Genomic DNA, 119746 nt, shown 5'->3' on the forward strand with positions numbered 1-119746 from the left:
TGGGGGACATCTTCATTCTTTTTGTCACAACTGCTGTCATTGTTAATGTCCATTAGTTCACATCTGGAGAATTTTTCTTTTTCTTTTTTTTTTAAAGATTAATTTTATTTATTTGAAAGAGTTACAGAGAGAGGTAGAAACAGAGAAAGAGAGAGAGAAAGAGAGGTTTTCCACCCGCTGGTTCACTCCCCAGATGGCCACAATGGCCAGAGCTGTGCAGATCTGAAACCAGGAGCCCAGAGCTTCTTCCAGGTCTCCCATGTGGGTGCAGGGGCCCAAGGACTTGGGCCATCTTCTACTGCTACCCAAGGCCATAGCAGAGAGATGGATCAGAAGAGGAGCAGCTGGGACTTGAACTGGTGCCAATATTGGGTGCTGGCATTTCAGGCCAGGGCTTTAATCTGCTGTGCCACAGCACTGATCCCATCTGGAGTATTTTTAACAGTGACTGTCAGGATTCCCATGGTCAACCATTTCTTTTGTACTCCTTTTAAGCTGAATTTTGATTTCATCTTTGCTCATCAGTTTTGATTATCCAGTTTTATAAAATATCATTAGGACACAAGGAGGCAACAAAACTACACATTTTGCTATCCCTGCCTGAACTGATAACACAGACACAGTGGCCAATCACTCAGTAACGTGGTTTATCACTGTTCCTGTGTGTCTATTATTTATGGCGTGACTTTGGGACTTTGAACATAGCAGTGAAGTTTATTTTATTTTATTTTTATTTTTTGATAGAGTGGACAGTGAGAGAGAGAGAGACAGAGAGAAAGGTCTTCCTTTGCCGTTGGTTCACCCTCCAATGGCCGCCGCAGCCGGCGTGCTGCGGCTGGCACACCACGCTGATCCGATGGCAGGAGCCAGGTACTTCTCCTGGTCTCCCATGGGGTGCAGGGCCCAAGTACTTGGGCCATCCTCCACTGCACTCCTGGGCCATAGCAGAGAGCTGGCCTGGAAGAGGGGCAACCGGGACAGAATCCGGTGCCCTGACTGGGACTAGAACCCGGTGTGCCAGTGCTGCAAGGTGGAGGATTAGCCTATTGAGCCACGGTGCTGGCCTATTCTGCCTTTCAAATTAAAAATAAATTGTAAAAATGAATGGGGTTGGGGGCCGGCTCTGTGGCGCAGTGGATTAAAGCCATGGCCTGAAGTGCCAGCATCCCATATGTGCACTGGTTCTAGTCCCGGCTGCTCCTCTTCCAATCCAGCTCTCTGCTATGGCCTGGAAAAGCAGTAGAAGATGGCTCAAAAGCAGTAGAAGATGGGCCCCTGCACCCACATGGGATACCTGGAAGAAGTTCCTGGCTCTTGGCTTCAGATCGGTTCAGCTCTAGACATGCGGGCAATTGGGGAGTGAACCAGCAGTTGGAAGACCTCTCTCTCTCTCTGCCTCTCTTCTCTCTCTGTGTAACTCTTTCAAATAAAGAAATAAATCTTAAAAAAAAAGAATGGAGTTATATGTAGAATCTAAAAGAGTCAGCTCAGAAAGTTAAGCCTCCAGGGTTGGTACTGTGGCATAGTGGGTTAAGCTGCTACCTGCAGTGCCAGCATTGCTTATGGATGCCAGTTGAAGTCCTGGCTGCTCCACCTCTGATCCGATTCCCTGCTAATGTGCCTGGGAAACCAGTGGAAAATGGCCCAAGTGCTTGGGCCCCTGCACCCATGTGGGAGATCCAGAAGAAGCTCTTCTTCCCTCCCCTCCCCTCCCCTCCCCTCCCCTCTCTGTAACTCTTTCTTTCAAATAAAATAAATAAATCTTAAAAAAAAAACCAAGAAAGTTGAGCTGCTGCTTGGGATACCTGCATTGCATATCAGAGTGCCTGATTTGAGGCTGGCTGCTCCTGCTTCTGATCCAGCTTCCTTTTGATTCATGTCCTTGAAGGTAGCAGATGATGGCTCAAGTACTTGAGTCCTTGCCACCCATATGGGAAAACCAGATAGAGTTCTGGGCTATTGGCTTTAGCTTGGCCCAGCCTTGACTGTTGTGAGCATTTGGAGAGTGAACCAGCTGATAGAAGATTCTCTCTTGCTCTCATTCTCTCACTCTTTCTTGCTCTCTGCCTTTTAAGTTGATGGAAATAAATAAATAAACAATAAAAACATGCCAGATTCATACAAGCAGAGACATTGAACGTTGCCAAGGGGTTGTGGGGCAGGTGGGGTTTAGGGAAGGGAGAAGAGTTGATAAAGCATACAGAGTTTCTGTTAGGATAAGTATCGGAGAGCTATTGTACAGCATGCTGACTGTAGTTCCCATTAGTGTATTGTGTACTTGAAAATTGCTGAGCGATTAGATGCTGAATGTTCTTACTACCAGAAAAAATAGGAAGTCTGAGCTGATGCCTTCCAAAGGTGCACATTAGCAGGAAACTAAAATCAGAAGTATAGCTGGGACTCTAACCCAGGCAGTCCAGTACGGGATGTGGGCATCCCCAAGTGATGGCTTAACTGCTGTGGCAAACACCCACTCTCATAATGCATTTCAACATTGGTCAAACAAACATGTATCTTCTTTCTTATTACACACATTTTAAAATAGCTTCTGCCAATTACAGCTTGTTTATTCTTTCAAATGAACATTGGAATTGGGTTAACTTCTTAAGCATTTCATTGGTATTTTCATTAAGATTGCCTTATGTTTTTGATATTAAACATTCTAATAAACAATTTTCTAGACATCAGCTTGGTCTTACATTATGTAAGCTGCTTCATATTTTTATTAAGATGTTTCTTATGCATGTTTTTATTCTAGTTGTTATTTAAGATTAAGCTTTTTCCCTATTATATTTTTTAGCTGAATACTGGTGACAATTGTATATAAAACTGTTGAATTGTGTGTATTTTGTAACTAGTTAACATTACTGACTTCTGGTGGTTTTCATTTTATTTACTTAGGCTTTACATATATATATATATGCATTATTTAAAAGTAGAGGTTCATTTTTATACATTTAAATAATTATTATTTAAAAAATTATTCTGTCCTTTATTGCATTGGCTAGAAGTTCTAGAAAATTGCTGAGTGGTAATGAGCATACTGCTCTTGTAACTGAGTTTAATGAGAATGAAATCTAATATCTTATCATTAATTATAATGTTGGCTATCTATATGCAGTAATTATTGTCTAATAGGTTAAGAAAGATTTCTTCAATTTTGAGGAGGCTTTGTATTTATTTTGATATTGCATTTATTTTAATTATTTTAATTTTGCATTTATTAAAATAATTGTTTTTAATCTTCTGAGATATTGATGTGGCTGGCATATTTAGCATGCCACTGGATTAGCATGTTATATTAATAGTGAGATTAGTATGTGATTTCCTTGTTTGTGCTTGGTTTGTTGGGCTTTGGTATTAGTGTTGCTGGTTTGGGGAAATGAATTGGGAAGTGTGCCATCTTTCTCTAGGCTCCAGAACAGTTTTAAATGCATATGAATTCTCTGCCCTTAAACCTGTGATAGAACTCACAGATAAAGTTTCAGGGCAGGGTCCAGCTCCTGGAACTACCTTGTAAGAAACATTTCCATTTCTTTTACAGTCTTGGTATCCAGATGAACGCCTTTCTCAAGTTATTTCTGGAAGTTTATGTGTTGTTACTATATTGTGTATTTGACCTTATTTTCAGGGTTTTTAGCTTAGAGTAGTGCATTTATGTTTCTTATTCCATGCTAATCTTTAACTGCACATGTACATGCTAATTGTACATTGATGGGTTTGACAATGTATCCATGTGTGTAACCAACGTAGTGCCCATGATGCAGAGCTTCCTACTCCCTGATTGCTTCCTCATGCCACCTACTACTGAGTCTCTACTTCCCTGCCTCCCCTGTTAGGATTCCTGCTGTTGTCAATGCTGGAAGTTTATATACATGAAATTATACAGGATGTGCTGCTTTGTGTCTTGCCTTTTTCTCTCAAAATAGTGTGTGTGTATTTAAATGTGTTTCCAGGGGCTGGTGCTGTGGTGTAGCGAGTAAGGCTGCTGCCTGCAGTGCTGGCATGCTCCACTTCAAATCCAGCTCTCTGCTATGGCCTGGGAAAGCAGTGGAAGATGGCCCAAGTCCTTGGGCCCCTGCACCCATGTGGGAGACCCAGAAGAAGCTCCTGGCTCCTGGCTTCGGATTGTTCCAGCTCTGGCCATTGCAGTCTTGTGGGGAGTGAACCATCAGATGGAAGACCTCTTTCTCTCTGCCTCTCCTTCTCTCTTTGTGTAACTCTTTCAAGTAGATAAATAAATCTTAAAAAAAAGTTTCCAGAATTAGCAGTGCATTAAAACAACAACAACAACAACATTTATTTGAAAGGCAAAGTGTCAGAGAGAGGGAGAGATAGAGATCTTCCATCCACTGGTTCACTCTCCAAATGACTGTAACAACCAGGGTTGGGTCAGGCTGAAGTCAAGAGTCTAGAACTCTATCTGTGTTTCCCATGTGGGTGGCAGGGGCCCACATACTTAGGTCCTCTTCTGCTGCTTTCCCAGGTGCACTAGCAGGGAGCTGGAATAGAAATGGAGCAGCTGGGACTTGAACCAGAGCTCTTAGATGGGATGCCAGCATCGCAGGGCCAGCTTAACCCTCTATGCCACAACACCAGCACCCATTGTTTAAAATTGCTCTGTAGCATTCCCTTGTATGACTATGCCACAATTTATTTTCCTATCTCCTCTGGATGAACTGTTGGTTTGTTTCTAGTGTTCAGCAATTCTGAATAAAGCTGCTGTGATTCTGAGATACTCAGTCAATCTGGAAGTCATTGCCCCAAGTGCCGACCCTTACCTCAAAGAACAAGCTTCCAGGAACCCTATGAGACCTCAGTGGATTCCAAATTTTTGATTATTTCAATGTGAAGACTGGACCTTTAAGAAAGGGAAACAGACAATTAAGTTGTTAGCTCTTCAAGCATTGAAATCAGTATGAATCTCAGATCATCTCTGGATGATACTCTTTAATTTCAGAAAAGATGTTTGTCATTGTGGTATATTTAAGATATTTTGAATATTATAGAATGACTGGTTCCTTGGTGACTTTTCCCCCTGTTCAAATGTGGTGACTTCAAGATTCAGGGAGGGATCTTTGGGGCCATTGAAATGCTTTATTTATTTCAGGGCTAATGGTTTAGGACTGTTCCAAGAAGGCCAAGAGACTGGTCAAATGAAGTGCACTGTGGCTCAGGACCAATGGGAAGGACCTGGGAGATAACAATGTGTTTGAGAAAGATTTAGGGTCAATAGATATTGTACATAAAAAGTGACAGCCTTCTCTTTTATCTGTTTTTAACAAAGGCTGATTTTGTATTCTAGGGGACTTCTGGCAACATCTAGACATTTTTGCTTTTCCCAGTTGGGAGGGCTGCTACTGGCATCTGGTGGGTAGAGGCCTGGGATGCTGCTAACCACGTTAGAATGCACAGGACAGCTCCCCACAGAAAAGAATTGTGTGGCTCAAATCGTCAACAGTGTTATGATTGGGGATCCCTGTCTTGGACAAATGATGGGAAAAATATTTTTCCACGAGAAACTCATTGGCACCTACTTTTCCAAGACCAAAGATTTCTCAAACCAACTTGTTCCAAATCACATTCATGCCCTTTGCTTCCAAACTGTACTTCTCTCAGTGTCCCATCACAGAAAATGGGACCAGCACTCTGTCCTGAAATCTGGGCTCCTTTTACTTCTATTGGTGTTTTATACTGTGCCTAGGAGTGGATTATCCTTATTTATACTGCTTGGGACTCTTCTTCTTCTTCTTCTTTTTTTGACAGGCAGAGTAGACAGGGAGAGAGAGAGACAGAGAGAAAGGTCTTCCTTCTTCCATTGGTTCACCCCTCAATGGCCGCTGCGGCCGGCGCACCGCGCTGATCCGATGGCAGGAGCCAGGTGCTTCTCCTGGTCTCCCATGGGGTGCAGGGCCCAAGCACTTGGGCCATCCTCCACTGCACTCCCTGGCCACAGTGGAGAGCTGGGCTGGAAGAGGGGCAACCGGGACAGAATCCGGCACCCCGACCGGGACTAGAACCCGGTGTGCCGGCGCCGCAGGTGGAGGATTAGCCTAGTGAGCCGCGGTGCCGGCCGGGACTCTTCTTAATAGTAGGATTCACAGCTTTCATTTCTTTTAGAAAGCTTAACAAATTAAGGTGATGGTGGCTTTGTAGAAAGAGTTTGGGAGGATTCCCTCCCTTTAAATTGTTTTGAACAGCTTGAGAAGAATTGTAGTAAGTTCTTTAAATGTCTGGTAGGATTTAGCAGTGAGGCAATCTGGTCCTGGGCTCTTCTTTGTTGGGAGTGTCTTTATCACTGCTTCAGTTTCTGCCTTGATTATGGGTCTGTTTAGGTTTTCTATGTCTTCATGGCTCAATTTACGTGCATTGCATGTGTCCAGGAACCTATGCCTTTAGATATCCCAGTTTGTTGACATACAGCTCTTTGTACTAATTTCTGATGATTCTTTTTATTTCTGTGGTACCTGTTGTTACATTTTCTTTGTCATTTCTAATTTTAGTGATTTGGATCTTCTCCCTCTTTTTTTAGTTTTTTGGACCATTGGTATGTCATGTTTTTTTATTTCTTGAAAAAGCCAGCTTTTTGTTTTGCTGATCTTTTGTATTTTTTTGTTGCAGTTTTGTTTATTCTCTAATTATAATAATTTCTTTTCTCCTACTTGTTTTGTGTTTCATTTGCTGTTGTTTTTCTAGATCCTTGAAATGCATTGATAGCTCATTTATTTGATGTCTTTCCAATTTCTTGATTTAGGCACCACTTGCTGAAAACTTTCCTCTTTATTCTGCTTTTGCTGTATCCTATAAGGTTTTTTTAAAAAGATTTATTTATTTATATGAAAGAGTTACACGGAGAGAAAGAGAGGCAGAGAGAGAGAGAGAGAGAGAGAGAGAGAGAGGTCTTCCATCCGCTGGTTCATTCCTCAAATGACCACAATGGCTGGAGCTGCACTGATCTGAAGCCAGGAGCCAGGAGCTTCTTCCGGGTCTCCCACGTGGGTGCAGGGGCCTAAGGACTTGGGTCATCTTCTACTGCTCTCCCAGGCCATAGCAGGGAGCTGGATCAGAAGTGGAGCAGCTGGGACTCGAAACAGTGCCCATATGGGATGCCAGCACTGCAGGCTGTGCTTTAACCCACTACACCACAGTGCCGGCTCCATCCCATAAGTTTTGACATGTTGCTCTGTCATCTTTGTTCCCAGAACTTTTTAAAATTTCTCTTGTGATTTCTTCAGTGACCTACTGCTCATTCGGGAGCATGCTATTCAGTCTCCATCTGTTTGCGTATGTTCCAGAGCCTCCTGAGTTGTTGAGTTCCAGCTTTGTTCCACTATTGTCAGAGAAGATGCCTGGTACAATTTTGATTTTTTTTTGAATTTGCTGAGACTTACTTTATTGCCTAGCATGTGATCTATTCTAGTGAAAGTTCCATGCACTGATGAGAAGAATGTGTTCTGCAACTGTAGGATGCAAAGTTCTGTAGATATCTATTAGGTCTATAGTGCAGGATGCAAAGTTCTGTAGATATCTATTTGGTCTATAGTGTCTACTAACTCAGCTATTTCTTTGCTGATTTTCTGTCTAGTTATCTGTTCATTGCTGAAAATGGAGTATTTTTAAAAAAGACTTATTTATTTATTTGAAAGTCAGAGTTACACACACACACACAGAGAGAGAGAGAGAGAGAGAGAGAGAGAGAGGTCTTCGATCTGATGGTTCACTCCCCAATTGGCTGCAACAGCCGGAGCTGCGATGATCCGAAGCCATGAGCCAGGAGCTTCTTCCGGGGCTCCCACATGAGTGCAGGCGCCCAAGGACTTGAGCCATCTTCTACTGCTTTCCCAGGCCATAGAAGAGAGCTGGACTGGAAGAGGAGCAGCCGGGACTAGAACCGGCGCCCATATGTGATGCTGGTGCTTCAGGTCAGGGCTTTAACCCACTGTGCCACAGCACTTGTCCTGGAAATGGGGTATTGAAATCCCCCATTACTATTGTCTTGGAGTCTCTGTCTCCCTTTAGATTCATTAACCTTTCTTTTAAATAGCCAGATGCCCTGCAATTAGGTAGAATTGGTCCCTTAATCATTACATAGTGCCTTTCTTTGTCTCTTTTAACAGTTTTTGTGTTCAAGTCTATTTTGTCTGATATTTTAATAGCAAGGCTATACCAGCTATTTTTTGATTTCTGTTAGCATGGAATATCTTTTTCCATCTATTCAGTCTGTGTGTTTCTTTGTTGGTGAGATGTATTCCTTGTAGGCAGCAAATAGATAGTTTTTTTTTAATCCATTCAGCCATCTCTATCTTTTAACTAGAGAGTTGAGGCCATTTACATTCATGTTGACTATTGATAAATAATGACTTTGCTCTGCCATTTTCCATAAGTATTCCTATTGTTTACTTTGGATATTCTTTGTATTTTTCCTGAGAGATTTTCTGTCTTCACCTTCTTTCATAGTGATGACCATGTTTCTCTGTGTTGCACATCCTTAGAATATTTTATAAGGCTGGATGAGTGGTAATAAGTTATTTCAATTCTGTTTGTTATGGATGATCTTTATTTCACCTTCATTTGTAAATGAGAGCTTTGGAGTGTACAGTATTCTGGGTTGACAGCTTTTTTTTTCTAAGTCTTGGACTATATCTTGCCATTCTCTCATAGCTTATAGGGTTTCTTAGGAGAAGTCAGCTGTGAGTCCAATTGGAGATCCCCTGAAAGTAATCTAGCATTTGTCCATGCACATTTTACAATTCCTTCTTCATGTCTTTGTGGAGAGTTTCACTACAATGTGTCATGGTGAAGATCTTTTCTGGTCCACACCTTCAGGAACTCCTAAGCTCTATATGTTGGGTGTTGGATAGTATCCCATAGATCTCCAACACTGTTTTTTTGAGTTCTAATTTCTTCTTCTTCTCCTTCTTCATTCTTCTTCCTTACTGTAAAATTTCCAGAGATTTGTCTTCTAACTCAGATATTCTTTCTTCTCCTTCACCGAGTCTGTTAAGGCTTACCACCACATTTTTTATTTGTTCTATTAAATTCTTCATATATTTCATTTTGACTTTCTACCAAATTTCTACCAAGAAATTTTCTTTCACATCATGTACAGATTTCATTAGTTCATGGATTTTCTTATTACTTCTAAGTAATCCTACAATCAATTTTTTGAATTACATTTCTGGCATTTCTTCAATCTCTTCATTTTCACACTCTAGTATTGAAGTGTTGTGTTCTTTTGGAGCTGTCATGTTGTCTTCCTTATTCTTGTTTCTTGAATTGCTGCCTTTATTATTAGGCATTTGTGGAGATACTTGTTGGTTTTGTTTTTTCCCCCTCTTGTGATAGCTTTTATCTCTGACTATGCTTCTGTGGCATTGTATTTCAGTGAATAGTCAGAGGCATGTGCTCTGTGTGGCCAGGGAGCTCTGTTCAGTGCTCCGGTGTGAAGGGAATATCCAAGGTTACATCCAGGTTGGACATGGTAAATTCTCATTCATTCTCTCTCTCTCTCTCTCTCTCTCTCTCTCTCACTCTCTATCAGATGGAGGTTTGTTCTGCTCTGTTGGTGTAATATCATGCTCACTCCTCTTCTCAAAGGAGACCAGTGTCCGGGTACTAATGCTGGTGGGTTCAATATTCATCCATGCTGCCACAAGAACCACACAAAGGATCTGTGCAGTCCTTGATCAGCATGGATCCCACAACAATGACCCTCACTAGGGAATCAGGGAGCTGCCAGCGTGTGGAGCAGTCCACAGTGACTGCCCACAGTCCCAGCCACACCCTGCATTCTGCCACACAGCCACAGTGTTTTCACAGCCCCCCCCCCCCCCCCCGCAACAAGCCTCCTACAGCTACAAGCACCCAGCCTTCTGTCAGTTCTCCCAGCCAGACTCAGGTGTCCCTGCTCAGATGGTTGCTGGGCACACAGATATGAGCTGGCACAGTTGTTACATATGTCCAAAAAGCCACCTACCCTCTCTCAGCTAGTTACAGGATGCCAGTGCAGGGTTCTCAGGGAGACACATGCCCCCTCTTTTTTCCTTCTAGGTTGGCAGGTACACTGTCCTCCACAGGGCTTCAAGCCAGACTTGCGCCAGGCTCTTCCCACAGCTTTATCACCAGTGATTTGGGCTGCTGCAGTCTGGTCTCACCTCACTCTCCAAAGCTGGTGCTGAGGCTCTTGGCTGCTGGGGTTTTGAGTTTTGCATGTCCACACCCTCCACATAGGTCCACAGTGTCCCTCTAATTTTGGTGGAATTTCCTCTGATGTGTTTCTTTCTCTTTCCAGAGACTCTACTCTCTCAATTTTTTAAAAACTATCTTACCCTAGACTAGAGCAATAAGCTCCCTCTCTATTCTGCCATCTTGAATCCCCCCCACCCCATCAACACATTCTAATATTGAAGTGTTTTTGTGTTTCTTTGTGAGGGTTGGAGGGTCATGTTGTCTTCCTTATTCTTGTTTCTTGAATTTCTCTGTTTATTTCTAGGCATTTGTGTACATACTTGTTGATTTTTTCCTTTGATGGCTTTTATCTTGGACTTGGCCTCTTTGGCTTAGTGGAATGATCGCACTTTCAGTGAATACCCAGAGGTGTGTGCTAGGTTTGGCCAGGGAACTCAGGTCAGTGCTCAAGGGTGGGGTGAGTATCTAGGGTGATATGCATGTTAGAGCTCTTGTTAACAGAAGAAGGCTATGGTCACCTCTGCTGGTGTGGTCACACTGTTACCTCTTCTCTTCCAGGGTGATCAGTGCCCAGGTGTTAGCCTACATGGGTACAATACTTATCTGTGCTGTCATATGTACCACACAAAGGATCTGTGTTGTTCTCTACGTGAACATGCATCCCACTGCAATGACCCACCCACCCCAGGCCATCAATGAGCTCTCAGCATGAGGAGCTGCATACAGAGACCCATCTACAACCTTCGCCCTCTCCTATCATCACTGAGTCCCCACAGACTCAGCACACAAGTCTCCCACAGTCATGGCGTGCAGAGGACCTCTCTGCACTGTCCAGTCCTGTTCCCAGAGAGGCAGACATTTCCAGAGCCAGCTGCCTTGGGTGCTCTGCCTAGGTAGTTTGAGCCATGGAGCCTATGGTATGTTGGGAGGCCAGGGGTGTCTCACAGCCCTACATGGGTTCCCAGCCCCCGTCAATCCTCCCAGCCAGACTCAAAGTCAGTGAGAAATGGGAATTTATCCCTCTGTTAGAATCTCTGATCACACATGTACACAGGAGTCTCTGGCCAAATGTTGCCTTCTCTCCCCAGTTACACTGGAGCTGCTGCCACCAGTACTACTAAGGAGATGGTGTCTCGTCTGAACCAGTTGCTGTGTCTGCACACAAGGGCTTCCACAGCTGCAGCTTAGGCCCCTAGTGACTCCTGTCCTCTCAGCCGGTTGCCAGTTGCTGTTGATGGGGGGATGAGGTGAGAGAAATGTACCCCCCTTTTTTATTGAGTCAGTGGGTACCCTCTCCCTCTTGGGGCTCCAGGCTGGACTCACGCCACGTTCTCCCTCTGGCTATCTCAGCAGTAGCAGGCATTGCTGATGTCTGATCTCACCTCAGTCTCCGAAACTGGTGCTTTCTCCAGCTCTCAGCTGCTGGAGTCGTGTGTTGTGTCTGTGTTCACACTGTGTGTCCCCATCTGGCAGACAGATCCGTGGCATTCCTCTTCCTTCCATAGAAGTTCCAGTGCAGTTTTCTCTCTAACTCTCCCCTGAGAATGCACTTCCTACGTTTTTTAAAACTACTTATCCCTAGCCTAGTGCAGTATACCATTCTCTATTGTGCCAAATTGGAATTGAATAATAAATTTCTTAAAATAAACAAACAAATGTTATTAGACCATCAAAATAATATGATTAAGAGATGTTTTAAAAATTGGAATAATGTTAATAAAAATAATAAAATGTAAGGGCTGGCATTGTGTCACAGTGAGTTAAGCCACTCCTTGCAATACCAGTATCCAATATCAGAGTATTGGGGGTTGTTTTAAGTTTTAAGATCTTTCTATCTATTTTTTTTTTTTTGACAGGCAGAGTGGACAGTGAGAGAGAGAGACAGAGAGAAAGGTCTTCCTTTGCCATTAGTTCACCCTCCAATGGCCGCCGCAGCCTGGCTGGTGCACCGCGCTGATCCGATGGCAGGAGCCAGGTACTTATCCTGGTCTCCCATGGGGTGCAGGGCCCAAGCACTTGGGCCATCCTCCACTACACTCCCTGGCCACAGCAGAGAGCTGGCCTGGAAGAGGGGCAACCAGGACAGAATCTGGTGCCCTGACCAGGATTAGAATCCGGTGTGCTGGCGCCGCAAGGCCGAGGATTAGCCTAGTGAGCCGTGGCGCTGGCCCTCTATCTATTTTGAAAGCATTACAGAGAGAGGACGAGACACAGACACACACAGAGAGCAACAGATCTTCCATCTGTTGGTTCACTCCTCAGATGGCTGCAATAGCCAGCTCTGTCCAAGGCCAACACTTCATCCAGGTCTCCCACATGGGTTACAGTGGCTCAAGCACTTGGGCCACCTTCTACTGCTTTCCCAGGTACATTAGTAGTGAGCTAGATTGGAAGTGGAGCAGCTGGGACTTGAACTGTCACTCGTATCAGATACAGCATTACAGGCTGTAGCTTTACCCACTCTGCCATAACACAGACCTCTGGAGTGTTGATTTAAGTCCTGGCTACTCTGCTTCTGGTCCAGCTTCTTACTAATAGACTTGGAAAAGCAGCAGAAGATGGCCCAAGTACTTGGGCCCCATGTGTTGGGTTCCTGGTTCCTGGCTTGTGTACTTGTGTGGGTGGGGTATGTAGCCACTGTAGGCTAATCCAGGGCACAGAGGAGGAGAATATGTGAACATACCAGCCAACAGGATGGGGTTCCTGGTTCCTGGCTTCAGCCTGTCCCAGGCTTGGCTTTTGTGAATATTTGGGGAGGGATCAGCAGATGGAATATCTGTGTGTGTATAACCGGGGGGAGGGAGGCAAAGCTTCCAAAATTATAAAAGGACAAAAACAAAATATAAATGAAGAAAGAAAGTGAAAAGATAAACTAAGACGGGGAGAACTTATGACCATAGAAAGATAATAGAAGAAAAGTGGAGTAAATGAATTCCAAGGGGAGAGTTGGAGAGAAATTTGTAGTGAAATTCTGCTGAAGGAAGAGACACCTTTAGTGGTGATTACAGCACAAACACACAGCAGTGAGTGGGGACGCCAGCAGCTACTCCTGTTGTTGTGGACTGGTGGAGACACCATCTTCTCAGAGCGAAGTGAGAGGAGAGTGCAGCAGCCCGAGTCACTGATAATTGCCTGAAGGAGAACCTTATGGACACCAACTCTGAGTCTGGCCTAGAGCTGTAGTGTGGGCAGGGTGCCCACCTAACCCCCTGAAGGGAGGGCACATTTCCGTCTCCCTATTCACAGAAGGCACCCAGCAGTGAGCAGGGAGGAAACACCATCTTCATAAGAAAAGCAGAGGCTTTAGTGGCTCATAATCATACAATGAGTGGATTTTATTGGAGGGATAAATCTGCAGTACTCACTGACTTTGAGTCAGGCCTGGAGGGTTGGCAGGGGATGGGGCACCCATATAAGCTTATGAGGCACTCCCCTCTCTTTACACTATCATTGGTGCCAAGACTCCAACTGCCGGGCTAGGGCACTGATAGGCATCTGGTTCTGTAAATGCCTCTGCTTTCTCTGTGAATGGGGACACCTCACAGAGCTGAATGTGGGTCCTGTGTTCCCTGTGACTGTGGGAGGCCCGTGCTCCATGACTATGGGAATTCTGTGACTGCATGATAGGGTGTGGCATGAACCGGGTCTCTGGACAGTCACTGTGCTGGCTTCAGAGGCTCATAGTTCTCTGAGTGCCTGGAGTGGGTCATTGCAATGGGTTCTGTGCTTTCACTGAGGACTACAAAGATCCTTCCTGTGGTTCATGTACTTGTGTGGGTGGGGTGTGTAGCCACTGTAGGCTAATCCAGGGCACAGAGGAGGAGAATATGTGAACATACCAGCCAACATGATCATACCCTCACCCCTGCTAACAATAGAGACAATCTACCCTGCAAAATTGGATGTCACCCTAGATACTTGCACCACTCCCAAGCACTAACTGGAGCTCACTGACCACACCCAGTACATACCTCTGAATATCCACTGCATGAACAGACACTCTACTCAGCCACTGAGGACAGTTCAACCATAAAAGCCATCAGAGGAGAAAAACAACAGGAGTTTCCACAAATGCCTAAAAATAAATGCAGAAATATAAGAAACACAAAGAAGGAAGACAATATGACTCCACGAAAGGAACACAACAACACTCAATGTTATAATGTTGAGATGAACAGCTTGATGAAATGCCTGAAGGAATTCAAAAGACTGATAATAAGATTATTCAGAAACACACAGAAACAAATACATGAGTTAAATAAATCCATATATGATATGGATGAGAAATTGTTCTGGGAGACAGAGATATTGAAGACTCAAACTGAAATATTAGAGATGAAGAATTCAGTATGTCAAGGCTGGCGCCACAGCTCACTAGGCTAATCCTCCGCCTGTGGCGCCGGCACACTGGGTTCTAGTCCCGGTCAGGGTGCTGGATTCTGTCCCAGTTGCTCCTCTTCCAGGCCAGCTCTCTGCTGTGGCCCGGGAGTGCAGTAGAGGATGGCCCAAGTGCTTGGGCCCTGCACCCCATGGGAGACCAGGAGGAAGCACCTGGCTCCTGGCTTCGGATTGGCGCAGTGCACTGGCCATAGCGGCCATTTGGGGGATGAACCAACAGCAAAGGAAGACCTTTCTCTCTGTCTCTCTCTCTTTCACTGTCCACTCTGTCTGTCCAAAAAAAAAAAAAAATTCAATATGTCAAATAGAAAATACAGTGTAAAGCCTTAACAACAGATTGCTGAGGAAGAAGAAATAATATCTAAGTTAGAAAACAAATTCCTGGAATTTTTTTAGACAAAAAAATTAGAAAAATTAAAAATTTTTGAGATTTTGAAAAGTATTTGAGATTTATGGGATAGTATCAAATGACCAAACATACAAGTCTTAGGAGTTTCTGAAGGTATGGAAAGAGAGAATGGATTAGAAGGGGATTAGAATTGCTATGCAGTGAAATAATAGCAGAAAATTTCCCTAATTTGGAGGACAGTGACATCCGGGTATAGGAAGTACATAGAACTCCTAATATGCATGATCAGAAAATATCCTCACCCCAGCACATTATAGCCAAAGTTTCAAATGTAAGAAATAAAGAAAATGTTCTAAAATTTGCGTGAGAGAAATACCAGTTTATCTTCAGAGGATCCTAAATTAGCGTAACAGCTGATTTCTCATCAGAATCCCTACAGGCTAACACAGACTGGAGAGTAATAGTCCAAGTCATAGAAAAATAAACTGTAAATCCAGAATACTGTATCCAAGAAAGCTCTCATTTAAAAATGAAGGTGAAATAAAGACCTTCCATAAAAAGAGAAATTGAAAGAATTTGTCACCACTGTCCAGCCTTACAAATGACACTAAAGGATGCATTACACACAGAAACAGAGAATGATAGTCATTGTTGTGAAAGGATATGAAGGCAGAAAATCTTTTGGGAGAAGGAAAAAGAAAATCCAAAGCAAACAATAGGAATATTTATAGAAAAATGGCAGGAACAAATCATTATTTATCAACAATAATCTTGAATGTAAATGCCCTAAATTTTGCAATTAAAAGATACAGACTGGTTTAATGGATTGAGAACAAGACCCATCATTCAGGTTCTAGTCCTGGCTGCTCCACTTCCTATCCAGCTTCCTGCTTTGGCCTGGGAAAGCAGTGGAAGATGGCCCAGACACTTGGGCCCCTGCACCCACATGGGAGACCCAGAAGAAGCTCCTGGCTCATGGCTTCGGATTGGCTAAGCTCCAGCCATTGCGGCCATTTGGGGAATGAACCAGCGGATGGAAGACCTTTCTCTCTGTCTCTCCCTCTCACTGTCTGTAACTCTACCTTTCAAATAAATAAATAAATCTCAAAAAAAGAGGCAAAACCCATCTATTTGGTGCTCAAAAGAAACACACCTCACCAACAGATACACCCAGAGTGAGTGAAAGGATGCCTGGTAATATACAATGAGTCCCGCGGCTGAAGATTTGTTTTTATCATGTTATCTAACTATAAGAGATCAAGAAAGGCAAAGCTCATGTGATACAAAAATGGTTAATCTGGGTACGCTATTAATAAAGTGTAGGTAAGCCAATATTCTTCTGGTGAAGATGAAATAGCAATGTGAATGCTCTACAAGACGAGCTTCTCTGGGAAGCACCCAGTGAAAATGTCAGCAGTCACAAGAAGTGAAGGAAGGGGCCTGCTGATGAGATCTCTGAGGGAGGAAGGGGGGGGGTCCAGGCTCGTGCAAGTTCACTGCCTTATGTGCCTTAAGCCTTCACCTGCCAGGTGCTGGTTCTCTGATAGCTTCGTCACTTCTCCCTAAAGTCTCTGATGTTCTTCCATCAGCTTCCTTGTCTCTCTGCCATTGAGTGCAATACTGGGCAGTTTCAGCAAGGTCGGAACAGACCAGCTAGCTTCCATGTCACCCACTTTCGCATTGTTCAATGGGCATTTCGATACACATCTCCATTTAGAATCCACTACATCATCAGGTTGTGCCTCTTTCCACATAGCTTCCTTATCAGAAGTTTGCAATGGAGCAAAAATGTTATGATAAACGTGTGTTAGCTCCCCTCATTGGGATCCCAGTCAAGGGGCTACAGCATTAGCCATAGTCTGTCACACTCACCCTATATGCACCATTCCTGGGTGGCACTTCACACAGGACAGGACAGGCCCTGAGCTCTTCACTTGGACTCACATTTTTCCTGCTAATGGCGGGAAACAAGGATGGCTTGTTTCTGGTTGTCATCAGAGTAGACACAGAAATTGAGTATGCATTTGAAACTACAAAAACAACCTCTGATGGACACAGCATTCACACAAATTTTAATTATATCTTCAAAAGTAATGGTAGGTGATTGGCCGGCACCGCGGCTCAACAGGCTAATCCTCCGCCTAGCGGCGCCGGCACACCGGGTTCTAGTCCCGGTCGGGCGCCAGATTCTGTCCTGGTTGCCCCTCTTCCAGGCCAGCTCTCTGCTGTGGCCAGGGAGTGCAGTGGAGGATGGCCCAAGTGCTTGGGCCCTGCACCCCATGGGAGACCAGGAGAAGCACCTGGCTCCTGCCTTTGGATCATCGCAGTGCGCTGGCCGCAGCAGCATTGGAGGGTGAACCAATGGCAAAGGAACACCTTTCTCTCTGTGTCTCTCTCTTTCACTGTCCACTCTGTCTGTCCAAAAAAAAAAAAAAAAAAAAAAAAAGTAATGGTAGGTGAGTTTGGTAATTACACACATAAGTAAAATACATTAGTTGTGAGTTTGAATGTTACATCTTAGAAACTGTCACAGGGTTTGGGCATCCAGGCCGAGAGAGAGGGAGAGATAGAGAGCAAACGAGCAAGCATTGAAGTATCAGTCACTTAAAACCCAGGGAGTTAGTGGAGGGCAGGAGGCAAGGGAGAAATGCGCTCCCTTTATCTACCCCAGAATACGAATAATCCTTCCCCATTTATTGGTGACATTTGCAGAGCAACAGAAACATCCCAACCACTCACCAGTTCTCCCAAGGGAGCCACTTGTTTGGAATTTTCTCGAGACTCCAGGTTATCAGAGAAGAATCTGCCATCCTGTGGAGCCACCAGGGGATCTTCACACTGTGACCTTTAGGACCCCAGCAGTCTTAGACCTAAGAAAGTCCCACTCCCAAGGGTGCCTGGTAACACAGGGGGTGAGAAAAGGAAATCTCAAAGATTCTGACAGACAGCCAGTCTGCAGAGGCTCTGGGACTATGTCACCATCTAATTGCACTTTTCTTTATTGTATCTTCACATCTGCGCTCCAAGGTAATAATAAACCAAGGGGCAGTGAATACAGATTGATGGAAACAAATGTGCTCACAGTCAAGGATAAAGGGGAATTTTACACATCAAGGGGAGCCACATAAGAACTCAGAGGTATTTTTCCAACTACGCAGACAGAGGCAGTCATCGGAAGAGGTAAGTGAAAGCCAGTGATGAGGGCCCTGCCCTTCTGGGCCTCCTGTCTTGCCTGTGGTCAGTGAAGGGGGTGGGGGAGGTGGGCTGGGAAAAAATATAAATCAGAATGACTTTGTGAGCCAAGGTCTTCTCTCAAGTAAGACAGAGAAGAAAAGAGAGAGAGTTCAGAAGAAAACGGTGGGAGACAAACACAGGAGTGGTAGTGAAAGCCTGACAAGGACAAGTGACGTGGCATGAAGGTAAAATATTTTTCCAATATCCAACCAGCAACAGTCCAGTGTCCCGTGGGGAGCAGGCATGGACATAGTCACTCAGGCTTACAGCCAGCCGGAAAGGGGAGATGGGTGTGAGAAACACAGGTTTACACCTAGTAACATTCCTCTGCCTTGTCTCATGTGTGTCATTTCTGGGGGAAACTGTAAATATACCACAAGAACTCAGAACATGGGAAGAGCAGCGCAATGTAGAGTTATCCTGGGAAGTTGTCTGTAGAAGTGGGGCTTATGTTGGGGAATGGCCGACCACTAACATGGGTGAGGAAAGGCAAGCTGTCCCAGGTGAACAGAGGTATGTGTCCCAAAATCATAATAGCTGGAATATTTTTTTAGTTATTTGTGTCCTTGAATCTGTGTGTGTCTTTGTGTTGTGACTTGCGTGTATATTTTTAATTTACATAAAGAATGCTGTGGCACAGACTTATAATTCTTATTACTTTGTTCTCTTAGCTCTGACTTGAATAGCCTTCCATGTTGTGTGTAGTTGCTCCTAAATGCTAGATAATATCCCACAGTACACATCCATTACATTTTTCTTAACCATTTCTTAGTAACGCATATCAAAGTTCATCAACTTCCCAACAGCTACACAAGATACACAATCAACTGAAATAAAATTTTATGTGATGTTTTTGTGGTCCTGACTGGGAAGTCCTCTGTGACATATCCAAACTGGGCTTTCAGCGTATGTTGACACATTTTAAAACAAACCATCAAAAATGCTTCTATATTGCTTTCCAAGATTATTATATTAATTTGTATTCAACAGTGCAGCATAGGTATGGATAGAAATGTGATCTATATTATGACAGTTGGATTTAAGTCATCAATGATAAGACAAATTAGCTTTAGAAAATACATGAGGGGCTGGTGCAGCGGCATAGCAGGTAAAGCCAGTTTGAGTCCCGGCTGCTCCTCTGCCTATCCAGCTCTCTGCTATGGCCTGGGAAAGCAGTAGAGGATGGTCCAAATGCTTGGGCCCCTGCACCCGCATGGAAGACCAGGAAGAAGCTCCTGGCTCCTGGCTTCAGATGGGCGCAACTCCAGCTGTTGAGGCCAATTGGAGAGTGAACCAGAGGATGGAAGACCTCTCTCTGCCTCTCCTTCTCTCTCTGTGTAACTCTGACTTTCAAATAAATAAATGAATCTTTTAAAAAAAGAAAATACATGAATGACATTTATCACATATAAAGATATTTAAAAATTTATCAATATCTTTTAGTATTTTTTTGTTCTACTTAATACTTTTGGTTGAACTCTTTAATTAACACACAATTATTCTTAGGTGTTTAAATTTAACTGAAAAGTGATCCCTGTTAAATATAAGAGTGGAATAAGAGAGGGAGGAGATGTACAGTTTGGCACATGCTCAAGCTGGCTTGCCCCAAATGGTAGAGTTAGAAACATGCCAGGGGATTCCAATTCAATCCCATCAAGATGGCATGTAACAATGGCATCTCACTAGTCAAAGTGATCAGTTTCAGTTCAGAATTAATCATAATGATAGGATTAAAAGTCAAAGGGATCACATAAACAAGACTAGTGTCTGCAAATACTGATAGATTAAAAAAGGGAGAGAACAATCCAACATGGGAAGCAGGATACACAGCAGACTCATAGAATGGCAGATGTCCTAAACAGCACTCTGGCCTCAGAATCAGCCCTAAAGGCATCGGATCTGGCTGTAGAGCCCATGAGAGTATTATAGGCATGGCAAGCCAAAACTCTGGCAAAAAAAAAAAACAACCAACCAGCCAACCAACCAAACAAAACAAAACAAAAACCCCAAAAAAAACCCAACCAACCCTAAATGAAAGATCTCTGTGAGTGAGATCCCAATGGAAAGAACGGGTCATCAAAGAAGAAGGTACCTTTCTCTGAAGGGAGGAGAGAACTTCCACTTTGACTATGACCTTGTCTAAATATGATCAGAGTCAGTGAACTCAAAAGGCTTCCACAGCCTTGGCAGCTCATGACAAGATCCTAGGTTGATTACTGATGCCATAAACAAGAGTGTCAATTTGCTAAGTCAACAACAGGAGTCACTGTGCACTTACTCCTCAGGTAGGATCACTGTCCTTAATGTGTTGTTGAATGTGAATTAATGCTATAACTAGTGCTCAAACTATTTTTTTATTTTTTATTTATTTTTATTTTTTGACAGGCAGAGTGGACAGTGAGAGAGAGAGACAGAGAGAAAGGTCTTCCTTTGCTGTTGGTTCACCCTCCAATGGCCACCGCGGCTGGCGTGCTGCAGCCGGTGCACTGCACTGATCCGATGGCAGGAGCCAGGTACTTATCCTGGTCTCCCATGGGGTGCAGGGCCCAAGCACTTGGGCCATCCTCCACTGCACTCCCTGGCCACAGCAGAGAGCTGGCCTGGAAGAGGGGCAACCGGGACAGAATCCGGCGCCCCGACCAGGACTAGAACCCGGTGTGCCAGCGCCGCAAGGCGGAGAATTAGCCTAGTGAACTGCGGCGCCGGCCTCAAGCAGTATTTTACACTTCGTGTTTCTGTGTGGGTGCAAACTGTTGAAATCTTTACTTAATATATACTAAATTGATCTTCTGTATATAAAGAGAATTGAAAATGAATTTTGATGTGAATGGAGTGGGAGAGGGAGTGGGAGATGGGAGGGTTGCGGGTGTGAGGGAAGTTATGGGGGGTGGAAAATCACTGTAATCCATAAGCTATACTTTGGAAATTTATATTTATTAAATAAAAGTTAAAATGAAAAAATAAAAATTTATCAATATCTTTGAATCAGAAATCTGATAACAATTCAATTCCTATTATTGATAAAATACTTAGCTAAGTGCTTTTAAAAATAAAACTTCGGAGAAAGCATTAATAATCATTGATAAGGCCAGAACAAGACAAAGGCGCTGAATGTGGCCTCATCTGATCCCCTCTGTTCTGGATGTGCACTATTATAAGAGCACTACAAAATAAAACACTTGCATTTCTATAGATCAGCCACAGCATTCATTTAGAAAATGAAATACAATAAATAGTATTATATAAATAATGAATATATAGAGGCACATATAAGTGTGTGTAGGTAATATTTATATGTTTCTAACAGATTGGCATGTAATCTCTTAAGAACAACCAGAAAACCTGTATAACTTTATTTGGGATCAATTTGAAGCATCAGAGAGTTAGCAAGACAGTGAGACCTTGAGTGATCCAGGTTCCAGAGAGAAAGTATGAGGAAAGCAAAGAGTAATTAGGGAAGTAAAAGAAAATGAAATAATATATTCAAAGTCCTGTACCCTACACAAAACAAAATGTGGCAATGTAGATTTATATACCCAGCAAAAATATTTCTCAAAATGAAAACAAGATAAGGGGGCAAGGTTGTAACAGTAGAGAAATGTAATGAAGAATGAAAAAAAGAAACTAAATGTAAACATTTAAATGAATAAGGATTATACAAAATTGTAGACATTATACATCTTACTGTATTTCTTTTTTTTTAAAGATTTATTTATTTTTATTTGAAAGTCAGAATTACACAGAAAGAGAAGGAGTGGCAGAGAGAGTCTTCCATCTGCTGGTTCACTCCCCAGCTGGCTGCAATGGCCAGAGCTGTGCCGATTCGAAGCCAGGAGCATGGAGCTTCGTCTGGGTCTTCCACACGGATGCAGGGGCCCAAGGACTTGGGAAATCTTTTACTGCTTTCCCAGGCCACAGCGTAGACCTGGATTGGAACTGGAGCAGCTGAACTCAAACCGGCGCCCATATGGGATGCCAGTACTGCTGGTGATTGCTTTACCCACTATGCCACAGCACTGGCCCCCATCTTACTGTATTTCTAGAATTAAAATTTCTGACAGTGATAGCAAAAAAGTGAGGGAGTTAAATGTAGGAGAAATATAGTCTGTAAGATCCTTCATTTACTCTAAATTCATAACAGTGCCAATATATATTAGATCGCATTAAATCAAAGTTGCATATTGAAATTTCTAAAAGAGAGTCAAAACTACTAAAGTAGTTCATGTAACTTATGAGCTGAAGGAAAAGATACAGTAACTAAAATAATTTTACTAATATAAAAGAGTCAAAAGGGATAAAATAAGATAGAGGTGGCAGGACAGATGAAAACCAAATAAGAAAATTACAGATGTACTAATGATAGAATGTAAAAGATGGCAGAATTGCTTACATGGGACTAACATTTTGCAAATAACAGTACTAAACCCTGGTAAAATATATTTTTTAAGAAACTTATTTGAAAGTACTGCAGAAAGACGAATTGGAGTGGATTTCATCCTTGAACAAGAGAACTAAGCTTGGAGGGAGTTGAGCTTCTAGGGCTTTCTCCATGACAACACGCACTAGTGTCTATTGTGCAAGGTCATCCTGAGTTCAAGCAGAAAACTGCTGGCTTTCTGGTCTGGAGGTGTAACATGATAGAGTTCAAGGCAGTGTGAGTGGCTGGAAATTGAGCGGGGATATCCAAGAAGGAGGAAAGCCTTAGAGGGAAGAGCCCTAAAATTTGTGTATAACATTCAAATCATTGAGTGACCCCGAACTGTGTGAGCATAATGGAGACTCTACAGAACCCAGAGAAAGAAATCTTCCGGAAACCTTAATGACTCTGTAGAGAGTTCACCTGTTGTCCAAATAGGGCAGGATTTGTAGTTTGAGTGTCAGTAAAGTAGAAGGGCTTGGTTCAAATAAGAATGTTTTCAAAAGTCCACTGTAAAGTGCATAAAACCAAACCTTCACCCAGCTAAAATGAGAGAGAAAAACTTCCTTGAATTGAAAGACTCAATTTTTTTTTACTAGAGCAATTTCAACCAAATTTACCTACAGGGTAAGAGCAATAAATTCAAGCAGGCTTTCCATGAATCTCCAGAAGTCAAACATTTACTTCCCCTAATATCCAGTCATTCCACCGTAGGTCTTCACCAAAATTAAATGTAAGTCTGTTTGTATACAGAACTCTATGTGAAAATCAGCAGTCCTGTTCACAGTAGCCCCAAACTCAAGTTAGCCCAAATGTTCTAAAAATGAAGAATGGACTAAAATGGTATGGTATGTCTACACAGTAGATTTTGAGTTAGTAATTAATAGGACCCAACTGCTGAAAACTGCAGCAACACTGCTGAGGCCTTGAAATCATTCCACTGACTCACCAGCCATGAAAGGTTACATTCAATGTAATTCCATTTTTAGGAAACACTAAAAAACAAATCTAATCTACAGTGCCAAGAAACAGATCTGAGGTTGCCTGGGGCCAGAGGCACAGTAGGATTGGGGAAGAAGGACATACTTACCTGGAAGCTGGTGCAAGGGAACTTGGGGGATGATAATATTCTCTGTTTAGCGTGATGGGCACACAGGTGTGTCCATTTTATACACTCATAAAACTCTGGCTTAAATGCAAATATTCCAGTTGTATGTACACTATACCTCAACAGAGGTTCTCTTTCAAAGCTGAAGCAATTCACTGGTAAAACTTCAGAACTATCTGTCCCAGGCAGCAATAGTGCTAGAAAATGGACCACAAACTAAAGATATGCTTAATGAGTAGATGTAAAGAGGCTGAACCACTGTGGGGGTAAGAAGGACTCCCAAATGCAATGCCTCAAACAAGGAAAGGAGATGGAGGTTTATTCCATGCTCATGTCACTGCCTAGTGAGCTTCTGCCCCTTGAGGTTCTCCAGGAAGCCAGGCACCATGGAGGCTTTGCCATCTTCTGTTGTGGTGTTGATCTGGGGATGAAGGACCCTCAAATTGTCTCACTGTTAAAATATAGGAACTCCGCAAACTTTAATTGGAAAAAATTACATTGTTCTTTTCACTAACTTCTAAATAAATTTCAACAACCTCTTCGATTACAAATAGTGACATCAAATCAGTAGCATTAGCAGTATCTGTGGCTCAGCCAACCATTTGAAATCACAGATGTATTCATATAGCAATATTCCTATTAAAAAACTGCAAATATCACTCATACTTTTCAGTGCTTTGAGATTATTGAAAATGTTAAGATCTGGTTGCTAAATTATCATAATTAATGTGCGTATAAATAATTGCTATATAATGCATTAGGTTGTTTACAATGTTGATAACTGTATCTCAATGGGTTTTGGTCATCATTATATATATAATGATATATTTATATATATATATATAAATTTCTTACAGACAAAAATTCAAAGATCATCAGACCACCAAAGTGGCCCATGTTAAAAGAAGTTTTAAGAGCCCCTCTTTCCCAGAATACTGTTTTCTTATCCATAGTCAAAACTATATACCATGTCTAATTAGCAACAGATATGAACAGAAAGTGAGCCTGGAGGAGATATGGCACATGTCATCTGTATACCCTGCAGTCCAGAAATGCAGCCCCACTGCCACACGCAAACAAAACAGAGGCCAAGTAACGGAGTATAACTGGATGGCCACGTCCCCTGCTACGTGTTTCTATTACTACTGGTGAAAGGACATTTGGGTAATGTCTTAGTAATTCCTGGGGATGACAGGATGTGAGCAGAAGGGAGACACATGAGTGAGAAATGGCAACCAGGTTTCAGGAGGTTACACCATTCACAAAGATAGGAAGAGGAAGAGGCAAAAAACATTCTGAGGAACATAAATCATTCCAGTTTGATGACTTGGATTTGAGATTCCTGTGAGCAGAGACATACTAATAAATATGCGCTCCCAGAAAGAAAAAAGCAGTTTGCAGCCTTTGCTAAATTCCACAATGCAAATATGCTCATTATGACCTATTTCAAGTTACCATAATGAGGTCGCTGGAACAGGAGTTGGGAAGACATGTGCACAATAGGCTCTCAGCTAGCATAAGTCTGGTACAGCATGTTTCAAGAAAGGATTTCCCAGTTTGGAGATACCCTAGATCTCTGAATATAGCCCTACCATATGACCCAGCCATCCCACTCCTGGGAATTTACACAAGGGAAATGAAATCAGCAAATGAAAGAGTTATCTGCACCCCCATGTTTATTGCAGCTCAATTCACAATAGCTAAGTCATGGAATCAACATAAATACCTGCCAACTGAAGACTGGATAAAGAAATTATGGGATATCTTCTCTATGGAATACTACACAGCAGTAAAAAAAAAATCCAGTCATTTGCAACAAAATGGATGAATCCAGAAAACATCATACTTACTGAAATAAGCCAGTCCCAAAGGGACAAATACCATATGTTCTCCCTGATCTGTGATAACTAATAGAGCACCTAAAAGGAAACTTGTAGAAGTGAAATTGGCACTTTGAGAAGCAATGACTTGAATAGCCATTGTCTTGACTGTTGAGGAATAGTTTTTTTTTTTTCTTAATGGAGAATGGGACTGGGAATGGTAGAGGGAGGAGTGGGAGTGGGAGGGCAGGTATGATGGGAAGAAATCACTATATTCCTAAAGTTATGCTTAATGAAATTTGTGCTCATTAAATAAATGGTTTCTTTGGAGGTAAAATAATAGTAATAAACCTGGAAAAAATAAAAATGAATGAAAAAATAAAGAAAAAATAAAGAAAGGATTTCTAAGTAGAGACATCCTGAGGACAATTGGATATACAGACCTAAGCTAAGGAGTAGAATCTGAGTGAGGCATTGATGGAAATAAATGAGATTATCTGGACATAAGGTTCCAAGGGAATTCTGATTTGCAGTTGTTTTTGGTTTAGAAAATGGTATCTTGATTTAGTGTTCCAAAAAAAAATAGATGGAAAAATAATTATGGTGTGGAGAATGGTTTTGCCATAAGTGAAATTTCTTCTTACAAAGAAGCACTCTGGAAATTCTCAAAGAAGCCAGTTCTTGCAGATTGGTAGTGCCTCACCGGAAATGTCAGATCAGAGATATATGCTACAGAACTGGTTGATTATTAAGACTGAGGCCTGGTGGTAAGCATATCAGCAATCCTCCATACTGGATTCAGCCTGGGGTGATTCTGCTCTTGGATAAGGGGAACCCCTGTAGATGCCCAGCAATCTGAGGAAGGAAGAGAAAATAAGGACACACAACATGCTGCAGCATCTGTTGTACCCAAAGGTATGCACAGCAGACCATATGAGCACAGAGGAATAAATTATTAACCACAATTACTGAGGAAATAATAGCTGGCACTTAAGTTCAAACTCAAACAAGGAATAGGAATTTTCCAAATTACCAGAGCACACAATGAGAACTGAAAACTATCAATGCAGTGCAGAAAGAAGTGAGGAGAATTTCAGGAAGTACAGGACATGCAGCGACTCAAGAGCATGGACAATTAAGGATTACTCAGAGACCAGCAAGAACTTGGTATTTATACTGCTGTATTCTAATCCCACATAGTGCTTATTTAGGTCATTTGATTGATTTGATTAAGTCTCTTCATCTCCAGCACATTCCATGATACCAGACACATACTGGGTAAGTAGCCAATATCTTTTAAAAATAAATGAATATGCAGAATAAACTTTAATGTATATGAAATGGAGGTTGAGAAGCTAAGGTTCATAGAAGTGTACTGGTAATCATGTTTTCAAGTTTTTTAGTATTTTACACATATTGCTTCCTAGGTAAGATGAAATCGCACCAGGAAAAATGTATCATACCAGACTTTATATCTCTCACGTTACCAAATTCTCTGAGATGTCAGAAGATCTAGATCAGTCTTGGGTTGAGAAGCCCAGTCTACTTAAAGAACTCCTTTGATTGTTTTTTGGTCCTGTTGAGCATGCTATTTGTACATTCCAGGAAAACATGAAATCTCAGTGGATATAATTTCAAGTTGGTCTAAAAAGCAGGATTCTGTTTTTAACCTATTTGTTCAACAAGTACTGTGTTTGTCAGGCACTGGGAAGACAATGCTAAGATGGTCTTTATTCTAATTCTTTAGTAACTGGCAGTCTTAGTGACTGGAAAGTAAGCAAACTACTGAAATATACTTGTAATGTGTGACATAGTTTAGAGGTGCCCCTTTGTCTTCTCCTCCATTCTTTCATTTATCAGCATGAATCTGGATCTAGAACTCAACCCCTCTACAAGGTCACCTTTAGTGTACTCCAGTAATTGGGCAGTTACCATTCAACCAAATATCGGAGATGTAACATGAGATGTGTCTGTGTACCGCATTTGTTTGAAACAATTTGTTGTGAACTCTCCAAATGTCTCTCCAAATGTGAACCAGCTCTAAACTGAACCTGTGTTCTCTAGCTTTTATTTTACATGTGAAATCTTTGTTTTTGCTCTGCTACAACTAGATCCAAAATGTTGAACCTTTTAAAAATTCTACCAAATGAATCCACCAACACAAAATCTTTTTGCACAATCTAGACTTCACTGATGAGTTTATAAGCAACAAAGAGGAGGGGGTCTTATATTTTGCATCCCCAAATAAGCTATTTAAACCATAGAGCCTTGTGTCTGTTCTCCATGTCTATATTACCATGGATATTATGAGCAGGGTTTTCTCTCTCCTGCCCCTTCTCCTCTACACTATTTCTTCCTGTTTTTTTTTTTTTCTCTTTCCCTTTCCTCATGCAGTATCTCACCTTGTTGGATCATTTCTGCTTTTTTATGAAGAATACATCAGTCCTGAAGGAGTTTCTACCTCCAAATTTCATAGTTGGTGCTCAGCAAAATGAAAACTTCTCCAGTTAGACCAACATTCTTTATGTACACTACAGATTATGCTTGGTAACATAAACGTATTCCATGGTCCTATCAACTTTCTCAAGTCTTCCCAAAAGATATGCTGGTGAATTTATTTGTCTGCTTTTCACTGTAATTATAAATGTTATGACAGGGAAAATACAGAATGTGGTGGCGGGGCATCTGGATCCCATTTCAGGGTCATGGAAAGAGGAAGGAACAATCCTAACTGAAGCTGAGGTAGGAGTAGCCAACAGGTGGGCAGATGGGAGTTGAGGGATGCATTGTGAGTTAGGAGATAAAAAGAAGAAAGTGGCTCCCCAAAGAAGAACCAAGTCTCAATGGTAGATTGCAGGTTAAAAATGTAAGGACATGTTTGGAAATAGGATTAAAGTATGAGTTTATTGTGATGGCAAAACTTTGAAATCTACACATAATATTTGCATAATACACATTTCCCGCATTTTATGATAGAGGAAATTTTAGCATCAAAATAAACATACTCTTCATTCCACTTTTCCATAAACATTTTAAAGAATCCTTATAAACCAATGAGTACAGAGAGATTCAGTTCTCACTTGACTCCTTCTCTCATGTCATCTTTTCTAGGATACTTATCATACTCTCAAGTACAATGCTTCACAAATATCTGAAGTTGATATGTCTCTTAGCAGCTATTTGTGTACTTTGTATAATTTCTCAGAACTCCACAAAGGTAAGCACAGTTCTCCCCTACTTGATGTGAAGCTTACACCTGTGTGTGCTGTGTCATGTTTGTCCCTGTCAATCAACCCCATCCCTCTTCACATAATTCTGCCATTCCTTCCCCTTCTCTAGCTAATTTCTAACAGGAATTTTAGATCCTGACTGAAGTTGCTCATTTTCCATTCATCTTCAATCACTTTAATCAGGATTCCACCTCCCACATGCCCCTAAAATAGCTCTTGGTGATGACACCAACACTTTCATTGTTAAATAAAATCTAGGTGCATATACAAGGGATCTTCAAAGATGTCCATATAATATAGGTATTATGAAGAAACTATGCATGGATTTCAAAATATTTTCAATCAAAATAAATGTATCTTTGAATTTCATTTCTTAATTACCCCCTTACCCTCCAAACACTTAATCATGTAAATCTAAATTTATCATTTGTCTTATTTTGGGGGTATATTTACTTATTTTTATTATATTTATTTATTTAATTTGAAATGCAGAGTGACATAGGCTATGAGAGAGAGAGAGAAAGAGAGAGAGAAAGGGGGAGAGAGAGAGAGAGAGAAAGATGGTTTCCATCAAGGGTTTCCTCCCCAAATGGCTAACATAGTTGGGGCTAGGATAGGCAGAACCAGGATCTATGAACTCTAACTGGGTCTCCCACCTAGATGGAAAGAATTCAGTTATTTGGGCCATTATCTTCTGTCTCTTGTGTGCACTAGCAGGAAGCTAGATTAGGAGTAGAGGCAGGACCAAATCCCAGGCACTTCAATATGGAATGTTAGCTTCCCAAGTGGTAGCTTGATCTACTGTGAAACAACAGCTACACTGTTTAATTTTTGTTTCCACAAAAGTGGTTTTTTAGAGAGAGACAGAGAAAGAGATTAAGAGATCCCTAATTTGCTAGTTCATTCTCCAAATGCCCACAATAGCTGGGACTGAACCAGGCCAAAACTTGCAGCCAGGAACTCAGTCCAGGTCACTCAATGTGTGAAAGAAGCCAAACTACTTGAACCATCACCATTGCCTCCCAGGGTCTACATTAGCAGGAAGCTGCAATCAAGAGACGACATAGATGGTTACCAAACCCAGGTATGCTGTTATGGGGCATAAATATCTTAATTGGCATAGTAATTACTAGGCAAAACACCCACCCCACTAATAATTAAAGTTATTTTCTAAGTAATTTAATTTATCATGTTGTTTCTAAATGTTAAGTCATAGCTAGAGAAATTTTTCTACTTTAAGTCAATATAGAAATTCACCCATGTTTTATTTTTTTTTACTTTTGTAACTTGTCTTTATTTAAATATCTGATTCAGAGGGAATTTATCCTATTGAATGGTATGAGCTATTTATCAAATTTAACTTTTCAATAAAATCATCCAGTTGTCTTAATCATCCTTTTAAAATTCTATCCTGGATGTATTTCTTACATCAACTCTTAGCTTGTTAGGGAAAGTAACTAGAACCCAGTGTCTGCTCCTGTCACCTTTCACTCCTAACTCATAGCCACCATGAGTGAATGTATCTCCATTCACGTTGGCCAGGCTGATGTACACTTTTACAATGTCTCCTGGGAGCTTTGCAGCCTGGAACATGGCAGCCAGCCTTATGGCCAGCAATCAAGTGAGAAGACTACAGGAGGGGTAGTTGACTCCTTTAACAACATCTTTGCTGAGATGGGTACTGGCAAGTATGGGCAAAGGGCAATGTTTGTAGACCTGGAACCCACAGTTATTGGTGAAGTTCACTCCATACTTACCACCCACACCCTGAAACACTTTGATTGGTTCTTCATGATAAACAATGAGTCACCTATGACATCTGTCTGAACAATGTTGATATTGAGAGTGCAATCGACACTAATCTGAAACTCCCTAATTGCCAAACTGAGTCTTCCATCACTGCTTCCCTCCAATTGGATGGGGACCTGAATGTGGACTTGACAAAACTCCAGACCAACCTGATGCCCTATCTACTCACCCATTTCCTTCTGGATACATATACCCTTACCATCTCTGCTAAGAAAACCTACCATGGTCAGCTTTCTGCAGTAGATCACTAATGCTTGCTTTGAATCAGACAACCAGTTGTGAAAATGACCCTCACTATGGTAAATGCATGACATGCTGCCTACTATACTCCAGTGGTTTGGTTTCCAAAGATGTCAGTGTTGCCATTGACACCATCAAGACCAAGCACAATATCCAGTTTTGTGGCTTGGAACCCCACTGGCTTCAAGGTTGGCATTAATTATTCCACAATTAATTACTATAATTAATTACATTAATTGCACAGCCTCCCACTGTGATACCTGGTGGGCAACTGGTCAAAATATAGGAGCTGTGTTTACCATGAGCAACAGCACAAATACTGCTGAGACCTGGGCTGATGTCTGCCAAGTGTGCCTTTGTTCACTATACATGGGTGAGGAGATAATGAAGGGAGAGTTTTCTGAGATGAGGATATGGCTACTCTAGAAGACTAGGAGGAAGTTGATGTGGATTCTATTGAAGGAGAGAATGAGGAGGAAGGAGAAGAATACCATCCATTCCTTTCAGCACTATAGCGTGCTATATTCACAGAACTTCAGCTTCAACATTAGGTTTCTCATGTTAGATAATCTTCACTCAATGGTGATGATATTTGGCTCTTCCATGTGTACCTGTAAGATTTTTCCATTGTGTCTGAAATGAAAGGTTTTAGTAGAAGGGAAAAAAAAACACATCCTATGCATTCACTGACTCTGGGTGTTGCTACTATAGCAATCCAATTCATATATGAGTTTCATGGGGGAAAATTGAATATAGAGACAAAAACATGGGGCTGGCACTGTGGAGCAGTGGGTTAACACTGGCCTGAAGCACTGGTATCCCATATGGGCACCGTTTCGAGACCCGGATGCTCCGCTTCCGATCTAGCTCTCTGCTATGGCCTGGGAAAGCAGTAGAAGATGGCCCAAGTCCTGGGGCCCCTGCACCCGCATGCGAGACCCAGAAGAAGCTCCTGGCTCCTGGCTTTGAATCAGTGTAGCTCTGGCTGCTGCAGCCAATTGGGGAGTGAACCATCAGATGGAAGATCTCTCTCTCTCTCTCACTCTCTCTCTCTCTTTCCCCTCTGTGTAACTATGACTTTCAAATAAATAAATAAATAAATCTTTTTTTTTTAAAAAAGACAAAAATATAAACTGTATTTCTCAACATAAGTACCATCAAATTCAAGACACTTCTGTGAGTGACAACAGATAATTAACTGAAGAAAAGTAGGTGCCCTTTAAAGATTTTTTAAGATTTGGAAATGAAGAATTCAAGAGAAGCCAATTAGGACAGCAAGGTGAATGTTTTGTGGTTTTTCATCTAAACTCTGACAGAATTGTCCTTGTTTGATGAGAGAATGAGCAGGATCAGTGTCATAGTGGAGAAAGGCTCTCAGGTGAAGAAGTCAGGGTGTTTTTCTGCTAACACTTTGGCTAATTTTTTCAAAGCACTCCCTGATAAACAAATGCCATTTTTCTTGTCTTTCCAGAAAGTCAACAAGCAAAATGTCTTGAGCACCCTAAAAGCTGTTGCCTTGACATTTGCTCTTGATTTATCCACTGTGGCTTTGACTGAACCACTTCCATCTCTTGGTAGTCATTGCTTGATTGATTGTGCTTTGTCTTCAGGGTCCACTGGTAAAGTCATGTTTCATGTCCTGTTACAGTTCTTCAAAGAAGCTCTTCAGGATCTTGACCCCACTTATTCAAAATTTCCATTGACGTTCTGCTCTTATCTACAGTTGATCTGGAACAATAGTTTGTCATCCATTGAGCAGAAGGTTTGCTCCACTTGAAGTTAGAATTGTGTGAGCTGAACCAAATGAGATTTCTATGATTCTGGCTACTGTTTCTGTTGTTAATCTTTAGCCCTCTTCAGTTAAGGTGCAAATAAGATTATTTGCAGAGAGAGAGAGAGAGAGAGAGAGAGAGAGAGAGGAGAGTCCTCCAGCCACTGGTTCACCCCCTAAATGGCACAATGGCCCAAACTGGGCCAATCTGAAGCCAGGAGCCCCAGTCCATAAGTTTTGATATGATGTATTGTCATCTTCATTCATTTCCAGAAATTTTCTGATTTCTCTTTTGATTTCTTCTATGACTCACTGTTCATTCAAGAGCATGTTGTTCAGTCCAATCTGTTTGCATATAATATTGAAATTCTTGAGTTGTTGATTTCCAGCTTCATTCCATTGTGGTCAGAGAAGATGCATTACTTATTATTACTTATTATTTTGAATTTTGCTTTATGGCCTAGCATATGGTCTATCCTAGTGAGAAAGTTCCATGCACTGATGAAAAGAATGTGTATTCTGCAACTGAGGTGAAAAGTTCTGTAGATATCAGGTCCATTTGGTCCATAGTATTGACTACCTCTGTGGTTTCTTTGTTGATTTTTTTGTCTAGTTGATCTGTCCATTGATGAAAGTGAGGTTCTGAAAAATCCTCTTTCACTATTGTATTCGAGTCTATGTCTCTCTTTAGATTCATTAATATTTCTTTTAAATAGCTCAATGCCCTGTAATTAGGTGCATATTCATTTAGTACATCATCTCTTCCTGTTGAATTGATCCTTTAATCATTACACAGTATCCTTTGTCTCTTTTAAATTTTTGTTAATCTTATTTTTTCTGTTATTAGGATTGCTAAAGCTGACCTTTTTTGCTTTCCTTTAGCATAGAATATCTTTTTTCATTCTTGCACTTTGGGTCTGCATCTTTGATGGTGAGATGTGTTTCTTATAGGCAGCAAATAGATGGGTCTTGTTTCTTAATCCATTTGGTCAGTCCGTACCTTTTAACTGGAGAGTTTAAGCCATTTACATTCAAGCTGACTATTGATAAATAATGAGTTGGCTCTACCATTTTTTCGCATAAATATTCCTATTGTTTACTTTGGATTTCTTTGTACTTTTACTGGAGGATTTTATGTCTTCATGGTTTTTTCATAATGATGGCTATCTTTCTGTGTTTCTGTGTGTAGCACATTCTTAAGCATCTTTTGTAAGGCTGGATAAGTGGTGACAAACTTTTTCAATTTCTGTTTGTTATGGAAGGTCTTTATTTCACCTTCATTTATAAATGGGAGCTTTGCAGAATACATTATTCTGGGTTGACAGTTTTTTTCTCCTAATACTTGGACTATGTCTCACAATTCTCTTTTAGCCTGTAGAGTTTCTGATGAGAAGTCAGCTGTGTGTCTAATTGGGGATCCTCTGAAATCAATTCGCATTTATCTTGTGCACATTTTATATTTTATTAAAATTTGACTACAGTGTGTCATGGAGAAGATCTTTTCTGGTCATGTCTATTAGGAGTTCTATGTGATTCCTATACTTGGAAGTTCTTTTCTTTCTCTAAATTGAGGAAGTTTTCTGTAATTATTTCACTAAATAGGCTTTCTAGTTCATTCTCTCTTTCCATACATTCAGGAACTCCTAAGACCCGTATGTTGGGTCATTTGAAAATAGTCCACAAGTCTACAACACTGTTTTTAAGTTTTCTAATTTCTTCTTTTTTTTGGCATGACTGAAAGATTTCCAAAGTACAGCTTATGGATTACAATGGCTTCCCCCACCCCCTATAACTTCCCTCCCACCCGCAACCCTCCCCTTTCCCACTCCCTCTCCCTTTCCATTCACATCAAGATTCATTTTCAATTCTCTTTATATACAGCAGAACAGTTTAGCATATATTAAGTAAAGATTCCAACAGTTTGCACCCACATAGAAACACAAAGTGAAAAATACTGTTTGAGTACTAGTTATAGCATTAATTCACATTGTACAGCACATTAAGGACAGAGATCCTACATGAGGAGTAAGTGCACAGTGACTCCTGTTGTTGACTTAACAAATTGACACTCTTGTTTATGGCATCAGTAATCACCCTAGGCTCTTGTCATAAGTTGCCAAGGCTATGGAAGCCTTTTGAGTTCACCGACTCTGATCATATTTAGGCAAGGTTGTAGTCAGAATGGAAGTTCTCTCCTCCCTTCAGAGAAAGAGAAAGGTACCTCCTTCTTTGATGACCTGTTCTTTCCACTGGGATCTCACTTGCGGAGATCCTTCATTTAGGTGTTTGTTTGTTTTTTTTTTTTTTTTTTTTTTTTTTTTTTTTTTTTTTTTGCCAGAGTGTCTTGGCTTTCCATGCCTGAAATACTCTCATGGGCTTTTCAGCCAGATCCGCATGCCTTAAGGGCTGATTCTGAGGCCAGAGTGCTGTTTAGGACATCTGCCATTCTATGAGTCTGCTGTGCATCTCGCTTCCCATGTTGGATCGTTCTCTCCCTATTTTATTCTATCAGTTAGTATTAGCAGACACTAGTCTTGTTTATGTGATCCCTTTGGTTCTTAGTCCTATCATTATGATCAATTGTGAGCAGAAATTGATCACTTGGACTAGTGAGATGGCATTGGTACATGCCACCTTGATGGGATTGAATTGGAATCCCCTGGTATGTTTCTAACTCTACCATTTGGGGCAAGTCAGCTTGAGCATGTCCCAAATTGTACATCTCTTCCCTCTCTTATTCCCACTCTTATATTTAACAGCGATCACTTTTCAGTTAAGTTTCAGCACTTAAGAATAACTGTGTATTGATTACTAACTCGGATATTATTTCTTCTGCCTCACCAAGTTTGTTAAGACTCTCCACCACATTTTTTATTTGATTTATTGAATTAGTCATTCTAATATTTAATTTTTTCTATTTAAAATCAATTACATGGGAAAAATTTTATTTCTGTCATGTAAGGTTTTCTATAGCTCATGGATTTTCTTCGGATTTTTTTGAATACTCTTATGATTAATCTTTTGAATTCCATTTCTGACATTTCATCAATCTCTTCATCCTTACATTCTAATATTGAAATGTTGTGTTCCGTGTGTGTGTGTGTGTGTGTGCACATGTGTGTGTGTGATGTTGTCTTCCTTATTTTTGTTTCTTGAATTTCTGCATTTATCTTTAGGCATTTGTGGAGTTACCTGTTGGTTTTTTCCTCTGATGGCTTTTATCTTTGAACTATGCCTCTGTGGCTTATTGGAATGTCTGCACTTTTCAGTGAATATCAAGAGGTGTGTGCTGAGTGTGGCCAGGGATCTCTTAGGGCAAGTAGCCAGGGTAACACCCAAATTGATCTCCTCTTGTTAACAGAAGGGGGTGGGTGGGGATGGTTGCCTCTGTTGGTGTGATTACTCCCTCACCTCCTCTCCTTCAAGCTGAGCAATGCCTGGGAGTTAGCCCATAGTGGGTTCAACACTTATCCATATATCTGTATATATGAAGTACATGAAACTTGTATAACAAATAAAATTTTAAAAAATAAAGTGTATTTAGAGAAGAAAAAAGAGATATCACTTGGGATGTCCACATCCCACATCAGAGAGTCTACATTTGAATCCCGGTTCTGCTTCCAAATCCAACTTCCTACTAATGCACACCCTGGAAGGGAGTTGATAATGGTTCAACTACTTCAGTCCCTGCCACCCATATAGAAGACCTTGAAGGAGTTCTTGTCTGGTGGCTCTTCAACCTGACCCATCACCAGCTAGTATAACTGTTTCGGGAGTGAATCAGTGGATTCCAGAAGATCTCTCTCTCACACACACACACACATACACACACACACTTACTCTCTCTTTCTCTCTCTGACTCCCATTTTTGAATAAAGAAAAAAAACATGCTAAACTGATCTTCTGTATATAAAGAGAATTGAAAATGAATCTTGATGTGAATGGAAGGGGAGAGGGAGCGGGAAAGGGGAGGGTTGCGGGTGGGAGAGAAGTTATGGTGGGGGGAGCCATTGTAATCCATAAGCTGTACTTTGGAAATTTATATTCATTAAATAAAAGTTAAAAAAAAACAAGTAAATTTTTCAAAGAAGCCACAGTAAACTCATAGTAGGAGTTTCCTACTCAATTCCTCTAAGAATTGAGAAACCATTGAAAGAATTTTAGCAAGGCGAATTCATTAATAGAACTTTATAAAGACTGGTTTAGTCACAATGTTAGAAATTAAATGCAGAGGAAGCAGGACTGTCTTCACAAAATGTGAATACAATCTTCATCCATGCAGTGACTACTATAATCCAAGAGATAAATGATAGTATATTTACTTATGATACAGTTGGAGAGGAAAAGACTGATAGAAAAAAACTAACTAGTAAAAAAACACTGGTAAAAGATAAATATAGAGGTAGAACTAACAGAAATTACTTACTGGATGTAAGTTTTATGTGTAAAGGAAGAGTAAATAAGTGACAGTCAATGTATTACTCATAAGTATTCTCTGAGCTACATACTTTGGGTTTAATATATTTATCTGTTACTATTCTCTAAAATATCAAGGCAAAAACATAAATGGTTATATTTCATTCAAAATGTTCAGGGAGTTTAAAAATAATGAGGATAATATATAGCTAAATATTCAAATTCATAGTAAGGAAAAATGACTAGCAAAAGCTTCATTTCATAGTAGGCCAAATTTCTTGTCATTTCAGATTTGGGGTGCTCTAAAGTTACCCATCTCCCACTACTATTCTAATACCTCCATGATATCCTCAATCCCAACAATGCCAGTGAGCCCGGTGAAGTCACTAACAGAGACTGAGCTGAGAGTAAAGGAAATCCTAGAGAGACTAGATCGGCTGATCCCACCCAGACCTTTCACCCATGTGAACACCACCACCAGTGCCACACACAGCACAGCCACCATCCTCAACCCACAAGACAAGTATTGCATGGGGGACCAGCTGGACGTCTTGCTGGAGGTGAGGGACTACATGGGACACCGGAAGGAATATGGTGGGGATTTCCTGAGGGCCAGGATGTTCTCTCCAGACCTGAAGGCGGGAGCCTCAGGAAAGGTGACCGACTTCAACAATGGTACCTACCTTGTCAGCTTCACTCTGTTCTGGGAGGGCCAGGTCTCTCTGTCTGTTTTGCTCATCCACCCCAGTGAAGGGGCATCAGCTCTCTGGAGGGCAAGGAACCAAGGCTATGACAGAATTATTTTCAAAGGGCAATTTGTCAATGGGACTTCCCATGTCTTCGCTGAATGTAGCCTGACCTTAAAATCAAACACCAAAGGGTGCAAATACTTGAATGGCAGAGACCAAGATGTCTTCTACTGCATGAAACCTCAACACATGCCCTGTGAAGCCCTAACTCATGTGACATCCAGGAATCGGGATATTTCATATCTTACCAGCAAGGAAAAAAACCTTTTTCACAGGTAAGTATACTTCTCTATACACTGAGGGTTGCTCCTTGAAAGGGCTGCAATACCCTTTATTGATATGACCTTCTTATGTACTCCCTCGACTCCAAGATTCTGGTCAAACATATGGTGTCTCCTTGGATACCCTGTTCACAATTACACAACAAAGTTTGTGTTTCATTGAAATGTTCAGTAAAACAGGAGTGCACAAGGTAGAACTGCATAGTATGTATACTTGTACTTCTACATGATGACTGCTATTATCTGATCCAATCATGTCTTTAACTATGGACCTCAATTTTACAAAATATGTTCTCTGGAACATACTTCCTTCTCAGTGCTCATAAATGTTCTTTCTGAAGAGTATGATAACACCCATATTCTTTTACCTTTCATATCATATTGCACGAATTCTGCATCTGAATGTCTTTCATATTCATCCAGTTTTCTCCATGCCTAGTGCTGCTACTCACGGTCAGACCACCATCATCTCCTCTAGATGCCTCCTAACAGCTTTCTAACTGATCCCCTTCCCTACCCTCCTCTAATCCATTCTCTGTACTACAGTCTGGCTAATTTTTCTAAAAAGCCAAATCCTATGAATCTTTTCCAGTTGATCTTGTGGTCACATATTTTTCTGCACCTACTGTTCAGGGTGGAGTAACCCTTCATACTCTCTAAGTCGTGATCTGATGGCTGACTCCTCCCCAAACTCGGATGTAAGTATGTTTCTCCTATGAGTTAAGGCTGCATGAAAGCCACACCTACCTTTCCCTGCTCACAGATGCTCATTTCCTGGCCTCCCTGCTCTCCACTGAGCTGGAAAACCTTTCACTTAGTAAGAACCACCACATTTCTTCATGGGCCACTTTAAAGATGTGCAAATCTAGAACTGTGAACCAAGTCCCGAGACACCTCTCAGTTCCTTTCTTTTGCTTATTGGCTAACTTCCCATATGTCTCAGGTGTTCAGCTCATTTCCTCTTCCCTTTCCATTCTGCCAATTGTCACCTGCCTCTACACCCTGAAGATTCATTGTTCTTAAGGTTGGTGACAGAGTACAATAACAGGTTTTCAGAAACCCATTTCTCAGCAGTGTCCAAAGGCAAACTTTGAGTTATTTCTGTATTTGAGCTTCAAATTGCAACAACAGCGATGAAACTGGAGCTCATTATGTAAAGAGAAATAAGCCAAGCACAGAAAGACAGGTACTGCACAATCTCACTATTACACGAATTCTAAGAAAAGATGATTTCATAGAAGTTAAAAATATAATGGGGGTTATCAGAGCTTAGGGGCATGGAGGAAGGCAGGATGAAAATGTTAATTAACACGTTATATGATATAGCTATACAGAAGTAAGAATAATCAGAGTTCTATTGCATGGTAAGGTGACTGTAACATTAATGTTCTTAAAAACTTGGAGGACAGGATTTTGGATATGTTCACCATATAGAAACCTTAAGTGTTTGAGGAGATGCATAGTTGTATAGTGTTTGGCCATTATACAGTGTATACATGCATCAAAGATCATATGGCACCCCCACATATATGTGCAATTTTTAATGTGTCAGATATTTTTAATAAAAATTATAAAATAAATAAATCTCAAAAATATGCTAAGAGGAAGTAAGGGTGAATGCCAAACAAGGAAAAGTAACATGCATTCTGGAATTTTACCTAGTCATCCAAGTTTTGGCTCCTGACTTACAGTCCATGACTCCCTGCTGAATAAGTAGCTGGGTTTCTGTTCCTTCCCTTTTAATGGTGTAACTCATTAAATCTCTTTCACACACTGGCCAATCATTCTTATGCCTAAATTCCAGTACGGATGAAAATATGCTGATCATCTGCATCCCTAGATTGGATCTGAAAAAGACATTCATAGCAGAGAACCATGTTCCACTTTTATCTATTGTACCTCATTTTCCCATTAAACCTTTTCGGCCTACATCCACTTACACGACCAGTACACAGACTTGACAGACATTAAGGATACAGCAGTGGACCAAGCAAACGCATTACTTCTCTTCATAAAGCTTACAATCTTCAGAAAGTAAGTTTGTCAGGAAAACTGAAGGTAAACATAACAGAAAACAGGTTAAAGAAGGAGTCAGGAGCCCTGTAATAAAAGGTCAATATACCATGAAAGGAGCCTGGACTCCTTAGGCATGTGATTGGGGGACAGTAAAGGGTCTTCAGTACTGACGGAGTGGCATTTACAATCATAAAATGTGCTCTGGTAGTTGTGCTGAGGAATTTAGGTGGGATTAACTGAGATAAATTGATGATTTAACGGTTGACCATGATCCAAGAAAAAAATTATATGAGCTTGAATAAGGAATGTGGAATCCAAAAGAGAGGAGAACTTGCAGATGAGACAGCTATTTTGAGTAGAAACTCCACAAAACACAGATTGCTTGTAGCACATGAGTAGACCTGTCCTGGGCTTCAGGTGCTCTCAGCAGAGCAGAACCTCCTCCAAGATCCTGACTCATTTGCAATGCCAAACAAGTCTAAAACTTACAAAATTATAGTTTTCAGTTATAGAAAATAAAAATTATCCTATATGTACAAGCAGGTGATTTATGTTACCTGTGTTGTGTGGACACACAACAGAATGATTTACTGTTTTATTTTTGAAGGTCCAAAGTGGGAGTTGAAATAATGAAAAACCAACATATTGATGTCTCCCAATGTAACAGTAAGTCCCTTCTGTGCTGCGCTGGGTGCTGCTTCACATGTGTCTATGCAGAGAAAAGCTTATCAATATAAACTGTAGTCATTGTAGTTTTTCTGACGTGCAATTCCTAGCAGTAATGGCTTCCTCATATTTTCCAGCTTCTAAGGATGCCTACCTTCCTTGTGGTCTTCTTCCTCTAGCTACAAAGCCACGACATTGGATCAAGCCTTTGTGCCACATTTCTGTGACCCACCCTTCTGCCTCCTTCTTCTATTTTTAAGGACAAATGAGATAAGATTGTATCCAGCAGATATCATAGGATAATATCCCCATCTCAAAATCCATACTCTTCATCACATTTGCAAAGTCCCTCGAGCCATGGAAGGTTAACAGTTATGAGGAAAAATAATCTGATTATCTTAGAAGCCATTAGTCTACCTAAAACAATCTCTGAACTAATGAAAAATATAAATGAATACTAATATTATTATCCCAAACTATTCAGAATACTCAAGACTATTATAATAGTATGAAGTCATATTAACAGGTAAGAGAAATCATAAGAGAATCTGTTATATATTTGACATTGTTGAACACCCTGACACATACATATTATACAAGAAATGATTTTTTTAAAAAAGCTCAAAAACTATCTTCTCACTGAAGTATACTAAGACACTATTTGATAGAGAAATAATAACTCTGGATTTTAGGTTTCTAGGATTATGATATTCTGAAATGCTATTGTGCTTCACAGAAGCCAAACCAACATAATTCCAACATAATTATAGGATGATGAAAATGCCCTTTAGCAACCCATATCACCAAGGCTTAGGAGATATTCTGGGTGCATTTTCCAATCTTGCCACCTGAAAATTTCCAAATTTGCCACATTGTCCACAAGTTACACATACAGTACAACTCTGTAATGACATGCTATTCTGTGGATCCAGGCAAGCAGAGACTGTGAGGCCTCCCTGGAACTAAGCAAGGATAGTAGAGCAGAGACTGCTGGGGACCCCCCAGTATGAATTTCCTCCTCCCTTTTTAATAATGAAAACCATGATTGTATTGAAATCCATGGTTGTTCTTCCTAATATTCATGGCCATGACTCAGTTTTTCTAGAAGTTGAATGGAAGGATTTGAAAAACTTCTGGGTCATGCTTTAAAAGCATAACAATTTGCCTTCTCCTTTCATTTCTCTCCTTCTTACTAACTGAACTGTAAATCTTTTTTTAAATAAACACTTTTATTTAGTAAATATAATTTTCCAAAGTACAGCTTATGCATTACAATGGCTTCCCCCCACCCCATAACTTCCCTAACACCCGCACCCCTCCCATCTCCCGCTCCCTCTCCCCTTCCATTCACGTAATGATTCATTTTCAATTCTCTTTATATACAGAAGATCAGTTTAGCATATATTAAGTAAAGCTTTCAACAGTTTGCACCCACACAGAAACACAAAGTGAAAAATATTGAGTACTAGTTATAGCATTAAATCACACTGTAGAGCACATTCAGGACAGAAAATCTGATGTGAGGAAAAATAGATCCATGTTAGATCATGAGGTTGAATCACATGTTAAGTATGGCAGGCCAACAAGATGCTGGGAGGCTCTTTAGTCCCTGACACTGTGCAACTTCATGTTAGCCCTGACTTGCTCACTCTAGGACTGTAACATGAGAGAGAGCCCTTTCTTGTAGAATTCCTGCCTTTTTCTTAATTAATACATAATGTGGCATCAGTAGAGAAGTGTCAGTAGTACAAAACCTAATATTCAAGGCATGGCCAACATTCAGTGGTGGGTTACCAGCACAGTGAGTGACAAGGACATGTGGCATGTGAAAGCTGATGGTCTTTGTCATACCATAGCCAAATATTTGGTGCATTGATACCTGTCATACCTTGGGAAGCAGATCATGTGCCAGAAATCTGTAATTTTAGTGGAACTTGCTGGAATACTTCAGAATATGTTTTTGTTGGCCATTGTTTATCATTTTTAACAAAGCCCTGTTAAAAAGATATTAAAGTCAAGCTTAGCTGGCGCCGCGGCTCACTAGGCTAATCCTCCGCCTAGCGGCGCCGGCACACCGGGTTCTAGTCTCGGTTGGGGCGCCGGATTCTGTCCCAGTTGCCCCTCTTCCAGGCCAGCTCTCTGCTGTGGCCCGGGAGTGCAGTGGAGGATGGCCCAGGTGCTTGGGCCCTGCACCCCATGGGAGACCAGGAAAAGCACCTGGCTCCTGGCTCCTGCCATCGGACCAGCGCGGTGCGCCGGCCGCAGCACGCCGGCCGCGGCGGCCATTGGAGGGTGAACCAACGGCAAAAGGAAGACCTTTCTCTCTGTCTCTCTCTCACTGTCCACTCCGCCTGTCAAAAAAAAAAAAAGATATTAAAGTCAAGCTTAATACTTTGCATGTTTGAAGTTTTTATGTTTGATGCTTTTTAAGCATTTTTTAATGGAAAAGTTAAGATTATTCTTTCATTATTGAAACAAATATAAGTGATTGGATACCAGGACACAATTGGTAAACCACTAGAATCATTCAAGTTGCAAACTAAGATCTAAGTCTCTGGAGAAGCAGTAGAGATGGTAAAGAAAAGATAAAACATTGAGACTTTAACTAATGACCAGATTGGGAGAAAAATCTCTCAAATGAATGAGTAGAAGTGCAATGGAAAATGCATGTAATGCACCCAACTGACAGAAGATTCCAGCTTAGCAGCATAGGACCCTACAGATTTTGGTTGTTCACCCTCCTAATCATGGGGCTGGCTGGATGCTTTGGCTTGCTACTGCTGCTCAGCATCGCGAGAGAGTATCTAACTTCATATCGCTATCCTAGGAAAAGATCAAAGCTAAAATTCAAATTACAGTTTCTACTAGATTTTTGCATACAATTGGAAAGATGAAAATGACACGTTGAACCATCAAATGTTGGGGACCATATCTGTAGTAGCAAGGGGCAGAAGGAAGAAATAGGAGTTAGAGGAATGGAGAAAGAGATCAAGAAAGAGAAAAACCAAGAAACAAGGCTGGCTGTTGAACTTATGCAAATAAAATCACTTATGAGTATCTGTGTTAGCAGAGAGTAAAGAGATAAAAGAGAAATGCCAAATTGGAATGAAGATCCCTGTACCTGGCGGTTACACTTTACAAGGAAGATGGTTAACAACATTTTGCAACCAGATTCAGTTAGATACAGCTAAAATAAGTGGCTGCTTGAAAGGAAAACTCATCTATCTCATGGGAGACTCTACGCTGCGTCAGTGGATCTACTACTTACCCAAAGTAATGAAAAGTATGTGGCTATGATATATTCTTTTAGAAATTCAGGCTGATTTTATAGTATGTTTGATGAGGTCTAATTCTCTTATTTTGTCTCTTTTGTTTTCCATTTCTTTTATCTTTGTGAATTTGGTCTCTGAATTTAATATTTTATTCCATGTTTCATAAGAAATGTGGTCTTCTCTATAAATTACATGAAAATTTTACATTTTGTTTGACATTTACACTTAATCTTAGCCAAAAGGCCGAGAAGAGATCTAATTGACATTTCACACGTGTGAATTGTAATCTACCTTAGAGGGCAGCAAAGCCTTTGTCAGAAAGAATCTAGGGGTGGGTGAGGATTTTTGAAGATATTTGACAAACCAATTGAGTTGTTAAGACACCACTTAAGATGCCTGCCTGCCCCCCATATTGGAGTGCCTGGATTTCAGTCCAGGCACTGCTCCAAATTTAAGATTCCTGCTAATGAGCACCCTGGGAAGCAGTAGGTGATGGGCACAAGTGGTTGGGTTTTGCCACTTATATCAGAGATCTGGAGCAAGTTCCCAGCTCCTGGCTTCAAAGCCTGACCCAGGCCTGGCTATTGCAGGTATTTGAGATATTTGGAGAATGAACCAGTGGATGAGATCTCTCTATCTCTCTCTCCTTCTCTGTTTAAGTTAAAAAATTTACAAAAAGAAAGGACAGATCTACAATGAGTTTTCTTTTTTAAATATTAATCACTACCTTCTAGTTAAAAGGTCTCTTTATTTTTTTATCAGCACTAAAATTCTTTGATCTTCACGAAACTGGAAATTTTAAGAAACATTTGCTTCTGGATGCAGAAAAACACACTCAGATTCAATGGAAAAAACATAGCCATCCTTTCGTCACGTATCAACTCTTCTCGGTGATAGATCATGGTTACATCCCTCAGGAAATTGACCGGCTAATAGGTGACAAGGACACAGTCATCGTCATCACCTTTGGCCAACACTTCAGACCCTTCCCCATTGACATCTTCATTCGTAGAGCCATCAGTGTCCGACAGGCTATTGAACGACTGTTCCTGAGAAGCCCAGCCACCAAAGTGATCGTGAAGACAGAAAACATCAGAGAGATGCACATTGAGGCAGAGAGATTTGGAGATTTCCATGGTTACATTCAGTATCTTACTCTGAAGGACATTTTCAAAGATCTCAATGTGGGGGTTGTTGATGCCTGGGACATGACCATTGCATATGGCACCAATAATGTCCACCCACCTGATCAGGTGATTGGAAATCAGATTAATATGTTCTTAAATTACATTTGCTAACACACACACACACACACACACACACTCTCACAGTCACTAAGAAACAATCTCTGTAGATAATTCCTCATCTATTGCCAAATGGTTCTGAGCATCTGAGGAACTAGGATGTCAAGACGTTCTGAAATAGGGATCACTTAACTTTGTAGAGGACTAGCTAATAAATATTTTAGGTTTTGCAGACCACATGATCTCTGTCACAACTGTCCATGTCTGTCACTGAAATTCAAAAGCAACCAATGACAGCATGTAAACAGATGGGTTTCATAATGTTTCAATAAAACTTTATTTATGGACACTGAAAGTCAAATTAAATATAATTTTTACATAACATGATATATTCTTTTTATTTTTATCCAACTTTTTAAAATTGTGAAAACCATTCTTTGATCATGGATTCTAAAGGTGGTATATATTTTGGCTTCTAGGTCACCATTTGCTGACACCTATTTAAAGCAAAAAGTCTGGTAAAATTGAACAAAACTCCCTTGGAGGATGAGAGGAAAATTATTAACACACTGGAGATATAAGAAAAATCCCTATGGGGCCAGCATTGTGGTACAGTAGGTTAATCTGCTGCTGGTGACACCAGCATCCATATTGGAGGCCTGGTAGAGTTCAGCTGCTTTGTTTTCAACCTTGCTTCCTGCTACTGCCTCTAGGAGCCAGCACTTAATGGCTAAAGTGCTTGGTCCCTGCTATCCACATGGGAGACCCGGTTGGAGTTCCTGATTGCTGGCTTCAGTCTGGCTCAGCCCTGGCTGTTGCAGCTGTTCAAGGAGTGAACCAACATATGGAAAATATCTCTCTCTCTCTCTCTCTCTCTCTCTCTCTCTGTTTCCGTCACTCTGTTTTTTGAATAAACAAATAGATTTTAAGAAAAGAAAATGCCCATAACTTGAGGAAATTTATCCAGAAAACTAAAACATCACTTAATGAAATACAACAATTCTTTCCAAAGTCAGACTCAAACCAAAGAGGAAGGTCTTTCGCTGTTTCTATTCAATAATGAACTGGAAGTATATGTCAAAAAGGAGCAGAGGTAACTGTTCCTGCTTGTATTTAGCCATTTTTTCTAAAATATTAAACTGCTATACCTAAGAATTTAGAAGGTAGTCTCACAGAAGCTTGACATACAAAACTTCTCTCACAATAGAATAGATAATTAGGTAACATAATTAAAAAGAGCATGGAATCCTTGCATAGAGGTTATGCACATCTTTCATTCTATTTATTACTAGAGATTGAGTACTTTGTGGCCAACTAAAAGTGTGTATTTTTAAATCTCTACTGTATAGAGCATACAGTATGTTTAGAAATGTGCACAAAAGTTAAATGTACAGCTCAGTGAGCTATCAAAAGTAGCCTAATAATTAAGAGTATAATAACAAATCTAATAAAAGATGCTTAAATGTATACACACACATTCCATAGTCTTATGCAAAGGACCAAAGGGGAAAATACTGCTGAAAGTGAATAACATTAAAGAACTTTCTTTTGTAGATACCAAGACTAAAGCTACGGAACGTTGGCGCTGTGGCACTTGCACAAAGAGAAATCAAGGACTACTGAAACAAAATAGAAGGAACACACAGAGGCCCTGCATGTGTGAAACTTGCTCCAGTTGGAGCACTGAACAGCAGCGAGGAAAATACAGTCCCTTCAATAAACAGGAAAAAATAGGACATCCCTGTGGGAAAGAATAAAATTGGAGTCCTATGTTATTCTCTTCTCAATAAAGGCCACGAAGATTGTATACCTAAATGTGAAAAACGAAGCAAATCAGCTTCTTAAAGCCTGTATCTCACACTTTCTGTGATAAAGAGTAGTTTTTTTTAAAATCTAAACTCTCAAGGATCTATGCCTAGTCTTACTGCATGAAACTTCCCTGCAGCTTCTGCCACCTGTGACTGACCACGTGAGTTTGACGTTACCCAAAATGCTGATGAAATGAGTCCATTCACCTTGCATCTCATGCTGCTGTAACAAACTCATAAAAGTCTCTAAATGCTTGTTCTCAAATTATTTCAGAATTGAGCACTAAAACCAGTTTACAAACTCACAAGGAAAGAAATGCTGAATTTCAACTATTTCCAATCAGGATTTCCAAAAACTTCCCTTTAATACCGAAAGTCTAAACTAGGACTGCTTAATTATGCTAATATCACCTCTGAAATGACTTTCAAAATTGCATCTATGATCTCTCCTTCTATTACTATCCCACAGTCAAGTTGATTTTACAGAAGTGCTTTATTTAGGACTCTTCCAGATGTTGTATCCAATCATATCAGCTAAAGGACAAAGGAAGCTCAATGACTCCTGTGGTTGAGCAGTCTTAAGGAGTTGATCCAGCTGCAGATAAGGCTGAATGTAGTGGTTCAAACAATGCAATGAAGATCCTCTCTTAGTCTCTACTCTCTTCTTTTCTTGTTCTTACTCTCAGTAAAGAGAACCAAAGAGCTTCAGCCACACACAATCTTTCATTAAATCATACACATACAAAACCCCAGCAACTCCAATGGACTCTGTTTAATCACTTATGTACAGGAGAGAGTGCTTTGATGGACAGTAGGAGCCACAATAACATGGTTGGAAGCTCCACTGTGTGATACAAAATAGAGAATGTATAGTTCTCCAGGACAAGAGAGCCTCTGAAGCTAGAAGCAGCGTTGGTCAGCAGAAAACAGCTGATGCTCAGTCAAGAGGCTACAAAGGGCACATACGAGAGTTAGTCTTATTTTTAGTCACTAATCCTTTACCTTTAGGAAGGTTTTTTAAAAATTTACTTTTCCCCCACAAGTCACATAAGATACTTATTTACTCATTCAGTAGTTTATTTAGCCCCAATAATTTATTACATGTGTGAAGTTTCAAGCTTGAGAATAATTGGAATTGCATGTATGGGTGCTTAGTCCTGAGGATAAAGGATTACTTATATGTGAGTGTAATGAGCCATCATGACAGGTATGATTTAGTTATACTTAATGAGGTAGTTCCCTTGGAGTGTATTACATGTAGAAATATATATAAAGACACACACTTAACATTTTTAACATGATGTAGTTACCAATAAAAATAGTACTATGAGTGCATGGAAGATGGAGTGGCTGAGAGGCCAGCCTGGATCCAGGACTCAGAGGTAACTGGGACAGTGAGAGACTTGACTGAGGAGAGCTGTGAAGGATGCTGTGATATTCTGGCTGAAAATGTAGTAGTGCTGGGACCGGCACTGCAGCGTAGTGGGTAAAGCCACTGTCTGCAGTGCTGGCATCCCATATGGGCAGCAGTTCGAGTCCTGGCTGCTCCACTTCCAACCCAGCTCTCTGCTATGGCCTGGGAAAGCAGTAGAAGATGGCCCGAGTTCCCGGCACCCTGTACCCACATGGGAGACCCAGAAGAAGCTCCTGGCTCCTGACTTTGGATCAGTACACCTCTGGCCATTGCAGCCAGAGCTGTGCTGAGTGAAACAATGGATGGAAGAGTGAACCAGTGGATGGAAGAGCTCTCTCCCTCTCTCTCTTCCTGTCCTTCTCTCTCTGTGTAACTGTGACTTGCAAATAAATAAATAAATCTTTAAAAAATGGCAGTAGTGGCACCTGCCCACCAGCACCTCTGCTGTCACTTGTCCCTCAAGATAATGCCCCTAGAACACCTGTGGCAGCCAGGGATGCACAAAGGAAGGTTGGAGATCATAAATCTCGGACTAATCCATTCATTTAGGAAGCTGAGGTGCAGAGAGCTGAAGTGAGTTATCCAAATTTTTAACTGCAGGCAATAATAGAACTAAAGACAAGCTCCGTGAATTCCAGGGTGCCAAGATTTCACCTGTGTTATCCTGTGTTCAAGTATAATAATTGATATAGAATGAGATGGTACTGTCAGTGATAGTTATTGTCAAGAAAAAACATCAGAGGTTTTCAGGATCCAGGAGGCCTTAGAATTTTGTTACTCAGGGCCGGCACTGTGGCTTAGTGGGTTAAAGCCCTGACCTGAAGTGCCGGCATCCCATATGAGCACTGGTTCAAATCTTGGCTGCTCCTCTTCTGATCCAGCTCTCTGCTATGGCCTGGGAAAGCAGAAAATGGCCCAAGTTCTTGGACCCCTGTACCCATGTGGGAGACCTGGAGGAGGCTCCTGGCTCCTGGCTTTGGATTGATGCAACCAATGGATTGCAGCCATCTGGGGAGTGAATCAGCAGATGGAAGACCTCTCTCTCTCTGGTTCTACCTCTCTCTGTAACTCTGTCTTTCAAATAAATAAAATAAATCTTTAAAAAAAAAGAATTTTGTTACTCTTCTATGACAGCAATAATTTCCTACATTTACTCTATTTTTCTAATTTTGCATTCATAAATGAGAAGAACTTTAGCCCATAGTGTCTTTACTCCCCAATGGCAACAGATAGTGTGGCTCAGATCAAGAAGTGAGGTCATTTTCATGAATATTTTTAGTTCGATTTAAAAATATTTATTTATGGGGCCGGTGCTGTGGCGCAGTGGGTTAAAGCCCTGGCCTGAAGTGCCCAAAGCCAGGAACTAGGAACTCAATAAGGGTATTCCATTTAGGTGGCAGGGGCCAATTACTTAAGTCATCACCTGCTGCCTCTCAGCGACTGCATTAGTAGGTGTCGCTCCCCCTCTTCATGGAGGAACGACACTAAACCCTGCCTAGGCTTCATATCCGAGTCACGGCACCATTATGTCACTCCCCCTCTTCGTGGAGGAATGACACAGTTCCCCCTTTCTTTTTATTTTTTGGTGTTGATACTCGCCTGTCTTCGGTGCCCCGCGGCACACACTCTGCTCTGCTTGCTAGAGTTGCCCACAGGTGCTTACAAGCCCTACCAACCAGGCAAACCGAATCCGGGTCCTCTCTTCGCCATGTTGTGAGGAGGTTTTTAGGCACTGATGCGTGCCTGTGTTCAGTGCCCTGCAGCGCATGCTCTGCTCTGCTAGAACTGCCTGCAGGTGCTTACAAGCCCTACCAATCAGGCAAACCGAATCCGAGCCTTCTCCTTGCCGTATTGTGGGGAGACTTATTGATGTTAATTCGTGCCTGTCTTCGGTGACCTGCAGTGGATAAGCTGCTAGCCGCCCGCAGGTGCTCACCACCTCCCTAATCAGGCAGACCGAATCCAAGCTCTCTCATTGACATGTTGTGGGGAGGCCTTATTTTTCTCTATTTCTCTATCTCCGGGCATTCCTATCTCTCCTATTTGACTTCTATCTGCCAGCATTCCTATTTCTCTCATTTTACTTCTAAACTTCTGTTTCTCTTATCCCCGAGGTTTCCCGGCGCCCGCCCCGAGGCTGCTTCTTGGCACCTCGCCCCGCGGCGGCTTCCCGGCTCTGCACGGCTTCCCGGCTTTACGCGCGCTCTGCAGTCTCTGCGCCCTTCGCGCCCGCACCACGGCCGTGCTAGCCCCGCGTTCCCTATCTACTTGCGCCTCATGCACTCTCCCCGTTCGTGCCCCGCGCGCTCTCTCTGCGAGCGGTGGCTTCCGCAAGTCACACAGCCTAGCTCACGTTTCCGCCACCAGTAATCAGTCTAAGTTCCCCGGGCTAACCTGGCGAATTCAACCTAGCTCACGTCTCCGCTTCGGTTTGGCTTCCCGTCTTTTGCTCCCCGGGCTAATCTGACGGATTCCAACCTGGCTTACGTCTCCGCCTCTGGTTTTAGATTTTCGCCTTTTGTTCCCTGGGCTGACTTGACGAATCCCAACATAGCTTACGTCTCTGCCTCAGCCTGCCCCCACGGCTTCATTTTCCCTAACATTTTTCTCTACCCGGTATGTTTCCCTAAGTTTTCTTCCAACAATATTCCCTTCTCATTTCTCCTGGCTTCTCCCCACAGTCCGTATCCAAGTCTGTTTGTTCTAGCTTTCACTTTCGCTTTTGATCTCCTAGCTTCCCCGCCATAGTCCGCATCCGAGTCTATGTTTCCTCCAGCTTTCACTTTCGCTTTCAATCCTAACTTCTTCCAGCACTTTTTCCGTCCGGCTTTTCCCTAGGCTCTCTCTAATCTCTCTCCGGTATTTTCCCACTTTTTCCCGCTTCTTCCCTCCTAGGTTTCCTATCCGAGTCACGGCACCATTATGTCGCTCCCCCTCTTCATGGAGGAGCGACACTAAACCCTGCCTAGGCTTCATATCCGAGTCATGGCACCATTATGTCGCTCCCCCTCTTCATGGAGGAACGACACAGGGCCCTGCGCTGTTCTTTTGTCTGCTCGGCCCTCCCCGGGTTTGCTGCTGGTTCTTCCCGGGTTGGCTACCGACCCTTCCACCTTTGTGGAAGGGCGGTTCCCCTGCCACTTTCCCCACTTCCGCGGGGGAGCGGCACACCGCCGGCCGGCTCTCTCGGGGGCTGCTCAGGTGTTCCTTCAGATAGATGTTCCTGGTGCATGTTGTCTCTCTCCTCCTTTATAGTCCTCTTCCACCAATCCCAACTCTGCTACCCACACGCCGAGTATGCTGCTCTCCTCCAATCAGGAGCAGGATCAGCTCCTGTAGGTCATCACTCAAGTTGGCGAGAGGCAGCTGCGTAGAAGTTGTTACTCCCTTCTCAGTGCCATATTGTGGGAGAGCAGATGCATAGAATAAGTCTTAATTCCAGTAACAGTCTAGTCCGAGTTGCTCCCCACAGTAGGGAATCTGGAGTAAGGAGCAGGAGGTGGGCATCAAACCCACATACTCCTGTACTGGGATGTAGATGCCCTAATCAGTAGATCAACCAGCTGTCTCTAATTCCAAATCGAAACAGGTAAAGGTTGTAGAGTTCCATAGAGGTCCAAGATGAGCCAGGTGTTAAACCTTCATTCATTGGTTTATGAATAGCCTAGGAAACAAGGGAGCAAGGTGGCTTGGATGAACAGAAGCCTATGATGGCTTGGGGCCAATGATTATTCATCAACCAAAGGAAGTAGTTGGATGTTTTTACAACTAGTATGGGTGTATCCATATGTGTAAGGTGAAAACTACCATTTCTGCACATAGCTACATATTTATACTGCTGTAAAGACAAGTTTATTGGCAATTAGCAAGCTTTTAATCCTAAAATTACAGAGACATAAAAGTGTTCCTTCAAATCATTTTAGATAGTGATTTCCCAGGCTGTTTTGCATTAGAGAAATTGAAGTTAAATAAATATAAATGTGGAACATTTTGTATTTTAAAATTCTGTGAAAGGTGACAAAATCCAAGAGGATGGAATTGTAATGAGCTGACTCCTAGATGGCAGGTTGGAAACTGCAAGGTGGTGATTCTAGGGCTAGCAGTGACATGAGAAGTGCTGATGGTTGTGATGTGGAGACAAGTAGTGTGGAGAGGTAAAGAACTGGGTGTAGGACTGGAAGAGAGTTTTTACGTGTGAAGGCTCACTAGCAGGGAACTGGATCAGAAATGGATTAGCCAGTACTCGAACTGGTGCTCATATGGGATGCTGCAGATGGAGGCTTATCCCAATATGGCACAGTGCCAGCCCACCAAATACTCTTATGAGTCCCAGTAGTCTCTTAGTGGAGTCTTTTGGTTTCCCTATGTATAGAATCACATCATTTGAAAATAGGGATAATTTGACTCCCTTCTTTCCAATTTATATCCTTTTGATTTTTTGTCCTTGCCCAATGGCTGTGGCTAAAACTTCCAGAACTATATTGAATACGAATGGTGAAAGTGGGCATCCTTGTCTCTTTTTGGATCTTATTCGAAATGCTTCCAAGCTTCCCGTTCCAACTTTCCCCACACTATAATGCGGGCTGTGTGTTTGTCATATATTGCCTTGATTGTGTTGAGGAATATTTCTTCTATACCAAATTTGCTTAAGGTTTTCATCATGAAAGGATGTTGTATTTTATCAGATACTTTGCATCTATTGAAACAATCATATGATTTTTATTCATCAGTTTGTTAATGTGGTATGTCACGTTTATTGATTTGTGTATGTTGAACCCCTTCATCCCTGTGATAAATCCACTTAGTCCGTGTGAATGATGTTTCTGATGTGTTGTTTGACTGGGTTGCCTAGTATCTTGATGAGGATCTTTTCATCAATTGTTCTCTTTTCTTTCTTGTATCTTTTCTGGTTTTGGAATTTAGATGATGCTAGCCTCAAATAAAGGGTTTGGGAGCACACCACACTTTCAATTGTTTTGAATAGCTTGAGAAGAATTGGAATTAGTTCTTCCCTTAAAAGTTGTCAGAATTCAGCAGTGAAGCCATCTGGTCCTTGGCTTTTTTTGTCAGGAGGGTCTTTATTACTGATTCAATCTCCATCTAGGTTACTAGTCCATGTATGTTTTCTATGTCTTCAGAACTCAATTTTGGTAGATTGGATGTGTCCAGAAATGCATCCATTTCTTCTAGATTTTCCAAGTTTTTGGCATATAGCTGTAGTAATTCCTGATATTCTTTTTTTCATTTCTATGGTATTCATTGTAATATCTGATTTTTCATCTCTGATTTTACTAATTTGGGTCATCTCCTTTTTTGTTAGTTGGGCAAATGGTGTATCAATTTTGTTGATTTTTTCAAAAAAACAGCTCTTCATTTCATTGACTTTTTGTATTTTTTAAATTTTGTTTATTCTCTAATTTTAATTAGTTTTTCCTCCTACTAATTTTGGGTTTGGCCTTGTTTTCTAGGTCCTAGAGATGCAGTTTTAGATAATTTATTTGATGCCTTTCCAGTTTCTTGATGTAGTCACTGATTGTTATAAACTTTTCTCCTAACACTGCTTCTGCTATATCCCATAAGTTTTGATATCTTGTGTTGTCATCTTCATTCACTTCCAGAAATTTTTGATTTCCCTTTTGGTGTCTTCTGTGACTCACTGTTCATTTAGAAGCATGTTGCTCAGTCTCCATGTGTTTGCATATTTTCCAGCGTTCCTTAAATTGCCTATTTCCAGCTTCAACTATTGTGGTCAGAAAAGGTGTATGTTTTCAAAGTTTTAGAATTTGTTGACAATTGCTTTATGGGCTAGCATATGGTCTATCCTAGAGAAAGTTCCATGTAGTGATGAAAAGAATGTGCATTCTGCAACTGTGGGATGAAATATTCTGTAGACATCAATTAGGTCTGTTTGGTTGATAGTCTAGGTTAGCTCTGTTATTTCTTTGTTGATTTTCTGTCTAGTTGATATGCCCATTGTTGAAAGTGGGTGTTGAAAATCTTCCATTATTATTATGTTTGAATCTATCTTCCTTTAGATCCATGAACATTTGTTTTAAGTAGCCAGATGCCCTGCACTGGGTCCACATACATTTATTATAGAGATATCTTCCTGTTGAACTGATCTCTTAATCATTACATAATGCCCTTCTTTGTCTCTTTCAATAATTTTTGTGTCAAAATCTATTTTGTCTGATATTAGCATGGCTATCCCTGCTCTTTTTTGGTTTACATTAGCATGAAATATCTTTTCCATCTTTTAGCTTTCAGTCTGTGTGCATCTTTGCTGAAGAGGTGTTTCTTGCAGGCAGCAAAAAGATAGATAATTTAGGCTATTTACATTAAAGATTATTATTGATAAGTAATATCTTGGTCCTGCCATTTTCATCAATATTCATGTTATTTGCTTTGGATATCCATTTTACTCTTAACAGGAGATTTTCTGCCTTCACATTCTTTCATAATGATGACTACCTTTCTCTGTTTCTGTGTGTAGCACATCTGCAAGTAACATATGTAATCCTGAATGAGTGGTGATAAATTCTTTCCATTTATGTTTGCTTGGTAAGGTGTTTATTTCACCTTCATTTACAAATGAAAACTTTGCTTGGTACAGTATTCTGGGTTGGCTGTATTTTTCTTTTTCTTTTTTTAAGATTTATTTATTTATTTGAAAGAGCTACACAAAGAGAGGAGATGCAGAGAGAGAGAGAGAGAGAGAGAGAGAGAGAGATCTTCCATCCACTGGTTCATTCCCAAGAATAGATTGTCCTTGCTCCAGGAATTGGTTTTAGATCCTTAATCAAATATGAGTTGGCTGTAGATGTTTGGATTGATTTCTGGTGTTTCTATTATGTTCCATTGGTCTATCCATCTCTTTCTGTACCAGTACCATGCTGTTTTGATTACAACTGCTCTGCAGTATGTCCTGAAATCTGGTATTGTGATACCACCGTTTTTTGTTGTTGTTGTTGTACAAGATTGCTTTAGCTATACGATGTCTCCTGTGTCTCCATATGAATTTCAGCATCATTTGTTTCATCACTTTCTACTAAGGCATATCTAGTTTGTTTTCCAAGAGTTTTTCTCACATTTTTAAACTTTTATTTGATGAATATAAATTTCCAAAGTACAGCTTATGGATTACAATGGCTTCCCCCACCCCCTATAACTTCCCTCCCACCCGCAACCCTCCCTTTCCCTCTTCCTCCCCCCTTCCATTCACATCAAGATTCATTTTCAATTCTCTTTATATACAGAAGATCAGTTTAGCATATATTAAGTAAAGATTCCAACAGTTTGCACCCACATAGAAACACAAAGTGAACAATACTGTTTGAGTACTAGTTATAGCATTAAATCACACTGTACAGCACATTAAGGACAGAGATCCTACATGAGGAGTAAGTGCACAGTGACTCCTGTTGTTGACTTAACAAATTGACACTCTTGTTTATGGCGTCAGTAATCACCCTAGGCTCTTGTCATAAGTTGCCAAGGCTATGGAAGCCTTTTGAGTTCGCTGACTCTGATCATATTTAGACAAGGCCATGGTCAAAGTGGAAGTTCTCTCCTCCCTTCAGAGAAAGGTACCTCCTTCTTTGCTGACCTGTTCTTTCCACTGGGATCTCACTCGCAGAGATCTTTCATTTAGGATTTTTTTTTTTTGCCAGAGTGTCTTGGCTTTCCATGCCTGAATTACTCTCATGGGCTTTTCAGCCAGATCCACATGCCTTTAGGGCTGATTCTGAGGCCAGAGTTCTGTTTAGGACATCTGCCATTCTATGAGTCTGCTGTGTATCTAGCTTCCCATGTTGGATTGTTCTCTCCCTTTTTAATTCTATCAGTTAGTATTTGCAGACAGTAGTCTTGTTTATGTGATCCCTTTGGCTCTTAGTCCTATCATTATGATCAATTGTGAACAGAAATTGATCACCGGGACTAGTGAGATGGCATTGGTACATGCCACCTTGATGGGATTGAATTGGAATCCTCTGGTATGTTTTTAACTCTACTGTTTGGGGCAAGTCAGCTTGAGCATGTCCCAAATTGTACATCTCTTTCCTCTCTTATTCCCACTCTTATATTTAAAAGCTATCACTTTTTAGTTAAGTTTCAACACTTAAGAATAACTGTGTATTGATTACAGTATTAAACCAAAAGTATTAGTAGAACAAACAAAAAAAATACTAAGAGGGATAAAGTATTAAGTTGTTCATCAACAGTCATGGCAAGGGCTGATCAAGTCACCGTTTCTCATAGTGTTCATTTAACTTTAACAGGTTTCCTTTTTGGTGCTCGGTTAGTTGTCACCGATCAGGGAGAACATATGATATTTGTCCCTTTGGGACTGGCTTATTTCACTCAGCATAATGTTTTCCAAATTCCTAACAGGGATCATTTTCAGTTAAAATTTAAACACCTAAGAATAATTGTGTGTTAATTACAGAGTTCAACCAATAGTACTAGAACAAAAAATATACTAAAATGGATATAGTATTACATTGTACAACAACAGTCAGCACAAGAGATGATCAAGTCACTGTTTCTCATAGTGTCCATTTCACTTCAACAGGTTTCCCCTTTGGTGCTCAGTTAGTTGTTGCCGATCAGCGACAACATATGATATTTGTCTCTTTGGGATGGGCTTACTTCACTCAGCATGATGTGTTCCAGATTCCTCCATCTTGTTGCAAATGACTGGGTTTCATTGTTTTTGACTGCTGTATAGTATTCTACAAAGTACATGTCCCATAATTTCTTTATCCAGTCTACTGTTGATGGGCATTTGGATTGGTTCCAGGTCTTAGCTAATGTGAATTGAGCTGCAATAAACATGAAGGTGCAGACCACTTTTTTGTTTGCCAATTTATTTTCCTTTGGGTAAATTCCAAGGAGTGGGATGGCTGGGTTGAATGGTAGGGTTAACTTCAGGTTTCTGAGGAATCTCCAGACTGACTTCCATAGTGGCTTTACCAGTCTGCATCCCCACCAGCAGTGGGTTAGTGTCCCTTTTTCCCCACATCCTCGCCAGCATCTGTTGATGGTAGATTTCTGAATGTGAGCCATTCTAACCAGGGTGAGGTGAAACCTCATTGTGGTTTTGATTTGCATTTCCCTGATCGCTAGTGATCCTGGACAGTTTTTCCTGTGCCTGTTGGCCATTTGGATTTCCTCTTTTGAAAAATGTTTACTGAGGTCCTTGTCCCATCTCTTAAGTGGGTTGTTTGTTTTGATGTTGTGGAGTTTATTGATTTCTTTGTAGATTCTGGTTATCAACCCTTTATCAGTTGCATAGTTTGAAAATATTTTTTCCCATTCTGTCTGTTTTCTCTTCACTTTCCTGACTCTCATGCAATGCAGAAACTTCTCCATTTGATGCAATCCCAAATGTTAATTTTGGCTTTGACTGCCTGTGCTTCTGGGGTATTTTCCAAGAAGTCTTTACTGGTACCTATATCTTGCATGGTTTTTCCAATGCTCTCTAATAATTTGATGGTGTCAGGTCGTAGATTTAATCTTTAATCCAAGTTGAGTGAAATTTTGTGTAAGGTGAAAGGTAGGGGTCTTGCTTCATGCTTCTGCACGTGGAAATCCAGTTTTACCAGCACCATTTATTGAATAGACTGTCCTTACTCCAGGGATTGGTTTTGTATCCTTGATCAAATATAAGTTGGCTGTAGATGTTTGGATTGATTTCTGGTGTTTGAATTCTGTTCCATTGGTCTATCCATCTGTTTCTGTACCAGTACTATGCTGTTTTGATTACAACTGCCCTGTAGTATGTCCTACAACGTGGTATGGTGATGCCTTTGGCTTTGTTTTTGTTGTACAAAAGTGCTTTAGCTATTCGAGGTCTCCTGTGTCTCCATATGAATTTCAGCATCATTTTTTCCAGATCTCAGAAGAAGATCTTCGGTATCTTGATTGGTATTGCATTGAAATTATAAATTGCTTTTGGGAGAATGGACATTTTGATGAATTTGATTCTTCCAATCCATGAGCATGGAAGATTTTTCCATTTTTTGGTATCCTCTTCTATGTCTTTCTTTAAGGTTTTGTAATTTTCATCATAGGGATCTTTAATATCCTTGGTTAAGTTTATTCCAAGGTATTTGTTTTTGTGGCTATTCTGAATGGGATTGATCTTAGAAGTTCTTCCTCAGCCGTGGTATTGCCTATGTATACAAAGGCTGTTGATTTTTGTGCATTCATTTTATACCCTGCTACTTTGCCTAACTCTTCTATGAGTTCCAGTAGTCTCTTAGTAGAGTTCTTTGGGTCCCCTAAATAAAGGATCATATCATCTGCAAAGAGGGATAGTTTGAGTTCTTCCTTCGCAATTTGTATCCCTTTAATTTCTTTTCTTTTTTTTAACTTTTATTTAATGAATATAAATTTCCAAAGTACAGCTTATGGATTACAATGGCTTCCCCCCCATAACGTCCCTCCCACCCGCAACCCTCCCCTTTCCCACTCCCTCTCCCCTTCCATTCACATCAAGATTCATTTTCATTTCTCTTTATATACAGAAGATCAATTTAGCATACATTAAGTAAAGATTTCAACAGTTTGCTCCCACACAGAAACATAAAGTGAAAAATACTGTTTGAGTACTAGTTAAACATTAAATCTCAATGTACAGCACACTAAGGACAAAGATCCTACATGAGGAGTAAGTGCACAGTGACTCCTGTTGTTGACTTAACAAATTGACACTCTTGTTTATGGCATCAGTAATCACCCTAGGCTCTTTTCATGAGCTGCCAAGGCTATGGAAGCCCCCTGAGTTCACTGACTCTGATCATATTATAGACAAGGCCATGGTCAAAGTGGAAGTACTCTCCTCCCTTCAGAGAAAGGTACCCCCTTCTTTGATGACCCGTTCTTTCCACTGGGATCTCACTCGTGGAGATCTTTCATTTAGCTTAATTTTTCTTGCTTAATAGCTCTTTCTAGAACTTCGAGAACTATGTTGAATAGTAGTGGTGAGAGTGGGCATCCCTGTCTGGTACCAGATCTCAGTGGAAATGCTTCCAGCTTTTCCCCATTCAATAGGATGTTGGCCGTGGGTTTTTCATAAATTGCTTTGATTGTATTGAGGAATGTTCCTTCCATACCCAGTTTGCTTAGAGTTTTCATCATGAAGGGGTGTTGTATTTTATCAAATGCTTTCTCAGCGTCTATTGAGATAATCATATGGTTTTTCTTCTTCAGTCTGTTAATGTGGTGTATCACATTGATTGATTTGCACACATTGAACCATCCCTGCATACCAGGATAAATCCCACTTGGTCTGGGTGGATGATCTTTTTGATGTGTTGTTGCATTCTATTGGCCAGAATTTTATTGAGGATTTTTGCATCTATGTTCATCAGGGATATTGGTCTGTAATTCTCCTTCAGTGCTGCATCTTTTTCTGGCTTAGGAATTAAGGTGATGCTGGCTTCATAGAAAGAATTTGGGAGGATTCCCTCTCTCAGTTATGGGTCTGTTTAGGTTTTCTATGTCTTCCTGGTTCAATTTAGGTAGGTTGCATGTGTCCAGGAATCTATCCATTTCTGATAGATTTCCCTTGTTGCTGGCATACAAGTCCTTGTAGTAATTTCTGATGATTCTTTTTATTTCTGTGGTGTCTGTTGTTACATTTCCTTTTTCATCTCTGATTTTATTGATTTTGGTCTTTTCTTTTCTTTTTTTAGTTAGTTGGGCCAATGCGGTGTCAATCTTGTTTATTTCTCAAAAAGACCAGCTCCTCATTTGGCTGATTTTTTGTAATTTTTTTTTGGATTCCATCCTGTTGATTTCTTCTCTGATTTTAATTATTTCTCTTCTACTAGATTTGGGTCTGGTTTGTTGCAGATGTTCTAGATCCTTGAGATACATGGAAAGCTCATCTATTTGGTGCCTTTCCAATTTCTTGATGTAGGCACCTATTGCTATAAACTTTCCTCTTAACACTGCTTTTGCTGTATCCCATAAGTTTTGGTATGTTGTGTTGCTATCCTCATTTACTTCCAGAAAATTTTTGATTTCTCTTAATTTCTTCTATGACCCATTGTTCGTTCAGGAGCATGTTGTTCAATCTCCATGCATTTGCATATGCTCTAAGGATTCCTGAGTTGCTAATTTCCAACTTCATTCCTTTATGGTCTGAGAAGTTGCATGGTATGATTCTAATTCTTTTGAATTTGCTGAGACTTGCTTTATGTCCTAGTATGTGGTCAATCCTAGAGAAGGATCCATGTACTGCTGAGAAGAATGTAAATGCTTTCTGTGTAGGATGAAAAGTTCTGTAGACATCTGTTAGATCCATTTGGGCTATAGTGGCATTTAAATCTACTGTCTCCTTGTTGATCTTCTGTCCTGTTGATCTATCTATTTCTGAGAGTGGGGTATTGAAGTCCCCCAGTAGTATTGTATTGGGGTCTAAGTCTCCCTTTAAGTCCCTTACCAAATCTTTTAAATAAACCTGTGCCCTGTAATTAGGTGCATATTGATAATTGTTATATCTTCCTGTTGAATTGATCCCTTAATCATTATATAGTGCCCCTCTTTGTCTCTCCTAACTGCATCATTTTGATTTTCCATCAACAAAAGAAAATGCATGTTTTTCCTCATCCCCATCAATATAGAATGTTTGAAACTTTAAGGATTTTTGCCAATGTGATAGATGAGAAATGTTTCTCAGTGTAGTTATAATGTATATATGTATTTCTTTTTCTATGTTTGAGGGCCAGTTTAATATATTTTACTGAATTGCCCACTTATATATTGTGCTAATTATTTTTTATCTAGATCTTTTCATTATTTTAAGGAGTTTTTTCTGTACTATGCATAGTAGTTTATTGTCTAGGATTTAATTGTAACTCCTTCTCTTTATCATTTATCGTTTGATTTTGTTTATAATGTTTTGGGAGATATATTATTTTTATTTTTAAATATATAATGCAGTTTACCAATCTGGATTTCAATTAATAGGCTGGAAAAAGGGAACAGAGATTTCTTTATTCTATGTATTACAAATGTCTTTTCATAATTTTGATTTTTTTCACTTTTTTAAAGCATTATTTGTTTACTTGAAAGTCAGATTTACAGAGAGAGAGAGAGAGAGAAAGAGAGAGAGAGAGAGGTCTTCCATCCGCTGGTTCACTCCTCAGATGGCCACAATGGCTGGAGCCATGCCAATCCAAAGCCAGGAGCTAGGAGCTTCTTCTGGGTCTTCCACATGGGTGCAGGGGCCCAAGGACTTGGGCCATCTTCCATTGCTTTTCCAGGCCACATTAGAGAGCTGGATTGGAAGTGGAGCAGCCGGGACTTGAACCGGTGTCCATATGGGATGCTGGCACTGCAGGCTGGGGCTTTAACCCACTGTGTCACAAGTGCCGACCCCTATTTTCCAGTGGTGTCTTTCTTTTGTAAGGTTTATTTAGTTATTTGAAAGGGGGAGTGACAGAGAGAGAAAGTGAAATATAATGATATATGTGAATGTGTATATGATCTTTCATCTGCTGGTTCACTTCCCAAGTGCTCAACAACAGTTAGATTTGGGTGGGGCAAAACTGGCTAACCTACAATTCCATCCTGGTTCCATGTGCATACCATGTGCAGGAACTCAAGTATTTGGGCCATCATCTCCTACCTCCAGGTGCATTAGCAGAAAGCTGGATCAGATACAAGGGAGATGAGCCTTGAACTTGCATTCTGATATGGATTGTGGGTATTTCAAGAAGCATCTTAACCACTGCACCACCGCACCTTCCTCCTTAATTGTCTGTTTTGATAAGCAGTTTCTAATTTTAATGTGCTTAAACTGACCAGTATTTTCCCTTATGATTATTTCCTTTAGAACTCAATCTAATAAATCATACTCCTCTTTGAAATCATTTGGATATTGTCTTATATGATCTTCAACAGTGCAGGGATTGTTTATTACTTGTTACTCTAACTGTGGTCTGCAGAACCTGTGTGTTTGTATACTGGTTTCAGTGTTCATTTATGAGATAATTTGAGAATAAACATTTACAGACTTTTATGGGCTCGTTACAACAGCATGTGATGCAAGGTGAATGGACTCATTTCATCAGCATTTTGGGTAACATCACACTCACATGGTGAGTCACAGTTGGCATAGCTGTTTTATGCAATAGGACTATGTGTAGATCCCTAAAAGTTTAGATTTTTTTTAGTTTTATTTAAGTTACACAACTTTCATACACTTCATATATACAGATTTAGAAACAGTGATACTTTTCTCCCTACCTTCCCTTTTGCCCACACTGCAAACCTTGTTCCTCCTCCTTCTCCCCTTCCTACTCTTAATTTTCACAAAGATCTATTTTCAGCTTACTTAATTATGGTAAAGTTAACCCTACACTGAACAGAAGAGTTCAACATATAGTACAAAGAAAAAAACTTTGTTACTCAACAGAAGAGACTGGGGCTGTAAACAATCATCAAATCTCAAAATGTCCATTTCACTTCAATATATTACATTTCAGTTACTCTATTAGTTACCTCGCATCAGGAAAAACATATAATATCTGTTTTTTGGGGGACTGGCTTATTTCACTAAATACAATGTTTTCTAATTGCATCCTTCTTAGTGTCAGATACAGTCTTTAAGAAGCTGAATTGCTTTGCTTTTTCACCATTAGGTCTATTATCTCCCTGACCTTTATTGCAAATAGAATAACACAGGGCTGTGGTTTTATTTTTTCCCACATGGGTATCCCATTTTTTTCTTATTTATCGAAGAGACTGTCTTTTCTTCACTACTGTTCAGTGCTCCATTTGTCATGGAGCAGGTTGCACACATGCAGGACCTCTGTGTGTTCCTTCTATTCTGTTGCACTGGTCCTTGGTTTCTCTATGTGCAAGTGCCACAGTTCCAATATTCTATAGCTGTAAAACAAGTCTTGATATTTACAAAAGTAAGTTCTTCAACTCTCTTAATTTTCAGAAGTATCTTGATTATTTTTAGCCCTTTGCATATACGATGATTTGATCTTTCAATTTACAGAACGTGTATGAGTGTTTTATGCATCTTTTATTTATTTACTCCTAATCATTAGGCTACTCAGGTATTTACTTTTGATAGTTCACTGAGCTGTACATTTAACTTTCATGCACATTTCTTTTTTTTTTTTTTTTTGACAGGCAGAGTGGACAGTGAGAGAGAGAGAAAGGTCTTCCTTTTACTGTTGGTTCACCCTCCAAAGGCTGCTGCGGCTGGTGCGCTGTGGCCGGTGCACTGAGCTGATTGGAAGCCAGGAGCCAGGTGCTTCTCCTGGTCTCCCATGCGGATGCAGGGCCCAAGGATTTGGGCCATCCTCCACTGCACTCCCGGGCCACATCAGAGAGCTGTACTGGAAGAGGGGCATCTGGGACAGAATCTGGTGCCCCGACCAGGACTAGAATCCGGTGTGCTGGCACCGCAGGTGGAGGATTAGCCTATTGAGCTGCAGCGCCGGCCTTTCATGCACATTTCTAAACATACTGAATGTTTTGTAGGAGTAGAGATTTTAAAAGGTACATGTAGAGTATGTCAAAAGTACCAATTTTATAGGAATAAATATAATGAAAATGTGCATATATTATCTAAGCATTCCATTATGAGGAAAGTTTTGTATTTTAAGCTTCTACAAGCCTATCTTCTAGATTCTTACATTTAGCCTTTTAATTTTAACTAAGAGTGGTCAAACAACCAGGAGCAGTTATTTCTGGTCCTGCTTGAGTGTATTGCCACCAGTTCATTACTGAATAGAAAAGAGACCTTCCTGTTTGTTTTCTGTCTGACATTAGTAAGAAATGTTTCAATTCATTAAGTTTTTTTTAACTTTTATTTAATGAATATAAATTTCCAAAATACGGCTTATGGATTACAATGGCTTCCCCCCCATAACGTCCCTCCCACCTGCAACCCTCCCCTTTCCCACTCCCTCTCCCCTTCCATTCACATGAGGATTCATTTTCGATTCTCTTTATATACAGAAGATCAGCTTAGCATACATTAAGTAAAGATTTCAACAGTTTGCTCCCACACAGAAACATAAAGTGAAAAATAATAGATGATTTTTTTAAATGATGATGAAATCAGATCAGACCTATTGTCATGTTTAAACCCAGTGAGCATCAAGTTGGGAATTGATAATTTCTTCTTCTTCTTCTTCTTTTTTTTTTTTATAGAAGATCAGTTTAGTATACATTAAGTAAAGCTTTCAACAGTTTGCACCCCCATAGAAACACAAAGTGAAATATACTGTTTGAGTACTCGTTATAGCATTAAGTCTCAATGTACAGCACATTAAGGACAGAGATCCTACAAGAGGAGTGAGTGCACAGTGACTCCTGTTGTTGACTTTACAAATTGACACTCCTGTTTATGGCATCAGTAATTTCCCTATGCACCAGTCATGAATTTCCAAGGCTATGGAAGCCCCTTGAGTTCTCTGACTCTTATCTTGTTTAGACAAGGTCATAGTCAAAATGGAGGTTCTCTCCTCCCTTCAGAGAAAGGTACCTCCCTCTTTGAAGACCTGTTCTTTCCACTGGGATCTCACTCACAGAGATCTTTCATTTAGGTTTTTTTTTTTTTTTTTTTTTTTTTTTTTGCCAGAGTGTCTTGGCTTTCCATGCCTGAAATGCTCTCATGGGCTTTTCAGCCAGATCGGAATGCCTTTAGGGCTGATTCTGAGGCCAGAGTGCTGTTTAGGACATCTGCCATTCTATGAGTCTGCTGAGTATCTCGCTTCCCATGTTGGATCACTCTCCCCTTTATTTATTCTATCGGTTAGTATTAGCAGGTACTAGACTTGTTTATGTGCTCCCTTTGACTCTTAGTCCTTTCATTATGATCAATGGTGAACTGAAATTGATCACTTGGAATAGTGAGATGGCATTGGTACATGCCACCTTGATGGGATTGAATTGGAGTCCCCTGGTATATTTCTAACTCTACCATTTGGGGCAAGTCAGCTTGAGCATGTCCCAAATTGTACATCTCTTCTCTCTCTTATTCCCACTCTTATGTTTAACAGAGATCACATTTCAGTTAAATTTCAACACTTAAGAATAACTGTGTATTAATTACCGAATTAAACCAGTCATATTAAGTAGAACAGACAAAAAAAAAACTACTAAGAGGGATAATGTATTAAGTTGTTCATTAACAGTCAGGGCTATGCTGATCAAGTCACCGTTTCTCATAGTGTCCATTTCACTTCAACAGGTTTCCTTTTTGGTGTTCAGTCAGTTGTCAAGTTTTTTGTTAATTTTTTCAAGTTTTGGGGATTTTCCTCTTTTAAGATTTATTTATTTATTTATTCTAAAAGCAGAGTTATGGGAGAGGGGGAGACAGACAGACACAGAGAGAAAGAGAGACACTTCCATCTCTTGGTTCGCTCTGAAATAGCTGCAAGATGCTGCACTGAGCAGGAGCCAGTTACTCCACCCAGATCACCCATGTGGTGACAGGCACCCAGCACTTGAGGCATCACTGGCTGCCCCTAGGTGCATTTTGCAGGAAGTTACAGTAGAGTTAAGGAAGCTGGTACTTGAACCTGCACTATAATATGGATGCCACTGTGGTAAGCAGGAGATTAACCAGCTGTGCCACAAGGCTGGTCCCATAGGAATTATTTAATACCTTCAGTGTTTTACTAGTTTTTCTCTCATCATCCAAAGAATTTTTGTTCAACTCTACCAGCCTTTTTGCTTTAAACAGATGTCAACAAATGGTGGCCAAAAATGTCTACTACTTTTTTTTAGATATCATGATCAAGGAATATTTTTTGCAATTTAAAAAAGTAGGTAATATCCCAACCCCCCTTAAGTTGGGTGAGAAAAAATAGCATTTTGAGTGTTTGAGCGAGCATGGGGATAGGATTAAAAGACAAAGTGATCACATGGATAGGATTAAGTGTTAAAGTGACCCTAAAAATAGGACTAAATGTTTGAAAGTAATAATAGAAAGAATCAAAAAAAGAGTGAAGGCTCCAACATGGGAAGCAGTTCATAAAGCAGACTCATAGAATGACAATCACTTCAAATAACACTCTGACCACAGAATCAGCCCTTATGCCATTCTGGTCTGGCTGAAAAACCCATGAAGGCACATCAGGCATGGAAAGCCAAAACACTGTGGCAAAAAGTGTCCCACATGAAATACTTCTGTGGGTGAGACCCCAAAAGAAAGAAGGGATCATCAAAGAAGTATGTACTTTACTCTGAAGGGAAGAGAGAACTTCCACTTTGCCCATGGTCCTGTCTAAATACATAGAGAGTCAGTGTATTCAAAAGGTTTCCATAGCCTAGGCAGCTCATGTCAAGAGCCTCAGGTGATCACTGATGTCATCATACATAAGAGTGCTAATTGTTAAAATAACCACAGGTGTCACTGTGCACTAACTCCCCACACAGGATCTCTCTCCTCAAAGAGTTGGATTATTAGAGTTAATAGTAAAACTTGATCACAATGATCTACCTTGCTTTAATGTATTAAGTGGAGGACATTATTTATGTATCATAAGCTATAGTAATGCCTAAATGCTCACAAAAGATGCACCATTCTTGGGTTCTTCTCCAAACTTAACTCCCTAATATAGATAAGTCAAATCTCAGATCTACTTTTATTGACTTAAAAATGTACTTTCTTCCCTTATTATGAAAACAAGCCTGTGGGTGCTCATTTGCACAGTAGGGTAATGATAGTTGACAATAATATATTGTACTTTTCTAAATAGCTAGAAGAAAGACCTCTGAATGTACGGAATACAAAGAAACCTTGAATATATGAAGCAATGGATGCTAATTATCCTAATATGATCATTAAAATACATGTATGTATTGAAATATTACATTGTACCCAAAATATATACAATTACTGTTTGTCAATAAATAAAAAAATAAAAAGTAGGTAATTATCAGAAGAATATATCATGACATGTAAAATTATTTGAAATTTGAGCTTTAATATTCATAAATGAAGTTTGACTGAAACACAACCAAACCCATTTGTTACACGTGTTGTCGTTGGCTGTTTTGCACTGCAGTGATAGCCATAGCCATGGACAGTTCTGATAAAGACTATGTGGCCTGAAAAGCCTAAAATATTTGTTAGCTAATCCTTTATAAACAAAGTTAGGTGATCTCTGTTTCAGAATATCATCACAGCCTAGTTCCTCAAATGAACAAAACCTTTTGGCAATATATGTGGGATTATTTGCAGAGATTGTTTCTTGGTGGTTTGTTTGTGTGTATGTCAGCAAATGTAATTTAAGAACATATTAATCTGATTTCCAATCACCTGATCAGGTGGGTGGAGATCTTTGGCATCATATGCAATGGTCATGTCCCAGGCATCAATGACTCCCACGTTGAGATCTTTGAAAATGTCCTTCAGAGTAAGATACTGAATGTAACCATGGAAATCTCCAAATCTCTCTGCCTCAATGTGCATCTCTCTGATGTTTTCTGTCTTAATGATCACTTTGGTGGCTGGGCTTCTCAGGAACAGTCGTTCAATAGCCTGTCGGACACTGATGGCTCTACGAATGAAGATGTCAATGGGGAAGGGTCTGAAGTGTTGTCCAAAGGTGATGACGATGACTGTGTCCTTGTCACCTATTAGCCGGTCAATTTCCCGAGGGATGTAGCCATCATCTATCACTGAGTAGAGCTGAACGGTGAGAAAAGGATGACTGTGTTTTTTCCATTGAATCAGAGTGTGTTTTTCTGCATCCAGAAGCAAATGTTTCTTAAAATTTCCAGTTTCATGAAGATCAAAAAATTTTAGTGCTGATAAAAATAAAGAGACCTTTTAACTAGAAGGTAGTGATTAATATTTAAAAAAGAAAACTCCATCATTTAAAGTACCCACACACCAAGAGTCTTCCTTTCTAATTGCAAAAAAAAATTATTTTTAATGTGTTAGAGAGAGAGGAAGGGAGAGAGAGAGAGAGAGAAAGAGAGATCGAGAAATCACATCCATTGATTCATTCCCCCAAATACCTGCAATAGCTGGGGCTGCATCAAGCTTTTAAGTCAGGATTTGGGAACTTACTCCAGGTCTCTAAGGTGGGTGGCAAGGACTCAACCCCTTGAGTCATCAGCTGCTGCCTCCAAGGGTACACATTAGCAGGAAGCTTGAATTGGGAGCAGTGCCTTCAGTCCAGGCATTCCAACATGGCAGGCAGGCAGGCATCTTAAGTGGTGTCTTAACAACTTAAATGGTTTTTCAAATATCCTCACTCACCCCTAGATTCTTTCTGACTGGGGCTTTTCTACCTTTGATGGCAGATTACAATTCACATATTTGGAATGTCAACCAAAATGTAAAATTTTCATTGTAATTTATAGAGAAGACCAACATGTCTTATGAAACATGGAATAAAATATATTTTAAATTGAAAGACTCAAAGTCAGAAAAATAAATGGAGTAGAAAACAAAATAGTTCAAATAAGGAAATGAGACCTCATTAAACATACTATGACATCATCATGAATTTCTAACAGAGTATAGCATAGCCACATACTTTTCATTACTTTGGGTAAGTAGTAGATCCACTGACGCAGCGTAGAGTCTCCCATGAGATAGATGAGTTTTCCTTTCAAGCAGCCACTTATTTTAGCTGTATCTAACTGAATCTGGTTGCAAAATGTTGTTAACCATCTTCCTTGTAAAGTGTAACCGCCAGGTACAGGGATCTTCATTCCAATTTGGCATTTCTCTTTTATCTCTTTACTCTCTGCCAACACAGATACTTGTAAGTGATTTTATTTGCATAACTGGAGCAGCCAGGACTCGAACTGGCACCCATATGGGATGCCAGCAGTGCAGGCAGCGGCTTTACCCACTATGCCACAGTGCCGCCCCCCAGTCTTCTTTATTGATCTCTTTCTCCCTTCATCTAACTCCTGTATCCTCCTTCCACCATTCATAGTATAAATGTTGCCTGACTTTTGATGGTTTGACTTGTGATTTACACTTTACAATGGTATGAAAGCACTATACATCTAGTAGAATCTGTAATTTGAATTTTGAGCTTTGATCTTTACTACACTTCATCTTAGCCAAAAGGCTGAGAAGCTATTGAGTTTTGATCTTTTCCTGGGCTAGTGACATGCAGTAAGATGCTCCCTTGTGATGCTGGGCGGCAGTAGCAAGCCACAGCACATAGTCCCCATGATCAGGAGGGTGAACAACTGAGATCCATGGTGTTCTATGCTGGTAAGCTGGATCATCAGTAGATTGGGTGTATTACATGAAGTTTCCATTGCATTTGTACTCATTATTTTGAGAGACTTTTCTCCCAATCTGTCCATTGGCTAAGACTCAGTGTTTTATCCTTTCTTTACCATCTCTACTGCTTCTCCAGTGACTTAGATCTTGGTTTGCAACCTGAATGATGATAATAGCTTGCCAATTGTGTCCTGGTATCCAATCACTTACCTTTGTCCTAGTAGTAAAAGAATAATCTTAAATTTTCCATTTTTAAAAAATGCCTTAAGAAACTTCAAAAATATAAAACACGAAGCTTGAGTTTACTTTCTTTTTAATGGGGCTTTGCTAAAAATGACAAGCAATGGATAACAAAACTAATATTCTGAGATATTCCAGCAAGTTCCACTAGAATTACAGACTCCATTGTCACATGGTCTGCTTCCCAAGTATCATAGATAGCAGTGCACCAACTATTTGGCCATGGTATGACAAAACCATCAGCTTTCGCATGCCATGTGTCCTTGCCATTCACTATACTGGTAACCCACCACTGAGTGTTCCTTGCCTAGAATGTAGGTTTTGTACTATCAACACTTCTCTTCTGACACCACATTATGTCTTAAGTAGGAAAAATTCTGGAATTCTGTAAGAAAGGCCAAAAATAATAATGAATTAATAAATAGGAACTTAATACTCGCTCAAGTCACAATCCTGGAGTGAGCAAGCTAGGGATATGATGAAGCTGCACAGTGTCAGGCACTCTAGTGCCTTCTAGCATCTTATTGCTCTGCCGTTCTTAACACGTGACTTCAATCACATGATCTAACATGGCTCCTTTTTTTCCTGCAATTAAATCTACCGTTAAGTAAGTAAGAAGGAAATGGGAAGGGAGCACAAGTTGTTTTGCTTTTAAAGAGGTGAGACCTAGAAGTTCTTCATATCCTTCCATTCACACTCCTAGAGAAAAACAGTCACGGCCATGACTACAAGGAAAGTGACGATGGGTCTGTATGCAGTAGTGATTTCCATTACTGAAGAGGATGGAGGAAATGACTATGAGGATATCTTCATCAGTCTGCTTATTCATCCTTGCTTAGTTCCTGAGAAACCTTACAGTTCCTGTTGCCTGTGTCCACAGAAGAGTACATTATTATAGATTGTACTGTATTTGTAACTTGTGGACAAAGTGGCAAATTTAGAAATTTGCTGGTGGTAGAATTGGAAAATACACTCAGAATATCACCTTAAGTCTTGATGATTGGTTTACTAAAAGACATTTTCATCGTCCTATAATTACATTGGAATTATGTTGGTTTGGCTTTTATGAAGCACAATAACATTTCACCCTGGATTGCTAAATACCGTAATCCTGGAAAATTGAGTTCCATAGTTATTATTTCCCATTCTAATAATGTCTTGGTGTCCTTGAGTGAGAAGATAATTTTTGAGTTTGTTTTTAGAAACCATTTCTTCTATAATATGTATTGTCAAGGTGTTCAATTATGTCAAATATATAACAGACTCTCTTATGATTTCTCTTACATGTTAATTTTATTTAATACTATTATAATAGGCTTGAGTATTCTGAATAGTTTCTGGGTAATAGTATTAGTATTCCTTTGTATTTTTCATTCGAGACTGTTTTATGCCAACTAATGCCCCCCCCCAAAAGATATCCATGTCCTATTTACTCATACCTGTGAGTCTTACATGGCTCAAAGGTCTTTGCTCAAAGGATGTGACCTAGGGTATGGACTTTGAGATGGAGAGGTTATCCTACATTATCTGATGGGTTCGATCATATCTCATTTGTCCTCCAAAATAGAAGAAGGAGGCAGAAGGGTGGGTCATAGAGATGTGACACAAGGTCTTGATCCAATGTTGTGGCTTTGTAGATAGAAGAAGGGGACCACACGGAATATAGGCATCCTTAGAAGCTGGAAAATGTGAAGAAGTTATTACTGCTAGGAATTGAACACCAGAAAAACTACAATGACTACAGTTTATATTGATAAGCTTCCCTCTGTGTACATACACGCAAAACACACCCAGCACAGCATGGAGAGGACTTACTTTTACATTGGGAGACATCAATATGTTGGTCTTTCATTATTTCAACTCCCACTTTGGACCTTCAAGAAATAGGACAGCGAATCAGCCTGTTGTGTGTCCACATAACACAGGTAACATAAATCACCTGCTTGTACATAAAGGATAATTTTTATTTTCTATAGCTGAAAACTATTATAATTGTTGTACATTTTAGATTTGTTTGGCATTGCAAATGAATCAGGATCTTGGAGGAGGTTCTGCTCTGCTGAGAGACCTGAAATCCAGGACAGGTCTACTCATGTGCTATAAGAAATCTTTATTTTGTGGAATTTTATACTCAAAATAGTTGTCTCATCTGCAGGTTCTCATCTCTCTTTTTGAATCCAGTTCACCAATTCAGGTTCACATATTTTTTTCCTACACAATGAACAACCTCTAATTGGTCAGACATCTCAGTTAATCCCACCTAAATTTTTCAGCACTCTTTAAGATAGCAAATGCAGCTCTGTCACTATGTAATACCTTTTACTATCTTCCTATCATTTGCCTAACAAGTTCAGGCTTCTCATCCTGGTACATTGACTCTTTTATCAGGGTCCATGGTTCCTTCCCTAGCCTTTTTCTTGTTATGATGATTAGCTTTAATTTTCCCTATGAACTTGCTTTCTGAAGATTCTAAGGTTCATAATGGGAGGTAATACATTTTACAGGCCCACTGCTGTATCCTTAATGCCTACCAAAGTAGCTGGCAGGAAGGAGAATTCTGTCTGATCTTGAATGATGTCCATTGCAATTCTTTCCTCCAGCTGATGAAATACTATACAACTTTTCATGTTTCAAAACTTACTCTCTGACTCAGTCTTTGTTTCAAGCCTGTGTACTGGTTATGTAAGTAGATGTAGGCAGGAAAGGGTTCAGGGGAGAATGAGATCCCAAGTTCCAGGCACAAAAGATATGCATGGTACCTGGTTTTCTGCTATGAATGCCTTTTTCAGGTTCAATCTGGAGATACAAAGGATCAGCATTTTTTCATCCTTATTGGGATTTAGGCACAAGGATGTTTGATCAGTGGGTAGGATGAGATTTAATGAGTTGTACCTTTAGAGATAAAAGGGAAGGGACAGAAACCCAACCATCCATTTACTTATTCAGTAAGGACTCCTGAACTGCAGGTCAGGAGCAAAAACTTGGATAACGAGGTCAGATTCTAGAATTTATGTTATTTTTTCCTGTTTGGTATCATTCTTACTTTCCTTTAGTATATATAATTTGAGATTTATTTATTTTATAATCTTTTTCAATTAAGAAATTTTGACTCATAAAAATTGTGCCTATTTTGGGGGTACCATGTGATCTTTCAATACATGACTACATTGTGTAAACTCTAATCAGGGTAAAACTACCCATCTCCTCAAACACTTAATATTCCTTTATGATGAACACATCTGAAGTCTTATCATCTAAGTTTTTAAGTACATTAATGTTTTAGTCACCTTACTGTGCAATCAAACTTTGGAGTTTTACTCTCATCTAGCTATGACTTACAACTTGTTAATTAACCTTTTCTCATCCTGTCCTCCCTCCTTCCTTCGTAAGGCTCTGGTAACCCCCATTATACCTTTAACTTCTGTGAGATCAGCTTTTTCATAGAATCCACTTAAGAGTGATATTGTGTGTTACTTGTGTTTCTGTGCTTGGATTATTTTGGTTTACATAATGACCTACAGTTCCATTTATGTAATTGTAACTTGAGAGATTAAAGAAAGAAAAAAACCCTCAAATCTGGCTTTGGACATTGCTGAGAAATGGATTTCTGAGAACCTAGTTTTGTACTCTCACAAGCCTTAAGAAAATGAATCCTCAGGGTGTAGAGGGGGGTGACTATTGGCAGAAAGGGAAGGGAAGCAGAAATGGACTGAGCTCCTGAGACTTATGGGAAGTTAGTCGAAAAGCAAAAGACCATGCAGCTGAATGGTATTTCAGCACTTGGCTTACAGTTTTAGGATTTGTACATCCTCAGAGTGACCCAGGAAGAAACCTTGGTGGTACATACTAAGTAATGAAGTATTTTCCATCCCAATAGAAGCAGGAACCCAGGAAGTGAACATTTGTTTGTGAGCAGTGAGAGAAAGGTGTGACATTCATGCAGCCTTGACTCATCTGAGAAACATACTTTTATACCCAATTTTTAGGAGGGTTCAATCATTAGGTCACAACTTAGGGAGTGTAAAGGGTTGCTTGACCCTGAACAGTAGGTACAGAGAAATATGTGACCGTGAGATGAGCTGGAGATGACTGGTAGGAGTTAGCTTTTTAGAAAGATTGACCAGACTGCAGTGCAGAGAATGGATTGGAGAAGGGTAGGATTGGTGGGAAAGGGGTCAGTTAGGAAGCTGTTAGGAGTCATCTAGAGGAGATAATGGTGGTCTGAACTTGGGTGGCAGCCCTAGGCATGGGGAGAAGTGCATGGATATGAAAGACATTCAAGAGGCAGAATTTATGGAGTATGATCTGAGAGGTAAAGGAGCATGGATGCTATCACACATTTGGGAAAGAACATCTAGAACACACAGAAGAATGATTTTTTCCATTGAACAATTTTTGTTAAATTGAGGTGTATAGTTAAAGACATGACTGAATCTGATAATAGCAATCATCATGGAGAAACACAGGTGTATGCATTATGTGCACCTGTCTTCTACTGAACATGTCAATGAAAACACAAACTTTGTGGTGGAACTGTGAAGAGTGTCCCATGGAGACACCACACATTTGACCAGAACCTTGAGTAGAGGGAGCATCTGAGAAGGTCATACTCAATACACGACACTGTAGTCTTTTTGAGGAGCAGCTCTCAGTGTTTTGGAGTATACTTACTTAACAAAGAGGTCTTTCTCCTTGCTGCTAAGGTAGGAAATATGCTGATGATCTGTTCTCACGTGGGTTAGGCCTTCACAAGGCATGTGTGGAGGTTTCATGCAGTAGAAGATTTCTTGGTCTCTGTCATTCAAGTATTTGCACCCTTTGGTGTTTGAGTTTAAGGTCAGGCTACATTCAGCGAAGACATGGGAAGTCCCATTGACAAATTGCCCTTTGAAAAACATTCTGTCATAGCCTTGGTTCCTTGCCCTCCAGAGAGCTGATGCCCCTTCACTGGGGTGGATGAGCAGAACAGACAGGGAGACCCGGCCCTCCCAGAACAGGGTGAAGCTGACAAGGTAGGTACCATTGTTGAAGTCGGTCACCTTTCCTGAGGCTCCTGCCTTTAAAGCTGGGGAGGACATCCTGGCCCTCAGGAAATCCCCACCATATTCCTTCTGGTGTCCCAAGTGGTCCTTTGCCTCCAGCAAGATGTCCAGCTGGTCTCCCATGCAATACTTGTCTTGTGGGTTGAGGATGGTGGCTGTGCTGTGTGTGGCACTGGTGGTGGTGTTCACGTGGGTGAAAGGTCTGGGTGGGATCAGCCGATCTAATTTCTCCAGGATTTCCTTTACTCTCAGCTCAGTCTCTGTTAGTGACTTCACCGGGCTCACTGGCATTTTTGGGAATGAGGACATCACGGAGGTATTAGAATAGTAGTGGGAGATGGGTAACTTTAGAGCACCCCAAATCTGAAATGACAAGAAATTTGGCCTACTATGAAATGAACCTTTTGCTAGTCATTTTTCCTTACTATGAATTTGAATATTTAGCTATATATTATCCTCATTATTTTTAAACTCCCTGAACATTTTGAATGAAATATAACCATTTTTCTTACCTTGATATTTAAAGAACAGTTACAAATATATTAAACCCAAAGTATATAGCTCAGAGAATACTTATGAGTAATATATTGATGCTCATATCTTTAGTCTTCCTTTCTGCATACACCTTACATCCAGTAAGTCATTTCTGTTAGTTCTACTGCTATATATTTTACTAGTGTTTATTAGTCTTTTCCTTTCCAACTGCATCATAGGTAAATATACTATCATTTATCTCCTGGATTATAGTAGCCACTGAAAGCATGAAGATTGTCTTGACAATTTATGAAGACAGTCCTGCTTTCTCTGCATTTAATTGTCTGCACTGTGACTAAACCAGTCTTTCTAAAGCAGAAGTCTGTTAGTGAACTCTGCCTGCTGAAACTACTTCAATGGTTCTTCAGTTCTTAGAGGAATATTTCATATTACTATAAATTACTATGAATTTGTACCATGACCTCTTTAAAAACATTAGTTTTTAAATTTTATTTGTACTGGGGGCGGAGCCAAGATGGCGGAATAGTGAGGGCATGCACCGATAGTCTGGGAAAAGATAGTTTAATAAAAGTGGAGTTCCGGTAGCCTCAGGAAAAGGATCAGGGAAAAATAGCAGAGGAAACTCTTCCGGATCTAGTGGCTGTGACTCGGAGGACCTACGGGGAGAGCAAGGTCGCCCACCGCGTGGAAGCCAAGCCACGGGAGCCACCGGAGCCGCGGGAGCCACTGGAGCCGCCGGAGCTGCAGAGTCTGCAAGCCAGCGCTGGAAGGGGAGGTGAGACAAAAACCTCTCGGTGACCTGAGACATTGGCGGGGAAAGGCAGAAAGAGCCTGCAGAGAATGAGGCTTGAAACCCCCTGGGGAAAGTTCACCAGGCTGGCTGGAGGAGAGAAAAAAATCGAATAAATAAGGGGAACCGGCACGGACATTTAGCCTCTCTCTCCACTCACCTTACAAAGCCGAGCGAGACAAAGGGCAGGCGCCATTTTACGTAAGTAAAGCGGTGCACGCCATTTTGCATATGTAAATCTTCAAGATTATGAAGATGATGACATAGAAGAAATGCAAGAAGCTGATCTCAAAAAATTGATAAGAACATTAAGAAGTTCTCAAAAACAAATTCTCGAACTACAGAAATCCTTAATGGACAATATAGAACATCTCTCTCGTGAAAATGAAATATTAAGGAGGAATCAAAATGAAATGAAACAACTAGTAGAAAATGAAACTGTGATAGTAACAAGAAATCATAATGAAATGAATAATTCAATAGATCAAATGACAAACACATTAGAGAGCCTTAAAAACAGAATGGGTGCAGCAAAAGAGAGAATATCAGACTTAGAAGACAGAGAACAGGAAAATATACAATCAAACCAAAGAAATCTAAAAAATATTGTTGGGAATCTTCAGGATACTATTAAAAAACCCAACATTCGGGTTCTAGGAGTTCCTGAAGGCATGGAGAGGGAGAAAGGATTAGAAGGCCTTTTTGGTGAGATAAAAGCAGAAAATTTCCCAGGTTTGGAGAAGGACAGAGAAATTCTAGTACAGGAAGCTCACAGAACCCCTAATAAACATGACCAAAAGAGATCCTCACCACGACACGTTGTAATTAAATTCTCCACAGTGAAACATAAAGAAAAGATCCTAAAATGTGCAAGAGAGAAACGTAAGATTACTCTCAGAGGATCTCCAATCAGACTCACAGCTGACTTCTCATCAGAAACTCTACAAGCCAGGAGGGAATGGTGAGATATAGCCCAGGTACTAAGAGAGAAAAACTGCCAGCCCAGAATATTATATCCTGCAAAGCTCTCATTTGTGAATGAAGGTGAAATAAAGACCTTTCACAACAAACAGAAATTGAAAGAATTTGTCACCACTCGTCCAGCCCTCCAAAAGATGCTTAAAGATGTGTTACACACAGAAACACAGAAACATGGTCATCAATATGAAAGAAGGTAAATGAAGGAAATCTCACACCAAAAGATCACAGGAAGTTCAAAACATATATCAGAAAATAGCTTTGGCAAGTGGCAGGGCAAAGCTATTACTTATCAGTAGTCACATTGAGCATTAATGGACTCAACTGTCCAGTTAAAAGAAACCGATTGGCTGATTGGGTAAAGGAACAAAACCCATCTATTTGCTGCTTACAAGAAACACATCTTTCCAACAAAGATCCATACAGACTGAAAGTGAAAGGTTGGAAAAAGATATACCATGCCAACAGAAATGAAAAAAGAGCAGGCGTAGCCATCTTAATATCAGACAACATAAACTTTACCACAAAAACTGTTAGGAGAGACAAAGAGGGGCACTATATAATGATTAAGGGATCAGTTCAACAGGAAGATATAACGATTATCAATGTATATGCACCTAATTACAGGGCACCGGTTTATCTAAAAGATTTGTTAAGGGACTTAAAGGGAGACTTAGACCCCAATACAATACTACTGGGGGACTTCAATACCCCACTCTCAGAAATAGACAGATCAACAGGACAGAAGATCAACAAGGAGACAGTAGATTTAAATGACACTATAGCCCAAATGGATCTAACAGATGTCTACAGAACTTTTCATCCTACACAGAAAGCATTTACATTCTTCTCAGCAGTACATGGAACCTTCTCTAGGATTGACCACATACTAGGCTATAAAGCAAGTCTCAGCAAATTCAAAAGAATTAGAATCATACCATGCAGCTTCTCAGACCATAAAGGAATGAAGTTTGAAATTAGCAACTCAGGAATCCCTAGAACATATGCAAGCACATGGAGACTGAACAACATGCTCCTGAATGAACACTGCATCATAGAAGAAATCAAAAGAGAAATCAAAAACATACTGGAAGTAAACGACAATAGCAACACAACATACCAAAACTTATGGGATACAGCAAAAGTAGTGTTAAGAGGAAAGTTTATAGCAATAGGTGCCTACATCAAGAAATTGGAAAGGCACCAAATAAATGAGCTTTCAATGCATCTCAAGGACCTAGAACATCTGCAGCAAACCAGACCCAAATCTAGTAGGAGAAGGGAAATAATTAAAATCAGAGAAGAAATCAACAGGATTGAATCAAAAAAAAAAACATTACAAAAAATCAGCCAAATGAGGACTGGGTTTTTGAAAAAATAAACAAAATTGACACCCCATTGGCCCAACTAACTAAAAAAAGAAGAGAAACGACCAAAATCAATAAAATCAGAGATGAAAAAGGAAACGTAACCACAGACACTACAGAAATAAAAAGAATCATCAGAAAGTAGTACAAGGACCTGTATGCCAGCAAACAGGGAAACCCTATAAGACAGATAGATTCCTGGACACATGCAACCTACCTACATTGAACCAGGAAGGCATAGAAAACCTAAACAGACCCATAACTGAGACAGAAATTGCTACAGTAATAAAAGCCCTCCCAACAAAGAAAAGCCCAGTGCCGCATGGATTCACTGCTGAATTCTACCAGACATTTAAAGAAGAACTAACTCCAATTCTTCTCAAACTATTAAGAATAATCGAAGAAGAGGGAATCCTCCCAAATTCTTTCTATGAAGCCAGCATCACCTTAATTCCTAAGCCGGAAAAAGATGCAGCACTGAAAGAGAATTACAGACCAATATCCCTGATGAACATAGATGCAAAAATCCTCAATAAAATTCTCGCCAATAGAATGCAACAACACATCAGAAAGATCATCCACCCAGACCAAGTGGGATTTATCCCTGGTATGCAGGGATGGTTCAATGTTCGCAAATCAATCAATGTGATACACCACATTAACAAACTGCAGATGAAAAACCATATGATTATCTCAATAGATGCAGAGAAAGCATTCGATAAAATACAACACCCCTTCATGATGAAAACTCTAAGCAAACTGGGTATGGAAGGAACATTCCTCAATACAATCAAAGCAATTTATGAAAAACCCACAGCCAGCATCCTATTGAATGGGGAAAAGCTGGAAGCATTTCCACTGTGATCTGGTACCAGATAGGGATGCCCACTCTCACCACTATTTAATATATAGTTCTCACTATTCAATATAGTTCTCAAAGTTCTAGCCAGAGCTATTAGGCATGAAAAAGAAATTATAGGGATACAAATTGGGAAGGAAGAACTCAAACTATCCCTCTTTGCAGATGATATGATTCTTTATTTAGGGGACCCAAAGGACTCTACTAAGAGACTATTGGAACTCATAGAAGAGTTTGGCAAAGTAGCGGGATATAAAATCAATGCACAAAAATCAACAGCCTTTGTATACACAGGCAATGCCACGGCTGATGAAGAACTTCTAAGATTAATCCCATTCACAATAGCTACAAAAACAATCAAATACCTTGGAATAAACTTAACCAAGGATGTTAAAGATCTCTACGGATAGAATTATGAAATCTTAAAGAAAGAAATAGAAGAGGATTCCAAAAAGTGGAAAAATCTTCCATGCTCATGGTTTGGAAAAATCAATATCATCAAAATGTCCATTTTCCTAAAAGCAATTTATAGATTCAATGTGATACCAATCAAGATACCAAAGCTCTTCTTCTCAGATCTGGAAAAAATGATTCTGAAATTCATATGGAGACACAGGACACCTAGAATAGCTAATGCAATCTTGTACAACAAAAACAAAGCCGGAGGCATCACAATACCAGATTTCAGGACATACTGCAGAGCAGTTGTAATCATAACAGCATGGTACTGGTACAGAAACAGATGGATAGACCAATGGAACAGTATAGAAACACCAGAAATCAATCCAAACATCTGTAGCCAACTTATATTTGCTCAAAGATCTAAAACCAAATCCTGGAGCAAGGGAATTCTATTCAATAAATGGTGCTGGGGCAGGTGCCACGGCTCACTAGGCTAATCCTCCACCTGCAGCACCAGCACTCTGGATTCTAGTCCTGGTTTGGGCCCTGGTTATGTCCCAGTTGCTCCTCTTCCAATCCAGCTGTCTGCTGTGGCTTCAGAAGGCAGTGGAGAATCGCCCACGTGCTTGGGCCCTGCACCCGCATGGAAGACCAGGAGGAAGCACCTGGCTCCTGGCTTCGTATCGGTGCAGGGTGCCAGCCATGTTGGTGATTTGGGGGTGACCCAATGGAAGGAAGACCTTTCTCTCTGTCTCTCTGACTGTCCAACTCTGCCTGTCAAAAAAACAAAACAAAACAAAACAAAACAACAACAACAAAAAAACAAATGGTGCTGTGGAAACTGGATTTCCATGTGCAGAAGCATGAAGCAAGACCCCTACCTTAGCCTTTACACAAAAATCCACTCAACATGGATTAAAGATCTAAATCTATGACCTGACAGCATCAAATTATTAGAGGGCATTGGAGAAACCATGCAAGATATAGGCACAGGGAAAGAGTTATTTGTAAATACCCCAGAGGCATGGGCTTCAGAGCCAAAATAACAATTGGTTTGGCCTAGTGCAGCTCCAACACTTGCAGCCATCTGTGGAGTGAACCTATGGATGGAGGAGATCTCTCTTTCTCTCTCTGTCACTCAATTAAATAAAAAAAACCTCTTTGATTGAAATCACAGACAAAAAGACAAAATAAGAAACCAGATTCAAATGGTTAAGTAACAGGATAGTAATTAAGAAATGGAATTCAAAGATACATTTATTTGGGCTGAAAATATTTTGAAATCCATGCATAGTTTTTTTCATAATACCTATTTTATATGAATGTCTTTGAAGAACCCTCGTACCTGAACCTGATTTAGTAACAAGGTAATTATTAAGTTGGTGACATTTCCAAGAGCTACTTTAGGGGCTTGTGAGAGGTCAAATCTGAATTAAAGTTGATTGAACATGATGGGCAATGAGGAACCAAAGAGAGTCAGGATCCAAAATTCCTCATAGTAATTAGCTAGGGAAGGTGGTAGGAATGGAAGAATTGGTCAAAGAGGGATGGGATTGATTGACAAGGACAAACATGACACAGGTCACACAGGTAAGAGCTTCACATAAAATGGGGAGAACTGTGCTTACCTTTGTAGAGTTCTGAGAAACAACAAATATTATACAGATAACTGTTAACAGATATATGAACTTCAGCATTTTTTGTAGCTTTGTACTTGAGAACATGATGAGTGTCCTAGGAAAGACAACATGAGAAGGAGACAAGTGAGAAGTGAATCTCTCCATACTTATTGTTTTATAAGGGTTCTTCAAAATGTTTGTGGAAAAGTGGAATGAAGACTATGAGTTTATTTTGGTGCCAGACTCCTCTTTTGAAATATCCGGAAAATTTGTATTATGCAAATACTATGTACAGATTTCAAAAGTTTTTCTATTACAATAAACTCATAATTTTATTTAATCCCATTTTTGACAGACTTTTTGAGTGTTCTTGTATTTTTAACCTTCAATTTACCATTGAGACTTTGTTCTTCTTTGGGGAAGCACTTTTCTTCTTTTTATTTCCTAACTCAAAATGCACCCCCAATGCCCTTCATCCCACCTGTTGGCTACTCCTACCCTAGTTTCAGTTAGGATTGTTTCTTCCTCCTTCCATGACCCTGAAATGGGAACCAGATGCCCACATATGCTCGGTTACTGTACCCTGTTATAAAACTTATAATTACAATGAAAAGAAGGGAAAATCATTCATCAGCATATTTGGGGAGACCTGGGAAAGTTTATAGGACCACAGAATATGTTTATTTTTAAAAAACCACAATTTGTGAGTGTCTTTAAAGATTGTTGGACTTGTTATTTTGGCAGGAATTTGGGACAATTTGTTTTTGTTTTGTTGAGCAGCAACTGTGAAATTCGGAGTTAGGAACTCCTTCAGGACTGAATTACTCTGTAGAATAAAGAGATGATACATTAAGGTGAGATACTTCATGAGGAAAGGAAAGGAGAAAAAACAGCAAGAGATGGTGGAGGGGTGAAGCCATAGGAGAGAGAGAGGGAGAGAGAATCTCCTATGCACCAATTCCGAGTAAATATACTCATGGAGAGCAGACATAAGCCTCATTAGTTAAATAGTTTATTTTTGGATGCAAAATATAAGCCCTTTCCTCTCTCTTTATGAACTCCTCAGTGAAGTATAGATAGTGTGACAAGATTTTAAGTTGGTGGATTGATTTGGTAGAATTAAAAAAGATCCTAAGTTTTTCATCCTGTTGGTGCAGAACAAAAACAAATGTTTCATATGCAAAAGAGAAGCTAGAGGGCACAGGTTGAGTTTAGAGCTGGTTTACCTTTGGAGAGTTCACAAAGAACTGTTTTGAACAAATGCAGTACACAGACACATTTCATACGTGTCTTCTGACTTTTGATTGAATGGCAATTGCCCCATTATCAGAACATACTGTAGGTGACAGTGTAGAGGGGTTTAATTCTAGGTCCAGATTGGTGTTGAGACAAAAATGAAAGAGTGGAGGAGAGGACAAAGGAACACCTTTAAACTATGTCGCACATTGCAAGTATATTGCAATAGTTTATTTGTTATCCAGTTTCCAAAAAACTGCCAGTTACTAAAGAATTAGAATAAAGTCCATCTAAGCATTGTTTGCCCAGTGCCTGACAAACACGGTACTTGTTGAATGAATAATTTTTTTTAATCTTTTATTTAATGAATATAAATTTCCAAAGTACGACTCATGTGTTACAATGGCTTCCCCCCCCATACCGTCCCTCCCACCCACAACCCTCCCCTTTCCCACTCCCTCTCCCCTTCCATGTTGAATGAATAATTTAAAAGCAAATCCTGCTTCTCAGACCAACTTTAATTTATATTAAGTGGAGTTTCATATTTTCTCAGAATGTGCAAATAGCAGTTTCAAAAGGACTGAGAAACAGAGTCAAGGGGTTTCTCTCAGTAGACTGGGGTGCCCATACTGCAAGACTGATCTAGGATTCCTACATTGAAAGAATTTGAAAAGTGTGTGTTGCAAAGTTTAGTGTGATTCATTTTAGTGTGTGTTGATAAATTTATCAACACTGAAAAAAACAAACAGCAAAACAATATTACCAGTGCACTTTTGTGAACATTAGCTTCTCAACCTGCTTCTCATAGACATTTAAACTTATTTGGTTTATTCATTTATTTTTAAAAGCTATTAGCTACTCACCCAGTATCTGTCAGGTACCATGAAATGTGCTGGAGATGAAGAGAATCAATCAAATGAACTACATAAGCATTTATGTGGGACTAGAATACAGTACCAGAAATATTGCATTTCTGTTAGTCTCTATATAATCCTTATTCATCCATGCTCTCAAGTCTTTGCATGTCCTATGCCTCCTGAAATTCTCCTCACTTCTTTCTGCCCTGCACTGGAGATACTCTCCAGTTCTCATTGTGCACACTGGTAATTTAGGAAAATTCCTATTCCTTCTTTTGGTTTGAATTTTAGTATCTGCTCTTCTTTCCTCAATAATTTTTAATAATTTATTCCTCTGTTCTCCCGTGCATAGTTTGGTTATAACAGATTCTACATCTTATTTTTTTTTTTTTTTAGCATTTAGGTCTGTCTTTAATTAAAACTCTTCTCCATTCCAAGATCATACAGAAAGCTCTTCATTATTTTATCTACTATGTTATTATTTCATTTAAAGTTTTTTTTTAACTTTTATTTAATGCATATAAATTTCCAAAGTACGACTTAGGGATTACAATGGCTTCCCCCCCATACCGTCCCTCCCACCCACAACCCTCCCCTTTCCCACTCCCTCTCCCCTTCCATTCACATCAAGATTCATTTTTGATTATCTTAATATACAGAAGATCAGCTTAGTATACATCAAGTATGGATTTCAACAGTTTGCTCCCACACAGAAACATAAAGTGAAAAATAATAGATGATTTTTTTTAAATGATGATGAAATCAGAGCAGACCTATTGTCATGTTTAATCCCAGTGAGAGTCAAGTTGGGAATTGATAATTTCTTTTTTTTTTTTTTTTACAGAGGATCAGTTTAGTATGCATTAAGTAAGGATTTCAACAGTTTGCACCCCCATAGAAACACAAAGTGAAATATATTGTTTGAGTACTCGTTATAGCATTAAATCTCAATGTACAGCACATTAAGGACAGAGATCCTACATGAGGAGTAAGTGCACAGTGACTCCTGTTGTTGACTTTACCAATTGACACTCCTGTCTATGGCATCAGTAATCTCCCTATGCTCCAGTCATGAGTTTCCAAGGCTATGGAAGTCCTCTGAGTTCTCTGAACTCATAGAAGAGTTTGGCAAAGTAGCAGGGTATAAAATCAATGCACAAAAATCAACAGCCTTTGTATACACAGACAATGCCATGGCTGAGGAAGAACTTCTAAGATCAATCCCATTCACAATAGCTACAAAAACAATCAAATACCTTGGAATAAACTTAACCAAAGACGTTAAAGATCTCTACGATGAAAATTACAAAACCTTAAAGAAAGAAATAGAAGAGGATACCAAGAAATGGAAAAATCTTCCATGTTCATGGATTGGAAGAATCAATATCATCAAAATGTCCATTCTCCCAAAAGCAATTTACAGATTCAATGCAATACCAATCAAGATACCGAAGACCTTCTTCTCAGATCTGGAAAAAATGGTGCTGAAATTTATATGGAGGCACAAGAGACCTCGAATAGCTAAAGCAATCTTGTACAACAAAAACAAAGCCGGAGGCATCACAATACCAGATTTCAGGACATACTACAGGGCAGTTGTAATTAAAACAGCATGGTACTGGTACAGAAACAGATGGATAGACCAATGGAACAGAATTGAAACACCAGAAATCAACCCAAACATCTACAGCCAACTTATATTTGATCAAGGATACAAAACTAATTCCTGGAGCAAGGACAGTCTATTCAATAAATGGGAAAATTGGATTTCTACGTGCAGAATCATGAAGCAAGACCCCTACCTTACACCTTACACAAAAATCCACTCAACATGGATTAAAGACCTAAATCTACGACCTGACACCATCAAGTTACTAGAGAACATTGGAGAAACCCTTCAAGACATTGGCACAGGCAAAGAATTTCTGGAAAAGACCCGGGAGGCACAGGCAGTCAAAGCCAAAATCAACTATTGGGATTGCATCAAATTGAGAAGTTTCTGTACTGCAAAAGAAACAGTCAGGAGAGTGAAGAGACAACCGACAGAATGGGAAAAAATATTTGCAAACTATGCAACAGATAAAGGGTTAATAACTAGAATCTACAAAGAGATCAAGAAACTCCACAAAAACAAAACCAACAACCCACTTAAGAGATGGGCCAAGGACCTCAATAGACATTTTTCAAAAGAGGAAATCCAAATGGCCAACAGGCACATGAAAAAATGTTCAAGGTCATTAGCAATCAGGGAAATGCAAATCAAAACCACAATGAGGTTTCACCTCACCCCGGTTAGAATGGCTCACATTCAGAAATCTACCATCAACAGATGCTGGCGAGGATGTGGGGAAAAAGGGACACTAACCCACTGTTGGTGGGAATGCAAACTGGTCAAGCCACTATGGAAGTCAGTCTGGAGATTCCTCAGAAACCTGAAGATAACCCTACCGTTCGACCCAGCCATCCCACTCCTTGGAATTTACCCAAAGGAAATTAAATTGGCAAACAAAAAAGAGGTCTGCACCCTAATGTTTATTGCAGCTCAATTCACAATAGCTAAGACCTGGAACCAACCTAAATGCCCATCAACGATAGACTGGATAAAGAAATTATGGGATATGTACTCTTTAGAATACTATACCGCAGTAAGAAACAACGAAATCCAGTCATTTGCAACAAAATGGAGGAATCTGGAACACATCATGCTGAGTGAAATAAGCCAGTCCCAAAGGGACAAATACCATATGTTCTCCCTGATCGGTGACGACTGACTGAACACCAAGAGGGAAACCTGTTGGAGTGAGGTGGACACTATGGGAAACGGTGGCTTGATCAGCATAGCCCTGACTGTTAATGAACAACTTAATACATTATCCCTCTTAGTAGTTTTTTTTATCTGTTCTACTTAATATGACTGGTTTAGATCTGTAATTGATGCACAGTTATTCTTAAGTGTTGAAAATTAACTGAAATGTGATCCCTGTTGAACATGGTGGTGGGAATGGGAGAGGGAAGAGATGTATAATTTGGGACATGCTCAGGCTGACTTGCCCCAAGTGGTGGAGTTGGAAGCATACCAGGGGATTCCAATTCAATCCCATCGAGGTGGCATGTACCAATGCCATCTCACTGTTCCAGGTGATCAGTTTCAGTTCACAGTTCGTCATGGTGGAGGGACTGGGAGTCAAAGGGAGCACATAGACAAGTCTAGTACCTGCTAACGCTAACCGATGGAGTAAATAAAGGGGAGAGTGATCCAACATGGGAAGTGAGATACTCAGCAGACTCATAGAATGGTGGATGTCCTAAACAGCACTCTGGCCTCAGAATCAGCCCTAAAGGCATTCGGAGCTGGCTGAAAAGCTCATGAGAGTATTTCAGGCATGGAAAGCCAAGACACTCTGGCAAAAGATCTCTGCGAGTGAGATCCCAGTGGAAAGAACAGGTCATCAAAGAAGGAGGTACCTTTCTCTGAAGGGAGAGAGAGAACCTCCACTTTGACTATGACCGTGTCTAAACAAGATAAGAGTCAGATTCTACATCTTATTGTATACCTTTATGTGCCTCCATCTTCCTTATATTATGGATATCCCACAGGGGCTTCCCTTATGCAAGAGGAGAATCACATCAGGCTGAATCTACCATGTAGGATTCTGGATATTTGTACCACCAGATCTAAGTCTTAATAATCAACCAGTTCTATTGCATATATTTCTGGTCTAACAACTACGGTGAGGCACTGCACGATTACAGCCAGAATTGGTTGCTTTAAAACAGGCCATTGTACTTCATTATAAGAAATTTTTCTGATGGCAAGGCCCATTCCTCTACTCATAATTATTTTCCAACTATCTTCTACTTGGAACCTTTAATCAAGAGACTTGGAACCTTTAATCAAGAGACCATTTATCTAAATCAAAAACAAGAATTCTCTTGGAACTTTAGGGTCAGATAATCTCATTTATTACCAGATCAATGCGGCACTCAGATTCTTACTCCTTAGCTTAGTAACTTAGTTCTGTATATCCAATTGTCTTCAGGATATCTCTACTTAGAAATCTGCTTTTGCAGACACGTGCTAGCCCTGGCTTATACTATCAAGTGAGATACTATTGTGCACATATCTTCCCAACTTCTGTTCCAGTGACTTCATCTTGGTAGCAAAATAGGCCATGCTGAGTGTATTTACATCATGGAAATCAGCAAAGGCTGCAAACAGATTTTTTTTTCCTGGCAAATCAGATTTATTAGTGCATCTCTACTCATAGGAATCTCACATCCAACTTGTGCAATTGAGTGTTTTCTCTTCCTCAGAATGTCTTCTGTCTCTTTCTCTCCTTGTCTTTGTGAATGGTATCACTGGATGCCAACTCTCATTCATGTGTCTCCTTTATGCTCATATCCTGTCAACCTCTGATATTTTTAGTCATTGTGCAAACAGTGCTAGCTGTCCTTTCACCAGTGATAATAAAAACATGTATCTGGGTACATGATCACTAGTTACACATCATAACTTCTCCTCCTTTTTTATTTGAATGTTGAAGTGGGACTGTATTCATTCTCTGAAATGGAGGCTAAACAGATGGTGTGTGCCATATCTCTTCCAGACTTCCTTTCATGTTCCTACCTGCTATTATTTAGATGAGTATACAGCTTTAATCATGGATAAGACAACAGTATTCTGGGAACAAGGAGTTCTTAAAAACTTCTTTTAACATGGGCTCCATTGGTAGGCTGATAGTCTTTGGATCTTTTGGATGGCAAAGCCTCCATGGTGCCTGGCTTCCTGGAGAACCTCAAGGGGCAGAAGCTCACTAGGCAGTGACATGAGCATGGAATAAACCTCTGTCTCCTTTCCTTGTTTGAGGCATTGCATTTGGGAGTCCTTCTTACCCCCACAGTGGTTCAGCCTCTTTACATCTACTCATTAAGCATATCTTTAGTTTGTGGTCCATTTTCTAGCACTATTGCTGCCTGGGACAGATAGTTCTGAAGTTTTACCAGTGAACTGCTTCAGCTTTGAAAGAGAACCTCTGTTGAGGTATAGTGTACATACAACTGGAATATTTGCATTTAAGCCAGAGTTTTATGAGTGTATAAAATGGACACACCTGTGTGCCATCACGCTAAACAGAGAATATTGTCATCCCCCAAGTTCCCTTGCCCCAGCTTCCAGGTAAGTATGTCCTTCTTCCCCAATCCTACTGTGCCTCTGGCCCCAGGCAACCTCAGGTCTGTTTCTTGGCACTGTAGATTAGATTTGTTTTCTAGTGTTTCCTAAAAAAGGAATTACATTGAATGTAACCTTTCATGGCTGGTGAGTCAGTGGAATGTGTTGCTATAGTTACCAGCAGTTAGTTCCTTTAATTACTGGCTCTGAATCCATTACGTAGACATACCGTAGCATTTTAGTTCATTCTTCATTTTTTTGAACATTTGGGCTAACTTGAGTTTGGGGCTACTGTGAACAGGACTGCTATGAATATTCACATAGAGTTTCTTATATGGACAGATTTTCATTTAATTTTGGTGAAAGCTCAAGGTGGAATAACTGGATAATAGGGGAAGTAAATGTTTAACTTCTGACAGATTCATGGAAAGCCTGCTTGAATTTACTGCTCTTAGCTCATAGGTAAATTTGGTTGAAATTGTTCTAACAAAAATATTGAGTTTTTCAGTTCAGGAAAGTTTTTCTCTCTCAGTTTGACTGGGTGATGGCTTGGTTTTTTACACTTTAAGATGGATTTTGAAAACATTCTGCTCTTAACCAAACCCTTCTACTTTTCTGAGACTCAAACTTCAAATTCTGTTTACCCTGCGTTGGGTAACAGGTGAAGTCCTTACAGAGTCATTTCAAGCTTCCAGAAAGCTCTTTTCTGCTGGGCTCCTTAGAGTCTCTATTATGCACACACAATTCTTGGTCACTCAATGATTTCAATGTTATACACAAATTTTAGGGCTCTTCCCTCTAAGGCTTTCCTCCTTCTTGGATATCCCCGCTCAATTTCCAACCACTCACACTGCCTTGAACTCCATCAGACCAGAAAGCCTGTAGTTTTCTGCTTGAACTCAAGATGACCTTGCACAATAGACATTAGGGTGTGAAATCCCCTCCAATTCGTCTTTCTGCAGTGCATTCAGATAATTTATTGAAAAATATATTTTACTAGGGCTTAGTACTGTTATTTGCAAAATGTTAGTCCCAGGTAAGCAAATCTGCCATCTTTTGCATTCTAAGTTATCATTAACACATCTGGAATTTTATCTTATTTGGTTTTCATCTGTCCTGCCATCTCTATTTTCCTCCTTTTTACTCATTTGTATAAATGAAAATTTTTTAGTTATTCTATTTTTTCTTTCAGCTTATCATTTTTTTGACAGGCAGAGTGGACAGTGAGAGAGAGAGAGACAGAGAGAAAGGTCTTCCTTTACCGTTGGTTCACCCTCCAATGGCCGCTGCAGCCAGCGCGCTGTGGCCAGTGCACCGCGCTGATCCAATGGCAGGAGCCAGGTGCTTCTCCTGGGGTGCAGGGCCCAAGGACTTGGGCCATCCTCCACTGTACTCCTGGGCCATAGCAGAGAGCTGGCCTGGAAGAGGAGCAACCAGGACAGAATCCGGCACCCTGACCAGGACTAGAACCCGGTGTGCCGGTGCCACAGGTGGAGGATTAGCCTATTGAGCCGTGGCGCTGGCCTCAGCTTATCATTTACATGAACTACTTTAGTAGTTTTTACTCTATTTTAGAAATTTCAATATGCAGATTTGATTTTATGAGATCTAATATACTTTGGAACTTTTACTAATTTCTGGTAATGAAGGATCTTACAGATTATACTTCACTTACATTTAACTCCTTCAGTTTTTTTTGCTATTATTGTCAGATATTTAAATTCTAGAATAACACTATGATGTATAATTTGTACAACTTTGTATAATCCTTACTCATTTATATTTGTACATTTAGTTTCTTTTTCATTCTTCATTACATTTTTCTACTGTCATTTAGAGAATTTTCCTCTGCTTGAAGAGCTACCTTTAATATTCTTGTGTAAGTTACATTTTCTAGGGACAAATCCATAAATTACAACCCACCCCCTTATTTTGTTTTCAATTTTGCAAAAATTTGTACTGGATATATAGTACTATATTGCAATATTTTGTTTGGTGGAGGTACAGGATTTTGAATATGGTATTTCATTTTCCTTTTATTTCTCTAATTACTCTTTGCTTCGCTCATACTTTCTTCTGAGAGCTGGATCATTCAAGTTCTTCCTGTCTTGGTAGCTCTCTGATCTTCAAATTGACCAGAAATAGAGTTATTCAGGTTCTCCTTTTGTCCTTAAAAGGTGGTTCCATGCCAGTCTATTGGAAACATATATATTATATATATATATATTCCTATAAATAAGTATTATCTACACACATTTGTATGTGTCTCTATATATTTGTTATTTATATAATACTATTTAATTTCATTTTCTAAATAAATGATATGCATGACCTATATAAATGCAAACTTTATTTTATACACTTTTATAATAGTGCACATACAGAACACAAGGGATCAGAGAGGCCACACTGGGCACCTTGTCTTGTTTTCCTTAGTAGTTTCAACATTTCTCCACTTTTAATGAAATATATGATGCTTATGTATGATATTGGGCTTATTAATGCTTTCTCCATAGTAAGTTTTATTTCTAACAGCAGTTAGCTAAGTATATTTATCATTAATAGGAATTGAATTGTTATCAAAGACTTTTTCTGATTCAAAGGTATTGATAAATTTTTAAATTATATTTTTTTGACAGGCAGAGTTAGACAGTGAGAGAGAGAGAGAGAAACAGAGAAAAAGGTCTTCCTTTTTCCGTTGGTTCACCCCCCAAATGGCCGCTCCGGCCGGTGAGTTGCGGCCGGTGCGCTGCGCCGATCCGAAGACAGGAGCCAGGTGCTTCCTCCTGGTCTCCCAGGCGGGTGCAGGGCCCAAGGATCTGGGCCATCCTCCACTACACTCACAGGCCACAGCAGAGAGCTGGACTGGAAGAGGAGCAACCGGGACAGAACCAGCGCCCCAACTGGGACTAGAACCCGGGGTGCCGGTGCCACAGGCGGAGGATTAGCCTATTGAGCCGTGGCACCGGCCAAATTGTATCTTTAAATACTATAAATTGCATTCATGTATTTTCTAAAGCTAACTTGTCCTATCATTGGTGACATAAATCCAACTGTAATAATATAGATCACATTTCTATCCATACCTATGCTGCACTGTTGAATACAAATTAATATAATATTTTTTTTTGACAGGCAGAGTAGACAGTGAGAGAGAGAGACAGAGAGAAAGGTCTTCCTTTGCTGTTGGTTCACCCTCCAATGGCCACCGTGGCTGGCGCACAGCGGCCGGCGCACCGCGCTGATCTGATGGCAGGAGCCAGGAGCCAGGTGCTTTTCCTGGTCTCCCATGGGGTACAGGGCCCAAGCACCTGGGCCATCCTCCACTGCACTCCCTGGCCACAGCAGAGGGCTGGCCTGGAAGAGGGGCAACCGGGACAGAATCCGGCGCCCCGACCGGGACTAGAACCTGGTGTGCCGGCGCCGCTAGGCGGAGGATTAGCCTAGTGAGCCGCGGCGCCAGCCCTAATATAATATTTTTTGAAAGCTATATAGAAGCATTTTTGAGGGTTTGTTTTAAAATGTGTCAACATATGCTGTAAGCCCAGTTTGTATATGTCACAGAGGACTTCGCAGTCAGGTCCACAAAAATATCACATAAAATTTTATTTCAGTTGATTGTGTATCTTGTGTAGCTGTTGGGAAGCTGATGAACTTTCATATGCATTACTATAAAAGTTAAGATAAATGTAGTGGATGTGTACTGTGGGACACTATCTAGCAGTTAGGATCAGCTACACACAACATGGAAGGCTATTCAAGTCAGAGCTAAGAGAACAAAGTAATAAGAATTAAAAGTCTGTACCACGCATTCTTTATGTAAATTAAAAATATACACACAAGTCACAACACAAAGACACACACACACAGATTCAAGGACACAAATAACGAAAAAAATATTCCTGGTTTTATGACTTTATGACATACCCTGCTATTCACCTGGGACAGCTTGCCTTTACCTCACCCACGTTAGTGGTCGGCCATTCCCCAACATAAGCCCCACCTCTACAGACAACTTCCCAGGATAACTCTACATTGCGCTGCTCTTCCCATGTTCTGAGTTCTTGTGGTATATTTACAATTTCCCCCAGAAATGCCACACATGAAACAAGGCAGAGGAATGTAACTAGGTGTAAGCCTGTGTTTCTCACACCCATCTCCCCTCTCTGACTGGCTGTAAGGCTGAGTGACCATGTCCATGCCTGCTCAGCACTTTCTGTGTTTGTCTCCCACCATTTTCTTCTGAACTCTCTCTCTTTTCTTCTCTGTCTTACTTGAGAGAAGACCTTGGCTCACAAAGTCTCTATGATTTCTTTTTTTTTCCTGGCCCACCTCCCCCACCCCCTTCACTGACCACAGGCAAGACAGCAGGCCCAGAAGCACAGGGTCCTCATCACTGGCTTTCACTTACCTCTTCCGATGACTGCCTCTGTCTGTGTAGTTGGAAAAACACCTCTGAGTTCTTATGTGGCTCCCCTCGATGTGCAGAAGTCCCCTTTATCCTTGTCTGTGAGCACATTTGTTTTCATCAATCTGTATTCACTGCCCCTTGGTTTATTATTACCTTGGGGCGTAGTTGTGAAGATACAATAAAGAAAAGTGCAATTAAATGGTGACATAATCCCAGAGCCTCTGCAGACTGGCTGTCTGTCAGAATCTTTTTTTTTTTTTTGAATTGAGGTAAGTTTATTTTGGTGCAAAAGATTTTGATATCTTTGCATAGTTGTTTCATAATTCATGTATTCCATGAACGATTTGATGATCCCTCTTTTTTTTTAACTTTTTTTTTTTTTGACAGGCAGAGTGGACAGTGAGAGAGAGCGACGGAGAAAAAGGTCTTCCTTTGCCGTTGGTTCACTCTCCAATGGCCGCCGTGGCCGGCGCACTGCTGCCGGCGCACTGCGCTGATCCAATGGCAGGAGCCAGGTGCTTCTCCTGGTCTCCCATGTGGGTGCAGGGCCCAAGCACTTGGGCCATCCTCCACTGCACTCCCTGGCCACAGCAGAGAGCTGGCCTGGAAGAGGTGCAACCGGGAAAGAATCCGGCTCCCCGACAGGGACTAGAACCTGGTGTGCCAGTGACGCAAGGTGGAGGATTAGTCTATTCAGCCGTGGCGCCGGCCTCTTTTTTTTTTTTTAAACTATTACATGAATTTTTCTTTAAAGATTTTTATTTATTTATTTGAGAGGTAGAGTTACAGACAGTGAGAGGGAGAGACAGAGAGAAAGGTCTTCCTACCATTGGTTCACTCCCCAGATGGCTACAACAGCTGGAGCTGTGTCGATCCAAAGCCAGGAGCCAGGTGTTCTTCCTGGTCTCCTACACAGGTGCAGGGGCCCAAGAACTTGGGCTATCCTCCACTGCTTTCCCAAGCCATAGCAGAGCTGGACTGGAAGAGGGGCAGCTGGGACTAGAACCGATGCTCATATGGGATGCCAGCAGCACAGGTGGAGGATTAACCTACTGAGCCACGGCGCCAGCCCCACCGGCCTTTTTTTAACTTTTATTTAATGAATACAAATTTCCAAAGTACAGCTTATGGATTACAATAGCTTCCCCCCTCAATAACTTCCCTCCCACCCGCAACCCTCCCCTTTCCCACTCCCTCTCCCCTTCATTCACATCAAGATTCATTTTCAATTCTCTTTATATACAGAAGATCAGTTTAGCATATATTAAGTAAAGGTTTCAACAGTTTGTACCCACACAGAAATACAAAGTGAACAATACTGTTTGAGTACTAGTTATAGCATTAAATCACACTGTACAGCACATTAAGGACAGAGATCCTACATGAGGAGTAAGTGCACAGTGACTCCTGTTGTTGACTTAACAAATCAACACTCTTGTTTATGGCATCAGTAATCACCCTAGGCTCTTGTCATGAGTTGCCAAGGCTATGGAAGCCTTTTGAGTTCACCGACTCTGATCATATTTAGACAAGGTTGTAGTCAGAGTGGAAGTTCTCTCCTCCCTTCTGAGAAAGGTACCTTCTTCTTTGATGGCCCTGTTCTTTCTACTGGGATCTCACTCATGGAAATCTTTCATTTAGGTCTTTTTTTTTGCCAGAGTGTCTTGGCTTTCCATGCCTGAAATACTCTCATGGGCTTTTCAGCCAGATCTGCATGCCTTAAGGGCTGATTCTGAGGCCAGAGTGCTGTTTAGGACATCTGCCATTCTATGGGTCTGCTGTGTATCTCACTTCCCATGTTGGATTGTTCTCTCCCTTTTTTATTCTATCAGTTAGTATTTGCAGACAGTAGTCTTGTTTATGTGATCCCTTTGGCTCTTAGTCCTATCATTATGATCAATTGTGAACAGAAATTGATCACTGGGACTAGTGAGATGGCATTGGTACATGCCACCTCGATGGGATTGAATTCGAATCCCCTGATATGTTTTTAAGTCTACCGTTTGAGGTAAGTCAGCTTGAGCATGTCCCAAATTGTACATCTCTTCCCTCTCTTATTCCCACTCTTATATTTAACAGTGATCACTTTTCAGTTAAGTTTCAGCACTTAAGAAGAATTGTGTATTAATTACAGTATTCAACCAAAAGTATTAAGTAGAACAAACAAAAAAATTACTAAGAGGGATAACGTATTAAGTTGTTCATCAACAGTCAGGGCAAGGGCTGATCAAGTCACCGTTTCTCATAGTGTTCATTTAACTTCAACAGGTTTCCTTTTTGGTGCTCGGTTAGTTGTCACCGATCAGAGAGAACATATGATATTTGTCCCTTTGGGACTGGCTTATTTCACTCAGCATAATGTTTTCCAAATTCCTAACAGGAATCACTTTTCAGTTAAAATTTGGACACTATGAGAAACAGTGACTTGATCAGCTCTTGTCTGTCAGAATCTTTGAGATTTCCTTTTTTTGGTGTAAGAGGTTTCCAGGAATTTGTTTTCTTTTTTAAAAAAAGATTTTATTTATTTGAAAGACAGTGTTACAGAAAGAGGTAGAGATAGAGAGAGAGATATCTTCCATCCACTGGTTCAATCCCCAGATGGCCGCAGCGGCCGGAGCTGTGCCAATCTGAAGCCGGGATTCTCATGTGGGTTCAGGGGCCCAAGTACTTGAGCCATCTTCTACTGCTTTCCCAGGACATACAGAGAGCTGGATCAGAAGAGGAGCAGCTGGGACTCAAACTGGCACCCATATGGGATGCCGGCACTTCAGGCCAGGGCTTTAACCTGCCGTGCCACAGCACCGGTCCTGGAATTTTTTTTCTAGTTGCTTGTGGCAGCCTTTGTCACTGGTGATGCTGCCTGAGGAAGAACCTCATGGACCTCATTGACTTAGAGTCCATCCTGGAGCAGTAGCAGAAGACAGGGTGCCCACCTAATCGCATGAGTGGAGAGCACGTTGTTTTCTTTCCATCCTCTCAAAGGGTGCTTGGTGACTAGCAGAGAGGAAGAGCCATTTAATAAGGGAAGCAGGTGCAGCTACAGTCATGTAAGATTGGGGGATTTTATCTGTGATCCCCACTGAATTTTAGGCTTGCCTAGAGAGTTGGCAGGGGGCAGGGTCTCCAGGTAAGCCTGTAAAGCATTCCTCTCCCCTCACTCTGTTAAGGCACCAGGACTCAACTTACCAAGGTGGGACATTGACCAACTGCTATTAGGCAAGCATCTGGCTCACACTGCTGCTCTCTCCACAGACAGGGGGAGGCTCATGGGCCTGATAGTGGATCTCCATGCTCCCTGTGAATGTAAAAACAAGTGCTTCCACAAATGCCCGAATAAAAACAGAAATACAAGAAGCATAAACAAGGAAGTAAATATGACTCCTCAAAAGGAACAACACAACACTTCAGTATTAGAATGTGAAGATGAACAGATTGATGAAATGCCTGAAAGAATTCAAAAAATGATCTTAAGATTACTCAAAAACACCCAGAAGCAAATACATGAGTTAAACAATTCCATACATGACACGGAAAGAGAAATTTTGCTTGGATATAGAGATATTGAAGAGAAATCAAACTGAAATATTAGAAATGAAGAATTCAGTATGAATTCAAATAAAAATACAGTGGAAAGTCTTTTTCCTTTTATATTTTTTTAACTTTTATTTCATAAATATAAATTTCCAAAGTACAGCTTTTGGAAAACAGTGGCTCCCCCCCGCCAACATAACTTTCATCCCACCTGCAACCCTCCCATCTCCCGCTCCCTCTCCCCTTCCATTCACATCAAGATTCATTTTCAATTATCTTTATATACAGAAGATCAGTTTAGTATATATTAAGTAAAGCTTTCAACAGTTTGCACCCACACAGAAACACCAAGTGTAAAGTACTGTTTGAGTACTAGTTACAGCATTAATTCACATTGTACAGCAATGTGGTTCCTGGTTCCAGGTCTTAGCTATTGTGAAGTGAGCTGCAATAAACATGAAGGTGCAGACAGATTTTTATTTGCCAATTTAATTTCCTTTGGGTAAATTCCAAGGAGTGGGATGGCTGGGTCAAACGGTAGGGTTATCTTCAGGTTGCTGAGGAATCTCCAGACTGACTTCCATAGTGGCTTAACCAGTTTACATTCCTACCAACAGTGGGTTAGTGTCCCTTTTTCCCCACATCCTCGCCAGCATCTGTTGATGGTAGATTTCTGAATGTGAGCCATTCTAACCGGTGCGCTGCGCCGATCCGAAGCCAGGAGCCAGGTGCTTCCTCCTGGTCACCCATGCGGGTGCAGGGCCCAAGTACTTGGGCCACCCTCATTGCACTCCCTGGCTACAGCAGAGAGCTGGCCTGGAAGAGGGGCAACCGGGACAGAATCCAGCACCCTGACCAGGACTAGTACTCAGTGTGCCAGCGCCGCAAGGTAGAGGATTAGCCTAGTGAGCCGTGGCGCCGGCTGAGAATGGACATTTTGATGATATTGATTCTTCCAATCCATGAGCATGGAAGATTTTTCCACTTTTTGGTATTCTCTTCTATTTCTTTCTGTAAGATTTTGTAATTCTCATCGTAGAGATCTTTAACGTCCTTGGTTAAGTTTATTCCAAGGTATTTGATTGTTTTTGTGGCTATTGTGAATGGGATTGATCTTAGAAGTTCTTCCTCAGCCATGGTATTGCCTGTGTATACAAAGGCTGTTGATTTTTGTGCATTGATTTTGTATCCTGCTACTTTGCCAAACTCTTCTCTGAGTTCCAATAGTCTCTTAGTAGAGTTCTTTGGGTCCCCTAAGTATAGAATCATATCGTCTGCAAAGAGGGATTGTTTGAGTTTTTCCTTCCCAATTTGTATCCCTTTAATTTCTTTTTCTTGCTTAATGGCTCTGGCTAAAACTTCCAGATCTTTATTGAATAGCAGTGGTGAGAGTGGGCATCCCTGTCTGGTGCCAGATCTCAGTGGTAATGCTTCCAACTTTTCCCCATTCACTAGGATGCTGACCGTGGGTTTTTCATAAATTGCTTTGATTGTATTGAGGAATGTTCCTTCTATACCCAATTTGCTTAGTGTTTTCATCATGAAAGAATGCTGTATTTTATCTAATGCTTTCTCTGCATCTATTGAGATAATCATATGGTTTTTCTTCTGCATTTTTTAAATGTGGTGTATCACATTGATTGATTTGCAAACATATTACCATCCCTGCATACCAGGGATAAATTCACTTGGTCTGGGTGGGTGATCTTTCTGATGTGCTGTTGCATTCTATTGGCCAGAACTTTATTGAGGATTTTTGCGTCTATGTTCTTCAGGGATATTGGTCTGTAATTCTCTTTCAGTGCTGCATCTTTTTCCGGCTTAGGAATTAAGGTGATGCTGGCTTCATAGAAAGAATTTGGGAGGATTCCCTCTTTTGCGATTGTTCTGAATAGTTTGAGAAGAATTGAGTTACTTCTTCTTTAAATGTCTGGTAGAATTCAGCAGTGAATCCATCCAGCCCTGGGCTTTTCTTTTTATTTCTGTAGTGTCTGTAGTTACATTTCCTTTTTCATCTCTGATTTTATTGATTTGGGTCTTTTCTTTTTTTAGTTAGTTGGGTCAATGGGGTGTCAATTTTGTTTATTTTTTCAAAAAACCAGCTTCTCGCTTGGCTGATTTTTTTGTAGTGTTTTTTTGGATTCAATCCTGTTAATTTCTTCTCTGGTTTTAATTATTTCTCTTCTCCTAATAGATTTGGGTCTGGTTTGCTGCAGTTTTTCTAGGTCCTTGAGATGCGCTGAAAGCTCATTTATTTGGTACCTTTCCAATTTCTTGATATAGGCACCTATTGCTATAAACTTTCCTCTCAACACTATTTTTGCTGTATCCCATAAGTTTTGATATGTTGTGTTGCTATTGTCGTTTACTTCCAGTATGTTTTTGATTTCTCTTTTGATTTCTTCTATGATGCAGTGTTCATTCAGGAGCATGTTGTTCAGTCTCCATGTGCTTGCATATGTTCTAGGGATTCCTGAGTTTCTAGTTTCCAGCTTCATTCCACTGTGGTCTGAGAAGCTGCATGGTATCATGCTAATTCTTTTTAATTTGCTGAGATTTGCTTTATGGCCTAGTATGTGTTCAATCGTAGAGTAGGTTCCATTCACTGCTGAGAAGAATGTAAATTTATTTAGTAAATATAAATTTCCACAGTACAGTTTATGGATTACAATGGCTCCCCCCCCCATAATTTCCCTCCCACTCGCACCCCTCCCATCTCCCGCTCCCTCTCCCATTCCATTCACATCAAGATTCATTTTCAATTATCTTTATTTATAGAAGATGAATTTAGTATATATTAAGTAACGATTTCATCAGTTTCCTCCCGCACAGAACATAAAGTGTAAAATGCTGTTTTGCCAATTCTTTCTACTGGGATCTCACTCACAGAGATCTTTCATTTAGGTCTTTTTTTTGCCAGAGTGTCTTGGATTCCATGCCTAAAATACTCTCATGGGATCTTCATATGGATCCGAATGCCTTAAGGGCTGATTCTGAGGCCTGAGTACTGTTTAGGACATCTGCCATTCTATGAGTCTGCTGTGTATCCTGCTTCCCATGTTGGATCGTTCTCTGCCTTTTTTATTCTATTAGTTAGTATTAGCAAACACTAGCCTTGTTTATGTGATCCCTAAATAGGGCAAATCAGCTTAAGCATGTCCCAAATTGTATATCTCCTCCCTCTCTTATTCCCACTCTTATATTTAACAGAGATCACTTTTCAGTTAAATTTAAACACCTAAGAATAATTGTGTGTTAATTACAGAGTTCAAGCAATAGTATTAAGTAGAAGAAAATACTAAAAAGGATAAAGTATTAAGTTGTTAATCAACGTTAAAGACATGGGCCAATTAAGTCACTGTTTCTCATAGTGTCCATTTCACTTCAACAGGTTTCCTTTTTGATGCTCGGTTAGTTGGTTTATGGCCCAGTAAGTGGTCAATCCTAGAGTAGGTTCCATGCGCTGCTGAGAAGAATGTAAATTCTTTAAATGTAGGATTGAAAGTTCTGTAGATATCTGTTAGATCCATTTGTGCTATAGTGTCGATTAAATCTACTGTTTCCTTGTTGATCTTCTGTCTGGTTGATTTGTCTATTTCTGAGAGTGGAGTATTGAAGTCCCCCCAGTACTCTTGTATTGGAGTCTAAGTCTCTCATTAAGTCCCTTAACATATCTTTTAAATAAACCAGTTCCATGTAATTAGGTGTATATATATTTTTAAACTTTTATTTAATAAATATGAATTTCCAAAGTGCAGCTTATGGATTACAGGGTCTCTTCCCCCCCATAACTTCCCTCCCACCTGCAACCCTCCCATCTCCCGGTTCCTCTCCCCTTCTATTCACATCAAGATTCATTTTCAATTATCTTTATATACAGAAGATCAGTTTAGTATGTATTAAGTAAAGCTTTCAACAGTTTGCACCCACACAGAAACATCAAGTGTAAAGTACTGTTTGAGTACTAGTTACAGCATTAATTCACATTGTACAGCACATTAAGGACAGAGATCCTACATGGAGAGTATATGACAATGACTCCTGTTGTTGACTTAACAATTGACACTCTTGTTTATGGCGTCAGTAATCACCCTAGGCTCTTGTCATGAGTTGCCAAGGCTATGAATGCCTTTTGAGTTCGCCAACTCCGATCTTGTTTTTTTTTTAAGATTTATTTATTTATTTGAAAGTCAGAGTGACACACAGAGAGAAGGAGAGGCAGAAAGAGAGGTCTTCCTTCCACTGGGTCACTCCCCAAATTGGCTGCATAAGTTGGGGCTTTGCTGATCTGAAGCCAGGAGCTGGGAGCTTCTTCTGGGTCTCCCATCTGGCTGCAGGAGCCAAGGACTTGGGCCATCCTCCACTGCACTCCCAGGCCACAGCAGAGAGCTGGATCAGAAGTGGAGCAGCTGGATCTGAAACCTGCAGCCATATGGGATGTTGGCATTGCAGGTGGTGGCTTCACCTGCTATGCCAGCCCTGGTCTTGGCTTTAACTCTGGAATTCTCCCATCCCAGGACCCATGTCTGTCCTGAAGTAAGACTCATGGAAGCTCAAACAATATAAGGGCAGGAGTTCATTAAAATTTTTTAATGGTAAACAAGGCAATGGAAGCCTCTTGAGTTCACAAACTCTGACCTTATTTAGACAAGGGCATAATCAAAGTGGAAGTTCTCTCCTCCCTTCAGAGAAAGGCACCTCCTTCTTTGATGGCCCATTGTTTCCACTGGGATCTCACTCGCAGAGATCTTTCATTTAGGTATTTTTTTTGCCAGAGGGTCTTGATTTCCATAGGTGCATATACATTTATAATAGTATCATCTTCCTGTTGAATTGATCCCTTAATCATTATATAGTGCCCCTCTTTGTCTCTCTTAACAGTTTTTGTGTTAAAGTTTATTTTGTCTGATATTAAGATAGCTATGCCAGCTCTTTTTTTGTTTTTGTTGGCATGGAATATCTTTTTCCAACCTTTCACTTCCAGTCTGCATGCATCTTTGTTGGAAAGATGTGTTTCTTGTAAGCAGAAAATAGACGGGTTTTGATCCTTAATCCATTCATCCAGTCTGTGTCTTTTAACTGGAGAGTTGAGGCCATTAACGTTCAATGTGACTATTGATGAGAAGTAACTTTGCCCTGCCATTTTCCCAAAGATATTTCTAATATATGCTTTGAACTTCCTGTGATCTTTTACTGGGAGGTTTTCTTCCTTTACCTTCTTTCATATTGATGACGGTGTTTCTGTGTTTCTGTGTGTATCACATCTTTAAGTATCTTTTTCAGGGTTGTACCAGTGGCAACAAATTCTTTCAATTTCTGTTTGCTGTGAAAGGTCTTTATTTCACCTTCATTCACAAATGAGAGCTTTGCAGGATATAATATTCTGGGCTGGCAGTTTTTCTCTCTTCGTACCTGGGCTATAGCTCGCCATTCCTTCCTAGCCTGTAGAGTTTCTGATGAGAAGTCTGCTGTGAGTCTAATTGGAGATCCTCTTAGAGTAATCTGACGTATCTCTCTTGCACATTTTAGGATCATTTCTTTATGTTTCACTGTGGTGAGTTTGATTACAACGTGTCGTGGTGAGGATCTCTTTTGGTCATGTTTATTAGGGGTTCTATGAGCTTCCTGTACTTGGATGTCTCTGTCCTTCTCCAAACCTGGGAAGTTCTCTGCTAGTAGTATCTCACTAAAAAGGCCTTCTAATCCTTACTCTCTCTCCATGCCTTCAGGAACTCCTAGAACTCGAATGTTGGTTTTTTTAATAGTATCCTGTATATTCCCAACAATATTTTTTAGATTTCTAATTTCCTCTTCTTTTCTTTGGTTTGACTGTATCCTTTCCTGTTCTCTGTCTTCTAAGTCCGATATTCTCTCTTCTGCTTCACCCATTCTGTTTTTAAGGCTCCCTAATGTGTTTGTCATTTGATCTATTGAGCTCTTCATTTCATTTTGATTTCTCTTCACTATCACACTTTCCTGTTCTACTAGTTTCTGCGTTTCATTTTGATTCTTCCTTAAAATTTCATTTTCACGAGAGAGATTTTCAATCCTGTCCAATAAGGATTTCTGTAGTTCAAGGATTTGCTTTTGAAAACTTCTAAATGTTCTTATCATAAATTTTTTGAAATCTGTATCTTGCATTTCTTCTATCTCATCATCTTCATAATCTTGGCTTGGGGTGTTTTGTTTATTTGGAGGCATCATAATGTCATCGTTGATCTTGTTCCCTCGATTTCTGTGTTTATTGCTTGGCATGGTTAATTCTTTTTCCCTCACTGCGAGGTGTTTTTTTTTTTTATACTATGTCTGTGTTAAATGGACTGCCTGCTGTTGGAGGAGCCTTGGAGGCTTGAGATGGGTGTGGCCTGAGAGCTCTGCTTGGTTCTTCAGGGTTACAGGTGTGCAAAGGTGACACCCTCAGGTTATGCATGGTAAATCTCTCTTTATTTATTTTATTTTATTTTTTTATTCAGGAGGTAAGTAATACTGCAAGGCTGAGCAGAATGGATGGTATTTAGCTTCTGATCTCTGGCTTCTACCCAAAGAGTCTGTGCAGGCTCGGTTTCTCCTGCGGACTCCCACTGGGTTGCCTAGGCTACTGAATTGTAGCCTTAACTCTCCCCTTTTATTATGTATATCCCAGCTCTTTGTCTCTTGCTCGCCTTTGCAAGGTTGTTGTAGAGAGGAACTTGTCTGTACCAGTACGTGCCCCCCCCTTTTTTTCCTTCTCTCCTGTAGTCAGTCTGTTGAACTTTCCTGCTTCAAAGCCTGCTTCCCTCTAAAATTCTGTCTGCCGTTTCCCCACCAATGTCTCTGGTTACTGAGCTCACCTCTGCTTCCAGCGCCGATGTGTGGACTCGGAGCCCTGGGCGTCCCTCCTCTCCCCACTGGTGTCTGTGTCACATCGACTCCACATCCCGCACTGGCACTCAGACTCTGCGGCTCCCGCGGTTTGGCTTCCATGTGGTGGGCGACCCTGCTCTCACAGTAGGTCCTCTGAGTCACAGCCACTAGCTCTGGAAGAGTTTCCTCTGCAATTTTTTTCCTGATGCTTTTTCTGAGGCTACCGTAACTCCGCTTTTATTAATCTAAATTTTCCAGGACTATTGGTGCGTGCCCTCACTATTCCGCCATCTTGGCTCTGCCCCCCCCCCCCCATGTATATCACATCTTTAAGTATCTTTTTCAGGGTTGTACCAGTGGCAACAAATTCTTTCAATTTCTGTTTGCTGTGAAAGGTCTTTATTTCACCTTCATTCACAAATGAGAGCTTTGCAGGATATAATATTCTGGGCTGGCAGTTTTTCTCTCTTCGTACCTGGGCTATAGCTCGCCATTCCTTCCTAGCCTGTAGAGTTTCTGATGAGAAGTCTGCTGTGAGTCTAATTGGAGATCCTCTTTGAGTAATCTGACGTTTCTTTCTTGCACAGTTTAGAATCATTTCTTTATGTTTCACTGTGGTGAGTTTGATTACAATGTGTCGAGTGCGGATCTCTTTTGGTCATGTTTATTAGGGGTTCTATGAGCTTCCTGTACTTGGATGTCTCTGTCCTTCTCCAAACCCGGGAAGTTCTCTGCTAGTATCTCACTAAAAAGGCCTTCTAATCCTTTCTCTCTCTTCATGCCTTCAGGAACTCCTAGAACTCGAATGTTGGTTTTTTAATAGTATCCTGTAGATTCCCAACAATATTTTTTAGATTTCTAATTTCCTCTTCTTTTCTTTGGGTTGACTGTATCCTTTCCTGTTCTCTGTCTTCTAAGTCTGATAGTCTCTCTTCTGCTTCACTGATTATGTTTTTAAGGCTCTCCAATATGTTTGTCATTTGTTCTACTGAATTGTTCATTTCATTTTGATATCTCTTCAAATCTCAATTTCATGTTCTACTAGTTGTTTCATTTCAGTTTGATTCCTCCTTAATATTTCATTTTTATGAGAGAGATTTTCTATCCTGTCCAGTAAGGGCCTCTGTAGTTCAATAACTTGTTTATGAAGACTACTAAATGTTCTTATCATAAATTTTTGAAATCCGTATCTTGCATTTCTTCTATCTAATCATCTTCATAATCTTGAATTGAAGTGTCTTGCTCATTTTAGGGTGTCATAATGTCTTCCTTGTTCTTGTTTCCTCGGTTTCTGCATTTGTTGCTTGGCATGGTGGAGATATTTTTTGGTTTCTTCTTGTTTTTTTTTTTTTTTTGGCTTTTCTCATTATACTATGACTCTAGACTAAGAAGACTGTCTGCTTTTGGTGGATCCTTAGAGGTTCATGATGGGTGTGGCCGGAGAGCTCTGTTCAGTTCTTCAAGTGTTAATGGTGTGCCAATTTTGACACACCCAGGTTATGTGTGGTAAACCTTCTCTCTCTCTCTCTCTCTCTCTCTCTCTCTCTCTCTCTTTTTTATGCAGAATGGAAGTAATTCCACACAGCTGAGTGGAATTGAAGGCAGTCAATTTCTGATCTCTGGCCCCTGTGGGTATAATATTTGTCTGCTCTGTCCCAATGACCACAATACAGATCTGTGCAGGCCTCAGTGTAAGCTCAGATTCTCCTGCAATCTCCCATCAGGTTGCCAAGGTTACTGAGTTTGTGGCTTCTCCCACCAAGTACTCATGTCTCAGGCACTCTGTGAGTTCTCTCACACACCCTCTTTTTTTCACAGTCTCAGTTCATAAGCTCCACACCTGTTATTTCTCCCCACCAGAGTCAGATTTTTCTGTTTGGCTGAGGGCTGGCATAGCCCTGAGGTGGCGCAGCTTTTACGTATGTCCAAAATGGCTCCTGCTCTTTGTCTTGCTCGCCTTTGTAAGGTGAATGGAGAGAGGAAATCATGTCTGTACCACTCCCTTTTATTTATTATTTATTTATTTTTCTCTCCTCTAGTTAGCCTGGTGAACTTTCTCCCACGGGGCTTCAAGCTTCGTTCCTCCAGGCTCTTCCTGCTGCTTTCCCACCAGTGTCTCGGGCTACTGCAGTTTTGCCTCACCTCCCTTCCCAGTGGTGGTGCATAGACTCGGTAGCTGGGGTCCTGATCCGTGGGTGCCTGTGCCCTCCACATAGGTCCACCGTGTCTCACTAGTTCCAGAAGAGTTGCCTCTGCAGTTTTTCCCCTAACTCTTCTCTGAAACTACAGTATCTCCAGTTTATTAAACTATTATTTCCTGCACTATCAGTGTGCTCCCTCCTCTGCTCCCTCCCTATTCTGCCATCTTCCATATCAGCAAATTTCAGTGGAAAGTCTTAACAACATATTTGGTAAGGCATAAGAAAGAATATCTGAGCTAGAAGACAAATACTTGGAAATATCTCAGAAAAAAAGAAGAAATTAGAAAAATTGAAAGTAGTGTTCAAGAATTATGGGATATTATGAAACTACCAAACATACATGTCTTAGAAATTCCAGAAGGTGTGGAAGGATGGAATCGTTTAGAAGGGCTATTCAGTGAAATGATAATAGAAAACTTCCTTAATTTGGAGAAAGATGGGCACATCCATGTACAGGAAACACATGGAACTCCTATAGACATGGTCTGTAAAGCGTTTCACCACAACACATTCATAGTCAAACTTTTAAAAGTAAGACATAAGTAAAAGATTCTAAAATGTGCAAACAGAAATGCCATATTACCTTTAAAGGATCTCCAATAAGATTGACAGCTGATTTCTCATCAGAAACTCCACAGGCTAGGAGAGAATGGAGAGACATCATCCAAGTTCTAAAAGAAAAAAACCCATCAACCCAGGATTCTATACCCAACAAAGCTCTTCTTTGTAAATAAAAGTGAAATAAAGGGATTCCCAAAACAAACAGAAATGGAAAGAATTTGTTACCACTCATCCAACCTTACAAATAATACTTAAGGATGTGTTACGCACAGAAGCAGAGAAAGATAGTCAGAATCATGAAGTAACGTGAAGGCAGAAAACTCCTAGTACAAAAAATTAAATGTATGTGAGTTAAATTGACAATTTGAGATTTGAATATTGTTTATATCCCTTGTCTATACTCCTGAGAAACAGTGTTTTTTTTTCTACTGACTGCTTGTTGAATTCCAGTCTCCTCGCTTCCACATGGCCCAGCCCCAGCCATTGCAGATATCTGGGGAGTGAACCAGTAGATGGATTGTCTCTCTCTGTAACACTGCCTTTAAATAAATAAATGAATAAACAAATCTTTCTTTAAAAAAGATTCTATTTAATTATTTGAGAGGCAGAGTTACAGACAGTGAGAGGGAGAGACAGAGAAAAAGATCTTCCCTCTGTTGGTTCACTCCCCAATGGCTGCAATGGCTGGAGCTATGCCAACCTGAAGCCAGGAGCCAGGTGCTTCTTCCTGGTCCCCCATGCAGGTGCAGGGGCCCAAGCACTTGGGCCATCCTCCACTGCTTTTCCCAGGCCACAGCAGAGAGCTGGATTTGAAGAGGAGCAGCCGGGACTAGAACCAGCATCCACATAGAATGCCGGCAATGCAGGCAGAGGATTAACCTACTGCACCATGGCACTGGTCCCAACAAATCTTATAAAACACCACAATAAGATATTAGTTAGGAAAATATGTCTAAAAGGCTCCTTAGTGGAATGATGGTTAAAAAAAAAAACAACACTTCAAGAAACACTGATATACTTGTGGTGATGTATACTTTTTCCTCTGGTTGCTTTTGAACTTTTTTCCTCAAGTACTGGTTTCTTTCTTTTTTTAACTTTTATTTAATAAATATAAATTTACAAAGTACAGCTTTTGGATTATAGTGGCTTTCCCCCCGATAACCTCCCACCCACCTGCAACCATCCCATCTCCCACTCCCTCTCTCATCCCATTCTTGATCAAGATTCATTTCAATTATCTTTATATACAGAAGATCAACTTGGTATATACTAAGTAAAGATTTCAACAGTTTGCACCCACACAGATACACAAAGTATAAAGTACTGTTTGAGTAGTAGTTTTACCATTAATTCGCATAGTATAACACAGTAAGGACAGAGATCCTACATGGGGAGCAAATGTACAGTGACTCCCGTTGTTGATTTAACAATTGACATTCTTATTTGTGATGTCAGTAATCACCCGAGGTTCTTGTCATGAGCTACCAAGGCAATGGAAGCCTCTTGAGTTCACAAACTCTGACCTTATTTAGACAAGGGCATAATCAAAGTGGAAGTTCTCTCCTCCCTTCAGAGAAAGGCACCTCCTTCTTTGATGGCCCATTGTTTCCACTGGGATCTCACTCGCAGAGATCTTTCATTTAGGTATTTTTTTTGCCAGAGGGTCTTGATTTCCATAGGTGCATATACATTTATAATAGTATCATCTTCCTGTTGAATTGATCCCTTAATCATTATATAGTGCCCCTCTTTGTCTCTCTTAACAGTTTTTGTGTTAAAGTTTATTTTGTCTGATATTAAGATAGCTATGCCAGCTCTTTTTTTGTTTTTGTTGGCATGGAATATCTTTTTCCAACCTTTCACTTCCAGTCTGCATGCATCTTTGTTGGAAAGATGTGTTTCTTGTAAGCAGAAAATAGACGGGTTTTGATCCTTAATCCATTCATCCAGTCTGTGTCTTTTAACTGGAGAGTTGAGGCCATTAACGTTCAATGTGACTATTGATGAGAAGTAACTTTGCCCTGCCATTTTCCCAAAGATATTTCTAATATATGCTTTGAACTTCCTGTGATCTTTTACTGGGAGGTTTTCTTCCTTTACCTTCTTTCATATTGATGACGGTGTTTCTGTGTTTCTGTGTGTATCACATCTTTTTTTTAACTTTTATTGAATGAATATAAATTTCCAAAGTACGGCTTATGGATTACAATGGCTTCCCCCCATAACGTCCTTCCCACCTGCAACCCTCCCCTTTCCCACTCCCTCTCCCCTTCCATTCACATCAAGATTCATTTTCGATGCTCTTTATATACAGAAGATCAGCTTAGCATACATTCAGTAAAGATTTCAACAGTTTGCTCCCACAGAAACATAAAGTGAAAAATAATAGATGATTTTTTAAATGATGATGAAATCAGATCAGACCTATTGTCATGTTTACTCCCAGTGAGAGTCAAGTTGAGAGTTGATAATTTCTTCTTTTTTTTTTTGTACAGAAGATCAGTTTAGTATACATTAAGTAAAGATTTCAACAGTTTGCACCCCCTTAGAAACACAAAGTGAAATATACTGTTTGAGTACTCGTTATAGCATTAAGTCTCAATGTACAGCACATTAAGGACAGAGATCCTACATGAGGAGTAAGTGCACAGTGACTCCTGTTGTTGACTTTACAAATTGACACTCCTGTTTATGGCCTCAGTAATCTCCCTATGCACCAGTCATGAGTTTCCAAGCCTATGGAAGCCCCTTGAGTTCTCCGACTCTTATCTTGTTTAGACAAGGTCATAGTCAAAGTGGAGGTTCTCTCCTCCCTTCAGAGAAAGGTACCTCCTTCTTTGAAGACCTGTTCTTTCCACTGGGATCTGAATCACAGAGATCTTTCATTTAGGTTTTTTTTTTTTTTTTTTTTTTTTTGCCAGAGTGTCTTGGCTTTCCATGCCTGAAATACTCTCATGGGCTTTTCAGCCAGATTGGAATGCCTTAAGGGCTGATTCTGAGGCCAGAGTGCTGTTTAGGACATCCACCATTCTATGAGTCTGCTGAGTATCTCACTTCCCATGTTGGATCACTCTCCCTTTTATTTATTCTATCGGTTAGTATTAGCAGGTACTAGACTTGTTTATGTGCTCCCTTTGACTCTTAGTCCTTTCATTATGATCAATGGTGAACTGAAATTGATCACTTGGAATAGTGAGATGGCATTGGTACATGCCACCTTGATGGGATTGAATTGGAGTCCCCTGGTATATTTCTAACTCTACCATTTGGGGCAAGTCAGCTTGAGCATGTCCCAAATTGTACATCTCTTCTCTCTCTTATTCCCACTCTTATGTTTAACAGAGATCACATTTCAGTTAAATTTCAACACTTAAGAATAACTGTGTATTAATTACAGAATTAAACCAGTTATATTAAGTAGAACAGACCAAAAAAACTACTAACAGGATAATGTATTAAGTTGTTCATTAACAGTCAGGGCTATGCTGATCAAGTCACCGTTTCTCATAGTGTCCATTTCACTTCAACAGGTTTCCTTTTTGGTGTTCAGTCAGTTGTCACCGATCAGGGTGAACATATGGTATTTGTCCCTTTGGGACTGGCTTATTTCCCTCAGCATGATGTGTTCCAGATTCCTCCATTTTGTTGCAAATGACTGGATTTCGTTGTTTCTTACTGTGGTATAGTATTCTAAAGAGTACATATCCCATAATTTCTTTATCCAGTCTACTGTTGATGGGCATTTAAGTTGGTTCCAGTCTTGGCTATTGTGAATTGTGCTGCAATAAACATTAGGGTGCAGACCGCTTTTTTGTTTGCCAATTTAAATTCCTTTGGGTAAATTCCAAGTTGTGGGATGGCTGGGTCGAACGGTAGGGTTATATTCAGGTTTCTGAGGAATCTCCAGACTGACTTCCATAGTGGCTTGACCAGTTTGCATTCCCACCAACAGTGGGTTAGTGTCCCTTTTTCCCCACATCCTCGCCAGCATCTGTTGTTGGTAGATTTCTGTATGTGAGCCATTCTAACCGGGGTGAGGTGAAACCTCATTGTGGTTTTGATTTGCATTTCCCTGATTGCTAATGACCTTGAACATTTTTTCATGTGCCTGTTGGCCATTTGGATTTCCTCTTTTGAAAAATGTCTATTGAGGTCCTTGGCCCATCTCTTAAGTGGGTTGTTGGTTTTGTTGTTGTGGAGTTTCTTGATCTCTTTGTAGATTCTAGTTATTAACCCTTTATCTGTTGCATAGTTTGCAAATATTTTTTCCCATTCTGTCGGTTGTCTCTTCACTCTCCTGACTGTTCCTTTTGCAGTACAGAAACTTCTCAATTTGATGCAATCCCAATAGTTGATTTTGGCTTTGACTGCCTGTGCCTCCTGGGTCTTTTCCAGAAATTCTTTGCCTGTGCCAATATCTTCAAGGGTTTCTCCAATGTTCTCTAATAACCTGATGGTGCCAGGTCATAAATTTAAGTCTTTAATCCATGTTGAGTGGATTTTTGTGTAAGGTATAAGGTAGGGGTCTTGCTTCATGCTTCTGCACGTGAAGATCTAATTTTCCCAGCACCATTTATTGAATAGACTGTCCTTGCTCCAGGAATTGGTTTTAGATCCTTGATCAAATATAAGTTGGCTATAGATGTTTGGGTTGATTTCTGGTGTTTCAATTCTGTTCCATTGGTCTATCCATCTGTTTCTGTACCAGTACCATGCTGTTTTGATTACAACTGCCCTGTAGTATGTCCTGAAATCTGGTATTGTGATGCCTCCGGCTTTGTTTTTGTTGTACAAGATTGCTTTAGCTATTCGAGGTCTCTTGTGCCTCCATATGAATTTGAGCATCATTTTTTCTAGATCTGAGAAGAATGTCTTTGGTATCTTGATTGGGATTGCATTGAATCTATAAACTGCTTTTGGGAGAATGGACATTTTGATGATGTTGATTCTTCCAATCCATGAGCATGGAAGATTTTTCCATTTTTTGGTATCCTCTTCTATTTCTTTCTTTAAGATTTTGTAATTTTCATCGTAGAGATCTTTAACGTCCTTGGTTAAGTTTATTCCAAGGTATTTGATTGTTTTTGTAGCTATTGTGAATGGGATTGATCTTAGCAGTTCTTTCTCAGCTTGTGTATACAAAGGCTGTTGATTTTTGTGCATTGAATTTATACCCTGCTACTTTGCCAAACTCCTCTATGAGTTCTAATAGTCTCTTAGTAGGGTATTTGGATCCTCTAAGTAAAGAATCATATCGTCTTCAAAGAGGGATTGTTTGAGTTCTTCCTTCTCAATTTGTATTCCTTTAATTTCTTTTTCTTGTCTGATGGATCTGGCTAAAACTTCCAGCACTATGTTAAATAGCAGTGGTGAGAGTGGGCATCCCTGTCTGGTACCAGATCTCAGTGGAAATGCTTCCAGCTTTTCCCCATTCAATAGGATGCTGGCCGTGGGTTTTTCATAAATTGCTTTGATTGTATTGAGGAATGTTCCTTCTATACCCAGTTTGCTTAGAGTTTTCATCATGAAAGGGTGTTGTATTTTATCGAATGCTTTCTCTGCATCTATTGAGATAATCATATGGTTTTTCTTCTGCAGTCTGTTAATGTGCTGAATCACATTGATTGATTTGCGAATGTTGAACCATCCCTGCATACCAGGGATAAATCCCACTTGGTCTGGGTGGATGAGTTTTCTGATGTGTTGTTGTATTCTATTGGCGAGAATTTTATTGAGGATTTTTGCATCTATGTTCATCAGGGATATTGGTCTATAATTTTCTTTCAGTGCTCCATCTTTCCCTGGCTTAGGGATTAAGGTGATGCTGGCTTCACAGAAAGAATTTGGGAAGATTCCCTCTTTTGCGATTGTTCTGAATACTTTGAGAAGAATTGGAGTCAGTTCTTCTTTAAATGTCTGGTAGAATTCAGTAGTGAATCCATCTGGTCCTGGGCTTTTCTTTGTTGGGAGGGCCTTTGTTATTGTTTCAATTTCTGTCTCAGTTATGGGTCTATTTAGGTTTTCTATGTCTTCATGGTTCAATTTAGGTAGATTGCATGTGTCCAGGAATCTATCCATTTCTGATAGATTTTCTTGTTTGCTGGCATACAAGTCCTTGTAGTAATTTCTGATGATTCTTTTTATTTCTGTGGTGTCTGTTGTTATGTTTCCTTTTTCACCTCTGATTTTATTGATTTGGGTCTTTTCTCTTCTTTTTTTAGTTGGTTGGGCCAATGGGGTGTCAATTTTGTTTATTTTTTCAAAAAACCAGCTCTTCGCTTGGCTGATTTTTTGTAATGTTTTTTTTTTGATTCAATCCTGTTGATTTCTTCTCTGGTTTTAATTATTTCTCTTCTCCTAATAGATTTGGTTCTGGTTTGCTGCAAATTTTCTAGGTCCTTGAGGTGCGCTGAAAGCTCATTTATTTGGTGCCTTTCCAATTTCTTGATATAGGCCCCTATTGCTATAAACTTGCCTCTCAATACTGCTTTTGCTGTATCCCATAAGTTTTGATATGTTGTGTTGTTATCTTCATTTACTTCCAGAAAGTTTCTGATTTCTCTTTTGATTTCTTGATTGATCCAGTGTTCATTCAGGAGCATGTTGTTCAGTCTCCATGTGCTTGCATACTTTCTGGGGTTTCCTGAGTTCCTAATTTCCAGCTTCATTCCACTGTGGTCTGAGAAGCTGCATGGTATGATTCTAATTCTTTTAGATTTGCTGAGACTTGCTTTATGACCTAGTATGTGATCAATCCTAGAGAACGTTCCATGCACTGCTGAGAAGAATGTAAATTCTTTAGATGTAGGATTGAAAGTTCTGTAGATATCTGTTAGATCCATTTGGGCAACAGTGCCGATTAAATCTGCTGTTTCCTTGTTGATCTTCTGTCCGGATGATCTATCTATTTCTGAGAGTGGAGTATTGAAGTCCCCCAGTACTATTGTATTGGAATCTAAGTCTCCCTTTAAGTCCCTTAACATATCTTTTAAATAGACTGGTGCCCTGTAATTAGGTGCATATACATTTATAATTGTTACATCTTCCTGTTGAATTGAACCCTTAATCATTATATAGTGCCCCTCTTTGTCTCTCTTAACAGTTTTTGTATTAAAGTTTATTTTGTCTGATATTAATATGGCTACACCTGCTTTTTTTTGGTTTCTGTTGGCATGGAATATCTTTTTCCAACCTTTCACTTTGAGTCTGCATGCATCTTTGTTAGAGAGATGTGTTTCTTGTAGGCAACAAATAGTTGGGTGTTGTTTCTTAAGCCAGTCAGCCAATCGGTGTCTTTTAACTGAAGAGTTAAGTCCATTCACATTTAATGTGACTATTGATACATAGTGACTTTGCCCTGCCATTTTCCTGGAGATATTTTCTAGTATATGCTTTGATCTTTCCATGCTCTTTTACTGGTAGGTGTTCTTCCTTTATCTTCTTTCATATTGATGGCCGTGTTTCTGTGTTTCTGAGTGTAGCACATCTTTAAGTATCTTTTGCAGGGCCGGACGAGTGGTGGCAAAGTTTTTCAATTTCTGTTTGCTGTGAAAGGTCTTTATTTCACCTTCATTCACAAATGAGAGCTTTGCAGGATATAATATTCTGGGCTGGCAGTTTTTCTCTCTTTGTACCTGGGCTATAGCTCGGCATTCCCTCCTATCCTGTAGTGTTTCTGATGAGAAATCTGCTGTGAATCTAATTGGAGATCGTCTGAGAGTAATCTGACGTATCTCTCTTGCACATTTTAGGATCATTTCTTTATGTTTCACTGTGGTGAGTTTGATTACAACGTGTCGTGGTGAGGATCTCTTTTGGTCATGTTTATTAGGGGTTCTATGAGCTTCCTGTACTTGGATGTCTCTGTCCTTCTCCAAACCCGGGAAGTTCTCTGCTAGTAGTATCTCACTAAAAAGGCCTTCTAATCCTTACTCTCTCTCCATGCCTTCAGGAACTCCTAGAACTCGAATGTTGGTTTTTTTAATAGTATCCTGTATATTCCCAACAATATTTTTTAGATTTCTAATTTCCTCTTCTTTTCTTTGGTTTGACTGTATCCTTTCCTGTTCTCTGTCTTCTAAGTCCGATATTCTCTCTTCTGCTTCACCCATTCTGTTTTTAAGGCTCCCTAATGTGTTTGTCATTTGATCTATTGAGCTCTTCATTTCATTTTGATTTCTCTTCACTATCACACTTTCCTGTTCTACTAGTTTCTGCGTTTCATTTTGATTCTTCCTTAAAATTTCATTTTCACGAGAGAGATTTTCAATCCTGTCCAATAAGGATTTCTGTAGTTCAAGGATTTGCTTTTGAAAACTTCTAAATGTTCTTATCATAAATTTTTTGAAATCTGTATCTTGCATTTCTTCTATCTCATCATCTTCATAATCTTGGCTTGGGGTGTTTTGTTTATTTGGAGGCATCATAATGTCATCATTGATCTTGTTCCCTCGATTTCTGTGTTTATTGCTTGGCATGGTTAATTCTTTTTCCCTCACTGTGAGGTGTTTTTTTTTTATACTATGTCTGTGTTAAATGGACTGCCTGCTGTTGGAGGAGCCTTGGAGGCTTGAGATGGGTGTGGCCTGAGAGCTCTGCTTGGTTCTTCAGGGTTACAGGTGTGCAAAGGTGACACCCTCAGGTTATGCATGGTAAATCTCGGGCCACTGTGGGCATTTGGGTAGTGATCCAATGAATGGCAGCTCTCTGTCTTCCTGTCTCTCTCTCTCAAATACATTTAGAAATTTTAAATATAAATACCTGTTCAGCTGCCATGTAAGTCTCCTTCAGCCTACTCCATTATATGCATCTCAACCCTTTTTACCATTATTAATCCCTAGCAAACACTAACCAGTTTAAATATCTATAATATTCATATATACAATCACTATATAAATAAAATAATTCATACAGTATGTGATGTTTGAGATTGAATTTTTTAATTCAGTTGAGTTATATGTTGCATATAACAATAGCTTATTCATTGCTGAGTAATATTCCATTGTGTTTGTGTATAATAGTTTGTAGAGACATTCACCTATTGAAAAAGATGTTGGTTGTTTCTGGGTGATGTGTTTTGCAAATAAAGCTGCTATGAACAACTGCACACTGGTTATTTCAAAAAACTTAAAAATGAATTTATTTATTTGAGAGACAGAAATCAAATACAGGCATATATATTGAGAACTTACAACAGCTGGATCACTCCTGAAATGCCTGCAGTGGCCAGGGCAGGGATGGGCCAAAGCTGGGAGCTAGAAACTCAATTCAGGCCTCCCATATGAGTAGTAGAAAACCAATTATTTGCACCACCACAGCTGCCTCCCAGGGCCTGTATTATCAGGAAGCTGGAATCAGAGACAGAGATGAGGCTTAAACAAAGGGGTTCTGATTTGGGATGGATGTGTCCTAAATGGCATCTTAAACACTATGCCAAGTGTCCACCTCCTGTGAACAGGTTTTACATGAACAAATGTTCCCTTCCTCAGGGATAAATGCTCAGGAATGCAGTTGCATGGTTGTTTAAGAACATAGTTAGATTTTTAATTTTTAACCCAACCTCTCTTTGATTTAAGAATTTTTAACTCCTTTAAGAAAAATCTTCATAAACTTTTTGGAAAATGTGTGGTATGGTTTTGGAAAATATGTGGATTTCAAATTCTTTTTGCACCAAGATAAACATCTTTTAATTTCATATTCATAAATATGTATAAACTTATTTCTATTATCTTAATTTTAAAATCCAATTAATATGCCGTATTGATTCCTACCCATTTCTCATTAAATACTGATTACATCTTTCTTTCTTGTGGCTTAATATTAGACATACTTATGAGGACCTTTTAATTTTTATGTCTTTAAAAATGTTCTTTATTTTTTTTGAAAGGCTGAGAGATAGAGAAAGATAGACGCCTCTCATCTTCTGTTTCACTTCCCAAATAACTGCAACAGCCAGGGTTGTGCCCATTCAAATCCAGCAACTAAGATATAATCCAGATCTCCCATGTAAGGGGCAAAGACCTATATACTTGAGCCATCACCAGCTCCCTCCAAGGGTGTGCATTAGTAGGAATTTGGAATTGGGAGCAAAGTCAGGGCTTGGTTCCAATTTGGGATATGGACATTCCAAGCTGCATTTTAACCACTGTATCAAATGCCTATCCTTGCTATTAATTACAGACAAAAAGTAAGCTTAAATTTACACTGTACTTTGAACAATGAATATAGAAAATTCATAAGCCTTAAATTTTCCTTTAAACAGGTAAATAGTATCACTATACTGTTATCATTTTTCACTCTAAGTTCTTATTTCTCATGTTAACATCACCTGGAATATTCTCCCATCCTTTAAATATATGAACGTTCATAATCAGTGCTATTTTTAGGTTCACATCCTGGATCACCCACCTACTGTAAGTAGTTCTGTGACAGATGGCAAGTTGTTCAACTTCTCTATGCCTTTGTATCATCAACTTCCAACTCATAGAAGGTTGTTAGAGAGACAAAATGAGCGAATACACTTTGAATATGTAGAATTAAGTCTGGCATTTCATTTAAGCACTCAGCAATTTTTTTTGACAGGCAGAGTTAGACAGTGAGTGAGAGAGAGAGAAAGGTCTTCCTTCTGTTGGTTCACTCCCCAAATGGCTGCCACGGCTGGAGCTGCGCCGATCCGAAGCCGGGAGCCAGGTGCTTCCTCCTGGTCTCCCATGCGGGTGCAGGGCCCAAGCACTTGGGCCATCCTCCACTGCCTTCCCGGGCCACAGCAGAGAGCTGGACTGGAAGAGGAGCAACCGGGACAGAATCCAGCGCCCTGACCGGGACTAGAACCTGGGGTGCCACCGCTGCAGGTGGAGGATTAGCCAAGTGAGCCATGGTGCCGGCCAAGCATTCAACAATTTTCATCACATATTTCCAGAAATAATACTACTATTACTATTTATGCTTAAGAGTACATTTTCACTATTTTCATTCATTAAGTGTAATAAAATCACTTCTTATTCTGGCTTCTTTAATCAATATTGCTTCTAAAACACACTCCTATCTATTGGATTCAATTACTGTCATTTTAGCTGGCACCATGGTGCACTGGGTTAATCCTCTGCCTTTGGTGCCAGCATCCCATGTGGACGCTGGTTGTAGTCCCAGCTGCTCCTCTTCCAGTCCAGCTCTCTGCTATGGCCTGGGGAGGCAGTGGAGGATGCCCAAGTGCTTGGGCCCCTGCACCTGCATGGGGTGACTAGGAAGAAGCTCCTGGCTCCTGGCTTCGGATCGGTGCAACGCCGGCCGTGGCGGCCATTTGGGGGGTGAACCAACGGAGGGAAGACCTTTCTCTCTGTCTGTCTCTCTCACTGTCTGTAACTCTACCTGTCAAATAAATAAATAAAATCTTAAAAAATTATTATCATTTTGTATAAAATTCATTGGATTTTTTATGTTAATACTTTATCTCCCCAGTTCGTTTCAAATTTTTTGTGGGTCTCTCACTTTTCTGTGTTTCATCTATCACATTTGAATTTGGCAATATTCTAATTAAGTATGGGTGCAGTGTCCCCTTATGTCATTCTGGAAGTAGCAGGTCATACTTACTCCAAATTCATGTACCTGCTGCTCTTTTAACTCTACTTTCTTCACTTGTAATTTTCTTCTGACTTTTTTTGCTTGATGCCTCTCTTTCAAGTGTTAGTCTTTTTCAAATGATTGGCAATCTGTGGTTATATTTTCATGCTTGCATTGGAGAGCTCCTGCAATCTTCCTTGTCAGATTTGGAGTTGCTTGCTCCACTTAATCTCTGGGAGAGCTGTTGGAAACCTTTACTGCAGCTGCATGCTAACAGGTAGCATTCTGAGAGCCATCCACTTTCTTTTTCCTCCCAGGTGTTAGCCTAGCACTTCTCTGACACTCTGGGTCAAGCATGCACCCTCAATTCTTTCATATAGTATGTGGGGTACTTATGCCTCCTGAGTTTTCCTGTCAATCACAGAAGAGCTTCTTCCTGTTCCTGATATCTGAAACTTAGGAAAATCTAGTTATGAATTCATCTTGGACTATATTTTATATTTTAATCAGTCTCTTCTGATTTTAGTCTGTTGGAACTTTTCTCATATTTTTTGTTCTTTTTAAATAATCTCTTCACCTCCAGGATTGTCATGAAATTTACAAATCTCTTTTGAGACAATTCTGTGGTCTTATTAGGGCATGAAGTCTGCAGCAAGTGACAGGTCTACCATTTAAAAATATTTCATTGTCCCTTATTTATTGTTCACTTTCTAATTTACACTGAGAATTTCTTGTCCATCCTTCATCACCAACACCTGTCTGGTGCATAATACTTGATAAACAAAAGATCCTCTGCAGATTGGAAAAGGAAGCTCACTGACTCCTGCGGATGAGCAGTGTTAGGAGTTGATCTGGCTGCAGATAAGACTGAGTGCAGTGGTCCAAACAATGCAGTGCAGATCCTCTCTTAGTCTCCACTCCCTTCTTGTCCTTACTCTCAGGATGACTCTTTTCCTAATGCAGTCAAGAGAACCAGGAGGCTTCAGCCACACACAACCTTTCATCCGATCATACACTCACAAATCCCCAGCAACTCCAATGCACTCTGTTTAGACTAATCAGTTATGCAGAGGATACTTTGGTGGACATCAGGAGCCAAAATAACATGATTGGAAGCTCCAGTTGTGTGATATACAATAAAGAACATATAGTTCTCCATATGGGAAGCCAGCACTGTAGGAGGCGGCCTTACGCACTATGCTACAGTGCTGGCCCCAGGAAGCTTTTTTGATTTACTTTTCCCTCCATAAGTCATGTAAGATACTTATTTATTTTTTCATTAGTTTATGTAATCTCAATAATTTGTTCAATGCATGAAGTTTCAAACTTGAAATGATTGGAATTGCGTGGATGTGCACTTAGCTCTGAGGATAAAAGATTACTTATATGTGAGTGTAATGAGCCATCATGACAGATATGATTTAGCTGTAGGTGTATGATGTAGTTTACTTGTAGTGATTTACATGTATAAATGCATATGCAGACATACATTTAACATTTCTAGCATGATGTAGCTAGCCAATAAAAATAGTACTATGAGTGCATGGAAGTGGCTGAGAGACCAACCTGGATCTGGGCCTCAGAGGTAACTGGGACAATGAAAGACTTGACTGGATAGAGCTTTGAAGGAGGATGCTGCGATATTCTGGACTGTGGAGACCGGGCAAGGCTGAATCTGAGATGTGCACGAGCAGCCTGAAGAACACTTCAGGGAATAGGGCAAAAGTCACCGTGCATCATGTACTAATCTGAAAATGTTCCTTGGCCAGATACTGCAACCCCCTTTTCCCATGTAGCTGCAGACTATATCTGTCCTTGAAGGCAAATATTTTGATCATCTTTTTAATATGGATTATTCCTTCAAATTATACGAAACACGAATATTATCTCGTTTGATAGAAAACATATTTCCTTGAA

The 119746-nt window shown here is 40.2% G+C and overlaps 2 protein-coding genes across 3 annotated transcripts; one reads left to right on the top strand and one right to left on the bottom strand.

The window, feature by feature from the left end:
• Positions 1-7536: 7536 nt before the first annotated feature.
• On the top strand, positions 7537-45588 carry NXPE1 (neurexophilin and PC-esterase domain family, member 1; the record flags this gene model as incomplete). Its single annotated transcript, NM_001101712.1, is given in 7 exon segments — positions 7537-7587; positions 18007-18115; positions 28626-28731; positions 37271-38004; positions 40634-40692; positions 43763-43975; positions 44727-45588. Coding segments are annotated over 5 exon segments (1623 nt in total). The 3' UTR covers positions 45263-45588.
• Positions 45589-64596: 19008 nt separating this feature from the next.
• On the bottom strand, positions 64597-93281 carry LOC100345558 (NXPE family member 1). Of its 2 annotated transcripts, XM_051827204.2 has the most exons (6): positions 93135-93281; positions 81470-81575; positions 74580-75313; positions 71724-71782; positions 68962-69174; positions 64597-68224 (listed from the first exon to the last, which is right to left on the bottom strand). In XM_051827204.2, the coding sequence occupies exons 2-6, from the start codon at positions 81563-81565 to the stop codon at positions 67689-67691; spliced, it is 1638 nt and encodes a 545-aa protein (XP_051683164.1). In that variant the 5' UTR covers positions 81566-81575; positions 93135-93281; the 3' UTR covers positions 64597-67688. The 2 variants fall into 2 exon arrangements, with proteins under 2 accessions (XP_051683164.1, XP_069921175.1); XM_070065074.1 differs by lacking the exon at positions 68962-69174.
• Between the last annotated feature and the right edge of the window lie 26465 nt (positions 93282-119746).

Source organism: Oryctolagus cuniculus, chromosome 1 (assembly GCF_964237555.1).
Source record: "Oryctolagus cuniculus chromosome 1, mOryCun1.1, whole genome shotgun sequence".
In the NCBI taxonomy this organism is placed as follows: Eukaryota; Metazoa; Chordata; class Mammalia; order Lagomorpha; family Leporidae; genus Oryctolagus; species Oryctolagus cuniculus.

Bases quoted from the DNA above. Each gene is read 5' to 3' on its own strand.
- LOC100345558 (XM_051827204.2), bottom strand. From the start codon at position 81,565: ATGTTCTCAAGTACAAAGCTACAAAAAATGCTGAAGTTCATATATCTG. The intron at 75,314-81,469 runs GTAAGCACAGTT...TTGTCATTTCAG, and splicing joins TTTCTCAGAACTCTACAAAG to ATTTGGGGTGCTCTAAAGTT. The intron at 71,783-74,579 runs GTAAGTATACTC...TATTTCTTGAAG, and splicing joins GAGAAAGACCTCTTTGTTAA to GTCCAAAGTGGGAGTTGAAA.